The sequence below is a fragment of the Salvelinus namaycush genome, chromosome 17 (assembly GCF_016432855.1).
Source record: "Salvelinus namaycush isolate Seneca chromosome 17, SaNama_1.0, whole genome shotgun sequence".
Taxonomy (NCBI): domain Eukaryota; kingdom Metazoa; phylum Chordata; class Actinopteri; order Salmoniformes; family Salmonidae; genus Salvelinus; species Salvelinus namaycush.
The window spans coordinates 30,787,655-30,931,833 of NC_052323.1; the positions used below are offsets into that span (position 1 = coordinate 30,787,655).

The 144,179-nt window shown below is 44.9% G+C and overlaps 6 protein-coding genes and 2 pseudogenes across 8 annotated transcripts; 2 read left to right on the forward strand and 6 right to left on the reverse strand.

Moving 5' to 3' along the window:
* Window positions 1-4,730: 4,730 nt before the first annotated feature.
* On the reverse strand, window positions 4,731-30,398 carry LOC120062525 (cyclin-J-like). The gene is made up of 6 exons (XM_039012565.1): window positions 30,176-30,398; window positions 28,648-28,756; window positions 23,450-23,660; window positions 9,098-9,397; window positions 8,185-8,344; window positions 4,731-7,827 (listed from the first exon to the last, which is right to left on the reverse strand). The coding sequence occupies exons 2-6, from the start codon at window positions 28,723-28,725 to the stop codon at window positions 7,293-7,295; spliced, it is 1,284 nt and encodes a 427-aa protein (XP_038868493.1). The 5' UTR covers window positions 28,726-28,756; window positions 30,176-30,398; the 3' UTR covers window positions 4,731-7,292.
* A 215-nt stretch (window positions 30,399-30,613) lies between these two features.
* On the reverse strand, window positions 30,614-34,035 carry c1qtnf2 (C1q and TNF related 2). Its single transcript, XM_039011888.1, has 3 exons — window positions 33,752-34,035; window positions 32,409-32,684; window positions 30,614-31,849 (listed from the first exon to the last, which is right to left on the reverse strand). The coding sequence occupies exons 1-3, from the start codon at window positions 33,783-33,785 to the stop codon at window positions 31,200-31,202; spliced, it is 960 nt and encodes a 319-aa protein (XP_038867816.1). The 5' UTR covers window positions 33,786-34,035; the 3' UTR covers window positions 30,614-31,199.
* A 1,251-nt stretch (window positions 34,036-35,286) lies between these two features.
* Window positions 35,287-48,090, reverse strand: LOC120062180 (annotated as a pseudogene).
* On the reverse strand, window positions 45,681-65,297 carry LOC120062181 (histone-lysine N-methyltransferase, H3 lysine-36 specific-like). Its single transcript, XM_039011986.1, has 13 exons — window positions 65,292-65,297; window positions 65,072-65,194; window positions 64,762-64,885; window positions 64,121-64,321; window positions 61,524-61,703; window positions 61,103-61,259; window positions 58,251-58,456; window positions 57,940-58,052; window positions 56,907-57,176; window positions 56,348-56,606; window positions 55,684-55,790; window positions 53,972-54,182; window positions 45,681-50,328 (listed from the first exon to the last, which is right to left on the reverse strand). The coding sequence occupies exons 1-13, from the start codon at window positions 65,295-65,297 to the stop codon at window positions 49,601-49,603; spliced, it is 2,685 nt and encodes an 894-aa protein (XP_038867914.1). The 3' UTR covers window positions 45,681-49,600.
* A 16,811-nt stretch (window positions 65,298-82,108) lies between these two features.
* Window positions 82,109-84,305, reverse strand: LOC120062083 (UPF0461 protein C5orf24 homolog). Of its 2 annotated transcripts, none has more exons than XM_039011890.1 (2): window positions 84,078-84,305; window positions 82,109-83,473 (listed from the first exon to the last, which is right to left on the reverse strand). In XM_039011890.1, exon 2 carries the CDS (start codon window positions 83,468-83,470, stop codon window positions 82,961-82,963), a length of 510 nt encoding a protein of 169 aa, XP_038867818.1. In that variant the 5' UTR covers window positions 83,471-83,473; window positions 84,078-84,305; the 3' UTR covers window positions 82,109-82,960. The 2 variants fall into 2 exon arrangements, with proteins under 2 accessions (XP_038867818.1, XP_038867817.1); XM_039011889.1 differs by having other exon boundaries at window positions 82,109-83,653.
* A 15,931-nt stretch (window positions 84,306-100,236) lies between these two features.
* On the reverse strand, window positions 100,237-102,311 carry LOC120062182 (annotated as a pseudogene).
* Window positions 102,312-105,115: 2,804 nt separating this feature from the next.
* On the forward strand, window positions 105,116-112,221 carry LOC120062526 (serine/threonine-protein phosphatase 2A catalytic subunit alpha isoform-like). Its single transcript, XM_039012566.1, has 7 exons — window positions 105,116-105,553; window positions 106,572-106,781; window positions 108,231-108,404; window positions 109,631-109,720; window positions 110,340-110,501; window positions 110,912-111,030; window positions 111,284-112,221. Exons 1-7 carry the CDS (start codon window positions 105,452-105,454, stop codon window positions 111,354-111,356), a joined length of 930 nt encoding a protein of 309 aa, XP_038868494.1. The 5' UTR covers window positions 105,116-105,451; the 3' UTR covers window positions 111,357-112,221.
* Window positions 112,222-115,741: 3,520 nt separating this feature from the next.
* LOC120062527 (sideroflexin-1) lies at window positions 115,742-138,248 on the forward strand. Of its 2 annotated transcripts, none has more exons than XM_039012568.1 (11): window positions 115,742-115,851; window positions 119,544-119,713; window positions 121,167-121,337; window positions 127,736-127,834; window positions 133,799-133,874; window positions 134,587-134,672; window positions 135,150-135,277; window positions 135,490-135,539; window positions 136,982-137,031; window positions 137,783-137,830; window positions 137,967-138,248. In XM_039012568.1, exons 2-11 carry the CDS (start codon window positions 119,550-119,552, stop codon window positions 138,061-138,063), a joined length of 969 nt encoding a protein of 322 aa, XP_038868496.1. In that variant the 5' UTR covers window positions 115,742-115,851; window positions 119,544-119,549; the 3' UTR covers window positions 138,064-138,248. The 2 variants fall into 2 exon arrangements, with proteins under 2 accessions (XP_038868496.1, XP_038868495.1); XM_039012567.1 differs by lacking the exon at window positions 115,742-115,851 and adding an exon at window positions 115,954-116,249.
* Window positions 138,249-144,179: the final 5,931 nt, after the last annotated feature.

Genomic DNA, 144,179 nt, shown 5'->3' on the forward strand with positions numbered 1-144,179 from the left:
CACACCACCATACCTCCACCATACCTCCCACCCCACCATACCTCCCACCCCACCATACCTCCCACTGCACCATACCTCCCACTGCACCATACCTCCCACCGCACCATACCTCCCACTGCACCATACCTCCCACCCCACCATACCTCCACCATACCTCCCACCCCACCATACCTCCCACCCCACCAATCCTCCCACTGCACCATACCTCCCACCCCATCATACCTCCCACCCCACCAGACCTCCCACCGCACCATACCTCCCACTGCACCATACCTCCCACTGCACCATACCTCCCACTGCACCATACCTCCCACCGCACCATACCTCCCACTGCACCATACCTCCCACTGCACCATACCTCTCACCCCACCATACCTCCCACTGCACCATACCTCCCACCCCACCATACCTCCCACTGCACCATACCTCTCACCCCACCATACCTCCCACTGCACCATACCTCCCACCCCACCATACCTCCCACTGCACCATACCTCCCACCCCATCATACCTCCCACCCCACCTCTCACCCCACCATACCACCCACTGCACCATACCTCCCACTGCACCATACCTCCCACTGCACCATACCTCTCACCCCACCATACCTCCCACTGCACCATACCTCCCACCCCACCATACCTCCCACTGCACCATACCTCTCACCCCACCATACCTCTCACCCCACCATACCTCCCATTGCACCATACCTCCCACCCCACCATACCTCCCACCCCACCATACCTCCCACTGCACCATACCTCTCACCCCACCATACCTCCCACTGCACCATACCTCCCACCCCACCATACCTCCCACTGCACCATACCTCTCACCCCACCATACCACCCACTGCACCATACCTCCCACCGCACCATACCTCCCACTGCACCATACCTCCCACCCCACCATACCTCCCACCGCACCATACCTCCCACTGCACCATACCTCCCACCCCACCATACCTCCCACTGCACCATACCTCCCACCCCACCATACCTCCCACCCCACCATACCTCCCACCGCACCATACCTCCCACCCCACCAATCCTCCCACCCCACCATACCGCTCACCCCACCAGACCGCCCACTGCACCCCACCCCACCATACCTCCCACCCCACCATACCGCCCACTGCACCATACCTCCCACCCCACCATACCTCCCACCCCACCATACCTCCCACTGCACCCCACCCCACCATACCTCCCACCCCACCTCCACCATACCTCCCACCCCACCATACCTCCACCATACCTCCCACCCCACCATACCTCCCACCCCACCATACCTCCCACTGCACCCCACCCCACCAGACCTCCCACTGCACCCCACCCCACCATACCTCCCACTGCACCCCACCCCACCATACCTCCCACTGCACCCCACCCCACCATACCTCCCACTGCACCCCACCCCACCATACCTCCCACCCCACCTCCACCATACCTCCCACCCCACCATACCTCCCACCCCACCATACCTCCCACTGCACCCCACCCCACCATACCTCCCACCCCACCATACCTCCCACTGCACCCCACCCCACCATACCTCCCACCCCACCATACCTCCCACTGCACCCCACCCCACCATACCTCCCACTGCACCCCACCCCACCATACCTCCCACTGCACCCCACCCCACCATACCTCCCACCCCACCATACCTCCCACTGCACCCCACCCCACCATACCTCCCACTGCACCCCACCCCACCATACCACCCACTGCACCATACCTCCCACTGCACCATACCTCCCACTGCACCATACCTCCCACCCCACCATACCTCCCACCCCACCATACCTCCCACTGCACCATACCACCCACTGCACCATACCTCCCACTGCACCATACCTCCCACCCCACCATACCTCCCACCCCACCATACCTCCCACTGCACCCCACCCCACCATACCTCCCACCCCACCATACCTCCCACCCCACCATACCTCCCACTGCACCCCACCCCACCATACCTCCCACCCCACCATACCTCCACCATACCTCCCACCCCACCATACCTCCCACCTCCACCATACCTCCCACCCCACCATACCTCCCACCGCACCCCACCCCACCATACCTCCCACCTCCACCATACCTCCCACCCCACCATACCTCTCACCCCACCATACCTCCCACCCCACCAAACCTCCCACCGCACCCCACCCCACCCCACCATACCTCCCACCCCACCATACCTCCACCATACCTCCCACCCCACCATACCTCCCACCTCCACCATACCTCCCACCCCACCATACCTCCCACCCCACCATACCTCCCACCGCACCCCACCCCACCATACCTCCCACCTCCACCATACCTCCCACCCCACCATACCTCTCACCCCACCATACCTCCCACCCCACCATACCTCCCACCGCACCCCACCCCACCCCACCATACCTCCCACCCCACCATACCTCCCACCCCACCATACCTCCACCATACCTCCCACCCCACCATACCTCTCACCCCACCATACCTCCCACCCCACCATACCTCCCACCGCACCCCACCCCACCATACCTCCCACCCCACCATACCTCCCACCCCACCATACCTCCACCATACCTCCCACCCCACCATACCTCCACCATACCTCCCACCCCACCATACCTTGAACTGACTACCACATCCTCCAACAGCACTATGGAAGGCTGGGGTAACTGAAGGAGCCATGGTGGTTTTTTATATGTGCTCAAGGCTTCACATCCCACCCCCACTGCACTAGTCTCTACAGATGGGCTGTGTGGCTGGTGACTCCTGCTACGTGATCTCACTACATTATCCTCCGATGATAATCTAGTAATCCCATGGGAAGCTATAGTATATCTGCATTTCTACATTGCACAATTATTTTGGAAGGATTTAATCGGATGGTAATGTGTGTCACTGTGTGACAACAGTGTGTGCTAAATGTGTGTTCATATTCACTACACACGCGTCATTGATAGTGAGTGATGAATGGGCCTCTATGACAGAATGTCATAGAACACAGACCACTCTGAATGAGACGGGTGGGTGGAGTGTGAGGGCTGAAGAGAAGAAGAGTTGATTTGTAGAGAAATGTCCGTGGGACACTTTTTATATTCCTCCCCCTTGTTTTTCAGTCAGCTAGGCCAAGGTCCTGTTTGAATCATGTGAAAATGTACTGTTGAACGTTTTCCTTCTTCCATGAAACATGTCAATGGCCTGACGTGATTGGATCGGTGTAAGATATTTGTGCGTCCCAAATGATAATTGCAATTGGCTCAGAACAGGGTAGCATGGCTGGCCCTCGGATGTACACAGAGAGCTAATATTAATAATATGCATGTCAATTTCTCCTGGCTGAAAGTGGAGGAGAGATTGACTTCATCACTAATTGTATTTATGAGAGGTATTGACATGTTGAATGTACCGAGCTGTCTGTCTAAACTACTGGCACACAGCTTAGACACACATGCATACCCCACAAGACCTGCCACAAGAGGTCTCTTCACAATCCCCAAGTCCAGAACAGACTATGGGAGGCACACAGTACTACATAGAGCCATGACTACATGGAACTCTATTCCACATCAAGTAACTGACACAAGCAGTAAAATAACAATTAAAAAAACATAAAATACACCTTATGGAACAGCGGGGACTGTGAAGCAACAAACATTGGCAGACACTTACACACACGATAACATACGCACTATACATACACATGGATTTTGAACTGTAGATAGGCAGTTGGTGGAGTAGGGGGTGCCTGAGGGCACACAGTTTGTTGTGAAATGTGTGAATGTATTGTAATGTTTTAAAATTGTATAAACTGCCTTAATTTTGCTTGACCCCAGGAAGAGTAGCTGCAGCTTTGGCAGCAGCTAATGGGGATCCATAATAAATACAAATACCCTATATAGCGCACTCCTTTTGACCAGAGTCATTTAGGCAATAGGGTGCCATTGGGAAGCAGCATTGTTTCAGTAAGGCCATGCCCATATTTCAATACCATACAATAACTTGTAAACGATAATTAAATAGCCTAAACATCAAACAAAAAAACACACCGACGGAGTGAAGATATTTAGTTCATTTTTGTTGTTTATTTCAACGGCTCATCTGATAAAAGAAACTTATCTCTGTGTCACTTCAACAAAGACTACAAAAACAGCTTTACAAAAATAGACGTGGGACATTTCTGGTGTCATTTCATTGGACAAGTAGTGTGGTTGTGTGTGTGTGTTTCTCAGCACAGTTCTGTGGACATAGAGAAATGCACAGTATCGCTATAGCAACACGTACAGGACACCAATCAAGGCTGCAATATGCAACATAGTGTTCAGAGCTCTCGGCTTTCTGGCAGCAAGGATCAACGTCGAGTCAAATCACACAATAATGTCAAAGAATTAAGTTATAAAAGATGAACCAGTGGTGAGGGCTATACACGAGACAGTGACGGCTGTGAGAGAAGACTTCTAGCCGTAGAAATAGAAGGAATCAATTCTATTGCTATGGTTCTACCAACAAAAACATATTGCACCTTGAGACCTCAGCGAGAAGTAGCTTTTTAGTGAGGGAAGACCGAGTTATTTTATCTAAAACAGGGTCGTATTCATTAGGTCACACCGTAGCAAAACGTTTTGCAACAGAAAAAAATCTTTCTTATTGGACAAGTTAATATAGTCCCTCCCTGTTTGTCCGTTTTCTTCCGTTTGGTGCCTAATGAATATGACCCAGTACTCCACACCGACTGCATCCATCTTTATTAAACACAGGAAGAACAGGAGTAAATAAAATACACTTAAAATAATAGGAATGTAAAATAACAAACTGTAGTTAACAAAAAAGGCAGAATCCCTTTGTCTATAAAAAGTAGTGATGGCCGTACAGTGAGTGGGTCTGGGTAGATTGACATAGTTCAGAAGAGATCAGGCAGAAAGATATTTGGTTGCTAGTAACAACATACAGTTCTCTAGTAAGCCCTTCATTCTATTTCTAGTAAATTACTATCTAGACTACAGTAAGGTATGTTCATGCTATAAAAAGGTTTAGACACATTTCAGATGCTTGACAGATAACTTGCTTAAGCAAGCTTCATACAGCGTTCAATTAAATAAATCTCTGATATCTAAGCTTAGAACATTGAGAATCAGAACATAAAAACCTATATAGAAAATGTTCTAAGAACCAGAACACAGCCTTAGTAGTATCAGCATAGTTCAAGTCTGAAAACTGCTGGGGACAAGGTACAACCATAGTAAAAACATACACATTCAAAAGCATACGGACAGAGAATAGGACCAGAAGTTTACACCGTTGCAGATAGAAATGTGATTTATAGAGCTTCCATTATTCCCTGCTCTACACAACAGATACCCATAGCTGATCTAAATAGCACATTTCTATCTAAACATTCTATAACGTTCCAACTAACTCTCCTTCTGAGTGAGCCCGATTTAGATTTTTTTGGCCATCGCCACGGTAACCAGCGAGACCCAGAAGGGGAATCTGGATGTGTTTACGTTCCAACAGGAAGTAGAAGTTTGGGAAATGCAGTGCTGGAAATGTGGGAAGCAATTAGTAATGACAAGCTGCAGATGGGTGTTTCATCGTCTGCAAGGTCACGGATTCTACCAGGATGCAAACTTAGTGTTTGTTTATATAGCTTAGTATGTCATTTAAAAATGCAGGTCCTCTTCCTCAGAGAGGTAGATAAGTGAGAAACCCTCCTGGGTGCCATGCTAATATCTACTTAAAACACACTCATTAGGACACAGTAAGAAGACAGCTGATCGGGTAACCTCAGCAATAAGGAGACGGCTGATTGGATATGCTCAGCCTAACCTGAGCCTGAATATACAGTTATACAAGGGCACAGAAAAAAACATTACAAATGAACAATGTTTATAGGCTGTTTACACGCTGGTATAAAAATAACTCAAACTAAACTTACTTAACCAAAGAATACAAAATAAAGCAATAACGAATAAATGTGTCAATATAAATAAAAAGCTACGGCACGTTTCAATGGCATCGTATTCAAGTAATCCGTTAAATCAAGTCCCTGATATACGCTGTGGTTCATGGAAACAAGTCTTCAGCTCACACAGAACCATCACTTCTAATAGAAGGCAGCAGCATTTCATTGTCTACTTCAACAAAGTTCTAAGCATAGAATTAGAATGCCAATCATTCTATTTCTATGTTTCCAAGTCTCCTTTATCATGAGCATTCCATGTCAGTTCACTTCCACTTGAAGTCTGAGTGGAGGGACGTGGGAAACAAAGCTTCACTTTTTAACCCTCATTACGAGACTTGGTGGCTGTAAGGAGAGGTGACAAGGAGGGAGGAAGGGAGAATAAAGCCTGTAAGGAGAGGTGACAAGGAGGGAGGAAGGGAGACTAAATGCTGTAAGGAGAGGTGACAAGGAGGGAGGAAGGGAGAAGGATGAAAGAAGAGAAAGCCAAAACATGACAGCTATGTTAAAACTATGGATTTCCCCTGCTGTGACAGAACAATGAACTCTGTGGCCTCCCCTCCCCAGCCAGAGAGGATTTTGGGTAGGAATTCTCAGAATGTCCCTGGAGCACTTAGTGACGAGTGACATAATCCCTTTATTCACTGGCATAAGAGTGATATAAGGCTGACATAGCAAGTGACACAGCCTCTTCAATTCACTGGTATGTCTACTTATAACACTTCATACCACTGTTCCCAAGTCAGCAGCTCAATATGTCACTTTACTGGCCTATTTCTCGTCTTCAGTTGAGTTGATATTTTTGGATTACAGTGAGAGACCCAGCAGCACTTCATCTTCATCTGAATTCACAGACAGACATCACTCTGGTCGAAACACAGGAGGCACTGAGGAGGAATCATGCTGCATAGCCTCTGGTTCACAGTGATAACAGCATCTTAACCAGGGACATACTGTGACCATTCTACAGTGGGTTAATGCTATTGCCTTGGAATCATGTTCCGGTGACGTGATCGGAACACAGCGTTCAACATCAGTCAGTGACGTCGCAGTGACATCAGGTGTCATGTCAGTGTGATGACCTCTACGGGGTCATCGGTGCCCTTTGACCTTTGCTTGTGTTTTAGCCGTCTTTCTCGCCGTCTCTGTCTGAGGGTGGGGGGCGCAGGGCGGGGGGCGGCCGAGGAGGGGGACGGGGTGCTGACGGAGATGGAGAGGAGGTCTGCCAGGGAGCGGAGAGGAGGAGGAAGTAGTGAGGGAAGAGGATTGGAGCGCTCCCTGTCCCTGGCTCGGGGCGGTTTGCTGTTCATTCTCTCCTCCGTCTCCTGGCGTCACCTATCGAAGCAGCCCGCTGACGTGAAGGTGTGGTGGGGGCCCACGCCCCCCAGGTACCCTCCGCTGTAGGCCATGCTGAGGCAGTGTCGCGGCTCCGCAGCCAAGGCTACCTGCATGGAGATGGGGCCCTGCAAGGCCAGCGGTGCCACCCGAGCCCCAGGCTGCAGCCCCGAAGTCAGGCTAGGATAGGAGGGGAAGGTCCCTGCTGTGGAGGTCATGGTGTTGGCCCCAGTGAGCAGCCCCATCCTGTGGCTTTGGAGGATGTCCTGGGACATGTTGACCACAGCAGGCCCCAAAGCCTGGGAGTCAGCTAGCGCGTGGAGCTGGGACAGGGAGGGGGAGTGCTGGGAGAGGTGAGGGAAGCCCACTGGGCCAGGCTGGAAGAGGAGTTGCTGGGGATTGGAGGAGGTAGCTGGTCTCTGGACCGGGGAGAGGTGGGAGGGAGGAGGGTGGGACTGGAGAGAGGAGGAGCAAGACAATGGAGGGGTGGATTTGGGTTTGTTGGCCTCCTTCACATCGTTGTCATGGGCACTGTGGAGGAGAGACATACAGGGAGGTAGAACAAGACGTGTGTTATCATCTGAGGACGGTGACAGTGGATTGTCATGTGTTTACAGTTAACCTACATGAGCAATGAGAGAATTAACATGGAGATCGGCTCGGTCAAATGGATATGATCAGGTCTTTGCATACAAGCATTCAACTGGTCTCAGGTGTGTCTGTCCTGTATGACAGAGACTTAATGTGAGGTGAGGTGGCCCCAGGTGTGTGAGGTGGCCCCAGGTGTGTGAGGTGGACCCAGGTGTGTGAGGTGGACCCAGGTGTGTGAGGTGGACCCAGGTGTGTGAGGTGGACCCAGGTGTGTGTGTGTGTGTGTGAGAGACTTACAGCAGCATGAGTTTGATGCAGTGTGTGAGGTGGTCCCAGGTGTATCCAGTCAGTAGGTGTAGAGACGTGGTCCAGCTCGGAGAAATCTGGAGACAGATACGAGACGCCGCTACGCATGCTGCTGCCACCTGAGACGGCCGGAAACTCAGGAACGCATGGTCTAGAGGAACACAGCCAATCAGACCGTTAGTAGTGGTCTAGAGGAACACAGCCAATCAGACCGTTAGTAGTGGTCTAGAGGAACACAGCCAATCAGACCGTTAGTAGTGGTCTAGAGGAACACAGCCAATCAGACCGTTAGTAGTGGTCTAGAGGAACACAGCCAATCAGACCGTTAGTAGTGGTCTAGAGGAACACAGCCAATCAGACCGTTAGTAGTGGTCTAGAGGAACACAGCCAATCAGACCGTTAGTAGTGGTCTAGAGGAACACAGCCAATCAAACCGTTAGTAGTGGTCTAGAGGAACACAGCCAATCAGACCGTTAGTAGTGGTCTAGAGGAACACAGCCAATCAGACCGTTAGTAGTGGTCTAGAGGAACACAGCCAATCAGACTGTTAGTAGTGGTCTAGAGGAACACAGCCAATCAGACTGTTAGTAGTGGCCTAGAGGAACACAGCCAATCAGACTGTTAGTAGTGGTCTAGAGGAACACAGCCAATCAGACTGTTAGTAGTGGCCTAGAGGAACACAGCCAATCAGACTGTTAGTAGTGGTCTAGAGGAACACAGCCAATCAGACTGTTAGTTTGTGACAAGCACATGAGTCTACATATATTTCATAACCGTCCCTCTATTTTTCTCCCTTCCATCCCTCTGTCTCGCTTTAACCTTTAACCTTTCTCCTGTGCTCTGATTCCTTCACCCCGCCCATCACCTCTCCTTCCATCCCTCCATCCACCTCGTCACCTCTCACCTTGCAGTGACACCTCCAGGAAGTAGTGTGTGTACTTTTCCATAAAGGTTTTGGTCTTGGAGAGGGAGGAGAGAGGCCAGCCGTTGTACAGGTCTCCCTCCTGCACCGAGGCCTGGAGGTAGTAGTCTATGAAGTGGGCCGGGGTGGGCATACACAAGTTCCAGCTGAACGTCTCCAACAGCAGCAGCTCCATCTTGATGAGGTCTCTCTTGTTGAGAACAAGGCTCAGAGAACACATGAAGCCCAGGGAGTTGAGCTGCTCCAACTTAGGTACACGATCCTCCCTCTCCTCAAACTTACCTACAGGGCAGAGAGAGTTTTAGAAGGTAGCCTACACAAAAACCTTTCCTAAAAAAACACTACTTTGTATTTGTCACATGCTTCAGTGTAGACTAAACCGTGAAATGCTTACTTACCAACCCTTCCCACCAATGCAGAGAGAAATAAAAATAGAAAAATAATAGAAAAGTAATAATAAATACACAATGAGTAACAATAACCAGTACAGAGTTGATGTGCAGGGGTACGAGGTAACTGAGGTAGATAGTGCCATCGGTAAGTACTCAGACCCCTTGACTTTTTCAAGGGGTCTGAGTACATTACAGTACCCGCAAAAAACCCCAGTCTTCATTAAATAGTACCAGCAAAACACCAGTCTCAACGTCAACAGTGAAGAAGTGACTCCGGGATGCTGAGAAGGAGTGAGGAGGGGGGAGGAAAGAGAGTGAGAAGGAGTGAGGGGGGAGGAAAGAGAGTGAGAAGGAGTGAGGGGGGAAGAAAGAGGGTGAGAAGGGGGGAAGAAAGAGAGTGAGAAGGAGTGAGGAGGAAAGAGAGTGAGAAGGAGTGAGGAGTCCGGGTACTCGGGCACTTTTCCCTAAAAACACCTCTTAAGCCTCTCGGTTCTCCTATAAACCTGTTTCAGCAGGAAAGGCGCTGACATGGGCACACGTGGCACCCTCATGGCACCCTCATGGCACCCTCATGGCACCCTCATGGCACAGAGAACTGATATGAGGGAGATAAGGTTAACAGGCCGACTATCTACAGAAGATACATGTATGTTCAGGAAATGTGTACAAGACCCATGTGTAGAGTACTAGGTACAGACACACAACAGAACATTGTTCAAAAACAAAGAATGGACTAGGTTACATTCACATCTTATCTCACACACAGTGTTGGGAAGGAACGTGCCTGTCACAACTACCGTATTATTGAAGTCCTAAAACCCAACAGCTTGGATTAACAGTCTATGGACAAGCCTTGTCAACATACCACGGATCACAGCACTAACGTCATGGCAACAAAGACAGGAGAGTTGGAGGGAAGGGAGGTTTGATGTAGTTGGTGTGAGGACCATCTGAACAGGCCTGCCTGGCTACGTCTGCCCCCCCTCCACCGCACTACTCCTTGGTTTTTCCTTGCCTCGCACTCTTTCCCACACTATGTTGCAATTTCATCACTCTCCATTTACCCCCCCCCCTCTTTCAAATCAAACTTTAGTCACATGCGCCGAATACAACAAGTGTAGACCTTACCGTGAAATGCTTACTTTACAAGACCTTAACCAACAGTGCAGTTCAGCATAGTTGGTTAGGAGCACGTAAAACATCTGCCACCCCCCCCTCTCCACCCCCTCTAATTCCCACCCTCCTCTCCCTCTTTCCCCATTAACCCCCCTTTATAATTCCCTTCCTAGTCGTCTTAAGACCAGCTGAACCAATGTGTGTGTGTGTGTGTGTGTGTGTAATATATATATATATATAAATATGGGCTCTTTCAAGTGTGATTGTTACTGCTGATGCCGCAGCCTGCCATTAACCCCGTAGGAGAGAGCCCAGCCAGCAGCCAATCACCCCAGCAGGATATAGCAGGCCTCAGCCAATCACCCCAGCAGGATATAGCAGGCCTCAGGAGGCAGTTAACACATAGGCTGTAATGGAGTCTCATAACCAGAACAGGAAACAGTTACTGCTGTTCTGTTCACTCCCACCCACTACTCCAGTTGCTTTAGCATAGGGCCGGCCCACTCCAGCCTAGACCCAGTCTCAGGCTACACTTTCCCATTCACACTCATATCCTATAGGCCAGTAGTCTAGTCTGTCTGTCTAGTCTGTCCACAGCCATAAAATGGCCATGAATACCCCCCCCCCCCCCCCCCCCCCTTGTGTGGCCTTGTGTTTTAGGTTATTGTCCTGCTGAAAGATGAATTCATCTCCCAGTGTCTGGTGGTAAGCAGACAACTAGGTTTTCCTCTAGGATTTGGCCTGTGCTTAGCTCCATTTTGTTTCTTTACTTATCCTGAAAAACTCCCCAGTCCTACAAGCATACCCATAACACTTTGTATTCAGGCCAAAAATCTAATTGCGTTTCCAATTTTTTTTGCAGTATTACTTCAGTACCTTGTTGCAAACAGGATGCATGTTCTGGAATAGGTTTTATTCTGTACAGGTTTCCTTCTTTTCACTCTGTCATTTAGGTTAGTATTGTAGAGTAATGACTATGTTGTTGATCCATACTCAGTGTTCTCCTATCACAACCATTAAACTCTGTATCTGTTGTAAAGTCAATATTGGCCTCCTGGTGAAATCCCTGAGCGGTTTCCTTCCTCTCCGGTAACTGAGTTAGGAAGGACACCTGTATCTTTGTAGCGACTGGGTGTATTGATACATCATCCAAAGTGTAATTAATAGCTTCACCATGATCAAAGGGATATACAAGGTCTGCTTTATATTTTTTACCCATCTACCAATAGGTTCCCTTCTTTGCGAGGCATTGGAAAATCTCCCTGGTTTTTGTGATTGAATGTGTTTTAAATCCCTGCTCGACTGAGGGACCTTACAGATAATTGTGTGTGTGTGGGGTTCAACATTGTCTTTGTTAAACACTATTATTGCGCACAGAGTGAATGCATGCAACTTGTTAACCACCTGTTTACTCCTGAACTTATTTAGGCTTGCCATAACAAAGGGGTTGAATACTTATTGACTCAAGACATTTCAGCTTTTCATTTGCTAGTTTGTAAAAATGTTGATAAACATAACTCCACTTATGGGGTATTGTGTGTAGGCCAGTGACAAGAAACTGCGATTGAACACATTTTAAATTCAGACTGTAACACAACTAAATGTTTCTGAAGTCCATCTCTCCCTCCCCCTCCCTCTAATTTGCCGGCTCGTCTTTCATTCAGATGAAATTGGTCACAGCTCCACCACAACCCCCCCCCCAATGAGTGTGTTCGTCCTATAGGCTCTGCCGGTTAACACAATGTAGACGCATACTGACCTCTGACCTCAAGTGCCTAACGCTTGTGTGACCAGGAAGAATCCTCGGCCCTCTGATCTCCTGTCCAAGGCCTAGGGGTCTGGAACACTTTTGTGGCGAGGAAGAGGGGAAGAAGGGAGGGGTTGTGGGGGAAATGGTGACCCCCCCTTCATACTTTGCCTCTGGCAATCATAGCCCCCCCCCCCCCCCCCCCCCCTCAAAGTGAAACACTAATCAATAACAAATGGCATCATGACATTTCAGTCCAAGCCTGGTATTTGTGTAAGAAACAAAAGACCTCTATAGAACCAGAACAAAGTCCTTAAATAATACATCAATGGCATTAAATCAAAATCTAATGACATTAAATAATAAAACTAGCCTACATTTCTTGGGAAGGGAAAAAAAGCAGCATTGAAGAAATCACTGTCGTAGATCACAGCCATTTTACCGTCAACTCATAATTCCATTAATTATCAGACCACAGATTAATTCTCATAATTACAATCAAGCATCAGAGAGACAGACAGAAAGAGAGGGGAGGAGAAACTGCGGGAGTCCCCTATTAATCTACATATCGAGAGGTTCAATTCAAACATGTCCCGTTCTGCATGCCCCCCTTCCAATTCCTCCCTGTTAAACATCAGCGGTCGGCATCTCTTTGAAGCACCGCTCAGCTCGTTTCTGCACCCCCAGGGGTGGAGGTGGAAGGGGGGGGGGGGGGGGGGGGGTAGAGGTGCTTTAGGGGCCCCAGCCCAGTCTCTGCCTGGGCCCTGACGAGGTGAATGAGACTCAGAGGAAACACTCCTAGCAGTGAGGCTACGGTGGAGGATAAGGCCATCTGAAACACTCCTAGCAGAGAGGCTACGGTGGAGGATAAAGCCATCTGAAACACTCCTAGCAGAGAGGCTATGGTGGAGGATAAAGCCATCTGAAACACTCCTAGCAGAGAGGCTATGGTGGAGGATAAAGCCATCTGAAACACTCCTAGCAGAGAGGCTACGGTGGAGGATAAGGCCATCTGAAACACTCCTAGCAGAGAGGCTACGGTGGAGGATAAGGCCATCTGAAACACTCCTAGCAGAGAGGCTATGGTGGAGGATAAGGCCATCTGAAACACTCCTAGCAGAGAGGCTATGGTGGAGGATAAAGCCATCTGAAACACTCCTAGCAGAGAGGCTATGGTGGAGGATAAGGCCATCTGAAACACTCCTAGCAGAGAGGCTACGGTGGAGGATAAAGCCATCTGAAACACTCCTAGCAGAGAGGCTATGGTGGAGGATAAGGCCATCTGAAACACTCCTAGCAGAGAGGCTATGGTGGGGGATAAAGCCATCTGAAACACTCCTAGCAGAGAGGCTACGGTGGAGGATAAGGCCATCTGAAACACTCCTAGCAGAGAGGCTATGGTGGGGGATAAAGCCATCTAAAACACTCCTAGCAGAGAGGCTATGGTGGAGGATAAAGCCATCTGGAACACTCCTAGCAGAGAGGCTACGGTGGAGGATAAGGCCATCTGAAACACTCCTAGCAGAGAGGCTATGGTGGGGGATAAAGCCATCTAAAACACTCCTAGCAGAGAGGCTACGGTGGAGGATAAAGCCATCTGGAACACTCCTAGCAGAGAGGCTACGGTGGAGGATAAGGCCATCTGAAACACTCCTAGTAGAGAGGCTATGGTGGAGGATAAAGCCATCTGAAACACTCCTAGTAGAGAGGCTATGGTGGGGGATAAAGCCATCTGAAACACTCCTAGTAGAGAGGCTACGGTGGAGGATAAGGCCATCTGAAACACTCCTAGTAGAGAGGCTATGGTGGAGGATAAAGCCATCTGAAACACTCCTAGCAGAGAGGCTACGGTGGAGGATAAGGCCATCTGAAACACTCCTAGCAGAGAGGCTATGGTGGAGGATAAAGCCATCTGAAACACTCCTAGCAGAGAGGCTACGGTGGAGGATAAAGCCATCTGAAACACTCCTAGTAGAGAGGCTACGGTGGAGGATAAGGCCATCTGAAACACTCCTAGTAGAGAGGCTATGGTGGAGGATAAAGCCATCTGAAACACTCCTAGCAGAGAGGCTATGGTGGAGGATAAGGCCATCTGAAACACTCCTAGCAGAGAGGCTACGGTGGAGGATAAAGCCATCTGAAACACTCCTAGCAGAGAGGCTACGGTGGAGGATAAAGCCATCTGAAACACTCCTAGTAGAGAGGCTATGGTGGAGGATAAAGCCATCTGAAACACTCCTAGCAGAGAGGCTATGGTGGAGGATAAAGCCATCTGAAACACTCCTAGCAGAGAGGCTACGGTGGAGGATAAGGCCATCTGAAACACTCCTAGCAGAGAGGCTACGGTGGAGGATAAAGCCATCTGAAACACTCCTAGCAGAGAGGCTATGGTGGAGGATAAAGCCATCTGAAACACTCCTAGCAGAGAGGCTATGGTGGAGGATAAGGCCATCTGAAACACTCCTAGCAGAGAGGCTACGGTGGAGGATAAGGCCATCTGAAACACTCCTAGTAGAGAGGCTATGGTGGGGGATAAAGCCATCTAAAACACTCCTAGCAGTGAGGCTATGGTGGGGGATAAAGCCATCTGAAACACTCCTAGCAGAGAGGCTATGGTGGAGGATAAAGCCATCTGAAACACTCCTAGCAGAGAGGCTATGGTGGAGGATAAGGCCATCTGAAACACTCCTAGCAGTGAGGCTATGGTGGGGGATAAAGCCATCTGAAACACTCCTAGCAGAGAGGCTATGGTGGAGGATAAAGCCATCTGAAACACTCCTAGCAGAGAGGCTATGGTGGAGGATAAGGCCATCTGAAACACTCCTAGCAGAGAGGCTACGGTGGAGGATAAGGCCATCTGAAACACTCCTAGTAGAGAGGCTATGGTGGGGGATAAGGCCATCTGAAACACTCCTAGTAGTGAGGCTACGGTGGAGGATAAGGCCATCTGAAACACTCCTAGCAGAGAGGCTATGGTGGGGGATAAGGCCATCTGAAACACTCCTAGCAGAGAGGCTACGGTGGAGGATAAAGCCATCTGAAACACTCCTAGCAGAGAGGCTACGGTGGAGGATAAGGCCATCTGAAACACTCCTAGTAGAGAGGCTATGGTGGGGGATAAGGCCATCTGAAACACTCCTAGTAGTGAGGCTACGGTGGAGGATAAGGCCATCTGAAACACTCCTAGTAGTGAGGCTACGGTGGAGGATAAGGCCATCTGAAACACTCCTAGCAGAGAGGCTACGGTGGAGGATAAGGCCATCTGAAACACTCCTAGCAGAGAGGCTATGGTGGAGGATAAGGCCATCAAACACTCCTAGCAGAGAGGCTATGGTGGAGGATAAAGCCATCTGAAACACTCCTAGCAGAGAGGCTACGGTGGAGGATAAGGCCATCTGAAACACTCCTAGCAGAGAGGCTACGGTGGAGGATAAGGCCATCTGAAACACTCCTAGCAGAGAGGCTATGGTGGAGGATAAAGCCATCTGAAACACTCCTAGCAGAGAGGCTACGGTGGAGGATAAGGCCATCTGAAACACTCCTAGCAGAGAGGCTACGGTGGAGGATAAGGCCATCTGAAACACTCCTAGCAGAGAGGCTATGGTGGAGGATAAAGCCATCTGAAACACTCCTAGCAGAGAGGCTACGGTGGAGGATAAGGCCATCTGAAACACTCCTAGCAGAGAGGCTACGGTGGAGGATAAGGCCATCTGAAACACTCCTAGCAGAGAGGCTATGGTGGAGGATAAGGCCATCTGAAACACTCCTAGCAGAGAGGCTACGGTGGAGGATAAGGCCATCTGAAACACTCCTAGCAGTGAGGCTATGGTGGAGGATAAGGCCATCTGAAACACTCCTAGCAGAGAGGCTACGGTGGAGGATAAGGCCATCTGAAACACTCCTAGCAGAGAGGCTACGGTGGAGGATAAAGCCATCTGAAACACTCCTAGCAGAGAGGCTACGGTGGAGGATAAGGCCATCTGAAACACTCCTAGCAGAGAGGCTATGGTGGGGGATAAAGCCATCTGAAACACTCCTAGCAGAGAGGCTACGGTGGAGGATAAAGCCATCTGAAACACTCCTAGCAGAGAGGCTACGGTGGAGGATAAGGCCATCTGAAACACTCCTAGTAGAGAGGCTACGGTGGAGGATAAGGCCATCTGAAACACTCCTAGTAGTGAGGCTACGGTGGAGGATAAAGCCATCTGAAACACTCCTAGCAGAGAGGCTATGGTGGAGGATAAAGCCATCTGAAACACTCCTAGTAGTGAGGCTACGGTGGAGGATAAGGCCATCTGAAACACTCCTAGTAGTGAGGCTACGGTGGAGGATAAGGCCATCTGAAACACTCCTAGCAGAGAGGCTACGGTGGAGGATAAAGCCATCTGAAACACTCCTAGCAGAGAGGCTATGGTGGAGGATAAAGCCATCTGAAACACTCCTAGTAGAGAGGCTACGGTGGAGGATAAAGCCATCTGAAACACTCCTAGCAGAGAGGCTACGGTGGAGGATAAAGCCATCTGAAACACTCCTAGCAGAGAGGCTACGGTGGAGGATAAAGCCATCTGAAACACTCCTAGTAGAGAGGCTACGGTGGAGGATAAAGCCATCTGAAACACTCCTAGCAGAGAGGCTATGGTGGAGGATAAGGCCATCTGAAACACTCCTAGCAGAGAGGCTATGGTGGAGGATAAGGCCATCTGAAACACTCCTAGCAGAGAGGCTACGGTGGAGGATAAAGCCATCTGAAACACTCCTAGCAGAGAGGCTACGGTGGAGGATAAGGCCATCTGAAACACTCCTAGCAGAGAGGCTACGGTGGAGGATAAGGCCATCTGAAACACTCCTAGCAGAGAGGCTACGGTGGAGGATAAAGCCATCTGAAACACTCCTAGCAGAGAGGCTATGGTGGAGGATAAGGCCATCTGAAACACTCCTAGCAGAGAGGCTACGGTGGAGGATAAGGCCATCTGAAACACTCCTAGCAGAGAGGCTATGGTGGAGGATAAAGCCATCTGAAACACTCCTAGCAGAGAGGCTATGGTGGAGGATAAAGCCATCTGAAACACTCCTAGCAGAGAGGCTATGGTGGAGGATAAAGCCATCTGAAACACTCCTAGCAGAGAGGCTACGGTGGAGGATAAAGCCATCTGAAACACTCCTAGCAGAGAGGCTATGGTGGAGGATAAGGCCATCTGAAACACTCCTAGCAGAGAGGCTATGGTGGAGGATAAGGCCATCTGAAACACTCCTAGCAGAGAGGCTACGGTGGAGGATAAAGCCATCTGAAACACTCCTAGCAGAGAGGCTACGGTGGTGGATAAAGCCATCTGAAACACTCCTAGCAGAGAGGCTATGGTGGAGGATAAAGCCATCTGAAACACTCCTAGCAGAGAGGCTATGGTGGAGGATAAGGCCATCTGAAACACTCCTAGCAGAGAGGCTATGGTGGAGGATAAAGCCATCTGAAACACTCCTAGCAGAGAGGCTACGGTGGAGGATAAAGCCATCTGAAACACTCCTAGCAGAGAGGCTATGGTGGAGGATAAGGCCATCTGAAACACTCCTAGCAGAGAGGCTATGGTGGAGGATAAAGCCATCTGAAACACTCCTAGCAGAGAGGCTACGGTGGAGGATAAGGCCATCTGAAACACTCCTAGCAGAGAGGCTATGGTGGGGGATAAAGCCATCTGAAACACTCCTAGCAGAGAGGCTATGGTGGAGGATAAAGCCATCTGAAACACTCCTAGCAGAGAGGCTATGGTGGAGGATAAAGCCATCTGAAACACTCCTAGCAGAGAGGCTATGGTGGAGGATAAGGCCATCTGAATGGAGTTCTAGTCAGATAAGATACTAAGTAGAAGCCTCTACATGTCAACCTCGCTTGCAGCCAGTCACATAAGTACACAATTGCACAGACAAAACACACGACAACCTCCACCCCCATGTCGCTGCACCCCTCCCCCACCCTGGGCCAGGGCTGGCTGGCCGGCTGCTCCTGTTGACGGGCTTTTGTTTGGGCCTGACTCAGGGAGCATATGGCAGGTGGCCCTCTCCCTCCACACACACACACAGTCCCTCCCAACCCTCGTGCCCCCAGGCAGGCCTGCTGCAGTGTGTGTGGGTTGGATGGGGTGTAGCTGCTCTTTTTAAACCCCCTTCTCTGTAACACAAACCGTTAGCCAACTTATTGCAGGTCATCCACAGCCGGCACACACACACACACACACCATCCAGACAACCATTAGAAAACATTCAAACCCACCCACTGAACCCATTCAACCAATGCACCAGCAGCATACTACAGGGTTACAGCTACTAGGCTCCATGTAGCAGGACAGCAGCATGGGAGACATCCTGAATAATACACAGCTTAGAACTAACTGTCAACTGCCATCTGACCTCATTGAGAGGGAACAGACAGAGATATTACAATACAACATGATCTGACCTCATTGAGAGGGAACAGACAGAGATATTACAATACAACATGATCTGACCTCATTGAGAATGCATGAACATAGTGCTGTATATCTATTGGAAAGACACCACTTCTGATCTCATCAGGCAACAGTGTTTAAAATGTAGATGCCACTACACTGTGAAAAAATAAATACAAATAGCCAAACTCACTGACTGCAGAGAGAGAGACAAAAAAGGTCCAGTTGCCAGGACCACAAATTCCATCTAGACACCGTTGCCCTAGAGCACACAAAAAAAACTATACATACTTCGGCCTAAACTTCAGCGCCACAGGTAACTTCCACAAAGCTGTGAACGATCTGAGAGACAAGGCAAGGAGGGTCCTCTATGCCATCAACAAACAAACAAACCCCACAGAGCCCCAGGACAGAAACATAAATTAGACCCAAACAAATCATGAGAAAACAAAAAGATAAATTACTTGACACATTGGAAAGAATGAACAAAAAAAGAGCAAACTAGAATGCTATTCGGCCCTAAACAGAGAGTACACAGTGGCAGAATACCTGACCACTGTGACTGACCCAAAATGAAGGAAAGCTTTGACTACGTACAGACTCAGTGAGTATAGCCTTGCTACTGAGAAAGGCCGCTGTAGGCAGACCTGGCTCACAAGAGAAGACAGGCTATGTGCACACTGCCCACAAAATGAGGTGGAAACTGAGCTGCACTTCCTAACCTCCTGACAAATGTATGACCATATTAGAGACACATATTTCCCTCAGATTACACAGACCCACAAATAATTCAAAAACAAATCCAATTTTGATAAACTCCCATATTTATTGGGTGAAATACCAGTGTGCCATCACAGCAGCACGATTTGTGACCTGTTGCAACAAGGAAAGGGCAACCAGTGAAGAACAAACACCATTGTAAATACAACCCATATTTAGGGTTATTTATTTTCCCTTTTGTACTAGAACTTTTGTGAGTGTAATCTTTATTTAATTATTTCACTTGCTTTGGCAATGTTTCCCATGTCAATAAAGCCCTTGAATTGTGTGTGTGTGTGTGTGTGTGTGAGAGCAAGTCACAAGTCTATGATTTCATTAGTGAGAACAAATAGCTGCTATGCAGAGCAGAGCGGTCTGACTTCAGGGACAGAAGAGAGGGATGCCAAGAAGAGTCATGTTGGAAGTCACTGGGCAACTGTGCATGGGGGGGGGGGGGGTCGATGCAAATAGTCCAGGTGGCCAATTGATTAATTGTTGAGCAGGCTTGGGGGTAGAAGCTGTTAAGGAGTCTTCTGGACCTAGACTTTGTGCTCCGATACCGCTTGCCGTGCGGTAGCAAAGAGAACAGTCTATGACTTGAGTCTTTGACAACTTTTTGGGGCCTTCCTCTGATACCGCCTGGTATCTAGCTCCTGGATGGCAGGATAATTGGCCCCAGTGATGTATGCATTAACCTCTGTAGCGCCTTACAGCCGAGCAGTTGCCATACCAGGCGGTGATGCAACCGGTCAGGATCCTCACGATGGTGCAGCTGTGGAACTTTGAGGATCCGGGGACCCATGCCAAATCTTTTCAGTCCCCTGAGGTGTGTCTTGATGTGTTTGGACCATGATAGTTTGTTGGTGATGTGGACACCAAGGAACTTGAAAAACTCTCGACCCCCTCCACTACAGCCCCATCAATGTTAACGGGGTCTGTTCGGCCCTCCTCTTCCTGTAGTCCATGATCAGCTCTTTTGTCTTGCTCACATTGAGGGAGAGGTTGTTGTCCTGGCACCACACCACCTATAAGCTCTCTCATTGTTGTTGGTGATCAGGCTGATAGTTTGTTGGTTGATGTGAACACCAAATAGTTCACTACTTTTGACTGGGGCCAATGGGGTGTCTAGACTTTTGGCATCTACGAGCACCATTGAAATGATCCGACAATTCGAAGGGTAAGAATTCCTTTAGGAAAAAGGCTTTGATGAAAGGATGTTAAATGCGCAGAAGGACTTTATACAATAGGTCTCCTGACCCTGTGGTTGTGACTGGGAAGAAGAAGTTGGGACATTCCATTTCCTTCCTCTCGCAAATGGAACACGGACAAATACAAACCACACACACACACAAATACCATGGAACCACAATTTTCTTTACCTTGCTTTCTGTGAATGTCTATGAAAACACACACATCGTTCAAACACAGGGAGAGAGAGAGGTGGAGGAGAGAGACCAGAGAGCGATAGAGAGATGGAGAAATACTTCCAATAGGCTAACAGGATTAAGTGCTGACTGTTGAGAGGTACAATGGAGAGTGTGATTAATTAACCTAGCGCAGAAGCCCGTGGAATTTTAACAAAGACAATGTGTTCCTTTCAAAAGACTATGTACCAAACAACAACCCTATTCCCTATATAGTGCACTATTTTGGACTAGGGCCCATAGGACACAGGTCAAAAGTAGTGCATTACATAGGGAATAGGGTGCCATTTGGGACACACAGAACGAGCCCAGAGCAAAGCTGGCATCAGACCTGAAACCCAGCAGGACCGGAGTACTGAACAACCAACCAGTCAGAGAAGTTGAGTTAATTAATTAGGCCAGATTCCAGCACCTCAGGAGATTAAACAGCAAACTCAATCAGGACAACCTTGAATCAAACAGCCCTTTCAAGCCTTCATCAATCACACAGAGCTGATCCCTAGAGTCCGACTCTGTTCTCTCACTGAAAGAAGCAATCAAAAGATTCCATTCATTCGTCTAGTAAGAGAATCCTCTAACAGGATTTTTGGTCGATATATTTTCATCTTTTCATTTAGTCTTCCAGTAAACTCTACGAGCTCCCCGAAGCCTCACACACACACGTCTCCCCAGTGAGCGGGCCCCGTCCCAGACTCACAGTTTGATGGCATCATTAGTGTAATTACCCATGATGCTCTGTGAGCTGTGTTAATGTACAGACTCACAGGCTAACCGTTAATCACCACACACACACACACACACACAGACCCACTTACAGCAACTACTCCTACACATAGTAACAGCAGTAGAAGCCTAGATCATGGTATATAATCTGACTCCAAGATCACAATCAGCTATCTGACAAAGCCCAGGTCCAAGGTTCCTTTATGTCGTTATTCCTGCTCTAGTGGGTTTCATATGCTTTGCTGCGTAGGACATTCATTTAGACGGGTACCATCAGGAACGACTAAAGACAAAACCCCCCCAGACACGTTATCAAAGGTAGGATCAAAGCTATGTGCATGAAGACGTACCGACACAGGTGTAGGCTAATCCTCACCAAGTCACAGACAGACTGGGCTTCTAGCTAAACAATGTGAAAAGGCACAGCACCACAAATGATATAGGGTTTTCCAGCCATCCATCGTCTGGAACCTGGAGTAAATGATCACTGAAGGTACTGGATGGGAACAGAGTGTGTTATAACTTCATATAACCATTCAACAGTTTAAGAAATGTGCTGCGAGAACAAGATGGCGCTGACAGACATGGCAGCTCCGCTTCTAGATCCTAAGCAACTTTGCAGTATTTCGTTGTTTTGTCTGTTATTTCTCAGGCCAGAATGTTTTTTTTGCGTTATTACATAGAGCAGGAAATATCTTTTGGATATCAGAGCAGCGGTCAGTCACCAGCATTACGACTTTTCTGAATTGGATCCTTTGTTCGTACACACCCAGGGCAATTGAACTCATCCCAGAGGCTGCTCTAAGACGCCGCCGGAGAAGAAGAGGTATTCGGAGTGGACTTCTAGTCCAACTCAGGAAGTGTGCACACCATCCTCCACTTCCAAGTATATTACCCGCTAATGTTCAGTCTCTGGACAATAAAGTAGACAAAGGCTCAGCGCGAGGATCTCCTTCCAGAGAGACATCAGGGACAGTAACATACTTTGTTTCACAGACTGAGAGCACAATTGAGAGCATCTTGTCGGGCTGTATCACCGCTTGGTAGGGCAACTGCACCGCCCACAACCACAGGGATCTCCAAAGGGTGGTGCAGTCTGCACAACGCATCACCGGGGGCAAACTACTTTCCCTCTAGGACACCTATAGCACCCGATGTCACAGGAAGGCCAAGAAGATCATCAAGGACAACAACCACCAGAGCCACTGCCTGTTCACCCCTCTATCATCCAGAAGGCAAGGTCAGTACAGGTGCATCAAAGCTGGGACCGAGAGACTGATAAACAGCTTCTATCTCAAGGCCATCAGACTGTTAAATAGCCACCACCTGGTACCTCAACCCTGCACCTTAGAGGCTGCTGCCCTATATACAGACATGGAATTACTGGCCACTTTAATAACGGAACACTTGTCACATATTAGTTTACAAATTGCTTTACTCATTTCATATGTATATACTGTATTCTATTCTACTGTATTTTAGTCAATGCCACTCCGACATTGTTCGTCCTAATATTTATATATTTATTAATTCCATTCTTTTACTTTTAGATTTGTGTGTATTGTTAGATACTACTGCACTATTGGAGCTAGGCACACAACCATTTCACGACACCCGCAATAACATCTGCTAAACATGTGTATGTGACCAATAACATTAGATTTGACTTGAATTCCACTGTCAGCTGAAGGAAACTGACAGAGCATTATTCTGTAAAGACTCATGGTACTTACTGGCAAGGAGCAGGCAGGACAGAGCGATGACGTAGAGCTGTTTGACGGCTACATCGTAGTGGTCCATGAACAGGTCCAGTAGGTAGACAGACAGGTGTCTGGCTGTAGGACACAGCTGGTAGCGGTTCGACAGTATGGCCAGCAGGTCCGCAAAGTACCGACGCATCCCTATCTGAGGGGAGTGGGCCCGGTACACAGGCAGCTTCAACTCCTAGAGGGAGAGGATAAGGAAGATGGAGAGAAAAGGAAGGAGAGGAGGAGAAGGTAGAGGGAAGAGAAACAAGGTGGAGAGAGAATTAATATAGGTTCTAAGACATTAATATGGGTTCTAACACAGGTTCTAACACAATATGGGTTCTAACACAGGTTCTAACATTCATATAGGTTCTAACAGAGGTTCTAACACAGAACCTATATTAATGTTAGAACCTGTGTTAGAACCTATATTAATGTTAGAACCTAACACATTAATATGGGTTCTAAAAGGTTCTAACACACTAATAGAGGTTCTAACACACTAATAGAGGTTCTAACACATTAATATAGGTTCTAACACATTAATATAGGTTCTAACACAGGTTCCAACACATTAATACAGGTTCTAACGTAATATAGGTTCTAACACATTAATATGGGTTCTAACACATTAATATGGGTTCTAACACATGAATATAGGTCCTAACAGAGGTTCTAACACATGTTCCAATACATTAATATGGGTTATAACATTAATATAGGGGACAGGGATCCCCATGGGGAGGGGGACAGGAAGTAGTGGTGGCTGTAAGAAGTAGTGGTGGCTATTCAGCATGATAAATGTCCATTGCGGTGGGGGCAGGGTAGAAGCCTGTTGGGGGAGCAGAGCGGGAGGGGGGGGGGGGGGGGGGGTAGCTGACTGGTGGTGGCTATTCAGAAGCCTAATGGTCTGGGGGGTAGAAGCTATTGGCCAGTCAGTTTTCTCTATGATACTCCCATACTGCCCGTGTCTGAGTGATGGAAGCGGGGGGAACAGGCTGTGGCTCGGGGGGCTGGTGTCCCTGATGATCTTCACGGCCTTCCTGCGGCAGTGTGCACCCAATGGTGCGTTCAGCTGAGCGTACCACCCTTTGTAGTGCCTTGCGGTCAGCGGCGGTGGAGTTGCCGTACCAGGCTGTGATGCAGCCAGACAGTATGCTCGATGGTGCTCCTGTAGAACGTGATGCAGCCAGACAGTATGCTCTTGATGGTGCTCCTATAGAACGTGATGCAGCCAGACAGTATGCTCTTGATGGTGCTCCTGTAGAACATGTGATGCAGCCAGACAGTATGCTCTTGATGGTGCTCCTGTAGAACATGTGATGCAGCCAGACGGTATGCTCTTGATGGTGCTCCTGTAGAACATGTGATGCAGCCAGACAGTATGCTCTTGATGGTGCTCCTGTAGAACGTGATGCAGCCAGACAGTATGCTCTTGATGGTGCTCCTGTAGAACATGTGATGCAGCCAGACAGTATGCTCTTGATGGTGCTCCTGTAGAACGTGATGCAGCCAGACAGTATGCTCTTGATGGTGCTCCTGTAGAACGTGATGCAGCCAGACAGTATGCTCTTGATGGTGCTGCTGTAGAACGTGATGCAGCCAGACAGTATGCTCTTGATGGTGCTCCTGTAGAACGTGATGCAGCCAGACAGTATGCTCTTGATGGTGCTCCTGTAGAACGTGATGCAGCCAGACAGTATGCTCTTGATGGTGCTCCTGTAGAACGTGATGCAGCCAGACAGTATGCTCTTGATGGTGCTCCTGTAGAACGTGATGCAGCCAGACAGTATGCTCTTGATGGTGCTCCTGTAGAACGTGATGCAGCCAGACAGTATGCTCTTGATGGTGCTGCTGTAGAACGTGATGCAGCCAGACAGTATGCTCTTGATGGTGCTCCTGTAGAACACGGAGGACAGGGGACAGGCTGATTTTCTTCAGCCTCCTGAGGTTAAAGAGTCGCTGTCATTTTCACCGTGGTGTCCGTGTAGTTTGACCATTTCACATGCACCTTGTGTCCAACCCGCTGAATTGCTCCTCCACTTTGTCTCTATACTTGTGTCTCGTCATCTTGATCGATCTGTGTAGGTCGTATTTGTACTGTTTAATTAACCATACAATTGTCCCCTGATCACCTTGCCGTGTTCATAAGCAGCATCTCTCTCCTTCAGTTTCCCGACAAGGCTGCCATCAATCCATAGTTTTCGATTTGGGTACATTTTGGAAGACACCATTGGTATCACATAATATATTTTTTTTAAATCATGAATCCGGTGACTAAGTTGGCATGTTTATTGATGTTATTCCCAACATATTCCAATCCACGTGATCAAAACAGTCATGGAGCATGGATTCCGATAATGTTGTACAGACGTGAAACCGGAATGTCCCTGTGGAGACAGGGTTCCCCATGGTGGGTAAGGGGAGGGGTGGTAAGGAGGCATGGGGGTTCAGCAGTAGGGGTTATGTTAAACCCCTAGCACATCTCCCATTCATGTTCAATTAGCAGCTGGTGTTTCAAAGGACAAAATTAGAAGAGAAGACATTACTATTGAACTACAGGGCTCTGGTCAAAAGTAGTGCACTATATAGGGAATCGGGCTCTGGTCAAAAGTAGTGCACTATTTTGTGAACAGGGTTCCTTTCTTTTTTTTTCTTTTTTTTAACACACCCCAAGGACGCACCCAGTGTCCTCCTAGTCAACCATATACTGTAGCATAGGGGAATAGAGGAGTGTCGCGTGAGCCTTCTGCTTAAAGATGCATTTGACAAGGGTAGAGCTAAAAACAAACTTCTTCTTCCGCAATGTACTGTCTTTAATGCTTTATGAGTCTGTCTCTATCCTAATACAGGCTTAGAAAATTAGAGTTGCTTTGGTTTTTCAATAAAAGCGTTGTTTCTTCTTCATACCACACATAGATGGATATTTGATCTAAAAAAACAAAACAAACAAGGGCTTTATAATGTGGATTTATTTAATATCATATTAAATAAGGGATGGATTAATCTTTTTACGTAGTGCTGTACCAGATTGTGGTTTGCTGTTAAAGGCACACGAAAAACATCCACCCATACTAAAAATACAGGTTACTATTGTTGTCTACTTCAGAGACAGAGAGCCTACTTCCCTTCCCTAAGGGTTGTCCAAACAACAAACACTACCCCACCCGTAAACCTAATCTTTACTGGACACTGACGCCGTAGCGTCTGTCAGCATGACCAACGTACCGAGGACCACAATCTATGGCACACGTGTGCCTCACACATATTTAATCTGTGAGTTTCATCAATTATCTGTTGAGTTTGTTCTATGTAGGCGATACAGAAACAATGGTGATCACTAAGGTGATAGGCAGCTAAAGGAATCTGAAGGACAAAACATTAAAAAGTGTTAGACACAGAAACCCCCGTAAAACACCACCCCCGCCTTGAGTTCTTCTCTCTTCTCCGCCCCCCTCACTGCGTGCCTTGCCTCTGGTCCATCTGTCTGTCTGGGGGTTCAGGAGCATTGTGGGGAACCGCAGTGGAAGGCAGGGGACTCTGGATGCAGAGAGGAGCAGACTAGCCTGCTGATGGGCTACAAGTATTTAGAAATAGGGTTTATGTCTGGGGTGTTGTTTTGGCTTTCAAAGACACTGGACAAGTTACATCAGCATAATTGCTTATTTACACAGACTTTTTGTCCTTGGTCTGCTGATTGGTTGAAGGGTTGGGGGAGTCAGAATAAATCAGAAGGGAGGCCCTAATCTACATACCCCCTGGTTACAGACGTCATACCCCCTGGTTACAGACTTCATACCACCTGGTAACAGACTTCAAAACCCCCGGGTTACAGACGTCAAAACCCCCGGGTTACAGACGTCAAAACCCCCGGGTTACAGACGTCATACCCCCTGGTTACAGACGTCATACCCCCTGGTTACAGACGTCATACCCCCTGGTTACAGACGTCATACCCCCTGGTTACAGACGTCATACCCCCTGGTTACAGACGTCATACCCCCTGGTTACAGACGGCATACCCCCTGGTTACAGACGGCATACCCCCTGGTTACAGACGGCATACCCCCTGGTTACAGACGGCATACCCCCTGGTTACAGACTTCATACCCCCTGGTTACAGACTTCATACCCCCTGGTTACAGACTTCATACCCCCTGGATACAGACTTCATACCCCCTGGTTACAGACTTCATACACCCTGGTTACAGACTTCCAACTCATAGTGAGTCAGACATGAGTAAATAAAATGACTGTGGTAGGCTAAGTGAATGACTTGTAATGAGACTGCCCGATTGTAACAGAGCGGGGGCAGCTGCCTGCAACAGTGCCATCTACTATCCAAATACTCCCCCTACACGTGACATGCGTGTAGACACACACACAAACCCCTACTTCATATTGTCCCTCCTACATAGAATCAAATTAGCTGTGATAATCTTACTCCCTACAAGAAGACTGCAGTCCAGTGACAGATGCTGCCATTAAAAGGGACACACAGTAAAAAATATAATCATGCTGGAGGTTTGCCTAATTACTGTATCAGCCAATTAATGAGCCTCAGCCCGTCTATGTAATCTAAATTAGATCACTTCCAAATAGATGACAGTCATGTAATTATATCTGCCAACATTAACTACACTGTATAGTGTAATATAGCTAAATGTATGAGTTGAGAAGTGGCTATCAAGGCACTTATGGCTTGGATCTTTATTTTTATAAATGCACAACACTAGGTGAACAAGAAAACATACATTTTACCTCTTATCCAGAATGACATAGATGAGCTATTATGGTTAAGTGCCTTGCACAAAGAGCACACCGGCAGATTTGGTTTACAAGGTCGGCTCAGGGATTCGAACCAGCTACCTTTCCGTTACTGGCCCAATGCTCTTAACCGCTAGGCTACCTAGATTAGTTGCCGTCTTGTTTAGGTTAAGCTGCATTTAAGCACAGGTGATCTGCAGGCCACCAAACTCAAAACTTTCTCCCTGGCATTGAGAACATCCCCATAATACCTATTTCAACATGCAGTTGAGATTCTTATCACATGTGGCGATGATAAGAGGAAAGTGGAACCAAGGAGACCCAGCGAACTGGATTCATAGAATCGGAATTCAGAATTCTATTCATTCTAAATTCTATAGTCTATTCATTCTGATTCTATGACTGGCTGGTCTTACCTTGATGCGAAGGGACTGATGGATATCCTCTGCTAGCTGTCCTTTCCACCATTGTAATTCCCTTTCCATCTTTCCCATTCAGAGAAGGCCACAAGGATGAAGTTCAACCCTGCAGACACACAGCAATGTGGGCTAAGTCAAGAGACATCCTGGCTGTATGCCGCATGTTATGGTTGTTGGTGTCTGATCACAACTCTTAAAACATCTATTTTTATAAGAGAGAGGAAGTTCCAGCAAAGCAACAAATGTGTTGATTTCTAGGAAAAAAATACATTTCATTTTTTCAATGTAACTTGCACTATGAAGTAATAACAAATCAAATCCTAGAGGGGAGTGGGTTGTGCGGGGTGACATGCCTTTGATATTCATTAAGGAATCAATTGCAGTTAAAGATCAGCATTTGATCAAATAAAACACACCATATAGCCTTCCGAAATGTTTACAAAGCAAAATTCTGGAAAACTATTCAAAATAGTCGGCTGCTCTTTTGTAAGCTTAGACATGTCACTGGGACTGCATAGCCCTTGATCATGACTCTCGGTTCCATTATGCAGGAAGGGGGGGTTGTTAAAAGCCGTGACGTCTGAACATTAACACGCTTCGCTTGCTGTACGGTTCTGGAAGCATAAGGATCATTTTTTTCAGATCTGCGAGAAATATATACATTTTTTAAATGTTAAATTGATATACACCTTTATAGGGTTAGGGTTCCCACACGGCCATATTTCCATGTTACAGCGCTTGTTTACGGAAGACAGAGTGGACTACCTGTGCTAAATAGCTATCTGCATCTCCGAACCTGTTTGTTAACGGAAGACAGGGGCCACAAACTTGTCACTGAAAAATACTGTTGGCTGCAACTGTGTTAAAAACTGTGTACACTAAGTGTGTATTTAGCGTTTGTCAAATTATTTTGATGTGATATTAAAGTATAGGGATTTATGTTTCTAGAACCGTACCGCAATTGATTTACGTTTAGATGCAGTGTTAACTGTTTTGGCTGTCAGAGCCAATTCGCCCTTTAAACAGAGTATGTAAGGTCCTTGGACTAAGGAGTAACGTTAGGCTCCTTTAGTACAATATTGGACTATGGTACTGCACTGCATTCCCCCGTGCATGTGGGTGTGATTTAAATGCCCCCCTGCAGTGGAAAAAAACGAAATGGATGGGAATTATAGCGCTAGGTTAACAAAGTAACTTTTTGTTGTAGTCCTAACAACAAACAACAAATTACTACTTTGTCACAAATCTACTTAGGAGAAAAGAAAACAATACGTTGATAATGGGAAAATTTGTCAAGACTGTCATTCAGCGGTGTCAACACCACGAGACGAGACGGTTTCTCCAACAGTGTTTTTTTAACAGAAAAGTGTACCGGTCTTTCGTTTCTAATACTCTTTTATTTATAGGCCTATAACTCAAACTTAACAAAGATCGCACGTGAATATTGACCGCATTAAATCCTTGACACACACATTTAATCAACTTCTAAATTCGCGACATTTCCATGATCGCATGTGCCGCTCACCTCTTTGTTTCACTCCGACATCCTGAATGAGAGAATTCCTCTTTGGGAAGTTTTGTGTATGCCTCGGTACCGGCGAAAAGCGACGACGGTTTCCGTTATTCGGGTGACAAAGTAACAATGCTTCAGAACAGTTTAATTCCGCTGTTTTCTAGTCTGTTTACACTTTTCCAACGATTTTTCCACGATCGTCTCTTTCTAACGAGTTCCCGTTCAACAAAGTGGTTGGCTGCCCCAGCTGCTGTTGGGGTCGATAAGGAGCTCGTGAACCTGCGTACGCGAAACACCGAGTGTGAGATGGGAAATGTAGTCCAAAAATCCGTGACTAAAACTACGGCAATAACTCTTTCTCTAATTGATTTCAGTTAAACTGAACATGTCTCTCTTAGATATGAAAAACTTCACAAAAGCTGGCATTTTAAAAACGGATAGTACTGTAGAGATGATTAAATCAAGTTTTATTGCAAATCACTTTATCAACTTTTTCTAGGTACGTGTGTAAAAAAAATGTTTTCCTTTAACACATTGTAAAATGTACTATAATATGATTTATAACACAAAATAAACTATTTTTAATAACATGTAACACTAACAGTGCATTCTCATGCAATTTAGACAGAGAGGGTTAGTTGCAGGTAGGAACATCTCCTTATTGCTGAATATAAACAGCACCAAAAATGATTGAATGTGAAAATAAAATCCTTTCCCTCATTTCCCTCCACCATTAACAATCCAATAAGTCATAACATGCAATGCAATTCTGTTCATAAACAATAAGCAATGAGTATTTACTGGGCAACAGACGACTTCAGTGCCACCTGGTGTCAATATAGGGAATAGCTTTTTCAATAATATGCAAAGATAGGCCTAAGATAGGCCTATTAAAATGTTCTCTAAAAAAAAGTGAATTGTATCATTGACCCAAACTGAGTATAAATAGACTGAGCTATGATTTCAATGATGACAGACAGAATTTTCTACCCAAATGGGCAAGGAAGCAAAACTGGTGCCATTGTAGTTCATCCCATCAGGATGAAGGTGATGAATCCTCATTGGCTTTCCTGTCCACTTCGTTCAGATACTCCTGGTCTGCATAGATCAGGAACCCGGTAAACAGACTATCTGTCCAGAACGGGTCATAGAACAGACCATTCTGTTCAGAGTAGAAGATCTGCAGCCAAACCTGGTCTTGACGCTCTAACCGGAGAACCGTGGAACCGGACGCCACATCATGGTTCCCAGTGTTGGCGTCAAACGTCTTGATCTTGTACTGCCCGTTGTGCACCAGCCCGATCGCCAAGTGCTTATTGGCCAATGTGATGTCATAAGTGAAGTAGTAGACTCCAGGGACAGAGCAGACAAACTTTCCAGTCGTGGCATTGTAGTGGTTCCCTTCGTTGAGTAGAATACGTTTGAACCGGATTGGGAGACGCTCTTTGGGGTAACTCTTGGTCATGGCAACAGAGAAGGCGGAGCGGGCTGAGTTGGTGCCACAGTTACAGCCCCCAGGAGCCCCTGTCTCACCTGCATCCCCCATCTCCCCCTTGGTGCCCCCCAGCCCGGCCAGACCTGGGGCCCCACGTGCGCCCTTCAGCCCTCGGGGTCCATGCTTGCCCACCACGCCCTCACGACCTTTAACCCCGGGTTTACCTGGGTTCCCAGACCTCCCCTGTTCACCTAAAGATCAGAAAGAGACAGACAGGTCATGGCTATTTTACATTCATATATTTACACCAGACAGCTCACAATACAGTGTACTGCATTGTAACACAACATTATAGCTAACACAGGAAGCAATATCAAGGACTTTTAGATTGGTGAAGTGGTTAGCGTGACGAGAAACTTTGCCTGAGACATAAAGACTCATATTAGCTCCTAAATGTAATGCCTCTAGGCTTCAGCTCAGTGGGCTAACAGGTAATGCCTATATTGTAGGATTCAGCTCAGTAGACTAACTACCTCAGCCTTGAGTTGTACTAGAGTACTCGGTTTCAGAGCCAGGCCAGGCTACTACCTGGGATGCTTCCATTATGCTTCTTACCTCTGTCACCACTCTCCCCTTCTCTCCATCCCTGCTTACCTCTGTCACCACTCTCCCCTTCTCTCCATCCCTGCTTACCTCTGTCACCACTCTCCCCTTCTCTCCATCCCTGCTTACCTCTGTCACCACTCTCCCCTTCTCTCCATCCCTGCTTACCTCTGTCACCACTCTCCCCTTCTCTCCATCCCTGCTTACCTCTGTCACCCCTCTTCCCCTTCTCTCCATCCTCCCCATCCAGGCCATCCTTCCCTGGGGTACCCATGGGACCCATAGTCCCTGGAGATCCGGGGGCCCCTGGGTTGCCACCGGGCCCCTGAGGGCCGGGTAGACTACACACCAGCTGGGAGGAATGGATGGTGATGTTGTGGCCCTTCTTGTACAAGGGGTGTGTAGTCTGGAACTGGGACTGGGAGGTAGTCATGGTGATGGATAGTAAGCACACCATCAGAGACAGCTGGAGCATGGTAGTAGCTGAAAAGATAAGGGAGGCATTTAGGAATCATCCGTTGGAAAGTTGTGGTTGTAGAGATCATCAGAACCGAGGCATTACACAGCTGGCTTATAGCCCAAACCCACTACTGTGATCGGCCAGAGGTACGCTGACCAAAACAGCAGCGATGCATTACACAGCTGGCTTATAGCCCAAACCCACTGCTGTCATCAGCCAGAGGTACGCTGACCAAAACAGCAGCGATGCATTACACAGCTGGCTTATAGCCCAAACCCACTGCTGTCATCAGCCAGAGGTACGCTGACCAAAACAGCACCGATGCATTACACAGCTGGCTTATAGCCCAAACCCACTGCTGTCATCAGCCAGAGGTACGCTGACCAAAACAGCACCGATGCATTACACAGCTGGCTTATAGCCCAAACACACTGCTGTCATCAGCCAGAGGTACGCTGACCAAAACAGCAGCGATGCATTACACGGCTGGCTTATAGCCCAAACCCACTGCTGTCATCAGCCAGAGGTACGCTGACCAAAAAGGCACCGATGCATTACACGGCTGGCTTATAGCCCAAACCCACTGCTGTCATCAGCCAGAGGTACGCTGACCAAAACGGAGATTTCATAAATATTTATGAGGCAGTGTACCGATAAGGCTATGTTAATTGACGTACATTCAAATGACGTCTACAAATCAAAACACAGAGTAAACATTGCTGAAAAATACAGTTAAACAACAAAGTATGTTAGCTGTGTCTTCATCAAATTTGCATATCATTGCCGTTCAACTATAAAACAAAGTGTTGTGCGTAATGGAGAGTTTCTCTCGATCTCTCACACATTATGCCATCGTTAGGGAACATCTCTCACACGTTATGCCATCGTTAGGGAACATCTCTCACACATTATGCCATCGTTAGGGAACATCTCTCACACGTTATGCCATCGTTAGGGAACATCTCTCACACGTTATGCCATCGTTAGGGAACATCTCTCACACGTTATGCCATCGTTAGGGAACATCTCTCACACATTATGCCATCGTTAGGGAACATGCTGAAATAGAGAAAACATGTAGGCTACTCACCAACTGAAGAGATAAACTTGATAAATAGCAGCATTTTTATGCGTTGCCCAACCCTTTCAGTTCCACAGAACGGAAGCACAACCTTACCGCCTACATAATACTCCAATGTCAGATCGAAATACCAACTTTGACGTACAGTATTGTAAAGAAATCCTGTGCGTATTTGAACCCCAAACGCAAAACATGAACATCCACCCTGTTGCAGCAATAGCTCTCTCTCTGCCAACAAATACTTTCACCATGAGGTAATTCAGTTCAACCAATTCAACAACCTTACTCTCTGACAACCCCAGTAATGTCAATAAATAATGTAAGCCAAGTCTAAGATGAAGCTGAATGTATTGGTTTTGCTTCTTTTTCCCCACCAGTTATTATGTGAAATTTCAACTGACAGTTGTGCCAAGGGGCCAACTTGCATTATGGGATGTTTTGATCGGCGGTATACCGTCAATTTCACAGGTTATCACCATAAACTGAGAAATCGGAAAACAAACATCATACAAGGCAGCCCCATGCAAAAAAAGTGAGTTGAATTAAGTATAAGTGCACTATTTAGGATTACCAGATGTGTCCAGACACCGTGCCAAGAACCGGAGAAAAGCCATCAAGATCTCACAGCTGGAAGACAAGGGTGGAAGCACGGTGTGCAATGCTTCACAGAATAAATGCATGACAAACTAAAACACATGCTAAAGTTGTGATTGAGCCCTCATAATAATGGGCATGCAAAGAACCAGTTAATGTAGAACTCTTCTAGAGAGATGGGGACCTTTGACATGTATTGTGGTTTGTGAATCGGATGATTATGCATGTAGAGGAGCGCGCGCCCCCCCCCCCCCCGTTCTGTTTTAGGTTTCACTGAGGAGACAAGCACAAACCCGTGTTCTTAACTGATTTGCCTAGTTAAATAAATTTATGGGCCAAGCTAAATAATTTAATAGCAACCATTTGTCTGCAATGCTTGGCACTTCTTAGGTACCAAAAGTGTTAGCCAACTTATTTTCTTTATGCAGCTCTTACATCACCCATACTTTCAGTGATATGACAAGTCTTCTTTATTTTTCAGTGCACACTGAGAAAATAATTCACAAACCAAATGGGAATACAATTTGGTTTTCTACAAAATGTCTTTATTCCACCAAATGTCTGAGATAACCAAGAGAAGTCAGGCTGTTTATTGAATATACGCTCCTTTGAAAGTTCATTCTATATTTACAAATATGAAAGAAAACAACATTTTTACCACATGAATAGACTTAATAATATAAACTGACTACAATGATCTTCTGAGGAAAAGTAGACTTGAGGGGTAAACATGAAATGAAGAGAGATGGTTGGCTCCAAGTTGAGTTGAGAGGAGACAATAGGGGGTACAGGGCTGGGATGAGAGGGTAGGGGGTACAGGGCTGGGATGAGAGGGTAGGGGGTACAGGGCTGGGAGCAGAGGGTAGGGTAGAGGAGGAGACGGTAGAGGGTACAGGGCTGGGAGGAGAGGGTAGGGTAAAAGAGGAGATGGTAGAGGGTACAGGGCTGGAAGGAGAGGAGAGGGTAGGGGGTACAGGGCTGGGAGGAGAGGGTAGGGTAGAGGGTGAGAGGAGAGGGTATAGGGGTGGGATGAGAGAGTGGAGGGTATACTGTAGGTCGGGGCGAGCATAGAGTATGGGGTTGTCCCTATCACTGTCCCAGCTCCAGGAAGTTGGCCATGGGGTCGTCTCCATCACTATCCCAGCTCCAGGAAGTTGGCCATGGGGTCGTCTCCATCACTATCCCAGCTCCAGGAAGTTGGCCATGGGGTCGTCTCCATCACTGTTCCAGCTCCAGAAAGTTGGCCATGGGGTCGTCTTCCCTGGAGCGTTTCATCCTGAAGGCCTCCATCTCCTCCTCCATGGGCTCCTTGATCTCCTGCAGGCTGTTGTACTTCCTCTTCCTCTCATCCACCTTCATCTCCTCTACCTGCTTCAGACGCACGTCCTCTGCAGGCAGAACCTGCGGAGAGAGAGAGAGAGAGGGGAGCGAGCGAGCGAGGGGGGAGCGAGAGCAGGAGAGAATGCGAGAGAGGGAGAGAGTGAAAGCGAGAGAGAGGAAGGGGGAGGGCGAGAGAGGGAGGAAGGGGGAGGGCGAGAGAGGGAGAAAGGGAGGGTGAGCGAGAGAGGGCGAGAGAGGAAGGGGGCGGGCGAGAGAGGGAGAGAGTGAAAGCGAGAGGGAGGGTGAGCGAGAGGGAGGGAGAGCGAGTGGGAGGGCGAGCGAGAGAGAGAGAGGGAGGGCGAGAGAGAGAGAGGGAGGGCGGGCGAGAGAGAGGGAGGGCGGGCGAGAGAGAGCGAGAGAGGGAGGGTGAGACAGAGAGAGGGAGGGTGAGAGAGAGAGGGAGGGAGAGTGAGAGGGAGGGTGGGTGAACGAGAGAGAGGGAGGGTGGGTGAGTGAGGGAGGGTGAGCGAAAGAGAGGCAGGGAGGGCGAGCGAGAGGGAGGGTGAGCGGGAGGGCGAGCGAGAGAGGGAGGGCGAACGGGAGGGCGAGCGAGCGAGAGAGGGAGGGTGAGCGAGAGAGAGAGAGGGAGCGAGAAGAGAGAGGGAGCGAGAAGAGAGAGAGGGAGCGAGAAGAGAGAGGGAGGGCGAGCGAGAGGTAGAGCGAGGTAGAGCGAGAGCGAGGGAGGGCGAGAGCGAGCGACAGGGAGGGAGGGCGAGAGCGAGCGAGAGGGAGGGCGAGAGCGAGCGAGAGGGAGGGCGAGAGCGAGCGAGAGGGAGGGCGAGAGCGAGCGAGAGGGAGGGCGAGAGCGAGCGAGAGAGAGGGCGAGCGAGAGAGAGGGCGAGCGAGAGAGAGGGCGAGCGAGAGAGAGGGCGAGCGAGAGAGAGGGCGAGCGAGAGAGAGGGTGAGTGAGAGAAAGCGAGAGAGAGGGTGAGCGAGAGCGAGAGGGTGAGCGAGAGCGGGAGGGCGAGAGAGAGAGGGAGGGCGAGAGAGAGAGGGAGGGCGAGAGAGAGAGGGCGAGCGAGAGAGAGGGCGAGCGAGAGAGAGGGCGAGCGAGAGAGAGGGCGAGCGAGAGAGAGGGCGAGCGAGAGAGAGGGCGAGCGAGAGAGAGGGCGAGCGAGAGAGAGCGAGAGAGAGAGAGAGCGAGAGAGAGAGAGAGCGAGAGAGAGAGAGCGCGAGAGAGAGAGAGAGGTGGGGCTTCAAGAGGCCGAGCGAGAGAGAGAGAGAGGGCGAGCGAGAGAGAGAGAGAGAGGGCGAGCGAGAGAGAGAGAGAGAGGGCGAGCGAGCGAGAGAGAGGGCGAGCGAGAGAGAGAGAGAGAGGGCGAGAGAGAGAGAGAGAGGGCGAGCGAGAGAGAGAGAGAGGGCGAGCGAGAGAGAGAGAGAGAGGGCGAGCGAGAGAGAGAGAGAGGGTGAGCGAGAGAGAGAGAGAGGGTGAGCGAGAGAGAGAGAGAGAGGGTGAGCGAGAGAGAGAGAGAGAGGGTGAGAGAGAGAGAGTGAGCGAGCCGGGGAGAGAGAGAGAGCGAGCGAGCCGGGGAGAGAGAGAGAGAGCGAGCGAGCCGGGGAGAGAGAGAGAGAGCGAGCGAGCCGGGGAGAGAGAGAGAGAGCGAGCGAGCCGGGGAGAGAGAGAGAGAGCGAGCGAGCCGGGGAGAGAGAGAGAGAGCGAGCGAGCGAGCCGGGGAGAGAGAGAGAGAGCGAGCGAGCGAGCCGGGGAAAGAGAGAGAGAGCGAGCGAGCCGGGGAGAGAGAGAGAGAGCGAGCGAGCCGGGGAGAGAGAGAGAGAGCGAGCGAGCGAGCCGGGGAGAGAGAGAGAGAGCGAGCGAGCCGGGGAGAGAGAGAGAGAGAGAGCGAGCCGGGGAGAGAGAGAGAGAGAGAGCGAGCCGGGGAGAGAGAGAGAGAGAGAGCGAGCCGGGGAGAGAGAGAGAGAGAGCGAGCGAGCCGGGGAGAGAGAGAGAGAGCGAGCGAGCCGGGGAGAGAGAGAGAGAGCGAGCGAGCCGGGGAGAGAGAGAGAGAGCGAGCGAGCCGGGGAGAGAGAGAGAGAGAGAGCGAGCGAGCCGGGGAGAGAGAGAGAGAGCGAGCGAGCGAGCCGGGGAGAGAGAGAGAGAGCGAGCGAGCGAGCCGGGGAGAGAGAGAGAGAGCGAGCGAGCGAGCCGGGGAGAGAGAGAGAGAGCGAGCGAGCGAGCCGGGGAGAGAGAGAGAGAGCGAGCGAGCCGGGGAGAGAGAGAGAGAGCGAGCGAGCGAGCCGGGGAGAGAGAGAGAGAGCGAGCGAGCGAGCCGGGGAGAGAGAGAGAGAGCGAGCGAGCCGGGGAGAGAGAGAGAGAGCGAGCGAGCCGGGGAGAGAGAGAGAGCCGGGGAGAGAGAGAGCAAGAGAGAGAGAGGGAGGTTTTGGGGTGAGATATAGTCAGGTAGGAATACACGCAGGTCAAGGGGTCTGACTACCTAATATCATGTACATGAACACATAGGCATGCACGCAAATCAAAGTTCACCTAGTTCAGTTTCTGTTTCTTCTTCTCCACCTCATCCGAGTCGCTGCTGGCTGAGCCCTGCTTCTTCTTCTGCTTCTTCTTTTCTTTTAACGTCTTCCAGTAGAGTCTTCGGCTCCTCCTCCTCAAATGGAACACAGGCTGAGGAGCTCTATACGGGGAGACACCTGTCAATCATCTCATCCCCCACAAAAAACAGTGTTGATAATCGGCTCAAACATGACTGATGAATAGTAGAATACGGAGCGTAGTTTTGATGCCAGCCTCTCCGGTGCAGTAGCTCTGTTTGACCATGGAGTGGCAGCACTTGAAGCCCCAGCAGTTCTCTCTCCATTATGACCCCCAGATACACTGCAAGGCAAAAAAAAAAAAAAACAGAAACCACTTTAAGTATGCTTATCTGAATAGATGCTACTGTACAGTATTAATACTGTCCTTTACTATTTTTATTTTTAGACTTGGAAAAGTTCTTGCAGACTGAAATTGTTATTCTAAAACACCAGCACTATGCTCCTCCACGAGGGGGCTGTTCAAGAACACTCCAAAAGGTTCCTGTCTAACCGGAGACCGTTCTGACTGTGCTCCTCCACGAGGGGGCTGTTCAAGAACACTCCAAAAGGTTCCTGTCTAACCGGAGACCGTTCTGACTCTGCTCCTCCACAAGGGGGCTGTTCAAGAACACTCCAAAAGGTTCCTGTCTAACCGGAGACCGTTCTGACTGTGCTCCTCCACGAGGGGGCTGCACTCCAAAGGTTCCTGTCTAACTGCAGACCGTTCTGACTGTGCTCATCTCTACGGGGTTAGTCGGTTCTGGACGCCTCACCGCGTGGTTCTGGAGGAGTACGTCCTCTTCGTATTTGGAGCGTGCCACAGCCTTCTCCGGTCCCTTCAGCACGGCACCGTGACGACTGTACTCCACGTAGTTCTCAGTCTTGGCCAGCAGCAGCTCTCTGGGGGGGGCGTCCAGGTGCTCCTCACCCCCGTACTGAGACACAGCACACACAGGAATAACAGCTATTCAGTAGGACACTCAACCAACAAGAATGAAACAGTTATTCAGTTATACCATTAACTAATGTATGACAGGGTTGGGGGGGTCAATTCAAAGTGAATAATTTACATTGTTGAAATTCAAATTGAATTCAATCTTTAAGTTATGGATTTGGAATATAAATTAGACTTGTTTGAGTTTGAATATTAAAAACATTTCATCTTTGGAATTGAAATGCAATATTTGTACATTTCCCAGTTAAAAGGAATGAATGAAATGGACGGCAGGATTTTAAAAAAAAATATTTCAACTTGTATTTCTATTTTTCTACTATGGCTAGGCTGTCTAAACAGTGACTGAACCGTGAGGGAATTGAATTTCTGGAATCGTTTGGGATAATATTGAATTGGGAACTGAATTCTTGGAATTTTACCTAACATTGTAATTGAGAGATTGAATTCATAGACTGACCTGGAATTAGAATGGAATTAAATATAATTTTACAGGGAGAGGGAACTGAATTAGAATGGAATTAAATATAATTTTACAGGGCGAGGGAACTGAATTGGTGGAATTAAATGTAAATTTTACAGGGCGAGGGAACTGAATTGGTGGAATTAAATATACATTTTACAGGGCGAGGGAACTGAATTGGTGGAATTAAATATACATTTTACAGGGCGAGGGAACTGAATTGGTGGAATTAAATATACATTTTACAGGGCGAGGGAACTGAATTGGTGGAATTAAATATAAATTTTACAGGGCGAGGGAACTGAATTGGTGGAATTAAATATACATTTTACAGGGCGAGGGAACTGAATTGGTGGAATTAAATATAATTTTACAGGGCGAGGGAACTGAATTGGTGGAATTAATCCAAACCCTGCTGTATGAGGAATTTCAACAACAACCGCTTAATTGCAGAGCGCCAAATTTAAAAAAAATTGCTAAGAATATTTATATTCATGAAATCACAAGTGCAATATAGCAAAACACAGCTTAGCTTGTTGTTAATCCACCTATCGTGTCAGATTTTGAAAAAAATGCTTAACAGGGAAAGCAATCCGAGTTTATCGATCACTAGACAAAACATTAAGAACACCTAGCAGCCATGTAGATTGGTCACGAAAGCCAGAAAAGCAATACAATTAATTGCTTACCTTTGATGATCTTCGGATGTTTGCACTCACGAGACTCCCAGTTACACAATAAATGTTCCTTTTGTTCATAAAGATTTTTTTTATATAAAAAAAAATCCATTTGTTTGGAGCGTTATGTTCAGTATTCCACAGCCTTAGGCAAGTCATCAAGGCTTGACGAAAATTCCATATAGTATCCGTAAAGGTCGTAGAAACATGTCAAACGTTTTTAATCAATCCTCAGGTTGTTTTTAACATCAATAAATCGATAATATTTCAACCGGACTGTAAACTATTCAATCCTGGAGAGAAAGAAAATGTCGAGCAACCAGTGTCGCGCACAAGAACTAATGGAGGTACATCCGTCTATCCACTGACGCGTTTTGATAAATCTCGCTTATTTTCCCCCCAAAAAGCTTGAAACTATGTCTAAAGACTGTTCACACCCAGAGGAAGCCACAGGAAAAGGAATCTGGTTGATATCCCTTTAAATGGACGAAAGGCAGGCAATGGAACATTGATTTTTCAAAATAGAAGTCACTTCCGGGTTGGATTTCCTCAGGTTTTCGCCTGCAAAATCAGTTCTGTTATACTCACAGACAATATTTTGACAGTTTTGGAAACTTTAGAGTGTTTTCTATCCTACTCTGTCAATTATATGCATATTCTAGCATCTGGACCTGAGAAATAGGCAGCTTACAATGGGAACGTTATGTTTCCAAACATAAAAATTCTGCCCCCTAGCTTCAAGAGGCGTTGACTGGAAATCTATGGGAACAGCTAGCATGACGCTAGTTAGCATTGGTTCTCTAAACTAACTCTAGACTTCCTTCATAGTGGACACAGAGACATAAAAATGGTATCCACGTGTTCATCTGACTCTTGGGAAGGCTTCATTGCCAAAATCCTGAAGTATCACTTTAAGACATTGTCAAGGTTGTGCCTATAAAAATCGAGAAAATTAACAATTAAGGAAGAATCTTACACTTCTCAAACCCTGGTCTGGTCTGCTGAGTATGCTTCCCAAGCGTTCCCGGAAGTCTTGCGATGTTGAGTCTCTGTGTTTAGAAAGTCTGTGATATGAATCAGAAAGAAAACCCAGTTGGGTTGTGGGCAGGAAAGAGAAACTGACTCACGCTGTGTCTGGGCCATGGTCACGGTGTCTCCAGGGCAACGTGCAAAGTTGTCTCCTGCGAACCCCTCACTGCCAAATAAACACGATGGAGAAGGAGACACATTTAGGAACACAGGCGATCTCAGTGACGGCAAAGCATTCTCTCACACACACACACACACACACACACACACACACGTCACAAAGACACAGTGAAAGAAAAGATAAGCACTGTCACGTCAGCATTCATGTATTTAGTGATTTGGAACATGTAAATTACAAAATCATAACATGTGGTTTAAGACTCATGATATGTAATTAGAGATTCATGACGTTACAGACTGTTAAGGAACAGTAACCTGCTCTTCAGACACTATGTCAGTGTTCCGATAGGTGTTTTCTAATGTAGTTTACAGACCATTAGTTAAATAGTGCTGAGCGATTAGTACTTGTTGAGGTCGGTTTTAATAATCACGTTTTTTCCCCTTCGATTTCTCACATTAAATGCACTATGCATTGTGGGTTGAATGCTCTAACACAGAATAAAACTATTAATACAAGTCCCATGATGGTAGTGACTGCCCATTACTACTTATCAGTTATTAACCATAATTTACTCACATTAATAAAATATTTAATTACATTGGTTTTATTTGATGACTTTATTATTTACTTCCTCGTAGCATTGAGATCACAAAAAAACCCGAAATGGAATTCAAATAGCTAAACCAATTTTGGTTAAATCCTTTAAAAAAAATGTTTTTAACGAAAAATAACCTGTGTTGGTTAGTCGCTCAACACTATAGTTAAAGGAACCGTAACCTACTCTTCAGTGTTCTGGTAGGGGTTCTCTCTCATGGCTCGTGTCTTGTAGTAGACCGAGTCTGGGATATAGATTTCTCAAGTACTACGGGTCACAAAAGTACACAAATGCATAAGTTAAATACTTCTTCATCAAAACTTGTCATCATTACAAATGTGTAGCTTCTATGGGTGATGAGCGGGAGAACAGATTGAGATGCCTAATGTAGCATGGCTCACAAAACACCTTCAATGTGTATGACTGGACTCACTTTAGCGATGTCTTCTCTGATACGCAGGTACAGTTGAAGTCGGAAGTTTACATACACTTAGGTTGGAGTATTTAAAACTCATTTTTCAACCACTCCACAAATTTCTTAACAAACAATAGTTTTGGCAAGTCGGTTAGGACATCTACTTTGTGCATGACACAAGTCATTTTTCCAACAATTGTTTACAGACAGATTATTTCACTTATAATTCACTGTATCACAAATCCAGTGGGTCAGAAGTTTACATACATTAAGTTGACTGTGCCTTTAAACAGCTTGGGAAATTCCAGAAAATGATGTCATGGCTTTAGAAGCTTCTGATAATTAGCCTAACATCATTTGAGTCAATTGGAGGTGTACCTGTGGATGTATTTCAAGGCCTACCTTCAAACTCAGTGCCTCTTTGCCTGACATCATGGGAAAACCAAAATAAATCAGCCAAGACCTCAGAAAATAAAATTGTAGAACTCCACAAGTCTGGTTCATCCTTGGGAGCAGTTTCCAAACGCCTGAAGGTACCACGTTCATCTGTACAAACAATAGTACGCAAGTATAAACACCATGGGACCACGCAGCCGTCATACCCCTCAGGAAGGAGACGCGTTCTGTCTCCTAGAGATGAACATACTTTGCTACGAAAAGTGCAAATCAATCCCAGAACAACAGCAAAGGACCTTGTAAAGATGCTGGAGGAAACAGTAAAACGAGTCCTATATCGACATAACCTGAAAGGCCGCTCAGCCAGGAAGCAGCCACTGCTCCAAAACCGCCATAAAAAAGCCAGACTACGGTTTGCAACAGCACATGGGGACAAAGATCGTACTTTTTGGAGAAATGTCCTCTGGTCTGATGAAACAAAAATATAACTGTTTGGCCATAATGAACATCGTTATGTTTGGAGGAAAAAGAGGGAGGCTTGCAAGCCGAAGAACACCATCCCAACCGTGAAGCACAGGGGTGGCAGCATCATGTTGTGGGGGTGCTTTGCTGCAGGAGGGACTGGTGCACTTCACAAAATAGATGGCATCATGAGGAAGGAAAATGATGTGGATATTTTGAAGCAACATCTCAAGACATCAGTCAGGAAGGTAAAGCTTGGTCGCAAATGGGTCTTCCAAATGGACAATGACCCCAAGCATACTTCCAAAGTTGTGGAACAATGGCTTAAAGACAACAAAGTCAAGGTATTGATCCTATAGAACATTTGTGGGCAGAACTGAAAAAGCGTGTGCGAGCAACGAGGCCTACAAACCTGACTCAGTTACACCAGCTCTGTCAGGAGGAATGGGCCAAAATTCACCCAACTTATTGTGGGAAGCTTGTGGAAGGCTACCCAAAACATTTGACCCAAGCTAAACAATTTAAAAGGCAATGCTACCAAATACTAATTGAGTGTATGTAAACTTCTGACCCACTGGGAATGTGATGAAAGAAATAAAAGCTGAAATAAATCTATTACTATTATTCTGACGTTTCACATTCTTAAAATAAAGTGGTGATCCTAACTGACCTAACACAGGGAATTTTTACTAGGATTAATTGTCAGGAATTGTGAAAAACTGAGTTTAAATGTATTTGGCTAAGGTGTATGTAAACGTCCAACTTCAACTGTAACATGTATGACTGGACTCAGCTTAGCGATGTCTTCTCTGATATGCAGGAGGTGTTCAGAACAAGGTTAAGGGTAGAGAAAGCTTGTTGGACACTAAGAAAGCTTTGTTGTAGAGCATTTAACACAGAATTAGCAGAGGGGGCAGCTGAGTATAAGACTGTATCATCTGCATATAAATGGATGAGAGAGAGCTTCCTACTGCTTGAGCTATATTGTTGATGTAAATTGAGAAGAGTGTGGGGCCTAGGATTGAGCCTTGGGGTACTCCCTTGGTGACAGGCAGTGGCTGAGACAGCAGATTTTCTGACTTTATACACTGCACTGTTTGGGAGAGGTAGTTAGCAAACCAGGCCAAAGACCCCTCAGAGACACCATTACTCCTTAGCCGGCCCACAAGAATGGAATGGTCTACTGTATTAAAAGCTTCGGCCAAGTCAATAAAAAGAGGAAACCAAGTCTAGATTTAACTTAAGCCTGCAGCTTTGATATGTGCTGAGATAAGGACAGTGCACCGTCTTGCCATACTCCCAAGTACGTGTATGATGTGACTACCTCAAGCTCTAAACCCACATAGCTGGATGAGTCACCTAGCTACCATTAAACGAATACGTGGATTTCATTAAGTGCTACATATCCTTGTAGGGATATGTGGTTGATGGTGGAACTAGCTGGCTTGAAGTTATTGACAAAAACTAAAAGGTTATTGGCAGGCTGGTTAGCTAACTTTGGCGACGAAGGTATGACGACAAAACTAGACCGTACAACTCACTCTAGATAAAATGCATGTTTTGCTTACCTTGACAGGATCACCAAAATTAGAGAACTTTAGAGACCTAGACTAGATTTCCTGGCTATCGACTTGTGTTTCCAACATGAACGTCCCTATTTCACAAACCAGGAAGTGACGTCATATTAATTTCAACTTCAGGCAGACAGAAAGCGGAAGAGAGTCCCAACTCGGCGCAAAATCGGTCTCCCTCCATCAGTTGGCGTTTTTTCGTTGTTTCGCCCACCATGCAAGGGTTTTTGTACGGAGGTAGAATTAGGTCAACAACAAAAAAAATCTGGATTATTTGCTACGTAAGGTTTATTTGATCGAATAGAAGTTTCGTAAGGCTTAAGTTCTTACGAGTGTATTGATATAAGTAGGACACGTGACATCCCGGCAACTTTGATAAAAAACACTTTATATCGGCGTTGTCTGGATGGCTATGCATATTCATGTCATTAGGCTCGTGGGATAGCGTATGTCGCCATTGAATACAGGCAGTTGACGTCAACAACCCTCATCAAATATTCATTAAAAAAAGGAGACAGCGCTTTGTGGACAACAACTCCCATTGTTAGGGCGGAGAGACATGTATCTTGTCAGTATATCCATACTCTTTGCATATGACTTCACCAAACCGTTGCGGTTGCGCTGAGCCAGATAGTTGTATGAAGTGTTCGCCACGGAGTCGAAAGTTTATAATGACACATTTGTCCTTTTAATAATAATTAATTTAATATTTTAAAAATAAGTAAATCAGCAAATATTTTCAGCTTATCTGCTTTTCATTTTTCAAAAGGGAAGAAAAAGTGAGCCTTAAAAAAATTACAAAAACAAAATGTTCTATTGTGAAACTTTACTTACAATATTTTTTATACACAACGGAGTACAGTTCAGTTCATGAGTCTTCTCAACATGGCAGCAATAAACATATCCCCTGTTTCTTCAGAAAATCAATTTCTGTGTTTCATCTCTCTAAAAAAAAAAAAAAAACAGGAGGGGCCAGAGAACTCTTCGAAGTAGACCCGTTGGCAAACATCATCATCACAAAACGGAAAGAAAAAAAAAAAGGCAAAAAAAATTATATAGGTTTGATACATACAAAAAACTAGCCAACCAAAACATATATATATATATTTCTCTGCCTGGATGTCAAGTCAAGAGTGAGGCAGAAATATTTGTTGACACATTATTAGGCAAGCCATGTAAAAATGGTAGTGCTTCTGTTAGGGAATTCAGTACATCATTTTGTCATTTAGTTGGTGTTGGACCCAATTGATTGTTTTAAAAGGCTGAATATTCAGGATTTTAAGGCCAATTGTCCAGTGATTCTCATGTTGACATTCTAAATTCTAAACATCAATTTAACCAAATTGTAAAATTCATGAAAATGTTCTAATTTCATTTAAAAAGCATTAGATGAGACTCATGGGAAGGTTTGTTATTTCATGGAATTTAACCATAACCAGCAACCAAACAGAATGGACCCGTGTGTTTTGTGCGTTGGAAGTGTGCTGCTACATGTTTGAATGCAGAACATATACAGCAGAACATTACACAAAATGTATGAACTGAAGGTCTCGGAACAACCTTTCTAGAATGTGGAGAAGTTTCAGAATGCTTCACAGCTTCATTGTGATGATAAACCATCTTGTTGGAAAAGCTGCCCGATGAATCAACATTAGTTATGACAGAAAACATGAGACATTCTGCTTGGCTCTTCAGTTAACCAACAGAGATGATAAACCATGTATTTTAGTGATGCAGACAACCAGCCTTCCAGTGAGACGATGCAGTCTATATACTAAGGGGTTTGTGTTAAAATGTTTACAGCACCACAACAGTCAATTCAGAAGTATAAAATTCTACTTTTTAAAACTCAAAAACACTGTTCTTTAGGCCATGAGACAATACATGACAAGTATCGCTTGATTCTACAACAGCAGACAAGTGCGTGCACTCAAACATACACCACGTTGACTCACGATATAAACTTTCGCATCATCTCCCAAACAGACAACACATTTTTCTGCCAGATGTGATCATTGAATGACCTATGATGATGGAGCATGGTGATGGAATCAAAGAACTAGAATTTGTTCTAATTCTGTGGATGGAACGGTAACCTAAAGCCATAAAGTAAGGTCAAAACATTGATGTACACACAACTAACAGGAGTGATGTTCTGAATTCTTGGAATGTTTCTGTTTGTCCAGCCATAACCATCTTAACATAATGAACAATCTGGGATCTTAATTATGGATTGAGAGTTTTATCATCATAATCTTTCGCTGTAGACAAAAAGTGTTTTCTTTACCGTTTACAAGAGATGCACTTTAGATTTCAAGATTGGGTTGATTTGTAACACAGTTATATATCCAAACCAGAAGTTGGTTATGCCGTTTTATAATCAGTGATCATTGAGAGCATATCGTTCATTATTCTTGATAACTGGTGTCAGGGAAATTGCAAGATTATGTTATAATGCTTGTATTCCATTATAATGGTTGTTTAATTCGACAGAATAGAGTGTTCTGTGAACTATTGTGTGTGTGTTCTACTGAGGGCCTCTATGAGATAACACTGACGGAGGAGATTTACGATGTCTTTGGGTGATAAAACCTAAACAGCATTCCAGATAACATGAGTTAATGTTTGTGCTCTATACCGTATCAGGAAGAGATGGTTCCAGTTTGGAGTAGGAGGGCCAGACACTGGTCTATACAATGAAAACTGTTGACACAGCAGATGCTGTCTGCTATGTATTATAGATATCTTTCATACAAATCTTAACCTTGTGACCATTCTATGTATCTGTTGTTCGTCATATAGGTTGAAAGGGGTGTATCTTGGCAATAAAAAATCTTTGCACTTTTGTTTTATCACTCTCAATGGATCTTTAGAAATGGTGAATTGTTGAAAGTCATTGCAAAGCTCTTATTATTAAAGATGTAGTTTAAGTATAACTCTGACTTGTGTGATAAGTTTGTCTCTCCTCATTTGATAGACGCGATCATGACATGCAGGTTAAAATAACAAAACCAACTGTGATCCAACTATATTCATTTTGGGACAGGTCAAAATACACATGAAACGTTCATGGACAATAAGTTGGATAGCTGTTGTTAGCTAGTTTGTCCTGGAAGATGAACAGTGGGTTGTTATTTTACCTTCTCATGCATGTGTGTTCCCATTCTTAGGTGGTCCTTTGGAGAACCTTGACCCAGGTCATACAACAATTGTGTGTATCTCCATTCCGGCGTAAGTTATCTTTGATTAATATCTCCAGGTTTCTCCTTTCAAGCAAACATGTGGGGTTGTATCGTCATGTAAATCAATAAGGAGACAGGAGACGTGAGATTTACAGCGTGTCTCAAATAGAACCAAGTTCTATTTCAGCGTTTGGCATCAAAGACGTTAGTTGACGCGCGCAAGCAGTGTGGATGAAAATATTGAATTTGTACATTTATTTTGCAATGGTCACACACGCAACATGTCCGGTATAGTCAGGGTGTGGCTGAGTGAGGCTGCCGATCCTTTTTTGTTTTCCAATTGTAAAATAAAACAAAAATGTAAACTTTTAAGAGAAGAAAAACAGCACCAGTTACTAATAACATACGACAGATGGACCAGAGGCTGACCAGAGCAGATACTAATAACATATCAACAGATGGACCAGAGGCTGACCAGAGCAGATACTAATAACATACAACAGATGGACCAGAGGCTGACCAGAGCAGATACTAATAACATATCAACAGATGGACCAGAGGCTGACCAGAGCAGATACTAATAACATACGACAGATGGACCAGAGGCTGACCAGAGCAGATACTAATAACATACGACAGATGGACCAGAGGCTGACCAGAGCAGATACTAATAACATACGACAGATGGACCAGAGGCTGACCAGAGCAGATACTAATAACATACAACAGATGGACCAGAGGCTGACCAGAGCAGATACTAATAACATATCAACAGATGGACCAGAGGCTGACAAGAGCAGATACTAATAACATACAACAGATGGACCAGAGGCTGACCAGAGCAGATACTAATAACATATCAACAGATGGACCAGAGGCTGACCAGAGCAGATACTAATAACATACGACAGATGGACCAGAGGCTGACCAGAGCAGATACTAATAACATATCAACAGATGGACCAGAGGCTGACCAGAGCAGATACTAATAACATATCAACAGATGGACCAGAGGCTGACCAGAGCAGATACTAATAACATATCAACAGATGGACCAGAGGCTGACCAGAGCAGATACTAATAACATATCAACAGATGGACCAGAGGCTGACCAGAGCAGATACTAATAACATATCAACAGATGGACCAGAGGCTGACCAGAGCAGATACTAATAACATACAACAGATGGACCAGAGGCTGACCAGAGCAGATATTAATAACATATCAACAGATGGACCAGAGGCTGACCAGAGCAGTCCTCCCAGCCCTTTAGCACCAGTTTATATCCCACACTGTGCTATGCTGGGCATAGGAAGGCAATGCAGTGCAAACACAAAGGCAGCTTTGTATTTCGCTTGGCACCACCAGGACAATCTCTTTCTCATTGTCAGTCCATCAGAATGTCACTAGAGAGATGAGAGCTAGAGAAAAAGTATTTTCGTAGAGATGGAAGAAGGAATGGAAGACAAGGGGGAGGGATGTAAACAGAGTTCATTTCTCTTCATCCTCCACCCTTCCCCACTCCTCCTCCTCTACCTCCCCCTCATCGTCTGGCTCCTCCTCCATGTAGTCCCCCCAGGTGTCATACACATCTCCCCCTTCCTCCTCTCCTAGTCTGCCCTCATACTGCTCATCTTCCTCCTCAACTACCTCCATCGCCTCTCCTTCCTCCTCGTCCTCTTCTTCATCCTCCTCTGCATCCTCTTCTAATCCACCCACCTGTCCGTCTTCCAGCTCTCCATCCTCCTCCTCCTCTTTCACGTCCTTGTAGGAGGGGGGAGAAGGAAGGGAGAAGTGCAGTATTTGACTATCAGACATGTAGGGACTGCTAGGGGGTCCGTAGGAGGAGGTATTGGAGTTCTGGGAGGTGTTGAGGAACAAGCTCCCTGTAGGGGGCAGTAGCGAGTCCTGGGTCAGGTCTGGGGCAACTGTGGAGGGGATAGAACCAGCAGTGGTGGAACCAGGCCTGGGTGGGACCAGACCCAGGGGGTGGGGGAGAGGCATGCCCCCAGGAGGTACGTACTCCCTGATCTCCCCTGGTTCCAGGGGCTCGGGTCCACAGGGGTCGTGATCGTTGCAGGCGAGCCGCCCATCTATCTTAGAGATGAAGAGCAAGCCCTCACGGTGCTGCGTGCAAAAGGAGCTGGGACACATCTCACAGAAGGAGGCCGCCTCATGACCGCAGATGTCACACTGGTGCCAGGGGCACTCCCAACGGCCTTAGAGTAGACACAGAATCAGTGTTACAACAGAGATCATCAGACACATTCCTGTACCACAGATCCTTACACTCCTTCAGGAAACTCCAGCTTTGAGGCTTGAACAAAAAGCAAAAACTACTAAAATGACTTCTTTCCTTCTCCGATGTACTAAATCAACTACAAATAGACAATACAATAGGCCTATGGTTTCAAGCTCTGGTTGATTTCAGATTTAATGATATTGAATTGTGTTTGGTTGTCAAAGCAACCAAATATGAACATTTGAAGGAGATGCATCTTCTGTTTGTATAATTCCATCTGTGCCACTGACAGTCTGGCTTTAATTCCAGTTGGTCTCCAAATTAATAAATGATATGTTGGATTCACGTTTCCATCTCAACCAAAAATCAAAGTTGAAAGAATTAAAGGCCAGACTAAAATCAGTGGTACAGATGGAACTATCCAAGCAGAAGAGACATGTCCTTCAAAATGTTGATATTTGGTTGCGTTGACAACTCAACACATTTCCAGATTATATGTTGGATTCATGTCTCCAACTCAATCATGAATGGGATTAAGCCAGCGGCTCAGATAAAACTTTCCAAAACGTAGATATATGTCCTTTAAAATGTTGATATTTGGTTGCATTGTCAACCAAACACAATTCAATATTAGTTAAAGACATGCTCCGGTACTTTGGCGACTAGTAAGTCTTTTTTTTTTTTTTTTTTTTAAACCTCACGCTTTGAGCTGGATGTGTCAATGTGTAGTTTATACATGCATAATCTATTAGCAAAATTACTGTCTTACCTGAATTAGCCACGAAATCCCTAGTTTGAATGCGACTGTTTTCTGAAATTCTCCCTACATTTACCCTCAAGTGGACCAGCACCCTAGCAATTTGAGTTTCAGCCAATTAGCTCAAACCCCTCACCATTTGAGTGACAGCCAGCAAGACGCACACACAGTAGAGCGAGAGAGCAATGGCACAGTAGAGCGAGAGAGCAATGGCACAGTAGAGCGAGAGAGCAATGGCACAGTAGAGCGAGAGAGCAATGGCACAGTAGAGCGAGAGAGCAATGGCACAGTAGAGCAATGACACAGTAGAGCAATGGCACAGTAGAGCGAGAGAGAATGGCACAGTAGAGCGAGAGAGCAATGGCACAGTAGAGCGAGAGAGCAATGGCACAGTAGAGCGAGAGAGCAATGGCACAGTAGAGCGAGAGAGCAATGGCACAGTAGAGCGAGAGAGCAATGGCACAGTAGAGCGAGAGAGCAATGGCACAGTAGAGCGAGAGAGCAATGGCACAGTAGAGCGAGAGAGCAATGACACAGTAGAGCGAGAGAGCAATGACACAGTAGAGCGAGAGAGCAATGGCACAGTAGAGCGAGAGAGCAATGGCACAGTAGAGCGAGAGAGCAATGGCACAGTAGAGCAATGACACAGTAGAGCAATGGCACAGTAGAGCGAGAGAATGGCACAGTAGAGCGAGAGAGCAATGACACAGTAGAGCGAGAGAGCAATGGCACAGTAGAGCGAGAGAGCAATGGCACAGTAGAGCGAGAGAGCAATGGCACAGTAGAGCGAGAGAGCAATGGCACAGTAGAGCGAGAGAGCAATGGCACAGTAGAGCGAGAGAGCAATGGCACAGTAGAGCAATGACACAGTAGAGCAATGGCACAGTAGAGCGAGAGAGAATGGCACAGTAGAGCGAGAGAGCAATGACACAGTAGAGCGAGAGAGCAATGGCACAGTAGAGCGAGAGAGCAATGGCACAGTAGAGCGAGAGAGCAATGGCACAGTAGAGCGAGAGAGCAATGGCACAGTAGAGCGAGAGAGCAATGGCACAGTAGAGCAATGACACAGTAGAGCAATGGCACAGTAGAGCGAGAGAGAATGGCACAGTAGAGCGAGAGAGCAATGACACAGTAGAGCGAGAGAGCAATGGCACAGTAGAGCGAGAGAGCAATGGCACAGTAGAGCGAGAGAGCAATGGCACAGTAGAGCGAGAGAGCAATGGCACAGTAGAGCGAGAGAGCAATGGCACAGTAGAGCGAGAGAGCAATGGCACAGTAGAGCGAGAGAGCAATGGCACAGTAGAGCGAGAGAGCAATGGCACAGTAGAGCGAGAGAGCAATGGCACAGTAGAGCGAGAGAGCAATGGCACAGTAGAGCGAGAGAGCAATGGCACAGTAGAGCGAGAGAGCAATGACACAGTAGAGCGAGAGAGCAATGGCACAGTAGAGCGAGAGAGCAATGGCACAGTAGAGCGAGAGAGCAATGGCACAGTAGAGTGAGAGAGAATGGCACAGTAGAGCGAGAGAGCAATGGCACAGTAGAGCGAGAGAGAATGGCACAGTAGAGCGAGAGAGCAATGACACAGTAGAGCGAGAGAGCAATGGCACAGTAGAGCGAGAGAGCAATGACACAGTAGAGCGAGAGAGCAATGGCACAGTAGAGCAATGACACAGTAGAGCGAGAGAGCAATGGCACAGTAGAGTGAGAGAGAATGGCACAGTAGAGCGAGAGAGAATGGCACAGTAGAGCGAGAGAGCAATGACACAGTAGAGCGAGAGAGCAATGGCACAGTAGAGCGAGAGAGCAATGACACAGTAGAGCGAGAGAGCAATGGCACAGTAGAGCAATGACACAGTAGAGCGAGAGAGCAATGACACAGTAGAGCAATGACACAGTAGAGCGAGAGAGCAATGGCACAGTAGAGCGAGAGAGCAATGACACAGTAGAGCGAGAGAGCAATGGCACAGTAGAGCGAGAGAGCAATGGCACAGTAGAGCGAGAGAGCAATGACACAGTAGAGCGAGAGAGCAATGACACAGTAGAGCGAGAGAGCAATGACACAGTAGAGCGAGAGAGCAATGACACAGTAGAGCGAGAGAGCAATGACACAGTAGAGCGAGAGAGCAATGGCACAGTAGAGCGAGAGAGCAATGACACAGTAGAGCGAGAGAGCAATGGCACAGTAGAGCGAGAGAGCAATGGCACAGTAGAGCGAGAGAGCAATGACACAGTAGAGCGAGAGAGCAATGACACAGTAGAGCGAGAGAGCAATGACACAGTAGAGAGAGAGAGCAATGACACAGTAGAGCGAGAGAGCAATGACACAGTAGAGCGAGAGAGCAATGACATGCTGGACTTTCAGAACTACTGACTAAACAGTATACAAAAGTACCAGAGAATATCTTTATGGCTATCTTACAAACTAATGTAAAATTCGACCTTAAAATGAGTAAAACATTTATGGCCACATTTTGAGAATACTGTAACGACATATTTATTGTTATGTAATCAGATAAAGCTGGTTGTGCTTTGAGATGGCTGAAAGCATAGTGATAAACACATAGGAAATTCAACTACATTTTGGCTGTATTTTTGAGTGGGTGAATATAGGTTTTAATCTCAATGATCAACGTCTCAACCAAATATGACGTAATTATCCACATTGAAATGTGGTTGAGTGCCCAGTGGGAAGTTACACACCCCACCCCATGTCCAAATCCCTTGCTGATGAGTTCTAATGACACAAAAATCTACAGACTACAACCTCTTAGGCAAGTCCCATATAAAATCACACACAATATAACAGCCATTTTGTGTCAAAGAGTTTCCATGGGGGAGGTGGTTTCTCGCCCATTCACTCACCTGCAGGTCTCTTGGCCAGGTTGAGACAGTCTGCATGGTAGACCTTGGGACAACCTGGCTTCTTACAGGACACGATCTGTCCTCCGTCCCCACAGCTGAAACACCCGTCCTCCCTCTCCTTCGTCACCTCCAGCTGAGGCTTCTTCTTGACCAGAACCTTCTTCTTGCCCTCCTTTAGTTCCCTTCCTTCCCGTGCTTTAGACAGCTGGTTCTGGGAGACAGACACACGTACACACAGGCCATTACTTTAGACTGCTATATTCACCAGTCTACCTTCAGGCTGCTATATTCACCAGTCTACCTTCAGGCTGCTATATTCACCAGTCTCCCATTAGGCTGCTATATTCACCAGTCTACCTTTATGCTGCTATATTCACCAGTCTACCTTTAGGCTGCTATATTCACCAGTCTACCTTTAGGCTGCTATATTCACCAGTCTACCTTTAGGCTGCTATATTCACCAGTCTACCTTTAGGCTGCTATATTCACCAGTCTACCTTTAGGCTGCTATATTCACCAGTCTACCTTTAGACTGTTATATACCTCAGTCTACCTTTATGCTGCTATATTCACCAGTCTACCTTTAGGCTGCTATATTCACCAGTCTCCCTTTAGGCTGCTATATTCACCAGTCTACCTTTAGGCTGCTATATTCACCAGTCTACCTTTAGGCTGCTATATTCACCAGTCTCCCTTTAGGCTGCTATATTCACCAGTCTCCCTTTAGGCTGCTATATTCACCAGTCTCCCTTTAGGCTGCTATATTCACCAGTCTACCTTTAGGCTGCTATATTCACCAGTCTACCTTTAGGCTGCTATATTCACCAGTCTCCCTTTAGGCTGCTATATTCACCAGTCTACCTTTAGGCTGCTATATTCACCAGTCTACCTTTAGGCTGCTATATTCACCAGTCTCCCTTTAGGCTGCTATATTCACCAGTCTACCTTTAGGCTGCTATATTCACCAGTCTCCCTTTAGGCTGCTATATTCACCAGTCTACCTTTAGGCTGCTATATTCACCAGTCTACCTTTAGGCTGCTATATTCACCAGTCTACCTTTAGGCTGCTATATTCACCAGTCTACCTTTAGGCTGCTATATTCACCAGTCTCCCTTTAGGCTGCTATATTCACCAGTCTCCCTTTAGGCTGCTATATTCACCAGTCTACCTTTAGGCTGCTATATTCACCAGTCTACCTTTAGGCTGCTATATTCACCAGTCTCCCTTTAGGCTGCTATATTCACCAGTCTACCTTTAGGCTGCTATATTCACCAGTCTCCCTTTAGGCTGCTATATTCACCAGTCTACCTTTAGGCTGCTATATACCCCAGTCTACCTTTAGGCTGCTATATTCACCAGTCTACCTTTAGGCTGCTATATTCACCAGTCTACCTTTAGGCTGCTATATACCCCAGTCTACCTTTAGGCTGCTATATTCACCAGTCTACCTTTAGGCTGCTATATTCACCAGTCTACCTTTAGGCTGCTATATTCACCAGTCTACCTTCAGGCTGCTATATTCACCAGTCTACCTTTAGGCTGCTATATTCACCAGTCTCCCATTAGGCTGCTATATACCCCAGTCTACCTTTACTCTTTATAGTATAACTCATCATCACACAGTAAACAACTAAAAGCACTTACTGTAGATCTCTTTAGATAAATACAAATGTTTTTTGTATGTTGACATTTGTCAGTCTCAGAGCCTTACCTTTGGTCGGACCCCCAGGAACCCGGAGCAGTTGGGCGCTCCACATTTACACACCGTCTTCCCGTTACCAAGACACTCCAGGTTGTAGTTGAAGGTCAGCTCCACACCTGCACACAAATAAAAACACACTGCCAGGTTCTGTACAGGTAGCTTTACAAATTACAAAGATACTTTTGGTCACAAGCCCTAGTGCCTGAGGAATGGAAATGGAACCGGGCCCCAGGAGTTAGTTACAGAAGTGGAACCGGGCTCCAGGAGTTAGTTACAGAAGTGGAACCGGGCTCCAGGAGTTAGTTACAGAAGAGGAACCGGGCTCCAGGAGTTAGTTACAGAAGTGGAACCGGGCTCCAGGAGTTAGTTACAGAAGAGGAACCGGGCTCCAGGAGTTAGTTACAGAAGTGGAACCGGGCTCCAGGAGTTATTTACAGAAGTGGAACCGGGCTCCAGGAGTTAGTTACAGAAGTGGAACCGGGCTCCAGGAGTTAGTTATAGAAATGGAACCGGGCTCCAGGAGTTAGTTACAGAAGTGGAACCGGGCTCCAGGAGTTATTTACAGAAGTGGAACCGGGCTCCAGGAGTTAGTTACAGAAGTGGAACCGGGCTCCAGGAGTTAGTTATAGAAATGGAACCGGGCTCCAGTAGGTTTATTGGTACTTCTTCTGACCTTCGGGGATGTCCTCCAGGGCAAAGAGCCCCACCCTGGTGTCTCCGTTTACCGTCCACTTCTGGGTCTCACAGTTGGGCTGGCAGCAGTGATTCATGAACCTCGCTTGGTTCCCCTTGGGTCCAGCGTCTATGATCCGGTCCTTGTCCAGAGTGAGCATGTAGAAGTTACAAATGTCATTCTCCTGAGCATGTTTGATCCTGGCTCTGCACTCCTCCTCGTCTATCACCTCCCCCACGTACTCATTCACAAATGCACCCTGAGAGAGAGGGAGGAGAGCACAGACTCAGGTTATAATCCAGCTGATACACAACCCCTTTTACACCAGACACAGCGGTATGGAGGCTAAATATACTACTGTATATCCACATCTTAAAACAGGATATTCAAGGATAAGCAGGTAAAAAGAGCCTTGGAATTGAATTGAAAATACTTGATTTATCCCACAAGGGGGTAATTATGTAGGCAGCCATGCACAACTGTAGTGGGACAAGGTTCTCTAAACAAAACAAACACAAGGGGAACTGTTTGTGTTGTAGTTTGATGCCCTAGTCTGTACCTTCTTGATGTCGGAGACGCCCCGTAGCCCCCAGCCTCGTGACAAGGTCCTGAAGATCTCCACCTGGGTGTACTGTCTCTTGGTGTAACTCTGGTTCAGACACCTCTCCCCTGCCAAACACACCTGAGGGTTGCACTCATACATCAACATGCGGTTGATACACTCTGAGTCCATGCCACACGGGTTCTCATCAGACGCCTTGCAGTTACAGCGCGGCACCTCCGATAGGTCCGCCGTGATGATCTGGACCTTGCCAATTGGTCGGTTCACCTGAGAAGAATAAGCACTTGAGATAAGCGGATGCAATTCAAACGTGTGTGTGAATTATGCATGGTGAAGGTTTGAAGGGGCGGTACCTTGATGTGTCTGTAGGGAGAAGGTTTAAAGGGGCGGTACCTTGATGTGTCTGTAGGGAGGAGGTTTAAAGGGGCGGTACCTTGATGTGTCTGTAGGGAGAAGGTTTAAAGGGGCGGTACCTTGATGTGTCTGTAGGGAGGAGGTTTAAAGGGGCAGTACCTTGATGTGTCTGTAGGGAGAAGGTTTAAAGGGGCGGTACCTTGATGTGTCTGTAGGGAGGAAGTTTAAAGGGGCGGTACCTTGATGTGTCTGTAGGGAGAAGGTTTAAAGGGGCGGTACCTTGATGTGTCTGTAGGGAGAAGGTTTAAAGGGGCGGTACCTTGATGTGTCTGTAGGGAGAACGTTTAAAGGGACGGTACCTTGATGTGTCTGTAGGGAGAAGGTTTAAAGGGGCGGTACCTTGATATGTCTGTAGGGAGAAGGTTTAAAGGGGCGGTACCTTGATGTGTCTGTAGGGAGGAGGTTTAAAGGGGCGGTACCTTGATATGTCTGTAGGGAGAAGGTTTAAAGGGGCGGTACCTTGATGTGTCTGTAGGGAGGAGGTTTAAAGGGGCAGTACCTTGATGTGTCTGTAGGGAGGAGGTTTAAAGGGGCGGTACCTTGATGTGTCTGTAGGGAGGAGGTTTAAAGGGGCGGTACCTTGATGTGTCTGTAGGGAGGTTTAAAGGGACAGTACCTTGATGTGTCTGTAGGGAGGAGGTTTCTTGTCATTCCTCCTGTCCTCCTGAAGCTGTCTCATCTCCTTCTCAGCCTGAAGCGCTATAAACCGCTCAGCTGTTTCATTCAGAGCTGAAAGGAAACGGAAGTTAGATTTATCAGCTAGCTAATATATCTCAAATGGTAATCTTTCAGCCCTGCCACGTGATACCTGGAAACATCTCTGTTGTTTAAGACTTAGGAAAGGCTCTTTGGCATTTCTTTCTAAAATGAAGTCTATTGTTTGTTATATATTCTATTATAACCAGGTAAAGGAGGTTTCTTTCTAACCTTTCTTGTAGATGGCGTCACAACCCTTCCCCATCTTGTCCTTGTTGTTGGCATCTCCCTCCATGTAAGGGAAGACTCTGGCCTGATAGGTCCAGGCGTAGTCCTTAGAACCAAAGAACTGAACAGGGAACTCCCCCACCTCGTGTTTCATACGGAGGATCTTCTCTGGGATGTTCTTAGGAAGACACACTTCCGCAGGCCACCACCTGAACAAAGGAGAGGAGATTTTACATGATACATTGTGAATACAAAAACATTAGGAACACCCGCTCCTTCCATGACATAGACTGACCAGGTGAATCAAGGTGAAAGCTATGATCCATTATTGATGTCACTTGTTAAATCCACTTCAATCAGTGCAGATGAAGGGGAGGAGACAGGTCAAAGAAGGATTTTTAAGCCTTGAGACAATTGAGACATGGATTGTGTATGTCTGCAATTCAGAGGGTGACTGGGCAAGACAAAATATTTAAGTGCCTTTGAACGTAGTATGGTAGCAGTTGCCAGGCGCACTGGTTTGTATCAAGAACTGCAACACTGCTGGGTTTCACACTCAACAGTTTCCTGTGTTTATCAAGAATGGTTCACCACCCAAAGGACATCCAGCCAACTTGACACAATTGTGGGAAGCATTGGAGTCAACAAGGGCCAACATCCCTGTGGAACACTTTCAACTCCTTGTAGAGTCCATGCCCCGACAAATTGAGGCAGTTCTGAGGGCAAAAGAAGGGGGTGCTACAAGGGCTGTGGAAGTCATGACATTTTGTACGCCGGTTATTGTCATGCTAAAGACTACAGGTCTCACTGTAATTTACCGTTAATTAACAAACATGTTTAGCATCTCCAGGCCTCCATGCATACAAGCCTCTGATGCGCACCTTTGGAACATCTACATTTAAATAAAGGTTAAATAATGTTTTTTGTTTTTTTCAAGTCTAATAAATCTATTTAATATACACCATCACAATAATACAGTTAATGCCCCCTAAAGAAAATCCATGCCTTTTGCGGCTAGTGGCCGTTGAGCCCTTGGGCTGAATATAATAATTATAATTCCCTTCTCCCTGAGTGATGCGCGCTCCGAATCATCTCTCACTCACATGTCTCTCCATCAGGTGATCGGGTCTTTCTCACAGGCTACAAGTGAAGACCGACACATTGGGGACGCAACTACGCGCGTCCTTATCCAATTCCGAGGTGCATATTGAAGATATTGGAAGAACTGTCCACATTTACTTTTCGTCAGCCAACAAGATGAGTGAACTAACGAACAGCAAAAGCACGAGCCTATGTCAATCTACTATGCTCCATAGTACAAAAGTCGACCCATTCTATGCTGTGCGAGAAATACATATTCCAAAAATAGTCTGGGACAGTTGTGGGATGCGATAGATCCCAAATTAATACAACCACTAGCATCAAAAAACTTTTTTTACGCAATGTTGATTAACAATTAGGCTACTTCACATTATAAGCGCAGCAATGTGCACACGGCAGTAGGCTATAAGCACGAATGTTTCATTAGCGCGAAAACACCATTATCAAAAGTGAAAGCAAATGCAATTATGCATGTAATGCTTTTATTATAAAAGGGGCATTTTTATGGTGAAAATTAAGAGAATGCCAAGATTGTGCAAAGCTGTCATCAAGGCAAAGGGTGGCTACTTTGAAGAATCTCAAATATATTTTGTTTAACACTTTTTTGGTTACTAGATGATTCCAAATGTGTTATTTCATAGTTTTGACGTCTTCACTATTATTCTACAATGTAGAAAAAAGTACAATTATGAAAAACTCTTGAATGAGTAGGTGCGTCTAAACTTTTGACTGGTACTGTACGTGTGAAAATTATTTTGACCTAGAATGGACCATTATCATGCACCTGTCTCGAAACAGGGGCAGGGGAAAAATACATGTCATCTACGCATTTAAATAGCGAATGGAGGGCGTTTCTCCCGTGGTTTATTTTCATGCCAGCCAGGTAGGCTATAGTCCTGTTGTAAAGAGAAGCAATGTGCTTAATATTAGTAAAGTTGAGAAATAAATATAGTAGGCCTAGCCTATAGAAAGCTGATGGGATCCTCCTCTTTTTAATAGAGGCCTTCACTCTGTTTTCTCACGCAATTGCATAGCCTATAGAAATGTTGAGCAATAAGAGCTCATTGGCTCTCATGGTGTTTGATTAGATTTTCGGTTACATTTGCATTGATGTCAGAGTGATTAGAGGGACACTAATGCTGAGTACCTGGCAGTTAGCAAGTTTGGTAGGGTACTAATGACCATCAGCAGCATCAGAGCTTGGAGAAGCCTAATTACCATGACTCAACAGTCACGTGGAATTTGACTGACTTCATGACACTCGGGACCGCCGGTATGGTGGTAATAGGGTCACCAAAACAGCCCAAGCTGTGTTCTGTCAGAACACTCTGGGTGCTCCAATCAGTGTGCTGTGTTCTGTCAGAACACTCTGGGAGCTCCAATCAGTGTGCTGTGTTCTGTCAGAACCCTCTGGGTGCTCCAATCAGTGTGCTGTGTTCTGTCAGAACACTCTGGGAGCTCCAATCAGTGTGCTGTGTTCTGTCAGAACACTCTGGGAGCTCCAATCAGTGTCGGGGTAATACGGCCACAATAAAAACACTAGCGGCAACTCAATATTAGAAAGTGTTCCTAATGTTTGGTGTACTCAGTGTAGATGAGGATTATACACACAGAGATTCTGATCAATAACAATATGACTGGATTTCAGGAACTGATCAAGATATTTTTTAATACGTTGACACGGGAGAAAAGTGTCACTCAGTTGATTCTGACCAAAAGCATGGATATTGTTTCTAGAGAACAGTGATTCTTACCTGAATCTTACCACTTTAACCCAGAGGATGTCCTTGAAGTGTGGTTTCTTCCCGGCCTTGCAGTCGTTGCAGAACCAGCTCCCCTCGGGCATCTCGATGTTCAGACACTCTTGATGGAAGGCAGCAGGACAGGCCTCGCAACACAGCAGACTGCCCCCTGCAGGGAGAAAGGAGGTGCAGCTCAGACAACAAGTCACCCAGATGTGACCCAATGACCTCAGGATGGGGAGGCACAATGCTTCATTTCACTTCAACCTTTTTTACTCTGTGAGGAGCATAAGTCATCCACATATGATTTCCACCACACTCCTAATCAAATTATTACTCTACCTCTAATAATACCACCAACCCTTGCATAATGGACTCTTCAACACCCAACCAATCAATCAACCATCCAAAAGCAACCCAACCAGTCACCAACCTTCTGAGCAGACGAAGCACCAGCTGACGTTGATGTGTTCGTGGTTCTTGTAGTTCTTGCGGGGGGTGAAGTGGTTTGGACACAGGAAGCTGTTGTTGGCCAGGGCAATGCTGCCTGCCGCCATGCAGTAGTCGTTTGCGTGGTACGCAACAGGGCAGCGCACGCAGCGGGTCAGACGACCTAGAAGAGGAACACAGGTCAAAAACCACACACACACACACCAAGCATCTCTACAGCCATGTTAGATCTGTATATAATGGAGACGGAGGGGATGGCTGCCGTTTTACGGGCTCCTAACCAACTGCGCCATTGTGTTCGTTTGCATTGTTTGTAACTCATTTTGTACATATTGTTGCTGCTACCGTCTCTACCGTCTTATGATGGAAAAGAGCTTCTGGACATCAGAACAGCGATAACTCACCTCGAACTGGGCGAAGCTATTTTCCTTTAAGGATATACTCCTTTGTCAAGACATGGCACAAATCCCCCTCAAAAGGCGTAGGAAAAGGGGGAGGAGGGCGCAGTGCCTGGTAAGAATTGCAGACGAGGAGGTAAACCACCACTTCGCTCCGTATTATTTGCCAACGCGCAATCATTGGAAAACAAACTGGACGATCTACGATTAAGACGATCCTACATTAAAAACTGTAATATTTTATGTTTCAATGTGTCGTGGCTGAACAACGGTTTTATTCATTATTTCACCTTTATTTAACCTTAATTTCACCTTTATTTAACCTTTATTTAACTAGGCAAGTCAGTTAAGAACACATTCTTATTTACAATGATGGCCTATCAAAACGCAAAAAGGTCACCTGTGGGGATGGGGGCTGGGACAAAAAAAATTGTTGTTGAATAATTATAGGACAAAACACACATCATGACAAGAGAGACAACACTACATAAAGAGAGACCTAAGACAACAACATAGCATAGCAGCAACACAGCATGGTAGCAACACAATATAACAACAACATGGTAGCAAAACAAAACATGGTACAAACATTATTTGGCACAGCCAAGAGCACAAAGGACAAGAAGGTAGAGACAACAATACATCACACACAGCAGCCACAACTGTCAGTAAGAGTGTCCATGATTGAGTCTTTGAATGAAGAGATTGAGATAAAACTGTCCAGTTTGAGTGTTTATTGCAGGTCATTCCAGTAGCTAGCTGCAGCGAACTGAAAATAACAGAGACCCAAGGATGTGTGTACTTTGGGGACCTTAACAGAATGTGACTGGCAGAACGGGTGTTGTATGTGGAGGATGAGGGCTGCAGTAGGTTTTGGAGATGTTCAGAACAGGTTAAAGGTTAAAGGTTAAAGGTAGAGAAAGCTTGTTGGACACTAAGAAAGCTTTGTTGTAGAGCATTTAACACATAATTCGCAGAGGGGCCAGCTGAGTATAAGACCAAGATCTGCATATAAATGGATGAGAGAGCTTCCTACTGCCTGAGCTATGTTGTTGATGTAAATTGAGAAGAGCGTGGGGTCTAGGATCGAGCCTTGGGGTACTCCCTTGGTGACAGGCAGTGACTGAGACAGCAGATTTTCTGACTTTATACACTGCACTGTTTGGGAGAGGTAGTTAGCAAACCAGGCCAAAGGCTCCTCAGAGACACCAATACTCCTTAGCCAGCCCACAAGAATGGAATGGTCTACCGTATCAAAAGCTTTGGCCAAGTCAATAAAAATAGCAGGACAACATTGCTTAGAATCAAGGGCAATGGTGACATCATTTAGGACCTTTTAGGTTGCAGTGACACATCAATAATCTGAGCGGAAACCAGATTGCATACCAGAGAGAATACTAGACATCAAGAAAGCAAGTCAGTTGATTATTGACACGTTTTCCCAACACTTTGGAGAAACAGCGCAAAACAGAAATAGGCTATAACAATTAAGATCAGCTTGATCTCCCCCTTTAAATTAAGGACAAACCGTGGCTGCCTTCCAAGCAATGGGAACCTCCCCAGAAAGGAGAGACAGGTTAAAAAGGTCAGAGATGGGCTTGGCAATGATAGGGGCTACAACCTTTAGGAAGAAAGGGTCTAAACCATCTGACCCAGATGTTTTTTTGGGGTCAAGTTTCAGGAGCTTCTTTAGCACCTCGGACTCAGTGACTGCCTGCAAGGAGAAACTTTGTTGCAGGGCAGGGGGAAAAAAGGGAGGAGCATTGGGGCTAGTCGCATTAGAAGGGGTGGGAGACGAGGACATGTTGGACCTGCAAGGAGGCATGGCGGAGTCAAATAGGAATCCCGATTTAATGAAGTGGTGATTTAAAGAGCTCAGCCATGTGCTTCTTGTCAGTATCAACCACATCAACATTAAGGGACATGGGCAGCTGTGAGGAGGAGGATTTATTCTCCAGGTCTTTAACCATTTTCCAGAACTTCTTGGGGTTAGACCCACAGAGAGAGAACTGCTCCTTAAAGTTAAATGACATATCTTTACGACTACGCCCACAGAGATCCTATTGAGTTAATAGTGCACAAATGTTGGTGCAAGCATGCATATATAGGAGGTCTCGTACCGGGTAGAAATGAATTCTACTTTACCCCTGGTTCTATCAAACAGAGTGGAACTGGAACCTACTTTTGGAACTGCAGGGGTTGAGGGGGTTGGTGATGTGGCAGGACAGACAGACGTGGAGGGAGCAGCGAACCCCTTTACTCTGGGGCTGGGTGGGTGTGTGTTTCAGGATACACTCGTTGTGGTAGAACTTCCCACATACAGGCACCATGCACCTCTTCACACTGTCGCCAGACTTCTTACACACAAAGCATGTGTGAACCCCTGCAATGGAAAAGATACACTCTTAGCTTTGTGATACACCAAAGCAGCTTACATACATTGTGGGTATAGAAACAGAATACCTCTGTCAGATGCAGAGATAACGTCTATGAGCATGGCAGTATCAAGTCACAGGTGTAAGAACTCAGTAGCAGTGTTAAGCCAAGGTGAATATGTGTATAGGTGAGGCTACACCAGGTGTACATGGCTCCTGTAAGATTAGAATGGTGCCAGGTAGTCTAGCGGTGAAGAGCGTTAGACCAGTAACCGAAAAGTTGCTGGTTCGAATCCCCGAGGCGAATAGGTGAAAAATCTGTCGATGTGCCCTTGAGCAAGGCACTAAACCGTAAACCGCTCCTGTAGGTTGTTTTGGATAAGAGCGTCTGCTAAATGAGTCAAATGGAAAAGGACAGACATGTGTACAGGGATAGGTAGAGACTCACCTTTAGTGCATTCACAACAGATGAACTTCCCTCTAGGGGTTTCTGATAGGCCGATACACTTCAGGTGGAACGCCCCACAGCACTGGCCCTCACACAGCAGCAGCTCACCTGTCCTCTCACACACCTGCAAGACACACACACATTTTAGTCTTGTGTTACGATACTCCCAAATCTAATTCATCACTTGGCTATTGGGAACAGTTATTTCTGAACTAATGTAAGAAAGCCTGAAAATAAAACGTAAGAGCTATTTTGACTGTTCCTGCCTCTACAAAATAGAAAGGTTGTGGCATGTTGTTGGTTGACCTACCTGACAAACATTCTCCTTCATGGACGCAGTTCCTCCTTTCTCTCCTGTGTTTTTCTTAGTGCTGGAGACCAGGGACCCTTCGCCAGGTAGGGAGAAACCGTCATTCAGACCAGGAGAGAACACCTGGAGGAGAGGTGTTATTACACAAAATATTGGTTAAGGTGTAGGGGTTTAGCACCCTGTTTTACAGCACTGGTACAATTGTACCTCAAGTGAATGCTGACATCATAGCATGAAACTAGTCATCTTTTCACACAGGTTGAAAAAGGTGTTAATGCTGACCTCAGGTTTGGGTGTTCTCTCTCCGTTGGTGTGGCTCTCTCCTCCCACCCCAGGACTGATCTTCTCGGTCTCTTCCTTGGGGGTGAGGAGCACCGTAGGGCTAGAGGGCCAGGCAGGGGAGGATGCCTGCAGAGAAACCATGCTCTCTGGAGTTGTCAAGCTGGATACAGGCACGTCTTTCTTCACAGACTTAACCTGTTATAAAAATGACAGAGTGTGCAAAGCTGTCATCAAGGCAAAGGGTGGCTACTTTGAAAAACCTCAAATATAACATATATTTTGATTTGTTTAACACTTTCTTGGTTACTACATGATTCCATATGTGTTATTTCATAGTGTTGATGTCCTCACTATTATTCTACAATGTAGAAAATAGTAAAAAATAAAGAAAAACCCTGGAATGAGTAGGTGTGTCCAAACATTTGACTGGTACTGTAATTAGACCAGTTTCAGAGTGGTACTGTAGCAGTATAGATCTGTTAATATGGCTGTTGATTAGTTCATTCAGCCTTACCTGAGTGTCCCTGACTTCTGGTTTCACCTCTGTCTGTACACTCTGGTTCTTAAACTCCTTCTTCTTTGGAGGACTGACTGACACTTCTTCTATGGTGCATTCCAGGACCTTGTGAGACGGCTTCCTCGGCCTCTTCCTCTCCAGGGATACTGGGGCTGGGGAATGACCAGACATTTAAATACCCCAAATCTACTGTATCTGAAAATATGAGGATTTGTTTTCATTATCATAACAACTTTCCCCCAACAGAACTATACAAATTACTTCGACTAAGCTGTACCCCCGCACATTGACATGGTACCCCATGTATATAGCCTCGTTATTGTTTGGTATTTTCTTGTGTAACTTTTTTTCTACGTATATATTTTTTCCCACTAATTTATTGAGTTAATATTTCCTTAACTCTATTTATTGAACTGCATTGTGGGTTAAGGGCTTTAAGTAAGCATTTCACGGTAAGGTCTACACTTGTTGTATTCGGCGCATGTGACAAATAAAATTTGATTCGAATCTAGGATCCCATCCAAGACAAACAGACAATCTGCAGTAATGTTTGTAGATAACCTGTAATGTGATTGGAGGACCAAGATTTTCAGCCCACTTGATATGTTTCAATTCTACTGTAGCAATCGGTTTTCCATCCCATAAAAAAACATTACAATAATCACACAAATCTAAATTGTGTCACATCCAATTCTAAACCTATAGCCTAGGTCTATTTCTATCGTGTCCAGGGGTGAAAGTAAGGCGGTCAGGTGTTGTGTCCCGGGAAAATAAATAGTGGGTACGCCGTACCAGTAAAACATGAGCCAATCACAATAGTCAAACAAAATGTCAAGAAAACTGTAGGCTATTACACCACGTGATCATTACCTCATGTCAGAGGCATAAAAAAGACGAGCAAATGGACTAGAAAACGGGTGGTAGAGCCTACGCTCCAAAACGCAATGTGGTTCGACGAGAACACTCACATTATGCCAAGGCAAGAAATGAGTGGCCGACACAGAGACACGCAGACAGCAGTACAAACATAAATTCCGGCCTAATGACAATCGCCAAATATTTTGTGTAACAGATGTCTATTTCCACTCACGGCAGTTTGGAGGCTGGAAACACTGAATGTTGCGAGTGAATGAACATGTGGGGGTAGCCTAGTAAAGGAGACCTTTGAAGTGATTGTTTGACAATCAGATGAAAACCTCATGATTGGTTGTGTTTATGCCACAATAAAAGGGTAATACATTTTAAAAGTTAAATGACATATCTTTACGACTACGCCCACAGAGATCCTATTGAGTTAATAGTGCACAAATGTTGGTGCAAGCATGCACATATAGAAGGTCTCGTACCGGGTAGAAATGAATTCTACTTTACCCCTGGTTTTATCAAACAGAGTGGAACTGGAACCTACTTTTGGAACTGCAGGGGTTGAGGGGGTTGGTGATGTGGCAGGGCAGACAGACGTGGAGGGAGCAGCGAACCCCTTTATTCTGGGGCTGGGTGGGTGTGTGTTTCAGGATACACTTGTTGTGGTAGAACTTCCCACATACAGGCACCATGCACCTCTTCACACTGTCGCCAGACTTCTTACACACAAAGCATGTGTGGACACCTGCAATGGAAAAGATACACTCTTAGCTTTGTGATACACCAAAGCAGCTTACATACAGTTGAAGTTGGAAGTTTACATACACCTTAGCCAAATACATTTAAACTCAGTTTTTCACAATTCCTGAAATTTAATCCTAGTAAAAATTCACTGTCTTATGTCAGTTTGGATCACCATTTCATTTTAAGAACGTGAAATGTCAGAATAATAGTAGAGAGAACGATTTATTTCAGCTTTTATTTCTTTCATCACATTCCCAGTGGGTCAAAAGTTTACATACACTCAATTAGTATTTGGTAGCATTGCCGTTAAATTGTTTAACTTGGGTCAAACGTGTCGTATAGCCTTCCACAAGCTTCCCACAATAAGTTGGGTGAATTTTGGCCCATTCCTCCTGACAGAGCTGGTGTAACTGAGTGAGGTTTGTAGGCCTCCTTGCTCGCTCACGCTTTTTCAGTTCTGCCCACAAATGTTCTATAGGACTGAAGTCAGAGCTTTGTGATGGACACTCCAATACCTTGACTTTGTTGTCCTTAAGCCATTTTGCCACAACTTTGGAAGTATGCTTGGGGTCATTGTCCATTTGGAAGACCCATTTGCAACCAAGTTTTAACTTCCTGACTGATGTCTTGAGATGTTGCTTCAATATATGCACATCATTTTCCTGCCTCATGATGCCATCTATTTTGTGAAGTGCACCAGTCCCTCCTGCAGCAAAGCACCCCCACAACATGATGCTGCCACCCCCATACTTCACGGTTGGGATGGTGTTCTTCGGCTTGCAAGCATCCCCCTTTTCCTCAGTAGCAGTGTTAAGCCAAGGTGAATATGTGTATAGGTGAGGCTGCACCAGGTGTACATGGCTCCTGTAAGATTAGAATGGTGGCAGGTAGTCTAGCGGTGAAGAGCGTTAGACCAGTAACCGAAAAGTTGCTGGTTCGAATCCCCAAGGCGAATAGGTGAAAAATCTGTCGATGTGCCCTTGAGCAAGGCACTAAACCGTAAACCGCTCCTGTAGGTTGTTTTGGATAAGAGCGTCTGCTAAATGAGTCAAATGGAAAAGGACAGACATGTGTACAGGGATAGGTAGAGACTCACCTTTAGTGCATTCACAACAGATGAACTTCCCTCTAGGGGTTTCTGATAGGCCGATACACTGCAGGTGGAACGCCCCACAGCACTGGCCCTCACACAGCAGCAGCTCACCTGTCCTCTCACACACCTGCAAGACACACACACATTTTAGTCTTGTGTTACGATACTCCCAAATCTAATTCATCACTCGGCTATTGGGAACAGTTATTTCTGAACTAATGTAAGAAAGCCTGAAAATAAAACGTAAGAGCTATTTTGACTGTTCCTGCCTCTACAAACTAGAAAGGTTGTGGCATGTTGTTGGTTGACCTACCTGACAGACATTCTCCTTCATTGATGCAGCTCCTCCTTTCTCTCCTGTGTTCTTCTTAGTGCTGGAGACCAGGGACCCTTCGCCAGGTAGGGAGAAACTGTCATTCAGACCAGGAGAGAACACCTGGAGGAGAGGTGTTATTACACAAAATATTGGTTAAGGTGTAGGGGTTTAGCACCCTGTTTTACAGCACTGGTACAATTGTACCTCAGGTGAATGCTGACATCATAGCATGAAACTAGTCATCTTTTCACACAGGTTGAAAAAGGTATTAATGCTGACCTCAGGTTTGGGTGTTCTCTCTCCGTTGGTGTGGCTCTCTCCTCCCACCCCAGGACTGATCTTCTCGGTCTCTTCCTTGGGGGTGAAGAGCACCGTAGGGCTAGAGGGCCAGGCAGGGGAGGATGCCTGCAGAGAAACCATGCTCTCTGGAGTTGTCAAGCTGGATACAGGCACGTCTTTCTTCACAGACTTAACCTGTTATAGAAATGACATAGAGTACCAGTCAAAAGTTTGGACACACCTACTGATTCAAGGGTTTTTCTTTATTTTTACTATTTTCTACATTGTAGAATAATAGTGAAGACATCAAAACTATGAAATAACACATATGGAATCATGTAGTCACCAAATAAGGTGTTAAATCAAAATATATTTTATATTTGAGATTCTTCAAAGTAGCTACCCTTTGCCTTAATGACAGCTTTGCACACTCTTGGCATTCTTTCAACCAGCTTCATCTGGAATGCTTTTCCAACTGTCTTGAAGGAGTTCCCACATATGCTGAGCACTTGTTGGCTGCTTTTCCACTCTGCGTTCCAACTCATCCCAAACCATGTCAATTGGGTTGAGGTCGGGTGATTGTGAAGGCCAGGTCATCTGATGCAGCACTCCATCACTCTCCTGCTTGGTCAAATAGCCCAAACAGCCTGGAGGTTTGTTTTGGGTCATTGTCCTGTTGAAAAACAAATGATAGTCCCAATAAGCCCAAACCAGATGGGATGGTGTATTGCTGCAGAATGCTGTGGTAGCCATGCTGGTTAAGTGTGCCATGAACTCTAAATAAATCACTGACAGTGTCACCAGCAAAGCACCCCCATACCATCACACCTCCTCCTCCATGCTTCACGGTGGGAACCACACATGCAGAGATCCGTTCACCTACTCTGCGTCTCACAAAAATATGGCGGTTGGAACCAAAAATCTCAAATTTGGATTCATCAGACCAAAGGACAGATTTCCACCGGTCCAATGTCCATTGCTCGTGTTTCTTGGCCCAAGCAAGTCTCTGCTTATTATTGGTGTCCTTTAGTAGTGGTTTCGTTGCAGCAATTTGACCATAAAGGCCTGATTCATGCAGTCTCTGAACAGTTGATGTTGAGATGTGTCTGTTACTTGAACTCTGTGAAGTATTTATTTGGGCTGCAATATCTGAGGTGCAGTTAACTCGAATTAACTTATCCTCTGCAGCAGAGGTACAGTGGCTTGCGAAAGTATTCACACCCCTTGGTATTTTTCCTATTTTGTAGCCTTACAACCTGGAATTAAAATATATTTTGTGGGGGTTGTATCACTTGATTTACACAACTTGCCTACCACTTAGAAGATGCAAAATATTATTTGTGAAACAAACAAGAAATAAGACAAAAAAACTGAAAACTTGAGCATGCATAACTATTTACCCCCCAAAGTCAATACTTTGTAGAGCCACCTTTTTCAGCAATTACAGCTGCAAGTCTCTTGGGGTATGTCTCTATAAGCTTGGCACATCTAGACACTGGGATTGTTGCCCTTTACTCAAGGCAAAACTGCTCCAGCTCCTTCAAGTTGGATGGGTTCCGCTGGTGTACTGCAATCTTTAAGTCATACCACAGATTCTCAATTTGATTAAGGTCTGGGCTTTGACTAGGCCATTCCAAGACATTTAAATGTTTCCCCTTAAACCACTCAAGTGTTGCTTTAGCAGTATGCTTAGGGTCATTGTCCTGCCTTAAAGTGAACCTCTGTCCCAGTGTCAAATCTCTGGAAGACTGAAACAGGTTTCCCTCAAGAATTTCCCTTAATTTAGCCCCCTCCATCATTCCTTCAATTCTGACCAGTTTCCCAGTCCCTGCCGATGAAAAACGTCTCCACAGCATGATGCTGCCACCACGCTTCACTGTGGGGATGGTGTTCTCGGGGTGATGAGAGGTGGGTTTGCGCCAGACATAGCGTTTTCCTTGACGGACAAAAAGCTACATTTTAGTCTCATCTGACCAGAGTACCTTCTTCCATATGTTTGGGGAGTCCCTCCCATTTCTTTTGGCGAGCACCAAACGTGTTTGCTTATTTTTGTCTTTAAGCAATGGCTTTTTCTGGCCACTCTTCCGTAAAGCCCAGCTCTGTGGAGTGTACGGCTTAAAGTGGTCCTATGGACAGATACTCCAATCTCCGCTGTGGAGCTTTGCAGCTCCTTCAGGGTTATCTTTGGTCTCTCTGTTGCCTCTCTGATTACCGCCCTCCTTGCCTGGTCCGTGAGTTTTGTTGGGCGGCTCTCTCTTGGCAGGTTTGTTGTGGTGCCATATTCTTTCCATTTTTTAATAATGGATTTAATGGTTCTCCGTGGGATGTTCAAAGTTTCTGATATTTTTTTTTATAACCCAACCCTGATCTGTACTTCTCCACATCCTTGTCCCTGACCTGTTTGGAGAGCTCCTTGGTCTTCATGGTGCCGCTTGCTTGGTGGTGTTGCAGACTCTGGGGCCTTTAAGAACAGGTGTATATATATTGAGATCACGTGACAGATCATGTGACACTTAGACTGCACACAGGTGGACTATATTTAACTAATTATGTGACTTCTGAAGGTAACTGGTTGCACCAGATCTTATTTAGGGGCTTCATAGCAAAGGGGGTGAATAAATATGCACACACCACTTTGCCGTTTTTTATTTTTTATATATTTTTTTTTAAATAAGTATTTTTTTCCCCTTTCACTTCACCAATTTGGACTATTTTGTGTATGTCCATTACATGCAATCCAAATAAAAATCAATTTAAATTACTGGTTGTAATGCAACAAAATAGGAAAAACACCAAGGGGGGTGAATACTTTTGCAAGGCACTAACTCTGTGTTTTCCTTTCCTGTGGCGGTCCTCAGGAGAGCTAGTTTCATCATAGCGCTTGATGGTTTTTGGGATGGCACTTGAAGTGCCAAAGTTCATGACATTTTCTGGATTGACTGACCTTCATGTCTTAAAGTAGTGATGGACTGTTGTTTCTCTTTGCTTATTTGAGCTTTTTCTTGACAGAATATGGACTTGGTCTTTTACCAAATAGGGCTATCTTCTGTATACCACCTTTATCTTGTCACAACAGATAGGCTCAAATGCAATTCGAAGGAAAGAAATTCCACAAATTTACTTTTAACAAGGCACACCTGTTAATTGAAATGCATTACAGGTGACTACCTCATGAAGCTGGTTCAGAGAATGCCAAGAGTGTTTAAAGCTGTCATCAAGGCAAAGGGTGGCTACTTTGAAGAACCTCAAATATAACATATATTTTGATTTGTTTAACACTTTCTTGGTTACTACATGTGTTATTTCATAGTGTTGATGTCTTCACTATTATTCTACAATGTAGAAAATAGTAAAAATAAAGAAAAACCCTGGAATGAGTAAGTGTGTCCAAACATTTGACTGGTACTGTAATTAGACCAGTTTCAGAGTGGTACTGTAGCAGTATAGATCTGTTAATATGGCTGTTGATTAGTTCATTCAGCCTTACCTGAGTGTCCCTGACTTCTGGTTTCACCTCTGTCTGTACACTCTGGTTCTTAAACTCCTTCTTCTTTGGAGGACTGACTGACACTTCTTCTATGGTGCATTCCAGGACCTTGTGAGACGGCTTCCTCGGCCTCTTCCTCTCCAGGGATACTGGGGCTGGGGAATGACCAGACATTTAAATACCCCAAATCTACTGTATCTGAAAATATGAGGAGGATTTGTTTTCATTATCATAACTACTTTCCCCAATATAATATATCTGCCTCTTGCTTTACATAAGACAGCACTGCCGTATGAGAGATGTTTTTGGAGAAAAAAAACATTTGACTGTCTGCTTACCAGAGGGCAGAGGAGGGTTTGTCCCATCGGATGATGAGTCAGTAGAGAAAGAGGTCACTGCTGGGGGTTGTTTGGATAATGATTCTATAACACGGTGGAGGACATCTTGAGACAGACTATGTTTCAGCCCTGCTAGGGCCTTGGTTTTGGCTGGCTCCCCAGAGGTAGGGTCAGGGGTGGGGCTGGCTGGCTCCCCAGAGGTAGGGCCAGGGGTGGGGCTGGCTGGCTCCCCAGAGGTAGGGCCAGGGGTGGGGCTGGCTGGCTTCCCAGAGGTAGGGTCAGGGGTGGGGCTGGCTGGCTTCCCAGAGGTAGGGCCGGGGGTGGGGCTGGCTGGCTCCCCAGAGGTAGGGCCAGGGGTGGGGCTGGCTGGCTCCCCAGAGGTAGGGCCAGGGGTGGGGCTGGCTGGCTCCCCAGAGGTAGGGCCAGGGGTGGGGCTGGCTGGCTCCCCAGAGGTAGGGCCAGGGGTGGGGCTGGGTGTAGAGGTGAACATTAGCAGTGCTGGGGCTGAAGAATGGCTCAGAGGGGTTTTGGAAGATTCCAGAGGTTTCTTAATTTTTTTATTCGGGGAAAAGAATTGTTCCTCCTCTGTGGATTCCAGCAGTCTTTTGCTGGGTTTCCTCAGCCGTTTGTTTTCAGAATGTGCTGTGGGAATAAATAATCGATAAATCAAATAAATCTCTAAAAATAAAATAAAAAGCTAACATAAAACACTGCTGGTACTGAAACCCATTCAAGTCTTACCTGATGGGTCATCTTGCTTCTCCATCCCCAGGTTTAGACCAGGGGAGCTGATGGGGTCTGGTGTCCCTCCCTGGCTGTCTCTGTAGACCCCATTCACTTCCGCAAGCCCCTGCGGTGAGGCCACCCCACCCAGGATCCCTGGATCCTGCCCAGGCTTCACTGGCCCCTGCTGCGCAAACGTCTGCCAGCGCTTCTTAGGGGCCACTTTGGTACCCGGGCTCTTGTCGAGGTAGGATGAGGAGTCAGCAGCGGAGGGGACAGAAGGAAGAGGAGGGGGGCTGAGGCCAGGCTCAGCCAGGTCAGTGTGCCCAGAGACAAACTCCCTCCCCGAGGCTAGGTCGGCCAACTCGGGAGAGAGACCACCGATGGTTGCCCTGAGCTTGGCTGGTGGCCTCTGCTTCCTCCGCTGCTGCTTCTCCACTGCGTTCGCCACCATCTGAGCCAGCACCGTTTTCCCTTCAAGTTTGTATGTGTTGTTTTTCATGATGGGTTTGGTTTTGGACTTGGGTTTGGCCGGTGTGCTCTTGGGTGTTGGCGAGCTCGCATGCTGGCCGTTTTGGATTTTGGTCCCTGTTGGTGTCCAGTCCCCGCCAGCAGCAGTGTTCAGGGTGTCGTCTGGTGCTTGGACAGTGGCTATGACCATGGGTTCCTCCTGGATGAGGGCTTGTGAGGGAGGCATGGTCAGGGGCTTGCCCTCTTTCTCCCTGGTATCATGCATGTCCTTCAGGAGCATCAGGAAAGTACTGAACTTGTAATTAGGCTCAGGTTTAAAGTTAGTGTTAGAGTCCCCAGAGTCGCTCTCTTCCTTCACTAGGGATTTGAACGACAGCTCCTTGATATCTTGGAAAGCGTCCATGGTAGAGAGAGAGGAGCTGGGGGAAGAACAGGAGGATATGTCTGAGACAATGTTCTCTTCCTTGACCTTAATAGGGGTTATGACAGGCTTACTGGACCCTGGAGTCACATCTTCTGAGTTTTTCCACGAGCCGTTGTGGAGGTGCTGCTTCCAATCAGACTCGGGCTGTTTTTTAGGAGAGCTAGCAGAGGATCTGGTTTTGTCTGGTGAAGAATCCCTGCTAGTAGACGACTCATCGTCAGAAGAATGCACATTAAGCCTATCGTTTGTCAAGTTTTGGCTTGAGGCTAGCAGAGCCTCTTTGAGATCTGTCTCTTCCTCTGCTTTCAGGGCCCTGGTCATCAGACGTCTGCTGGAAGGGAGTTGCAGAGAGGGCTTATCAAGAGCATTTTTATTCTTCAGTTCAGAAGAGCTGCCCAACTTCTGTTTTGACTGTAAAACATTTGTGGTTTTTGTAGTTCTGTGATTGAAAAGGGATTTGTTTACTAAAAAGTTTGGGGATGAGGACTGGGAGATGGGAACTACATGCCTAGGAACCACCATGACCACATGCCTGTCTTTGGCCTTTTCAGGAGAAGTAGCCCGCTCCTTATTGCCCCCTTTCTCTGCCTCATCTTTTGAGGGTTCAGACGGTTTCTCTGTGTCTTCTTTAGCAGGTTTCTCAGACCGTTTGGGACGCACAATGGTTGGTACAGAATCCAGGTCTGCGTATGGAGAGTCCTTGGGATCTTCTTCTTTCAGTGGATCAGCTGAGGCAGCAGGCAATTGGTTGGCCAGGTCTAGGATGCTTAGTGAATCTGTGGGACTTCTAGTTATATGACCAAAGATCTCCGCCAGACCCTTCCTCTTCCTCTTCTTCTTCTGGCAGGGTTTCTTTTTGCTGCTACTGTCATTCGCTACAGTCAGGTTGGCAGCAGGGGGATGTTTGTTTCTGTTGGGGGTAGGGTTGAGGGAGGGGGGTGCAGTGAGCATAGAGGAGGAACAAGAGGGTGCCTCGGATGGTTTTTCATCAGGCAGTGGAAAGGACACCCGCTCTTCACTGTTAGAGCGCATGGAAGAAGAGACAGCAGTATTCTTCAGCAGGTCAGGTAGGAGAAACTCAGCTTCCAGCACACCGACTTTCCACGACTCAAACAGACGCTTGGGTATCTACAGGGGAGAGATGATAGCCATCAGGAGAAAAGCGACCAACTGTCACAGACAGTTATTTCTAAATTATACGGAGTTTGTGGAATAGACAGTATTAGAGTATAATCTTCCAGATATGTTTTGTGAGACATGCAATGAAACTATTCTGCACCTTAACAACAACAAAAGCGATTTGGGACTTGAAACATGTCACTATTAACAGCAACACACAATGCGATCTAAATGAAAAGCAACAGAAGTTGACAGTTGTCTGTAGTTAGTTACTGTGTATTTGTAGTCCTTTTCCCTCTGTTTCCCTCTCCGTCTCAGCACAGGCAGGTCTGTAAACTGCTCTCCTCCTGTGAAGGGGTAGGTAACTTTCCCAGGTACCCAGGCATGTTCTGCCATCTCCCCCAGAGTCTCCACGTAATACATACGACACGGACGACGACTGGGGACTGGAACAACAGAAAACACAAAGGACAACTTGTTTCAACATTGATATAAATATTATGAATGGTAAATGATGATATTAACTAGATCAAAAGAATGGGGCTCAAAAGATTCTAAGATTCTGCTGGCCATTACACAAAGATGAAGTAAGCTGTCAGGCTGAGAGCTGAGAGCTGATACATTGAGTTGAAGGAGCTGTCTGAGGATGGCCCCCCATGCCATATACCACAAGCTATGTCAACTTGAGTGAAAATCAACAACATGTATCCGATCAAGGTGGTTCTCTCTTGCTGTTATATCCCTACAGAACCCAGAGGAGAGCTTCCCTTCTTTCCCCATCAGAACCCAGAGGAGAGCTTCCCTTCTTTCCCCCACATAACCCAGAGGAGAGCTTCCCTTCCTTCCCCCACAGATCCAGAGGAGAGCTTCCCTTCCTTCCCCCACAGAACCCAGAGGAGAGCGTCCCTCCTTTCCCCCACAGAACCCAGAGGAGAGCTTCCCTTCCTTCCCCCACAGATCCAGAGGAGAGCTTCCCTTCCTTCCCCCACAGATCCAGAGGAGAGCATCCTGTCCTTCCCCCACACAACCCAAAGGAGAGCTTCCCTTTCTTCCCCCACAGATCCAGAGGAGAGCTTCCCTTCCTTCCCCCACAGATCCCAGAGGAGAGCTTCCCTTCCTTCCCCCACAGATCCCAGAGGAGAGCTTCCCTTCCTTCCCCCACAGATCCCAGAGGAGAGCTTCCCTTCCTTCCCCCACAGATCCCAGAGGAGAGCTTCCCTTCCTTCCCCCACAGATCCCAGAGGAGAGCTTCCCTTCCTTCCCCCACAGATCCCAGAGGAGAGCTTCCCTTCCTTCCCCCACAGATCCCAGAGGAGAGCTTCCCTTCCTTCCCCCACAGATCCCAGAGGAGAGCTTCCCTTCCTTCCCCCACAGATCCAGAGGAGAGCTTCCCTTCCTTCCCCCACAGATCCAGAGGAGAGCTTCCCTTCCTTCCCCCACAGATCCAGAGGAAAGCTTCCCTTCCTTCCCCCACAGATCCCAGAGGAGAGCTTCCCTTCCTTCCCCCACAGATCCCAGAGGAGAGCTTCCCTTCCTTCCCTCACAGATCCCAGAGGAGAGCTTCCCTTCCTTCCCTCACAGATCCCAGAGGAGAGCTTCCCTTCCTTCCCTCACAGATCCAGAGGAGAGCTTCCCTTCCTTCCCCCACAGATCCAGAGGAGAGCTTCCCTTCCTTCCCCCACAGATCCAGAGGAGCGCTTCCCTTCCTTCCCCCACAGATCCAGAGGAGAGCTTCCCTTCCTTCCCCCACACAACCCAGAGGAAAGCTTCCCTTCCTTCCCCCACACAACCCAGAGGAGAGCTTCCCTTCCTTCCCCCACAGATCCAGAGGAGAGCTTCCCTTCCTTCCCCCACAGATCCAGAGGAGAGCTTCCCTTCCTTCCCCCACAGATCCAGAGGACAGCTTCCCTTCCTTCCCCCACAGAACCCAGAGGAGAGCTTCCCTTCCTTCCCCCACAGATCCCAGAGGAGAGCTTCCCTTCCTTCCCCCACAGAACCCAGAGGACAGCTTCCCTTCCTTCCCCCACACAACCCAGAGGACAGCTTCCCTTCCTTCCCCCACACAACCCAGAGGAGAGCTTCCCTTCCTTCCCCCACAGATCCAGAGGAGAGCTTCCCTTCCTTCCCCCACAGAACCCAGAGGACAGCTTCCCTTCCTTCCCCCACAGATCCAGAGGAGAGCTTCCCTTCCTTCCCCCACAGATCCAGAGGAGAGCTTCCCTTCCTTCCCCCACAGATCCCAGAGGAGAGCTTCCCTTCCTTCCCCCACAGATCCAGAGGAGAGCTTCCCTTCCTTCCCCCACAGAACCCAGAGGACAGCTTCCCTTCCTTCCCACTTTTAAATCAATGCTTTATGCCCTGACATAATACACCCATCCTGTGATACGTTTAGATCCAACACCAATAACACAACTTCCCACCTTTCATGTGTGTGTATATCCCCTCCAGTGGATCTATGGTAACTCTACAAGGCCACCAGGGGCGGCGGTTGAACTTGGCCCAGACCAGATCTCCCTCCAAGTACTGCACTGCTGGGAGGGGCTTCTTCTTTGGGCTGTTGGGCTGAACAAAAACAAAGACGTTACTACATGTATAGGATCATCCCTTTGACAGTTCAAAACTTTTTAGAATCTAAAATTCCAAATGTGAAACATGGTCGATCGGCATATAGTGTATGCAAAATCTAAACGATAAAATAAGAATGGCTCCTTGACAAATACTGTTCCGGGAAGATTACACAGTATTTACAGAACTGTAGATAACGTCAGATAAGATCAGATATCTTTTGAGAGCCACCCAGGATGCATCTGCCCCAAGGGTTATTATTATTATTATTACGATTATCAGTAAGAGAGGGAACTCACATTAGAGTTGGTTCCAACAGGTGAGATGAGACCATTGTCAAGTGTGTCTCCTGTCATCTCACTGTCACTGTCAGAGTCCTGGTCCATACTCCAGCCATCCCCCATGGACATGTCAGGCAGGGCACTGGGGCTCAGAGTAGGGTCCAGTTCAGATAGACTCTTGGACATCAGGTTGAGAACAGAGGGTTTGTATGTGCTGTTATGGCCTACCCCTGAACCAGAAATGGTGTTAGAGTCTGTGACCGTTCTGTCTCTGGCGGACTTAGAAGAGTGTTGTTGAAAAGGTACCAACTCTTCCTCCTCCTCCCTGTCCCCACTGTCAAACAAGGTGGACTCGAAATGCAGGTATCCATTGGGGATGGGAGAGCAGCGCTCCAAACTATCAGAACTAACAGGAGAGAAACCGTTCTGATCCCGCATGGAATCCTCGCAGGGTTCTGTCTCCTCGTTACCGGGAGAGGGGGGCAGTCGGACCAGGGGAGCCCCAAAACTAGAGCCTCCCACTGGGCTGTGAGAGTGCAAATGGTTCCTGGCGTCGAGATCCTTAGGCTGGGGCCCGGTTCCCAGATCAGACCCAGGTCTGTGTACCATAGTGGAGAGGTCCTGGAGCCTCAGCAGAGGACTGTAGCAGTGTGGCCTCTCCTTCTCTGCCTGGTTATACACGTAGCTAGGTGCCTGTTTGAGGGAGGAGGTTGACAGTTGCATGGCCACCGACGGTTGGTCTGTTGAACCATGCTTGGTGCTGCTGTTACAGTGGTTTCCATAGGAAGTGGCAGAAACTGAGAGGCCATTGGGGGGCCTCAGCTCTGGCTGGCCTGAGCTGTACACTGTGGCTGATGCTGAGCAGCCCCGAACAGCCCTTCTGTATGACCGATTCATGTTGTCATGGCTCCTTCCTGTCATAGTAAAAGGAAATGCACGTTAGGGTGGTCGAGGTTACAAAAAGGTAAGTCTTCTAGTAAACAACCACGTTTTTCCTATCCAGCTACAGTGTGGTCAATTCATATGATCCAGGCTCATCCACTGTTTGAAATTGCTACAATGTTACAAAACAAGTGTTAAAAAACGCAAGAATTTACATAAACCATACTGTCTGTCTGTAAATAACAACTCACATTCCACGCGACAATAACAGAAAGAAAGACTACCGCCATGCACCGCATAGCCTACACTAATAAGACGACATTGCATGGCTTCCCCTCTGAAGGCCGTCCGTAGTTGCAGCAGAGAAGACAAAAAGATCAGAAAAACACAGCGAACGACCGGTGTGCTCTGCCCCGTTCACAAAATCGAATCATATCTACTCGTTCTGTTTTTGTTATCAAAATACAACGATCGCGAACACAAAAATGATAGAAGTGTGCAACATTGTTCACGCTGACAGCCTGCCTCACTGTAGGGGAGTCAATACAGTCAAAGCCATCATACAGAATGGTTCACACAAGTAGCCTACACAGAGCCTATAAACCGACATAGGAAGCATCCATTCTAACTCACAAAAGGGCGGTTCAAAACGTTTAAAAACATCGTCTGAATTAAAAAACGCAAGAATCTTACCATTTGGAGATCGGTCACAATAAAACCAACTGCGGGTCTTTCAGATTGGGGCATGAAGAGTATGTTTTTTTCGATTTGTGAAAGCGGATCTGCACAATCCCAGCAGTAGTAGGCCAAGAAAGACCCACAGCTCTCATTCTCTCCCCTTCACCTCCTGTACTATCTCATCAGCGTCGGCCTTAACAAAACAGACTCACCAATGGACAAAATAGAATTAAAGCCTTCCATTTTGTGTATCAAAAGTCAGTGTAGCCTATACCACCTTGGTACCTAGCAATTACAATTTCATATTTACTACATGATTGTTTTGCGGGCTGTCGAATTGTGCCTCTGGTTATGTTAAAACAAACCCTGCTCTACTAACTAACTGGCTGTGTTGGCGAGCAGAGCTGAGCAACCAATGGGCACAGCCACCCAACCCCCCCGTCCGCGTAGCCGCGGATCCGATCACAGCTCACAGCACATCGGGCCGGGTACTCTCGCACCCTATCAGTCCTCAGTCACTAGAGCACACTACTCTACAGTCACGCTGACAAATCCAGGTGCACCATCTCAAATAAAAGCGGGGGCTATGATGTAGGCTACTATATCCCCTCATGTGTTTTAGCCAACATACATGAAACCCTCGGCTAGATAATATAAGATTATTTATTATGGGTTTATGTGAGGGGAAGGTATGCCACACTGATAAACCATTGCGCTATTGGTTTCCTTATCCCAACAAAGGCGTAACTTGTTTCCTCCATTTTGGATAGCAGAAAGATAGAGACGAATCTGTGGCCACAACAAATACGGATCAATAGTTCGAATGTGCTCGACGGGAAAACGGCGCACGCGGATGAGGCCTGGTCAACGTTTTAAAATAGACTATGCGCCATATTGCCTGACAGCAGAGAAAATAGGTCATGGCGCGTCAAAAACATGTCGGCGACAATAAACATGTCAATGGTGAGGGCAAAGCCCCAAATTAAGTCGAACCCCTTGACATCATGCTGTCAATAAGGTGCAATGTAATAGAATATTGTTATTTAGGCTAAATGCCTATCAGTTTTCCCCACGTATCCTGCAATAAATTCGCATTGAAATAACAACAGCAGCATATAAGGAGAATGCGCTTTGCATAGTGCCACACAAAAGGTTCGCCATACTTGCAGTGGTGGCCTACCGCAACTGTAATAAACTCGCTTTGCACAATGCACACAACTGGTACATCGAAATGACAGTTGTCAAATAGGCTACAGACATTATTTTATAGCCAATTCTAATGAATCATATTACCTGATAGGCAAGCTGCTCTTCATTGATGACCAATCTGCCGATTTGTAACCTTGCGAGGCCGTCACTCAGGAGACCGTAGAGCGAAGAAAAGGCACATGCAATGTCAGGGGCCCAGACAATAAGAAAATTTGATTGGATTTTTTTCCCCAAAGTGGCCCAATGTTTTTATGTTGAAATTATATGAAATGTCTTGTTCTTTTTTTCCTCATTCAATATTGGTTTCTCAGTTCTATGAGATTCATATGCCATATGTAATTCTAGGCCCATGTAATACACTATACCCATGTCTATGTACATATGTCTTCTAAGAAACATTATGGGATGTGAATGTCAGGATTAAAACAGAATTCCTTATATTTATCTTGAAGGGTAGTTGGACATGCAATCAGTGTTTTATAAAGGTGGGGTCCACTGGCCCATAGTGGGACCTGGATCCCATGAAATGATAAGATGTACATAGGTCTTTGTCTGTAATTTACAAACACAATTGTCTATACTATTGTCAATACACTATACACCATTAAAATATCAGTCAAGACAATATGATCATTTTGGAATGACCATTTCATTAATTTTTTTGGGGGGGGGGGTCATACATACATTACAATATCATTACACATACTCCACCACATAGCATTTTCTCTCTAAAATTATAGCTCCTACTCAACAGCATAACAACATTTCATTCTGGGTTTGCGTTTATCAAGTGATAGTTACCGTGTAAGAACAAATAATAATACATTACATTGAGAAGACAAAACTATTGATATTCACAAAGTGGTAGAAATAACAATTGCTATGTCGTCAAAGAAGTATGATGAGAGGTTTTCAGATGCACAGTTCAAGCGAAAATGACAGAAACGGTGTTATAACAATGTTATATATCGCATTGAATCCAGCCCCATGTCTCATAATGCTGCATATAAACACAAATTAAATACATGTCATACCAGACAACACAGCCACATGCACTCTGGGAGAAGCTTAAGATTCACGTTTTGCTAGTTTGTTTTGTGTTGTTTTCTACTCCGATGCATTTTTCAATGTGGAAAACATCAGAAGGACAAGAAGACTACTAATAATAAAGCACATTATACCAGAGCATAACGTAAACAGATGAATAAAACAAATCAGATATTTAAACATTTGAACAAAACAACAGCCCTTCTCCAGACAGCTAGCAATTTGAACAGATTATGACAATAGTAGGATATTTCTCTCATTCCTGTTTAGCTAAAGTATATTGATTGTATTTATTATATGTCTCATCATGCAATCTCTGTAAAATAAGATAACAAACTTATTGAAAAAAAAAAGAGAGCGATTTCAGTCTTTGGATAGGGACAGATTAAATGGTGAAGATGTCAGCAGAGTACATGGAAGAGAGGAGGAGCCATTCGTAGGTAGCCAGTGCCAGACCTATCCAAAAGTCAACCCATATTTTGGCTACATGAGTCCCTTCTGGTCATCAACATCCTTTAGGACAAGCACTCAAATATGAGTTCTAGGCAATAGATAGAGACGCAGGCATAACTACTCGTTAGTTTCCTCCACTTTGCCAGTAGGCTCACGCAAGCCTCGTTTCTGCATCAGGGTGTAAGGGAAAGGTGCCACTTCGCAGCTGGCATAGTCCAGTTTCTTGGCTCCGCCGCCGCAGTTACTGAAGTCTAGTTTCTTGGTACCATCACAGCTCCCATACTCCAGTTTCTTCAGCCGAGCCAGAGTCTTGATGCTACCAGGAGGCCTGCCAGGGCTAACCTTGTAACCCGCCGCTTTAGTTGTACCCAGAGGCCTGCCGGGACTGGTCTTGAACCCCGCAGCTTTCGTGGTCCCCAACGGACGTCCGGTGCTTGTCCGGTAACCGGCTGACTTAGTGGTCCCCGAGGGTCTCCCTCTACGGCCGGACTTGACGACACCTCCTTTCTTTTTCTTGGAGCTCTCTGGCCCAGTTGGAGCCTCACCGGGCCCTCGGATCCTCACTGTCTGAGCGTGGAACTCATTCTGGGTCTCTTGTTGCATTTGACACGGCATGGGTTTGTGCATGCCCTGTGGAAGAGGGGGTAGGTTAGGGCGAGGCAGCTGTAGAGTAGGGGGTGGGGGCGAAGGGTAGAATTTGTTGGATTGCGAGCTACATAAGTCAAAGTGGCTGGTTGGGTGTTGACATTCCTCTGCAAGGCCACTCATGCAATAGTCATTGCTGCTGCTAGTGACTTGGTGCATCATTTTCTGTTGAAGGGGTACACATGAAAGGTAAACAGGTTCAGCATTGGTATGTGTGACACAGAATTACGTGCATGCACATAAACACACACATAATCGCACGCACGCGCACGCACACACACACATAACAAAATAACAACCTAATTTGGTGATGCACATCACAACACTATGTGATAAATGTTATAAAGTATCTATTCTATTTGCTAACATCTAGTGCAATTCGAACAGGCTATTGTGTTGCAAAACCATATCCGGTGCTAATGCAATATGAAACATACAGTAAGTAGTGTCTCGCTATTATGCGTTTACAAACCCAAAAATACAACAGCTGTATAATGAGGCAATGGGCGCTACTACAATGCAATACACGAATAAGACTGCTGCATTTGCAAGTACATTTTGAGAACATAAAAACGAGAAAATCACAAACCTAATATGTAGGCGGATCATAGAATGCAATGGGTTAAATATGAAACGGATAGATTTTCCATTCTTGACCGCCACAACATCATGATACAAACGGATGCATTCTACGCCCTATAGTCCATGGATATTGACTTGATCCTGGTTTACATTATGCGTCGGGTATTTAATCTTTATTTAATCTTCCAGGACAGAGGTTTAAATGAGAAAGGTAGCCATTTTCGTCCGATTTTATTTTTTTTTATAAAAAAGAAGGGAATCAAAGCGCATGCGCGCGGGACTTCAAGGAAACGAAGCCCTATAAAGGCATTCACAATAATAATAATAATACACAAAACATGTAATCCTGCCATAATGCGATCAAAAATATGGAATATTATGCATTTCGTTCGTAATCCTGGTTTTGAAATCGTGGACATTGTGTCCAGGAAATGAACGCAGATGTTTAAGAAACGGTCGTCACTAGTTACCACAGCTACAGTCATAAACCCCGCCTATTTCTACAATTTATCTTCTTAAAATGTTAACCACATTGCTAACTTTATGCCTAACCCCAACCTTATATTAAGACCAAAAAGAGAATTTGTGTTTTCATGAATTTTTACGATATAGGCCATTTTGACTTTGTGGTGGTGGTAACTAGTGGAAACCTTTAGAAACAGAGGTTTATGAATACTGTACTTTCAGTAGGTGATAGCATAACAATGATTAATTTAAATACAGGATTAAAAACTTGCTTAATCTACTAAACCGTGTAATCTAACTAGAATTGACCTGACGTTATTGGGAAAGCAATCTAATTTACAGAACTCAGATCAGTTTTGTCATGTTTTGTCTTTCATCATGTCTTGTCCCTGTGCTTCCCTCTGCTGGTCTTATTAGGTTCTTTCCCTCTTTCTCTCTCTCTATCGTTCCGTTCCTGCTCCCAGCTGTTTCTCATTCTCCTAACGACCTCATTTACTCTTTCACACCTGTCCCCTATTTTGCCCTCTGATTAGAGTCCCTATTTCTCCCTCTGTTTTCCGCTTCTGTCCTTGTCGGATTCTTGTTTGATGTTTGCTGTTCCTGTGTCCTTGTTCCGCCCTGTCGTGTTCTTTGCCTTCTTCAGATGCTGCGTGTGAGCAGGTGTCTATGTCAGCTACGGCCAGTGCCTTCCTGAAGCGACCTGCAGTCTGTGGTCGCGTCTCCAGTCGTTCCTCTCTATTGACGAGAGGATTTCAGTTCCTGTTTTGGATTGACCATTGATAATATCCAGGAGAATCATTATTTGTTTATTACTGGAATAAAGACTCTGTTACTATTACGTCGCTTTTGGGTCCTCATTCACCAGCATAACAAGTTTTTCCTGTAAAGTATCATACATTTGGACTGATCATAAATTTAGGTAGGCTAATTAACGTGTGAAGTTTATTATGTGAGCTTACTCAGAAACACTTTAATAAGCTAGTATAGACCTACTATTTATTGATTTTATCTCAGACTTTTACAGCCTACTGGACTCATAGAGTGCTACTCTCTCAAGATATCTTGTTGGGGTGGGTGACTCTTTGAACTTACAATGGCTAGCCCCAAGTCATTATATTTTTTTCTTGTGCTTTATTCTATTTGTCTCATGACTCCTGCGTGCTTTGTTGACTATGAACTTCCTTGTTTACCCAACCGTGGAACAGACTATGTTTGTTACCACACTCGGGACTTTGACTCTCTATTGATTACACAGACTTCCCATCCTATTCTAGCCACCTCTCGCCGGCTTTGTATTCATGTTACCGGATGAAATTGCTGTACAATATGATCTTGCTGCCATCTGATGCACAATTCAAATGTCATAAAAAATCAACACTGCAGAGCTCTCCCTGTCCTCTGCCGTGCCCTGATTGTATTACTACTGATGATATCTGGAAATGTGCATGTACACCCTGGCCCATCTACTGTTGCTAGCCCCAATTCTGACTTGTGCACTGATATCTACTTCACTGATTTCTGCTCTCGTAAAAGCCTGGGTTTTCTGCACGTTAACACTAGAAGTTTATTACCTAAAATTGATCAATTGAAAGTGTGGGTTCACAGCTCCAATCCAGATGTGTTGGTCATTACTGCCGGGGCGGCAGGTAGCCTAGTGGTAAGAGCATCGGGCCAGTAACCGAAAGGTTGGCAGATTGAATACCCGAGCTGTTCTGCCCCTGAACAAGGCAGCGAACCCACTGTTCCTAGGCCGTCATTGTAAAAAATAATTTGTTCTTAACTGACTTGCCTAGTTAAATAAAGGTTAAATAAAAAATATAATTACTGAGACGTGGTGAAGGAAGAGTGTTTTGAACACTGATGTTAACCTTTCTGGTTATAACCTTTTTCGGCAAGATAGATCAGCCAAAGCTGGTGGAGTGGCAATCTTTACCAAGGATCACCTTCAGTGCTCAGTTGTCTCCGCCAAGTCTGTCCCCAAACAATTTGATTTGCTGGTTTAAAGCATTAAACTTTCAAATAGCTCTTTGTTGACTGTTTCTGGGTGTTACCACCATCAGCACCACCATCATACCCTACCTACCTGAAGCTCTCTCCTGGTCCCTTACACTAAGTCTGAATTTGTCCTGCTAGGTGACCTAAACTGGGACATGCTTAAACCACCTGACCAAGTCCTAAAGCAATGGGACTCCCTAAATCTTTCTCAGATTATTACCAATCCCACAAGGTATGACCCCAAACACCCAGAAAATGCTACTCTTCTTGGTGTTATCCACACAAATAATCCTGATAGGTATCAGTCTGGTGTTTCTGTAATAACCTTAGTGATCATGGTTTTACAGCGTGTGTTCGTAATGGCTGCTCAGTGAAATTACCTGTGCGGATTTGTCATAGACGCTTGCTAAAAAACTTTAATGAGCAAGCCTTCCTTCATGAACTGGCCTCTGTAAATTGGTTTAGAATCAGCTTGATCTCCTCTGTCGAAAACACCTGGACCTTCTTTTTTTATATTTTCAGTGGTAATGTTAACAAACATAAAGAAAATGAGAATTAAAAACAGGTTCTGCCCCTGGTTCGACCGTGATCTGGCAGAGTTACACCACCTCAAGTATTGCATTTGGCGAAAGGCTCGACACATGCATACTCAGGCTGACTGGCTCTCGTTCAGGCAAATGAAAAATAAGTGCACTCAGGCTATCCAGAAGGCCAAAGTTAGTTCATTTAAAGTTTAACCCCAAGAAATTCTGGAAAATGGTTAAAGACCTGGAGAATAAAAACTCCTCCGCACAGCTGCCCATGTCCCTTAATGTTGATGATGTGGTTGTTACTGACAAGGAGCACATGGCTGAGCTCTTTAATCACTTCTTCATTAAGTCCGGATTCCTATTTGACTCCGCCATGCCTTCTTGCCCGTCCAACATTTCCTCATCTCCCATCCCTTCTAATGCGACTAGACCCGATGCTCCTCCCTCTATTTCCCCTGCCCTGCTACAAAGTTTCTCCCTGCAAGTGGTCACTGAGTCCGAGGTGCTAAAGGAGGTCCTTAAACTTGACCCCAAAAAACCATCTGGGTCAGACCCTTGGTTTAGACCCTTTCTTCTTTAAGGTTGCAGCCCCTATCATGGCCAAGCCCATCTCTGACCTTTTTAGCCTGTTTCTCCTCTCTGGGGAAGTTCCCATTGGTTGGAAGGCAGCCACGGTGGGTCCTTTCTTTAAAAGGGGAGATCAAGCTGATCCTAACTGTTCTAGGCCTATTTCTATTTTGCCCTGTTTATCAAAAGTGTTGGGAAAACGTGTCAATAATCAACTGATTGGATTTCTTGATGTCTATAGTATTCTCTCTGGTATACAATCTGGTTTCCGCTCAGGTTATGGATGTGTCACTGCAACCTTAAAGGTCCTAAATGATGTCACCATTGCCATTGATTCTAAGCAATGTTATGCTGCTATTTTTAATAACTTGGCCAAAGCTTTTGATACGGTAGACCACAGGTGTCAAACTCATTCCACGGAGGGCCGAGTGTCTGCGGGTTTTCGCTCCTCCCTTGTACTTGATTGATGAATTAACATCACTAATTAGTTAGGAACTCCCCACACCTGGTTGTCTAGGGCTTTATTGAAAGGAAAAACCAAAAACCTGCAGACACTCGGCCCTCCGTGGAATGAGTTTGACACCCCTGCGGTAGACCATTCCATTCTTGTGGGAGTATTGGTGTCTCTGAGGGGTCTTTGGCCTGGTTTGTTAACTACCTCTCTCAAAGACTGCAGTGTATAAAGTCAGAACATCTGCTGTCTCAGCGACTGCCTGTCACCAAGGGAGAACCCCAAGGCTCGATCCTAGGCCCCATGCTCAACAATATAGCTCAGGCAGTAGGAAGCTCTCTCATCCATTTATATGCAGATGATACAGTCTTATACTCAGCTGGCCCCTCCCTGGATTTTGTGTTAAATGCTCTACAACAAAGCTTTCTTAGTGTCCAACAAGCTTTCTCTGCCCTTATAACCTTGTTCTGAACACCTGCAAAAGAAAGGTCATGTGGTTTGGTAAGAAGAATGCCCCTCTCTCCACCGGTGTGATTACTACCTCTGAGGGTTTAGAGCTTGAGGTAGTCACCTCATACAAGTACTTGGGAGTATGGCTAGACAGTACACTGTCCTTCTCTCAGCACATATCAAAGCTGCAGGCTAAAGTTAAATCTAGACTTGGTTTCCTCTATCGAAATCGCTCCTCTTTCACCCCAGCTTGTTGTTGCGCTGCCATGTTGTGTTGCTGCCATGTTGTTGACATGTTGCTACCATGTTGTTGTCATGTTTTGTTGCCATGCTGTTGTTGTTGTCTTAGTTCTCTCTTTATGCAGTGTAGTGGTGTCTCTGTCGTGATGTGTGTTTTGTCCTATATTTAATTTTTTAATCCCAGCCCCAGTAGGAGGCATTTTGTTGCCTTTTGGTAGGACGTCATTGTAAATAAGAATTTGTTCTTAACTGACTTGCCTAGTTAAATAAAGGTGAAATAAAATACAAATATTCAAGAAGTCAAGATGGTGCTGATAGACATGGCTGCCTTGTTTCAGGCTCCTAAGCAACTTTGAAGTATTTTATATTTTTTTACGATATTTCTCACGTTATTAGCCCAGAATGTTCTTTGCATTATTACATACAGCCGGAAATAACTTTTGGATATCTGGACTTCGACATTGCTCTTCTAAATATTTATACATTTTTTAATTCCATTATTTTACTTTTAAATGTGTGTGTTAGATATTACTGCACCGTTGGAGCTAGGAACACAGGCATTTCGCAATAATGTCGCTAAACATGTGTATGCGACCACTCTGGCTTTACGAGGCTACAATTCAACTAGCCTCACTCTGGCTTTGCAAATCAACACCAAACAAGCAAACAAATCCAGCGATTTTTATAATACATCATATTTAATATGAACATGACAACAGAAAGACTGGCTTTATAATAATAATTTGTACTGTTAAGATCAAAGGTGGCAAGCAATAACATACAGTGCATTCGGAAAGTATTCAGACCCCTTGATTTTTCCACATTTTGTTACGTTACAGATTTATTCTGAAATTTATTTTAAAAAATTCTTCCCCTCTTCAATCTATACACAACACCCCATAATGACATCATAATACCCCATAATGACATAGCAAAAACAGGTTTTTAGAAAGTTTTGCAAATGTTTTAAAGATAAAAAACAGAAATATCACATTTACATAAGTATTCAGACCATTTGCTCAGTACTTTGTTGAAGCAACTTTGACAGCGATTACAGCATCAAGTCTTCTTGGGTATGATGCTACAAGCTTGGCACACCTGTATTTGGGGAGTTTCTCCCATTCTTCTTCGCAGATCCTCTCAAGCTCTGTCAGGTTGCATGGGGAGTGTTGCTGCACAGCTATTTTCAGGTCTCTCCAGAGATGTTAGATCGGGTTCAAGTTCGGCCTCTGGCTGGGCCACTCAAGGACATTCAAAGACTTGTCCCAAAGCCACTCCTGCGTTGTCTTGGCTATGTGCTTAGGGTCATTGTCCTGTTGGAAGGTGAACCTCGCCCCAGTCTGAGGTCCTGAGCGCTCTGGATCAGGTGTCATCAAGGATCTCTCTGCACTTTGCTCCGTTCATCTTTCCCTTGACCCTGACTGGTCTCCCAGTCCCTGCCACTGAAAAACATCCCCACAGCATGATGCTGCAACCACCATGCTTCACAGTAGGGATGGTGCCAGGTTTCCTCCAGACGTGACGCTTGAGTCCAAAGAGATCATTCTTGGTTTCATCAGACCAGAGAATCTTGTTTCTCATGGTCTGAGAGTCCTTTAGGTGCCTCCAAGAGGGCTGTCATGTGCCTTTTACTGAGGAGTGGCTTCTGTCTGGCCACTCTACCATAAAGGCCTGATTGGTGGAGTGCTGTAGAGATGGTTTTCCTTCTGGGAGGTTCTCCCATGCTTCTACATCTGCATTGCTTGCTGTTTGGGGTTTTAGGCTGGGTTTCTGTACAACACTTTGTACATCAGCTGATGTAAGAAGGGCTCTATAAATACATTTGATTGATTGATCTCCACAGAGGAACTCTGGAGCTCTATCAGAGTGACCATTGGGTTCTTGGTCACCTCCCTGACCAAGGCTCTTTTCCCCCGATTGCTCAGTTAGGACAGGAGGCCAGCTCTAGGAAGAGTCTTGGCGGTTCCAAACTTCTTCCATTTAAGAATGATGGAGGCCACTGTGTTCTTGGGGACCTTCAATGCTGCAGACATTTTTTGGTACCCTTCCCCAGATCTGTGCCTCGACTCAATCCTGTCTCGGAGCTGTAGACAATTCCTTCTACCTCATGGCTTGGTTTTTGCTCTGACATGCACTGTCAACTGTGGGACCTTATATAGACAGGCGTATGCCTTTCCAAATCATAACCAATCAATTGAATTTACCACAGGTGGACTCCAATCAAGTTGTAGAAACATCTCAAGGACGATCAATGGAAACAGGATGCACCTGATCTCAATTTAGTCTCATAACAAAGGGTCTGAATACTTATGTAAATAAGGTATGTTTTGTATTTTTAATACATTTGCAAAAATATCTAAAAACCTGTTTTCGCTTTGTCATTATGGGATATTGTGTGTAGATTGATGAGGAACATGTTTTATTTAATCTATTTTAGAATAAGACTGTAACATAACAAAATGTGGAAAAAGTCAAGGGGTCTGAATACTTTCCGAATGCACTGTACATAAGCATTTCCCATTAACATTGTTCCACTACCCATTCATTCCCTATTGAGTCCATAGGAATTAGTTCCAGTTGAGTATGCAGAAATGTAAAAAAAAAAAAAAAAATCCCAAATGGCACCCTATGCCCTCAGCCTAGTCTCAGACATTTACATTTTGGTCATTTAGCAGACCCTCTAATCCAGAGCGATTTACAGGTGCAATTAGGGTTACGTGCATTGCTTAAGGGCACATTGACAGATTGATCACCTATTCGGCTCGGGGATTCGAACCAGCGACCTTTCCGTTATTGGCCCAACGCTCTTATCCGCTAGTGTCACGACCTCCGCCGAAGTTGTTCACTCTCCTTGTTCGGGCGGTGTTCGGCGGTCGACGTCACCGACCTTCTAGCCATCGCTGATCCATTTGTCATTTTCCATTGGTTTTGTCTTGTCTTCCATCACACCTGGTTCCAATCCCATCAATTACATGTTGTGTATTTAACCCTCTGTTTCCTCTCATGTCCTTGTCGGTGATTGTTTATTGTAAGTGTATGTGTACGTCTGTACTGGTGTGCGTCGGGTTATGTTACCCATTGATTTTTATTATTATGTTTTCCGGTGGGTTTTTGTAATAAACTGCACCGTTGGAAATACAGTTATGTCTCTCCTGCGTCTTACTTCTCTTCCGCCAGTTAAACACCCTTACAGAATCACCGACCTACTATGGAGTCAGCAGGAAACGGTACCCCGGTCATAGGAGTGGAGGAGAGCGTCCAGGAGCATGCAGCAATAAATACTACACCATCTTAGCACCACCATGGACCGCATTGTCCAGACAATGGACCGCTGGGAGAGACAGGGAGTTCTTCCAGTGCCTCCACCAGCACAACCGGGGTCTCCCGAGCGCCCCTTTCCCGCCTGAACCCAGTGGGATTCGTCTCTCCTTGCTCCAGGAGTACGACGGAAGGGCTGCGAACTTCCAGGGGTTCCTGTTACAATTAGACATCTACCTGGCCACCGTCCACATCGGGTTGTGAGAGGGTGTCTGCTCTCGTCTCGTGCCTCACCGGGAAAGCCCTGGAGTGGGCCAACGCCGTGTGGAGAGAGGGAGATGCGGCGTTGGACCAGTTTGAGGGAGTTCCGGGCAGTCTTCGACCACCCGCCCGAGGGTAGAGCGGTGGGTGAACACCTCTACCATCTGAGGCAGGAGACGAGGAGCGTCCAGGAGTTCGCACTAGAGTTTAGGACCCTGGCTGCCGGCGTGGGATGGAACAACAGGGCCCTGATCGACCATTACCGCTGCAGTCTGCGCGAGGACGTCCGTCGGGAGCTGGCCTGCAGAGACACCACCCTCACATTCGACCAGCTGGTGGACCTGTCCATCCGGCTGGACAACATGCTGGCTACTCGCGGACGTCCAGATCGGGGTCTGGTGGTTCCATCCTCCCGCACCCCCTCTCCGATACCCATGGAGCTGGGAGGGACGGTGCGAATGGAGACCGGAGGGGGTTCCCACTCTTGCACCATCTGTGGCCGCAGAGGTCACACTGCCGGTCGGTGCCGGGTTGGTTCCTCTGGGAATCGAGGCAGCAGGCAGGGCACTCTGGCATCACCCCAGGTGAGCCGGCACCATTCTCACCCAGAGTCCTCTGTTGCACATATGTTTGTGTCTGTCACTTTTCCTGAGTTTCCCCCGCATTCCCAGCATAAGGCGCTTGTAGATTCAGGCGCGGCTTGGAATTTCATTTATAGAGCGTTAGCTCATAGTTTAGGGACCCCTATTGTTCCCGTGGATGTGCCCTTCCCCGTTCACGCCTTAGATAGTCGACCATTAGAGTCAGGGTTAATTAGGGAGGTCACCGCTCCTTTGGGCATGGTGACCAGGGGAGTCACAAGGAGAGAATAAGTATTTTCCTTATTGACTCTCATGTGTTTCCCGTGGTGCTGGGCCTACCCTGGTTAGCTTGTCACAACCCCACTGTTTCTTGGCCACAGGGGGCTCTCACGGGGTGGTCGCGAGAGTGCTCAGGTAGGTGTTTATGGGTTTCCGTTGGTACTACTACGGTGGAGAGTCCAGACCAGGTCTCCACCGTGCGCATTCCCCCAGAATATGCCGATTTGGCTCTCGCCTTCTCCAAAAAGAAGGCGACTCAATTACCACCCCATCGGCGGGGGGATTGTGCGATAGATCTCCTGGTAGAGGCTGCACTTCCCAGGAGTCACGTGTATCCCCTCTCACTGGCGGAGACGGAGGCTATGGAAACATATGTCTCTGAATCCCTGCGTCAGGGGTACATTCGGTCCTCCACTTCACCAGCCTCCTCGAGTTTCTTTTTTGTGAAGAAAAAGGAGGGAGGTCTGCACCCGTGTATTGACTATCGGGGTCTTAATCAGATCACTGTTAGGTATAGTTACCCGCTACCGCTCATAGGCACAGTGATAGAGTCAATGCACGGGGCGCGCTTCTTCACTAAACTAGATCTCAGGAGCGCTTACAACCTGGTGCGTATCCGAGAGGGAGATGAGTGGAAGACGGCTTTTAGTACCACCTCGGGGCACTATGAGTACCTCGTCATGCCGTACGGGTTGATGAATGCGCGATCAGTCTTCCAAGCCTTTGTAGACAAGATTTTCAGGGGCCTGCACGGGCAGGGTGTGGTGGTTTATATTGATGACATTTTGATATACTCCGCTACACGCGCTGAGCATGTGTCCCTGGTGTACAAAGTGCTTGGTCGCCTGTTGGAGCTTGACCTGTACGTCAAGGCTGAGAAATGCCTGTTCTTCCAACAGTCCGTCTCCTTCCTAGGGTATCGCATTTCCACCTCAGGGGTGGAGATGGAGAGTGACCGCATTGCAGCCGTGCGTAATTGGCCGACTCCCACCACGGTAAAGGAGGTGCAGTGGTTCTTAGGGTTTGCCAATTACTACCGGAGGTTTATCCGGGGTTTTGGTCAGGTAGCGGCTCCCATTACCAGACTGCTGAAGGGGGGCCCGGTGCACTTGCAGTGGACAGCTGAGGCGGACATGGCTTTTGGTCACCTGAGGGCTCTGTTTACCTCGGCTCCCGTGCTGGCCCATCCGGATCCCTCTTTGGCGTTCATAGTGGAGGTGGACGCGTCTGAGGCTGGGATAGGAGCTGTGCTCTCTCAGCGCTCGGGTACGCCACCAAAGCTGCCCGGCGGAGCGAAACTATGATGTGGGGGACCGGGAGCTGTTGGCTGTCGTCAAGGCCTTGAAGGCGTGGAGACATTGGCTTGAGGGGGCTAGACACCCTTTTCTCATCTGGACTGACCACCGCAATCTGGAGTACATCCGGGCAGCGAGGAGACTGAACCCTCGCCAGACAAGGTGGGCCATGTTTTTCACCCGTTTTGTGTTTTCCCTTTCCTACAGACCAGGCTCCCAGAACGTTAAGGCAGACGCATTGTCCCAGCTGTATGACACAGAGGAGCGGCCCATGGATCCCACTCCCATACTCCCCGCCTCCTGCCTGGTGGCGCCGGTAGTGTGGGAGCTGGGCCATATACAGCGTTCCTCTCTGAGTTCCCTGAATTCCTATCGGACCTTGTAGTCATAGCAGATAATATTCTAATTTTTGGTGATTTTAATATTCATATGGAAAAGTCCACATACCCACTCCAAAAGGCTTTCGGAGCCATCATCGACTCAGTGGGTTTTGTCCAACATGTCTCTGGACCTACTCACTGCCACAGTCATACTCTGGACCTAGTTTTGTCCCATGGAATAAATGTTGTAGATCTTAATGTTTTTCCTCATAATCCTGGACTATCGGACCACCATTTTATTACGTTTGAAATCGCAACAAATAATCTGCTCAGACTCCAACCAAGGAGCATCAAAAGTCGTGCTATAAATTCTCAGACAACACAAAAATTCCTTGATGCCCTTCCAGACTCCTTATGCCTACCCAAGGACGTCAGAGGACAAAAATCAGTTAACCACCTAACTGAGGAACTCAATTTAACCTTGCGCAATACCCTAGATGCAGTTGCACCCCTAAAAACAAAAAACATTTGTCATAAGAAACTAGCTCCCTGGTATACAGAAAATACCCGAGCTCTGAAGCAAGCTTCCAGAAAATTGGAACGGAAATGGCGCCACACCAAACTGGAAGTCTTCTGACTAGCTTGGAAAGACAGTACCGTGCAGTATCGAAGAGCCCTCACTGCTGCTCGATCATCCTACTTTTCCAACTTAATTGAGGAAAATAAGAACAATCCAAAATTTATTTTTGATACTGTTGCAAAGCTAACTAAAAGGCAGCATTCCCCAAGAGAGGATGGCTTTCACTTCAGCAGTAATAAATTCATGAACTTCTTTGAGGAAAAGATCATGATCATTAGAAAGCAAATTACGGACTCCTCTTTAAATCTGCGTATTCCTCCAGGGCTTAGCTGTCCTGGATCTGCACAGCTCTGCCAGGGCCTGGGATCGGGAGAGACACTTAAGTGTTTTAGTACTATATCTCTTGACACAATGATGAAAATAATCATGGCCTCTAAACCTTCAAGCTGCATACTGGATCCTATTCCTACTAAACTACTGAAAGAGCTGCTTCCTGTGCTTGGCCCTCCTATGTTGAACATAATAAACGGCTCTCTATCCACCGGATGTGTACCAAACTCACTAAAAGTGGCAGTAATAAAGCCTCTCTTGAAAAAGCCAAACCTTGACCCGGAAAATATAAAAAACTATCGGCCTATATCGAATCTTCCATTCCTCTCAAAAATTTTAGAAAAAGCTGTTGCGCAGCAACTCACTGCCTTCCTGAAGACAAACAATGTATACGAAATGCTTCAGTCTGGTTTTAGACCCCATCATAGCACTGAGACTGCACTTGTGAAGGTGGTAAATGACCTTTTAATGGCGTCAGACCGAGGCTCTGCATCTGTCCTCGTGCTACTAGACCTTAGTGCTGCCTTTGACACCATCGATCACCACATTCTTTTGGAGAGACTGGAAACCTAAATTGGTCTACACGGACAAGTTCTGGCCTGGTTTAGATCTTATCTGTCGGAAAGATATCAGTTTGTCTCTGTGAATGGTTTGTCCTCTGACAAATCAACTGTACATTTCGGTGTTCCTCAAGGTTCCGTTTTAGGACCACTATTGTTTTCACTATATATTTTACCTCTTGGGGATGTTATTCGAAAACATGTTAACTTTCACTGCTATGCGGATGACACACAGCTGTACATTTCAATGAAACATGGTGAAGCCCCAAAATTGCCCTCGCTAGAAGCCTGTGTTTCAGACATAAGGAAGTGGATGGCTGAAAACGTTCTACTTTTAAACTCGGACAAAACAGAGATGCTTGTTCTAGGTCCCAAGAAACAAAGAGATCTTCTGTTAAATCTGACAATTAATCTTGATGGTTGTAAAGTCGTCTCAAATAAAACTGTGAAGGACCTCGGCGTTACTCTTGACCCTGATCTCTCTTTTGACGAACATATCAAGACTGTTTCAAGGACAGCTTTTTTCCATCTACGTAACATTGCAAAAATCTGAAATTTTTGGTCCAAAAATGATGCAGAAAAATTAATCCATGCATTTGTTACTTCTAGGCTAGACTACTGCAATGCTCTACTTTCCGGCTACCCGGATAAAGCACTAAATAAACTTCAGTTAGTGCTAAATACGGCTGCTAGAATCCTGACTAGAACCAAGAAATTTGATCATATTACTCCAGTGCTAGCTTCCCTACACTGGCTTCCTGTTAAGGCAAGGGCTGATTTCAAGGTTTTACTGTTAACCTATAAAGCGTTACATGGGCTTGCTCCTACCTATCTTTCCGAGTTGGTCCTGCCGTACATACCTACACGTACGCTACGGTCACAAGACGCAGGCCTCCTAATTGTCCCTAGAATTTCTAAGCAAACAGCTGGAGGCAGGGCTTTCTCCTATAGATCTCCATTTTTATGGAATGGTCTGCCTACCCATGTGAGACACGCAGACTCGGTCTCAACCTTTAAGTCTTTACTGAAGACTTATCTCTTCAGTAGGTCATATGATTGAGTGTAGTCTGGCCCAGGAGTGTGAAGGTGAACGGAAAGGCTCTGGAGCAACGAACCGCCCTTGCTGTCTCTGCCTGGCCGGTTCCCCTCCACTGGGATTCTCTACCTCTAACCCTATTACAGGGGCTGAGTCACTGGCTTACTGGTGCTCTTTCATGCCGTCCCTAGGAGGGGTGCGTCACTTGAGTGGGTTGAGTTACTGACGTGATCTTCCTGTCTGGGTTGGCGCTCCCCCTTGGTTTGTGCTGTGGTGGAGATCTTTGTGGGCTATACTCGGCCTTGTCTCAGGATTGTAAGTTGGTGGCTGAAGATATCCCTCTAGTGGTGCGGGGGCTGTGCTTTGGCAAAGTGGATGGGGTTATATCCTTCCTGTTTGGCCCTGTCCGGGGGTATCATCGGATGGGGCCACAGTGTCTCCTGACCCCTCCTGTCTCAGCCTCCAGTATTTATGCTGCAGTAGTTTGTGTCGGGGGGCTAGGGCCAGTTGGTTATATCTGGAGTACTTCTCCTGTCTTATCCAGTGTCCTGTGGGAATTTAAGTATGCTCTCTCTAATTCTCTCCTTCTCTCTTTCTTGGAGGACCTGAGCCCTAGGACCATACGTCAGGACTACCGGGCATGATGACTCCTTGCTGTCCCCAGTCCACCTGGCCTTGCTGCTGTCCCAGTTTCAACTGTTCTGCCTGCGGTTATGGAACCCCTACCTGTCCCAGACCTGCTGTTTTCAACTCTTAATTATCGGCTATGAAAAGCCAACTGACATTTATTCCTGATTATTATTTGACCATGCTTGTCATTTATGAACATTTTGAACATCTTGGCTCTCTCTAATTCTCTCCTCTCTTTCTTTCTCTCTCTCGGAGGAACTGAGCCCTAGGACCATACGTCAGGACTACCGGGCATGATGACTCCTTGCTGTCCCCAGTCTACCTGGCCTTGCTGCTGTCCCAGTTTCAACTGTTCTGCCTGCGGTTATGGAACCCCTACCTGTCCCAGACCTGCTGTTTTCAACTCTTAATTATCGGCTATGAAAAGCCAACTGACATTTATTCCTGATTATTATTTGACCATGCTTGTCATTTATGAACATTTTGAACATCTTGGCCATGTTCTGTTATAATCTCCACCCGGCACAGCCAGAAGAGGACTGGCCACCCATCATAGCCTGGTTCCTCTCTAGGTTTCTTCCTAGGTTTTGGCCTTTCTAGGGAGTTTTTCCTAGTCACCGTGCTTCTACACCTGCATTGCTTGCTGTTTGGGGTTTTAGGCTGGGTTTCTGTACAGCACTTCGAGATATTAGCTGATGTACGAAGGGCTATATAAAATAAACTTGATTGATTTGATTGATTGACGCGGACATTGAGCAGGCGTTACGTGCAGAGCCCGCTCCCCTCCAGTGTCCAGCTGGGCGTCTGTACCATCCGTCTGCTGTCCGCGACCGTCTGATCTATTGGGCCCACACGTCACCCTCCTCTGGTCATCCTGGAATAGGTCGGACGGTGCGCTGTCTTAGTGGGAAGTACTGGTGGCCCACTTTGGCTAAGGATGTGAGGGTTTATGTTTCCTCCTGCTCGGTGTGTGCCCATTGTAGGGCTCCTAGGCACCTGCCCAGAGGTAAGTTACAACCCTTACCCGTTCCACAACGGCCGTGGTCGCACCTGTCAGTAGATTTCCTTACCGATCTTCCTCCCTCACAGGGTAACACCACGATCGTGGTCGTTGTGGATCGTTTTTCTAAGTCCTGTCATCTCCTCCAGTTGCCCGGTCTCCCTACGGCCCGACAGACTGCGGAGGCCTTGTCTTCCGGCACTACGGGGTGCCTGAGGATATAGTGTCTGAGCGGGGTCCCCAGTTCATGTCGAGGGTCTGGAGGGCGTTCATGGAACGTCTGGGGATCTCGGTCAGCCTTACCTCGGGTTTTCACCCCGAGAGTAACAGGCAGGTGGAGAGAGTTAACCAGGATGTGGGTAGGTTTCTGAGGTCCTATTGCCAGGACCGGCCGGGGGAGTGGGCAGCGTTCGTGCCCTGGGCAGAGATGTCCCAGAACTCGCTCCGCCACTCCTCCACTGGCCTTTCTCCCTTCCAATGTGTATTGGGGTATCAGCCGGATCTGGCTCCTTGGCATCAGAGTCAGACTGAAGCTCCTGCGGTGGATGACTGGTTCCGGGGCATGGAGGAAACATGGGACGCCGCCCATGTTCACCTTTAGCGTGCCGTGCTGCGCCAGAAAGTTGGTGCAGACCGTCACCGCAGTGAGGCCCCGGTGATCGGGTCTGGCTCTCGACCCGAAACCTGCCTCTCCGCCTGCCCTGTCGGAAGCTGGGTCCGCGGTTTGTGGGTCCATTTAAAGTCCTGAGGAGAGTGAATGAGGTTTGCTACAGGTTACAGCTTCCCCCCGATTACCGCATTAACCCCTCGTTCCATGTGTCTCTCCTCAGGCCTGTGCCTCGCCCTCCGGGTCGTCCCCGAGGTCGGTGTCGACGCGCTGCTGGAGCCGCCCTGCTGGAGCCGCGTACTGTCACGACTCCCGCCGAAGTTGTTCCCTCTCCTTGTTCGGGCGGTGTTCGGCGGTCGACGTCACTGACCTTGGTTTTGTCTTGCCTTCCATCACACCTGGTTTCAATCCCATCAATTACATGTTGTGTATTTAACCCTGTTTCCCCTCGTGTCCTTGTCGGTGATTGTTTATTGTAAGTGTATGTGTACGTCTGTACTGGTGTGCGTCAGGTTATGTTACCCATTGATTTTTATTATTATGTTTTCCGGTGGGTTTTTGTAATAAACTGCGCTGTTGGAAACACAGTTATGTCTCTCCTGCGTCTTACTTCTCAGCCAACAGTTAAACACCCTTACAGGTAGGCTACCTGCCCTACATAGGGCCCTGGTCAAAAGTAGTGCACTACATAGGGAATAGGGTGCCATTTGGGACGCAAGCCATGCCAATTCTTAGGTCTCCCTACTGATCTTGGTCAGTTTCTGGATCTTAGTCTCGGTAGACATGTACACATACTTGTCCCTGATGCTGACTGTCATTCCACCCAGGATGGAGGGGTCAGACTGGGCAGAGAGAGAACAGAAAAGACATTCAGACTTGTAGCAGCATGTACAAACCAGCTCATAATCACTATATTCATCTCTTTATTTCGCAGACTTTATGGTGAGGATTTTAGTCAGGGGTAATGGAAACGTAAGCCTAAAATGTCAACGTTTCTGATTCTGTAGATGGACACTGATTCCATTATTCTTTCATCCACTGTGGCTTATTATGTCTATTCAGTATTAGCTATTCAGTAGCCTCCTCTGTGAGTTCCTAGTTCCTACCTTAGTCTCCAGCTTGAGCATCTCTCCTTTGGCCAGGAAGCCATTCAGAGCAACTCTCAGGTCTATGAGGTTGGCAGCATCCAGAGGCTGTGAAAGATACACAGGATTAGGAACATGTCAAATAAATGAAAACAATTAATCTGCAAATTATTAAGTTCTGTAAATGTAAACAACATGTCAATTACATTTTAGTGTGGATTAATGTACATCTTGAGTTGGCTGATCTGGGATAAGATTAAATATGTGTAATGATGGTGTGTGTGTGTGTGTCAGTTCCTACCTGTGTGGTGGTGACAGTACAGAGGACCTCTCCACGGTGAGCACTCATCATCTTGCTGAAGGCTGAGATGATGTCAGAGATCAGCGTCAGACGGTCGTTATCAGCCATAACATCTGAGGAATGGAAGTAAAGATATTCAATTCAATTCAAATGTAGTTATCTCCTGCGATGGGACATTTTATGTTTGTGCTTATCTAATAACCTATTTCTGTGTTCATGCAAGTGACTGATTGAACGAATCCTCACTATCAGTATCTGCAATTGGGCAGTACGCCCAGAACGAAAGGATATCTCAGTTTCAAGGTCTCAGCTTGGAGAGAAGAAGCCTAGTGAGGTATTTGTCTGTCACATGCATGAACCAAATGTTAGTGATGAATTAATTCTGAATGATGAATAAGCTAAATCATGCAAATATAACCTGTCTGTATATAAGAGAACTAACGGGACTGACCCGGTGGAGCTCCTGATCGACATGTGTACATGGTGCATTGAGTTGGTTGGAACCTCTCCAGCTTGCTGTTAATAAACAATGATTCATTTAAAATTTACTTTGAGTGTCCCTGTGTAGAATTTCCACGACACTACTTAGGGCAATTACTGTTAGGGCTACATCAGGGCCTCAGACACAGGTACATAAACACCACACAAGACAACTATTACACATTACGCGGTTATTACACACAACTTTTGTAACACCATCTGTCTTTCACCTGTCTGTCGAGACAGGTGACATAAGGCTGGCTACCCACTGAGGAGGTTGATGATGATGATGGTCATGACATCAGTGAAGGTGTGCTCTTTGATACCGCGTTTAACATGGGGATTCACCATGATGCCAGATAGCTTGGGGTCCTTGACTAGGGCCCGGAGGAACAGAAATAATGCCTGTTTAGTATAGCTATGGGGCAGTCGCTGGATACCAGTCTGAAACCGGGTCGTCTGAAAGAGAAAGGCATCCAGGTTCATGGGACAGATGACAGTCAGGGGTTCCCGTGTGTGTGTGTGTCGGAAATGAATGGGACTGACTTACAGACACTGTGACCAGCTCTTTCTCCACTTGCTACAGTCTGCCCTGCTGGCTGGCTGCTAAGAGAGCATAGGCATAGCGCCACTCGTCTCCATACACCTGGATGGGAGGCCAAATAAAGAGGGATAAACAGGTTGCAGAGAGGGTGAGTCATTGCACCCATTAGAAGTTTCAGGATTATATTGAGATATTTTGCTTATTTTTGACTGTGACGGCTACATCTTTAGATTTGTTTCATAATATCGTTCTCAAGTCATCAGTCATCATTGCATAATTGTTGTGGAATGTTGAGCCCTTCCAATAGCTTGTATGTTCTGCTTTGCTTACCGTGACCAGAACTTGCCTGGTCAGTGAAGTGCTGAACTGACGGCCCTGGGAGAAGAGAGAGAGCATTGCTTGGATAAAACTGGCGTTGATTTAGCTACCGGTGACAGCGAGTGAGAAACTAGGCGTAGAAACCAAGTAACTGTAGAAGTGTTGGTTGTTACCAGTGTGGGTGAGTAGTGAACTACAAATAGTTCAACTAGTAATATCATTACATTTTGCAGTAGCTTGGTGGTAGTTGAACCAAATTCAAATCTTGGTAGTGTTTTCAGTAGTTAATTACATTTTTTGCAATGTAGCAGTGTAGCTAACTACTGGAACTACACACTACTTTTTTGCTAAAATCAAATCAAATATGGGTGAAGTAGGCAAGAGATTCATTTTTTTCTGGTGTTGTGCCGAAAATCTCCCCCCTGCCAGAATTCTCACCCCCCTTCGGGTCAACTCGCACACACACAATACTTAATTGCTGCAACTTGCTTGCTAGTTGGGATTTCTGCTCTTCACTCGATTGTCAGTTTAACCTACAACTGACTGATCTTAGAAGCAGAGAGAATTTTTTATTTGTTTCCTTCAAGGCAGCTGTCAACGATCACGTTAGGCTACGTTTCATTTCAACAAGGCCAATTTCTTGAGAGCCGAAATCCTCCCCTCCCTTCTAATGTCCTTAAATTTTGTCACGAGTCATACTTTCTTTGGCACACAGAGTCAAATACTTTCTATAGAACAAACTTCACGTCAGGATAAGCAAATGAAATTAATAAATGTGTGTTATATTAAAACATAGAGGAGGGAGTAAAATGTAGGCAAGCAATACACATTTCAGAACAACTACTAGTCGAATAAGACATGGGAGAGATGACGAATTTTGGCAGAGATTTATTTATAGACTAATACACTTGAAACAAATAGCCAAACCAAAAACTGCAGACATTACTAGCACCTCCCCCACGATCAAACCGCCATAAAAAAAAAAAAATGAAACGTAGCCTAACGTGATCATTGACAGCTGCCTTGACGGACACAAATAAAAAATGCTTTCTGCTTCTAAGATCAATGAAATGTAGAGAGGGAGAATTCTGTCAGGGGGGGATTTTCGGCACAACACCGGCATCAGACATAGTTGTCATTTTTAATAGGCTACAATACACATTGTGTAAACATCCGACTCCTGAGCGATATGTTCTCGCAATTTGTAGTTAATTACATTTTAGATTTAGATTTGATCATTTTTCACGAAGTTAGTTTTGGATGTAGTGAACTGCTGTTTCAAAGTTCTGTTTCTTCAGTGTAGCTGAACTTCTTCCAGTGTGAAGTAATTGGTAGCTTGGTAAACTAGATTTTAAGACTGGTAGGAAGTCATACAAACACTGAGGAAGACAAGACAAAACCTTTGTGTATTGTGCTGTAGGATAGTAACTTAAAGTAACTTATTGCAGTAAACTATATTTTCTTAAGGGGAGCTTAACTTCTTCCAGTTTGAAGTAATTGATGGGTTAGTAAACTATATTTTCAGAGTAACTTCCCTAACACTGGTTGTTACATTGCATCAAGTTTCATCATCCATTCAATTAATGTTGGTACTGCTACATTGTATCAGACACGTCTGTCAAAACTAATGACTGGTCAAAACACAAGTAATCGTGGACGCGAACTGCACTCAGTGCCTATGTACCTAGGGTTTAGGTGAAGAGGTTCAACTAAATATGTTATTTTACAACAGAAAATAAACGTTAAATACTTAATGTCTTACCTGATGTCATCCATGCCTCGAAGATGCTGCCATTTTCTCATGGTTAGTGGTATATGGAATCCTTGGGACGTCCATACCATAAACCTTAACCCATACACTTACCTTAAACCTTACCCTAACCATTTTAAATGTCAACTTCAATAAGGTAACGTCAGGGTTGGGATGTCCCAAGGAACCAATATTGCACAAACCATGATCTCCTACTGCTGTCTGGGATGAAACTCAATGCGCATGCGTGTGTCTTAAACCTGAGTTGCTGCCTCAAATTCTGTATAGTTGTTCTTGAATCCAGCCAGTCCATTGTATTTATTCACTGTGAATGCACAGTAGTCCTAAGCATTTGATTAGCAGTATATCTATTTACATTATTTTCCACAATATTCATGGGATTTATTTTGATAGGTTTATTATTTTGATACCGAGAGCACTATGTAGTTCCCATTCGCAACCACACGGTGGCAGAAAAGCCCAGATTAAGGGGGCCAGTGAAGTCCGTCGGCCAATGAAGTAAACGCAGCAAAACCAGGGTGGTTCGTTTATCTGACTCGGGTTACCCCGGTGGTAGAAATGTTAATCGGGTGAAAAGTGATTGCATTGTTTTAGAACTGTGCTGCCTCCCGAACGTGAGCCAGGTAGGTGCCCAGCTCTGGCCGACGGAGAAGTCGGATCAAAACAAAAGTGACGTAGTTAACTACTCTCCCGAGTGGCGCAGCGGTCTAAGGCACTGCATCTCAGTGGTTCGATCCCGGGGTGTGTCACAACCGGTTATGAGCGGGAATCCCATAGGGCGGCGCACTATTTGCCCAGCGTTGTTCGGGTTAGGGGAGGGTTTGGCGGTGTAGGCCGTCGTTGTAAAATAAGACTTAACTCACTTGCCTAGTTAAATAAATGTGATGAGTAGGATTCCGTGTTTCCACATGCAAAGATGATTGGTTTTGATTAAAAAAGCTTTATCTGACGTCCCAATCCTAGTTTGAAAATTCAAACATGTATTTATGGAAAATAAATGTATGTTTCTGGATGATTCTGGCAACATGACAAAGCGGCGCAGATTACAGTTTGATTTGAGATGGGCGCTCCTCCCGATAACGTGAGGGACCATTGCCCGGTTCAACCCGGGCCAGTGTAATAGAACTCCCTCATTGATTGTCGCTCGGGAAAGAAGCTGGGTTGGGTCCACGGAATTTCATACAGAGCCAGTTTTCTGCAACTGCACCACGCATTTCTTTAGCTTTTTCATATTAACATAAGCTTGAGGTACATGCATCGCTTATTCTTAACAAGTAGTTAGCTAGTGCCGAGGGTTTGAACCAATTTAAAACAGAGTCGGTAACCTAGCAAGATCGTGCATTCATTTTCGACGAAAGCAAAACGAGTGCGAATGACGAGAACGCATTCGCTAAACTAGTTTTCGATAGGTTTTCAACCTAACTAGCTAGCTGAAATATAACCAGACATGGACGACAAGTCATTCACTAAGGAATTGGATGGGTGGATTGAGCAACTCGGCGAATGCAAGCAGCTCTCGGAAAACCAAGTCAAAGCCCTTTGCGAGAAGGTAATTTTAACACATTTAATTTGTGTGATCCTGCAAACCCTTAGCTAAGCTAGTTTGCCAGCTATGTTAGACAGCGAGCATTAGCTAACTGTTAAACAACTATTTTAATTTTATCATTGGTCCGAGCACGGTAAATTTCTCCACTGACTGTTGTATGCTCTAGCTAGCTACATTATTCTGAAAATGGCGGCGGAGCTGCATATTGCCATTGCATTCACTGTGGAGTTGTCAGACATACATTGACAGTGCTGTAGTTTAATTGCAGGATGTAAGGAACATTGATGATGTTTTTGGAAATGTCAGTTTGATATCCTTGCTGTTCTTACATTCCGCTCTGGCTTGTTGCAGTTGAATTCCAAAGTGTGCCGCTTGGGTATCAGCCACTATAGCTGAGGATCGAACTCTGATTTTCAATTTTCGCCTAAAATGACATACCCAAATCTAACTCAGGACCTTGAAGCAATGATATGCATATTCTTGCTATAATTTGAAAGGAAACACTGAAGTTTGTGGAAATGTGAAATTAATATAGGAGAATATAACATTAGATCTGGTAAAAGATAATACAAATTAAAAAAACATGCGTGTTTTGTTCCATCTTTTGAAATGCAAGAGAAAAGCCGCAATGTATTATTCCAGTTTTGGCGCAATTTACATTTTGGCCACTAGATGGGAGCAGTGTATGTGCAACATTTTATACTGATCCAATGAACCATTGCATTCCTCTTCAAAATAGTTGTATCAAGTCTGCCCAAATGTGCCTAATTGGTTTATTGATACATTTTCAAGTTCATAACTCCACTCTCAAACAATAGCATGATATTATTTCACTGTAATAGCTACTGTAAATGGGGGGTGGGGGGGTGGGGGGGGGGGTGTCACCGAATCCGTAGAGGTAAAAAATTATATATACTCAAACAAGAAATAATATCTGAACTCCCGCTCCGTATCCCAGATTTCCCCCATCCTCTAACTAAATCCCTAACCCCAAACTCTTTTCTCGTCTCCTCCTTTCCAGGCCAAAGAGATCCTGACGAAGGAGTCTAATGTGCAGGAGGTGAGATGTCCAGTCACCGTGTGCGGGGATGTCCATGGCCAGTTCCATGACTTGGTGGAGCTGTTTAAAATCGGAGGGAAGTCTCCGGACACCAACTACCTCTTCATGGGAGACTACGTGGACAGGGGCTACTACTCTGTAGAGACAGTCAGCCTCCTGGTATCTCTCAAGGTAAACATAGCCAAATGTTTTAGAGCAGGGATGGGCAATCCAAATTCATCACGAGGGGCCGCAGTGGCCTTGCCTGATGACTCAAACAGAATTATTTCGCTGCCATAATTGAAGTCGTTTGTGGTGAGGTCAAAATGAGAAGTGTTGTATAAAACTAAGTAATCAGCGATTGGATCATCTCTAACCAATCAGAGTAGCAAAACCAATGATGAATTTTCAAACCTCCACTTTACCCACTTGTGTTCTGGTTCTGGCCCAACCCATCGGTTTCTGGGACCAATTAGAACAGTTAAAATGTTTTGTCCGTTCTAGAAATCGTTGTAGAGGTACTCGGACCCATTGCAGAGGAAAACTCTCATCCGTGGGCATAGCGTTTGGGTAGCCAGGCAAGCAGCTGTTTGCAGGTCTGCATATACCCACATCCATAGCCACACATGCGGTCAGAGCCTTTCCCTAGCCTTCCGGAGACCCTAAGTAACATGTTGCGAGCAAAACATTTTAGCGGCTCCCCTCTTGACAATGGAGAGGCATTTCCTGCAATTCTACACTTTACGTGTAGAGAAAATGTTGCCGTTTTAAACTAAGTTTGCTGCAATTCTACACATTTTCCCATGGGGTGGAGAGAAGATTTAGCAATTTTCTAATTCATTTCATGCTATGCTATTCAGTTTGCCATGAGGCCGAGAGAATCATTAGCAGTTTTGCAGGTAACTTCCTGCAAATCTACACATTTTGCCATAGGGTGGACAGAAATGTTTGCAGTTTTCGCTATATCTGAGTGATAGTGACTAACAAAATCAATGTTACCCGTCGGTAATTCGACCGTGATTACTGCAAGTTTAGATAAGTTAGCTGGCTAGGCTATCGATCTAAACATTTGTAGCTGACGTGGGTTAATTGAGTGACTGTCAGTGACTGACCTAACTAGAGAGAAACTGCTGATGCACAACCACATTTAGAAGAGACACCTTGTTTATTTTACCATTTGTAATTCTCAACAGTAAGTTCAGACCCCGACTCAGTTCCTTTAAAACACTTTATTTTTTATTTTTAAGTGTTTACATTTTATGGGGGGGGGGGGGGGTTGATCAACGGGCTAACAAAATGCCCGTAGGCTGCCAGCTGCCCATCCCTGTGTTAGAGTATACTCTGAAGTAGCTTTGGCCGATTCCTCTCTGATATTGCTTAATTATTTTATTTTGCGAGTGGAAAAACAGGAGCAAGGTTAAACTCAAACGGGTAGAGGAGGTCAGTAGGTTTACATGGAGGACAGGACAGCCTACTGATATAACACAGGATAAGATTTATTGCTGCTACTGTAAATGTCATTATCAACCTTAAACCATCTCTGGTTGACTCGAAAACAGAATGTGCAGTCACTGTGAATGTAATGTGTGTTATGCGCTTGTTGTCCCATCCAGAGATGTGTTAATCATTTTTGTTTCTCAGGTTAGGTACCGTGAGCGAATCACAATCCTTCGAGGGAACCACGAGAGCAGACAGATCACCCAGGTGTACGGCTTCTACGACGAGTGTTTAAGGAAATACGGAAACGCCAACGTCTGGAAGTACTTCACAGACTTATTTGACTATCTGCCCCTCACTGCCCTGGTAGATAACCAGGTGAGATATTAGTTGTTAAAGGTGCATTATGCAGAAATAGCTCCGTCATTTCCTGGTTGCTAAAATTCTAGTAGTTTCAGTTTATAATTTCAGTTTATTTGACACAACCAGCAGTCATTGTGTAGAGAATCATTGTACCATCTAAACCACTGTGAAATATATTTTCCATAACCAAAAATATTTTATTTTCAGCTATTTGATGCTGGTGTACAAAACCAAAGTTTTTTATTTATTTAACCTTTATTTAACTAGGCAAGGAAATTTAGGAGCAAATTCTTATTTACAATGACGGCCAAACCCGGACGACGCTGGGCCAATTGTGCGCCGCCCTATGTGACTCCCAATCCCGGCCGGTCAGTAGTAAAAGACACTGAAGCTAAACTTAAAAACAGGAAGCATAGAAATTGAGCACATAGAACAAATTTACCACTTCTTAGACTTGGTTTCAATGAGATCTATAACTCACATTTCTATGAATTTGGTCGGGTCGCCCAAGAAGTTATGTTGCAGCTTTAATGTATCACATATTTACTTATTAGTGGAAATGTTACACGAGTGTCTTTGTTTGTGTCCTTGAAGAGCGCTATATAAAACTAATGTATTATTAGTATCACTGTTATGAAGGAGAGAGGAGATTCAGCAACACTTGGGAGGACAATAGAATTCAATAAAAAAAAGCTTATTTATTGCGAAAAGTAGAACCAACGCTTTTCGGCTTTTGACCTTCATCAAAACCATGACGAAGGCCCTGACGAAGGCCAAAAGCTGGAACGTGTTGGTTCTACTTTTTGCAATAAATACGAACATTTTTTTTTATTGAATTCTGTTGTTCTCCCAAGTGTTGCTGAATCTTCTCTCTCCTTCAGTTTGCTCCTCAATTGGAAAGCGAGGTAGTGGCAGTGAACTCTTTACCTCTATATGTTATTACATAACCATTCAATTCAGCAACCATGTGCTGTACAGGTCTTAAAAGTAATTTGATTTTGACATTTACAACCCAACACAATGTTCACGTGCATCTGTTACTGATTTAGTTTATAACAATAACACAATTTATTTAATTTTTTATTTAACCAGGTAGGCTAGTTGAGAACGAGTTCTCATTTACAACTGCGACCTGGACAAGATGTTAGATGGAAATGTAAACCTAAATGATTGCTTTGTTTATACCAATCACACACGTTTTTAGATGGAAATGTCCTAATTGACATGTTGTTCCTCTGCAGATCTTCTGTCTCCACGGTGGACTGTCCCCCTCAATAGACACATTGGAACACATCAGAGCGCTGGATCGCTTACAGGAAGTTCCTCATGAGGTCAGCTCACTTCCACGTTCCTAGAAACGACGTCCAATCTTCATACTACCATGCTAGTTAGAATGCATGCCCAATATGTTGTTTCATAGTATTGACTTGACTTAAACCGCTTGGTCCCTTGGGAGCATAGGGGCGTCCACCCTGCTCTCCACCTCACTCACTTCTGTGTGAGGGCTTTTGCCTCTGGCCAGGAGATCCCTGTTTTGTTCATGTTGAGAGAAGCGTTTCCAGTTGTTTAGCGTGTCATAGTATGCTAGTGTGGATATTGATCATCCACTGGAGTCTGTAAGCCCTGACCATTGTATATCAGATAGTTCATCTATCAACCAGCCAACCAGTCACTACTCATCTCAGTTGTAATATGCACACACAAAACGCCTTCGACATCACATCGTGCGGTGACGCTCCAAGTGTTGCAGCCTGACCTCACCAATATGGCCACCTTATTCACATGTAGTGACTCTGTTGCAGCCTGACCTCACCAATATGGCCACCTTATTCACATCATGTAGTGACTGTGTTGCAGCCTGACCTCCCCAATATGGCCACCTTAGTCACATCATGTAGTGTTCACAGTAATTTTGACCTTACTAACATGGCCACCGTCTCCCTCCTCCAGGGTCCGATGTGTGACCTGCTGTGGTCAGACCCTGATGACCGTGGCGGCTGGGGCATCTCTCCCCGCGGTGCCGGCTACACCTTTGGACAGGACATCTCAGAGACTTTCAACCATGCTAACGGACTCACCCTGGTCTCCAGAGCTCACCAGCTCGTCATGGAGGTACAGTGGCACATTTCATCCTGTAAGGACTTATTAAATGCCATGTAAAATGTACACCAGTTTGTCTGATGAGGATGGTCCGTGGTCGACTCATTGCTACGTTTAAACAGAAAAACCAGTGTGCGGGTGTTCTCCTGTTTCTTCATAATGAATTGTGACAATATGTCCAATCCCTTCAGTGCAAGGTAATTTATCAAGCCGTGCATTCACAAAGATCCACAGCATAACTGTTTTGACTAGCCTTGTCCCAAGATGTCTATTCTTCTTTAAAATACTGCGAATTCTATATAAAAATGTTTTTAACCAAAATGCATACTTTGTCCTGTTTGCATGATGTAATGTGTTTTAGTTTCGCAAGACTTGCACTTTGGGTCTTGTTCCTAGATTTACTGAGTGTTTGTTTTTGACAGGGTTATAACTGGTGCCATGACCGTAACGTAGTGACTATCTTCAGTGCACCCAATTACTGCTATCGCTGTGGAAACCAGGCTGCCATCATGGAGCTGGATGACACACTCAAGTACTCTTTGTAAGTATTCACTTCAGAATAAAACTATTCACTTCAGAATAAAACTATTCACTTCAGAATAAAATTCCAGTTAAAAATGCTTTACTTGTAGCTTTATTGTTAAACTCCAAACATTGGAAATTGTTATGCGTATATAAATGAGTTAGGAAGCTTCCTTGTCTTGAAATAATAAAAACAAACCCTCTATTAGATCTAAAATGGCTCCAAGGCGTCATATCAGATATAAATGTGACTGTCTTTGTTTCCGGTCCAGCCTTCAGTTTGATCCAGCCCCTCGCAGAGGAGAGCCCCATGTGACCCGCCGCACTCCTGACTACTTCCTGTAAAAGATCCCAATGCTTGTAAAGCATTGCTGTAGAATCTTCTTAGTCAACGTGAAGCAGAAGGTGGGGAAAAGGGAGCAACTGACCATCGGTATAGAGTTGTGACAAATTAAGCATCCATGGACCAAAATGTGTGCCATAATTTCACAATGCAAAAATGGAGAGAGAGGGGGGGGGGAATCTGATTCAACTTTAAAGAAGACCACACAACCTACACCCACCACAGTCCACTTCCTACTCTCTGCATGTTGTATTTATGTCTCTGAAAATGATTCTTCATTATAAAGACTACAGTGGCTGTGTAGTGCACTATATATAGTTAAAAGGGTGCCATTTTGGAAGGAGACAGTCTCACAGTACCTGCTGGTTTTGTCAGGTAAAATATCTACTTTGAATGAATGCATCTGCTGAGATTAATGCTTAAATGTAACCCTTGTGTTAGGACTGTAATTAAGATATAGAATGGTTCGCCAGAACTAAACTCATCATGGCCTCAAACTGGAAGGTTGCGGTAAAACATGTTGCAACATTTTTTTGGAACAAATTCAATGGCTTTTTTTGTGCGTGTGAATTGAAATCGTTGTTTTCAGGGTTGGTTGGGCGGAATTGAATTCTTCTGTTTGCACTTTTGTATTTAATTTTTATCACATGACACTGACAAACTACTACATTCTGTTTTATATTTCACCCCCAGAAAAATAGCTTTTCTGTCACTCACCTGTCTGTCACGTGAGTGACATCTATTTCAGTTAGGAACACCTGTACAAAATGATATCCCTTGTTATACACTGAACAAAAATATAAACGCAACATGTAAAGTGCTGGTCCCATGTTTCATGAGTTTAAATAAATTATACCAGAAATGTTCCATACGCACAAAAACCTTTTCTCAAAAATGTTGTGCAAAAATCTGTGAGCATTTTATCCATCAAGATAATCCATCCACCTGACAGGTGTGGCATATGAAGAAGCTGATTAAACAGCATGATCACTACACAGATGCACCTTGTGCAGGGGACAATAGAAGGCCACTCTAAAATGGGCAGTTTTGTCACACAACACAATGCCACAGACGTCTCGAATTTGGCAGTACGTCCAACCGGCCTACAACCACAAACCACGTGTAACCACTCCGGGCCAGGACCTCCACATCCGGCTTCTTCACCTGCGGGATTGTCAGAGGTGGGATGGGTGCTGAGGAGTATTTCTGTCTGTAATAAATCACTTTTTGGGGGGAAAAACACTCTGATAGGCTGAACATGGCTCCCAAGTGGGTGGACCTATGCCCTCCCAGGCCCACTCATGTCTGCATCCCTGAACAGTCGTGAAATCCATAGATTAGGGCCTAATTAATTATTTCAATCGACTGATTTCCTTATATGAACTGTAACTCAGTGAAATCTTTAAAATTGTTGCATGTTGCCTTTATATATTTGTTTAGTATAGATACGTCTCTGCTATACAATAAAGATTGAAGTTGCTCCTTTGCTTTGTCCTGTGTGGTTTTATTTCCTGATTTACAGGCATTCTTTTTGATCTGACTTCTGCGTGGCTGAAACTGTGACCCTCGACTCTCAGAAGTTGTCCCTTGATCCCTAGGTTTTTTATTTAACTAGGCAGGTCAGTTAAGAACAAAATCTTATTTACAATGATGGCCTACTCCGGCCAAACCCAGACAACGCTGGGCCAATTTGTGCGCCGCCCTATTGGACTCACAATCACGGCTGGATGTGATGCGGCCTGCATTATGAACCAGGTACGGCAGTGACGCCTCTTGCACTGAGATGCAGTGTCCTAAACCACTACGCCACTTAGGAGTCCCTAGGAATGCAGGGGAAGAGAGAATACATGTTTTTGTGTATTTGAACAGGGTCCAGATTCTCTCATGCAAAATTGTCTGCCCTGTGATGTTCCATAAATGTTGCACTAATTTGTATAATTGTGCTTTCAAGAGAACTTGGATCTCGGTTGTCCACACTCCAGTCCAGTTGGTGGTGGTAATGCACCTTAAAGTTGGTTGCCAACCGCCATATAAAGTCCAAAGAAGAAGAACCCTGAAGGAGGAGAGATTACTAGAAACAAACTCAGTTGACCCTTTTATCTGTGGATTAATAAATCAAATGTTTACTGCTTTTTCGACCTGTCCTCAAATTAATATAGTTGGTTCAGAGTGAGTTTTGATATTTCAACCTGCATGTCCTGATTGCGTCTGGTTTGGGTGGACAAAACCAACATGCACGCGAGGTGGACAGACGTGCGCGAGAGGTCTGGTCAGCATGTAATGTCACTTCTATAGAGTACCACAGTATGAGTCATAATACCCATCACCCACCTAGCATACAAACAAGGAAATGGTTCCAATTGATTTTCCACCATTCATTTTTCCCATAGGGGATTTTAGAATCATAAGGGCTGTGTTACACGTAGGCTTACCCTGGGGTGATGTTTTGATAACCGTGTAAATCTCTCTAGGACAAGGTGACTTATCAACAAATATCAATATATTCGCCTGTATTTAACCCCCCCCCCCCAAAAAAATGAAACGCTAATTAGCTACTAATGTGGCTATCATAAAGAACTACAAATACCATGATCTGGATGAGACTGCGAATCGAAGCAAAGGTAAGAATCTCTGGATTCTAATGTTAGCTAAATTTAGTAATTAATAAATTGGCTTCATTTCCTTAAATGGACAATTCTGAACTGTCATGTGCAAGTTTTAAATTGGCACAATAGCTGTTAACAAAGGTGTCAGCTAGAGATGATGTGCAGGAGCTTGCAGGGATTTGTAGTCTTGCATGATGTCTACTTTGATGCTAATTAGCATTTTCGAATCTGAGAGTATATACAGCCGAATATACTGATAAAAGTCACCTTGTCCGAGAGAGATTTATAAGGTTATCAAAACGGGACGCCAGGATAAGCCTACACGAAACACAGCCCTTATTTTAAGAATTTCTAAAATTCTAATTTCCCTGTTTGACCGCTAGGTTTTATGGGTATCATGACACCTCCACTGTGAGGCTCTATTACAAATGACTAACCAGCTGACGCTTTGTTCTACTTCTGAGTGAGAATGAGTCACATGTACTCCCAAAACGGACCACTAGATGGCAGTAAAAGTCCTTAAATTCTTGAACTGTTTTGTGTTGCACTACCTTTACACTATAGTCTAATATCCAGTAGATAGGCCTAAGATTTGAATGGCTGTAACAATTGGGTGGATAAATTACAATGTGGATAGGTTTATTAGAGGGCATTTTACATATGATTGATAATATGTTAGTTCATGTTTCTCTATGGTTCCATTTCATTTGTATTTTGTCAAATTAAAGGCCCAGTGTACAGCAGCCTACAACTGATTTACAACTGCACAATCCATTAGCTATGAGTTAAAAGAGCTGACTATTGGAAAACCAGCTTTCCTTCCGCTGCCCTTGAAGTTGAACATTACCCCTCCCCCCATTGTCTGAGCCAAAAGTGAAACATTCATGGCAAATTTCACCTACAAGCCAAGTAATAAAAGCAGCCGTGCACTCTAGCGAACCGTATCAGACCGTTATGGGCCATATAAGGATGCGTTTAGACAGGCAGCTCAACTCTGATAATTTTTTCACTCATTTGTATTTTGACCAATCAGATCAGCTCTGAAAAAGAGCTGATGTGAAATGATCTGATGTGTTTGGTCAAAAGACCAATTAGTGGAACAAATATCAGAATTGGGCTACCTGTGTAAACGCAGCCTGAGAGCTTTTTGTTGGCTTTGTAGTGTTTCCTCTTCTACAGAAGGAGCAAGCCACAGTCTTGTGTAATCAGTGCACTTTTATATTGCTTCAAATATAGGAAGGCTATTGATGATGTGTTTAATACAGTGATTCTGCTTCTGATATCCACTAAAGCAAGCTTATGGAGATAGGCCTAAACAATTCAAAGGGAAAAAGGCGAATGACTTTCAGTTATATTGTATTATTGTCATCAATTATACCGAACAAAAGTATAAATGCAACAATTTCAAAGATTTTGGTGAGTTACAGTTTATATAAGGAAAACAGTCAATTGAAATAAATGAATTAGGCCCTAATCTATGGATTTCACATGACTGGGCAGGGGCGCAGCAGACAGAAAAACCTCAAAAATAATTTGCTAATAAAAATCTTTGTCTGAGGAAGAAAAGTATTAGCTGACATTGACTTTTAATTTATGATAAATCTGGCCATGAAAATGTTTGGGGTTAGATCAAGAATATATTATATTTATATGATTTGGACTCCAATAAAAATCGAGATATTTATATTATTTTGGTCTGTTTATTTGCATTTATTTAATGTTGGGATTTTATTGTGAAAGGAACTCCGTGCCCGCTGCTGTGTATCTATTGGTGCTGAGTAGCCGCTGCATACTTGTCAAATTAGCTTCGTTGAGCTAGCTCGCTATTCAGGGACGTCTCTGGCAGAAGACTGCTGTGACTGTGGCAGACGAGGATCGGAGCTTTAGTCCAGTAAGTGGCTGGATACCTTTATAACACGTGTTTCCACATGTTGGAATTTGATACCACTTATTTTATAGTCGTGCATCTGGTTTGGATGGTTAACAGGGGATAGAGGGATAGCTCTAGTGGGCAACTAGACGACTGAATCTGAGGATGTGGCAGGCAGAAATCTAGGGCTGTAGTTGAAACAGATGCTTTGAATAATAGGCTATTAGCGGAGATATTACATTTATTTTGGCGTTTGCACGGTTTTGGACGTTGACTTGGTATCCAGATGTAACGGTCTACATGCAGTGATTAGCTACAGATCAAGCTGGTCTGCTTCGGTTGATCAATTTATCCGATCCAGCCAATGGTAATATTGTTCGCCCGGATCCATTTGCACGGTCGGTTCATCTGACAAAATGGTGAGAAATATTGTAGGCTATATTTCACGGAGCCTCTCTCAAACCAGAGCTGGCTGGTTCTTGCACAATGTTATGCAGCTGTGTGGCTGTCTATGCTTTGGGAACAACCATTGTAGCATAAGAAAAACGTTACAATGTAGCTAATATAGGTTAACATGTAGCCATGAAGGCCAGTGATTTGGTTAAAACGTGGCGCTGGAAGAGAGGTCTTTAGATCAAAGGCCAAAGAGAAACCGCCCCTTGTCAGAGTTCAGATTTTATAGTGGCATAACAAATATGATCAAATCAACACGGCCTTTGTATTAGGCCTTCAGCCTATTGTTGCATAGGATTTGACCCACAGGAAGTCTGACTGGTTGACATTTTGTCAGAGGAAGTTAGATTTATAACAACTGTTTGTTGTTTGTGAGTGACCGACAAGTCATATTTGCAACAGACTCATGTGTGTGTGTCTGTGTAACGGTTACAGACAGAGACATGCGTTTCAAAATGTCCCCTGTTACATCTGCAGCAAGCTGGAACTGGATGGATACAACACCTGATACATTGTAACAATGGGTTAATAGAATCTAGTTCAGACTGGGTTACATTGTAACAACGGGTTAATAGAATCTAGTTCAGACTGGGTTACATTGTAGCAACGGGTTAATAGAATCCAGTTCAGACTGGGTTACATAGTAACAACGGGTTAATAGAATCCAGTTCAGACTGGGTTACATTGTAACAACGGGTTAATAGAATCCAGTTCAGGCTGGGTTACATTGTAACAACGGGTTAATAGAATCCAGTTCAGGCTGGGTTACATTGTAACAACGGGTTAATAGAATCCAGTTCAGACTGGGTTACATTGTAACAACGGGTTAATAGAATCCAGTTCAGACTGGGTTACATTGTAACAACGGGTTAATAGAATCCAGTTCAGACTGGGTTACATTGTAACAACGGGTTAATAGATTCTAGTTCAGACTGGGTTACATTGTAACAACGGGTTAATAGAATCCAGTTCAGACTGGGTTACATTGTAACAACGGGTTAATAGAATCCAGTTCAGACTGGGTTACATTGTAACAACGGGTTAATAGAATCCACTTCAGACTGGGTTACATTGTAACAACGGGTTAATAGAATCCACTTCAGACTGGGTTACATTGTAACAACGGGTTAATAGAATCCAGTTCAGACTGGGTTACATTGTAACAACGGGTTAATAGAATCCAGTTCAGACTGGGTTACATTGTAACAACGGGTTAATAGATTCTAGTTCAGACTGGGTTACATTGTAACAACGGGTTAATAGAATCCAGTTCAGACTGGGTTACATTGTAACAACGGGTTAATAGAATCCAGTTCAGACTGGGTTACATTGTAACAACGGGTTAATAGAATCCACTTCAGACTGGGTTACATTGTAACAACGGGTTAATAGAATCCACTTCAGACTGGGTTACATTGTAACAACGGGTTAATAGAATCCACTTCAGACTGGGTTACATTGTAACAACGGGTTAATAGAATCCAGTTCAGACTGGGTTACATTGTAACAACGGGTTAATAGAATCCAGTTCAGACTGGGTTACATTGTAACAACGGGTTAATAGAATCCAGTTCAGACTGGGTTACATTGTAGCAACGGGTTAATAGAATCCAGTTCAGACTGGGTTACATTGTAGCAACGGGTTAATAGAATCCAGTTCAGACTGGGTTACATTGTAGCAACGGGTTAATAGAATCCAGTTCAGACTGGGTTACATTGTAGCAACGGGTTAATAGAATCCAGTTCAGACTGGGTTACATTGTAGCAACGGGTTAATAGAATCCAGTTCAGACTGGGTTACATTGTAGCAACGGGTTAATAGAATCCAGTTCAGACTGGGTTACATTGTAGCAACGGGTTAATAGAATCCAGTTCAGACTGGGTTACATTGTAGCAACGGGTTAATAGAATCCAGTTCAGACTGGGTTACATTGTAGCAACGGGTTAATAGAATCCAGTTCAGACTGGGTTACATTGTAGCAACGGGTTAATAGAATCCAGTTCAGACTGGGTTACATTGTAGCAACGGGTTAATAGAATCCAGTTCAGACTGGGTTACATTGTAGCAACGGGTTAATAGAATCCAGTTCAGACTGGGTTACATTGTAACAACGGGTTAATAGAATCCAGTTCAGACTGGGTTACATTGTAACAACGGGTTAATAGAATCTAGTTCAGACTGGGTTACATTGTAACAACGGGTTAATAGAACAGAGCCTTTCTCTGTTCTGTCACTAAATGTAGCCATACTGGCTGCTAGACAAGGTGTAGCCTTGTCTTGTCTAGGTTATGAGAGTTTATTTTAACATAGCATAATGTAGTTTCAATTAGACTAAACTGTTTTATTGTTTTGAGGTTCAGTACAATTTAGCTCTTCAAAACCCGTGTCAGGTCAGCCAGGCCTGTTTCTATAGGAACATTATACTGGATCAGTTGTCTGATATATATACTGTTGTCCTGCTAAATTAATCCTGAGAAGAACTTATCACAGTGTGTTCTGGGTTTTTCATTCCTCTCAGGGGCCGGCAATTGTGACATGATTTTGTGGTAACATAAGAGACGTTATCTAGAAAGGAGTGATTTCTGGCTGATGTGTAAGTAATATACCGTGCATTCGGAAAGTATTCAGACCCTTTTCCCTTTTTTTGTAGAAATGTCTAAAAACCTGTTTTTACTCAACTCTAGTCTCAGAATGAAATAGAGTAACTGGAATGCTGTTTCAGGGTTAGTTTTGTCCCAGGTTATACAATAGTCAAGGCCTTTTGTTGAGCTTTTTGTGATTTGTGTTGCAATATTCCCCTTGTCTCTAAGTCTGGGACTGGGGAAGTCTGGGGAAGTCTGGGACTGGGGAAGTCTGGGACTGAGGAAGTCTGGGGAAGTCTGGGACTGGGGAAGTCTGAGACTGGGGAAGTCTGGGACTGGGAAAGTCTGGGACTGGGGACCCAGATGCCATTGACTTAATGGTGTTTAGAACTGTTCCTGTGAGTGCCACACTTTGTGGGAACTAATCTTGTGGGAACTAATCTTGTGGGAAGAAACTTAACACAGGGACACCTTACTACAGTTTTTCCAAAGGTTTTATTCAGGAGGATGTTATGAATTTCACCTCCTCTGACAGTAGCTAGGCTAATTTATGAATTTTAGTCGAGCGCCGGTAGATAACTCATCTGGGACAATAAAACTTGTCTGTGTTGTGAATGTTTTACAAGGTGGACAAAATAATTGATATTTGCTATTGCAATGTTGTTGTGTTCTTTCAGATAACCATGACGACAGAAATCTCCACCTCCATAAACATCAAGGAGCCTCGATGGGACCAAGGGACGTTTATGGGCCGGGCCAAACACTTCTTCACCGTTACCGACCCCCGCAACGTCCTGCTCACCAACGAACAACTAGAGAATGCACACAAAGTCATCAGTGACTACCGGTAGTTTATTCTGAGCCTGGTTCTCCCTAGTTGTCCTTGGTTCTGGTTCTTCCTGGTTCACCCTAGTTAACATTGGTTCTGGTTCCTCTTGGTTCTCCCTAGTTGTCATTGGTTCCGGTTCCTCCTGGTTCACATTGGTTCCGGTTCGACCTGGTTCATCTTATTTGTCTTTGGTTCTGGTTCCTCCTCGTTCTCCTTAGTTGTCCTTGGTTCTGGTTCCTCCTGGTTCTCCTTAGTTGTCCTTGGTTCTGGCTCTCCCTAGTTCACATTGGTTCTGGTTCTTCCTGGTTCTCCTTAGTTGTCCTTGGTTCTGGTTCCTCCTGGTTCTCCCTAGTTGTCCTTGGTTCTGGTTCTCCCTAGTTGTCCTTGGTTCTGGTTCTCCCTAGTTGTCCTTGGTTCTGGTTCTCCCTAGTTGTCCTTGGTTCTGGTTCTCCCTAGTTGTCCTTGGTTCTGGTTCTCCCTAGTTGTCCTTGGTTCTGGTTCTCCATAGTTGTCCTTGGTTCTGGTTCCTCCTGGTTGTCCCTAGTTCTCGTTGGTTCTGGTTCCTCCTGGCTGTCCCTAGTTCTCGTTGGTTCTGGTTCCTCCTGGTTCTCCTTAGTTCATGTTGGTTCTGGTTCCTCTTGGTTGGGCCTAGTTCTCCTGGGTTATGGGTTCTCCTGGTTCTCCTTAGTTGTCCTTGCTTCTGGTTCCTCCTGGTTCTCCCTAGTTGTCCTTGGTTCTGGTTCTCCCTAGTTGTCCTTGGTTCTGGTTCTCCCTAGTTGTCCTTGGTTCTGGTTCTCCCTAGTTGTCCTTGGTTCTGGTTCTCCATAGTTGTCCTTGGTTCTGGTTCTCCATAGTTGTCATTGGTTCTGGTTCCTCCTGGTTCTCCATAGTTGTCCTTGGTTCTGGTTCCTCCTGGTTCTCCATAGTTGTCCTTGGTTCTGGTTCTCCATAGTTGTCCTTGGTTCTGGTTCCTCCTGGTTCTCCATAGTTGCCCTTGGTTCTGGTTCTCCATAGTTGTCCTTGGTTCTGGTTCTCCCTAGTTGTCCTTGGTTCTGGTTCTCCCTAGTTGTCCTTGGTTCTGGTTCCTCTTGGTTCTCCTGGGTTATGGTTTCTCCTGGGATCTGGTTCCTCCTGGTTCTGCTGTATAGAAACAACCTATAACTGAGCTGAGAGCTCCTGATAGAATTGACCTCAGGCTTATTGGCATAGATCTAGGATCAGTTTATCCTTAATTAACAATTGATTAACCAGAAAGGCAACACATGGTTGCATTCTATGATGCAACATTGAATACACAGAGCAGTGTTGCTAGGTAAGAGATTGAAGGCTTCTACACTGTTACATTTGGGACAATGTTGATCAAATACAGGTGTGCAACCAACAGGGTTTTGTTTAAACTTGTGTAGCTACTAAGTAAACAGGCTCAGCTAATCACTTGTTATTTGTCTTTGAACCCCCCCTTCTCCCCCAGGCAAGGTGTGATGTCCCCCGGGCTGACAGAGGACGAGCTATGGCGAGCCAAGTATATCTTTGACTCAGCCTTCCACCCAGACACCGGAGAGAAGATGATCCTGATTGGCCGCATGTCGGCTCAGGTCCCCATGAACATGACCATCACTGGCTGTATGATGACCTTCTACAAGTGAGCAGCAGTGTTCTATTAGAATGACAGTGTTATACGACTGTTCTATTAGAATGACTGTGTTACGCGACTGTTCTATTAGAATGACAGTGTTATACGACTGTTCTATTAGAATGACAGTGTTACACGACCGTTCTATTAGAATGACAGTGTTATACGACTGTTCTATTAGAATGACGGTGTTACGCGACTGTTCTATTAGAATGACAGTGTTACGCGACCGTTCTATTAGAATGACAGTGTTATACGACTGTTCTATTAGAATGACAGTGTTATACGACCGTTCTATTAGAATGACAGTGTTATACGACTGTTCTATTAGAATGACAGTGTTACGCGACCGTTCTATTAGAATGACAGTGTTATACGACTGTTCTATTAGAATGACGGTGTTACGCGACTGTTCTATTAGAATGACAGTGTTATACGACTGTTCTATTAGAATGACAGTGTTACGCGACCGTTCTATTAGAATGACAGTGTTACGCGACTGTTCTATTAGAATGACAGTGTTATACGACTGTTCTATTAGAATGACAGTGTTATACGACTGTTCTATTAGAATGACAGTGTTATACGACTGTTCTATTAGAATGACAGTGTTATACGACTGTTCTATTAGAATGACGGTGTTATACGACCGTTCTATTAGAATGACGGTGTTACGCGACTGTTCTATTAGAATGACGGTGTTACGCGACTGTTCTATTAGAATGACGGTGTTACGCGACTGTTCTATTAGAATGACGGTGTTACGCGACTGTTCTATTAGAATGACGGTGTTACGCGACCGTTCTATTAGAATGACGGTGTTACGCGACCGTTCTATTAGAATGACGGTGTTACGCGACCGTTCTATTAGAATGACGGTGTTACGCGACCGTTCTATTAGAATGGCGGTGTTACGCGACCGTTCTATTAGAATGGCGGTGTTACGCGACCGTTCTATTAGAATGACGGTGTTACGCGACCGTTCTATTAGAATGACGGTGTTACGCGACCGTTCTATTAGAATGGCGGTGTTACGCGACCGTTCTATTAGAATGGCGGTGTTACGCGACCGTTCTATTAGAATGACGGTGTTACGCGACCGTTCTATTAGAATGACGGTGTTACGCGACCGTTCTATTAGAATGGCGGTGTTACGCGACCGTTCTATTAGAATGGCGGTGTTACGCGACCGTTCTATTAGAATGACGGTGTTACGCGACCGTTCTATTAGAATGACGGTGTTACGCGACCGTTCTATTAGAATGACGGTGTTACGCGACCGTTCTATTAGAATGACGGTGTTACGCGACCGTTCTATTAGAATGACGGTGTTACGCGACCGTTCTATTAGAATGACAGTGTTACGCGACCGTTCTATTAGAATGACGGTGTTACGCGACCGTTCTATTAGAATGACGGTGTTACGCGACCGTTCTATTAGAATGACGGTGTTACGCGACCGTTCTATTAGAATGACAGTGTTACGCGACCGTTCTATTAGAATGACAGTGTTACGCGACTGTTCTATTAGAATGACAGTGTTACGCGACTGTTCTATTAGAATGACAGTGTTACGCGACTGTTCTATTAGAATGACGGTGTTACGCGACTGTTCTATTAGAATGACGGTGTTACGCGACCGTTCTATTAGAATGACGGTGTTACACGACCGTTCTATTAGAATGACGGTGTTATACGACCGTTCTATTAGAATGACGGTGTTATACGACTGTTCTATTAGAATGACGGTGTTACGCGACCGTTCTATTAGAATGACGGTGTTACGCGACCGTTCTATTAGAATGACGGTGTTACGCGACCGTTCTATTAGAATGACAGTGTTACACGACTGTTCTATTAGAATGACGGTGTTATACGACTGTTCTATTAGAATGACAGTGTTATACGACTGTTCTATTAGAATGACAGTGTTACGCGACTGTTCTATTAGAATGACAGTGTTATAACAAGACACTTGAAATGCCATATGTCTATATACAGTGTTGTAACAATGTGCAAATAGTTAAAGTACAAAAGGGAAAATATATAAACATAAATATGGGTTGTATTTACAATGGTGTTTGTTCTTCACTGGTTGCCCTTTTCTTGTTGCAACAGGTCACAAATCTTGCTGTTGTGATGGAACACTGTGATATTTCACCCAATAGATATGGGAGTTTATCAAAATTGTATTTGTATTTGAATTCTTTGTGGGTCTGTGTAATCTGAGGGAAATTTGTGTCTCTAATATGGTCATACATTTGGCAGGAGGTTAGGAAGTGCAGCTCAGTTTCCACCTCATTTGTGGGCAGTGTGCACATAGCCTGTCTTCTCTTGTGAGCCAGGTCTGCCTACAGCGGCCTTTCTCAATAGCAAGGCTATGCTCACTGAGTCTGTACATAGTCTTTCCTTAATTGTAGGTCAGTCACAGTGGTTAGGTATTCTGCCACTGTGTACTCTCTGTTTAGGGCCAAATAGCATTCTAGTTTTCTCTGTTTTCTTGTTAATTCTTTCCAATGTGTCAAGTAATTATCATTTTGTTTTCTCATGATTTGTTTGGGTCTAATTGTGTTGCTGTCCTGGGGCTCTGTGGATTCCGTTTGTGTTTGTGAACAGAACCCCAGGACCAGCTTGCTTAGGGGACTTTCCAGGTTAATTTCTCTGTAGGTGATGGCTTTGTTATGGAAGGTTTGGAAATCACTTCCTTTTAGATGTTTGGGGTTTTACGTTCTATACAGAGGTTATTTCTTGCAGAATTCTGCATGCAGAGTCTCAATTTGATGTTTGTACCATTTTGTGAATTCTTGGTTGGTGAGCGGTCCCCAGGCCTCACAACCATAAAGGGCAATGGGCTCTAACTGATTCAAGTATTTTTAGCCAGATCCTAATTTGTATGTCAAATTTTATGTTCCTTTTGATGGCATAGAAGGCCCTTCTTGCCTTGTCTCTCAGATCGTTCACAACTTTGTGGAAGTTATCTGTGGCACTGATGTTTAGGCAGAGGTATGTATAGTTTTTTGTGTGCTCTAGGGCAACGGTGTCTAGATGGAATTTGTATTCGTGGTCCTGGCAACTGGACCTTTTTTTTAACACCCATTATTTTGTCTTATTGAGATTTACTGCCAGGGCCCAGGTCTGACAGAATCTGTGCAGAATATCTAGGTGATGCTGTAGGACCTTCTTGGTTGTGGACAGAAGAACCAGATCATCAGCAAACAGTAGACATTTCACTTCAGATTCTAGTAGGGTGAGGCCGGGTGCTGCAGACTGTTCTAGTGCCCTTGCTAATTCGTTGATAAATATGTTGAAGAGGGTGGGGCTTAAGCTGCATCCCTGTCTCACTCCATGGCCCTGCGGAAGGAAATGTGTTTTTTGCCAATTTTAACTGCACACTTGTTTTTTTGTATACATGTATTTTATAATGTTGTATGTTTTTTCCCCCAACACCACTTTCTATCAATTTGTATAGCAGACCCTCATGCCAAATTGAGTCAGCAAAGCATGAGAAGACTTTGTTTTGGTTTGTTTGTTTAAGGGTGTGCAGGGTGAATACGTGGTCTGTCGTATGGTAATTTGGTAAAATGCCAATTTGACACAGTACATTGTTTTCACTGAGGAAATGTACAAGTCTGGGGAAGATGCCAGAGCTAAGGATGATGCTAAAGAGTATAAGTATAGCCAATTGGAATTTGTGGTCTGTATATTTTATCATTTCATATAGGATACCATCAACACCACAGGCCTTTTTGGGTTGGAGGGTTTGTATTTTGTCCTGTAGTTCATTCAATGTAATTGGAGAATCCAGTGGGTTCTGGTAGTCTTTTATAGCCAATTATAAGATTTGTAATTCATCATGTGTATGTTTTTGCTGTTTGTTCTTTGTTATAGAGCCGAAAAGATTGGAGAAGTGGTTTATCCATACATCTCCATTTGGATAGATAACTCTTCGTGTTTGTTTAGAGTTTTCCTATTTTCCCAGAAGTGGTTTGATTCTTCTATGGATTCTTCAGTTACATTGAGCTAATTTCTGACGTGCTGTTCCTTCTTTTTCCGTAGTGTATTTCTGTATTGTTTTAGTGATTCACCATAGTGAAGGCGTTGACTCAGGTTTTCTGGGTCTCTGTTTTTGATTGGATATGTTTCTCAATTTCTTTCTTAGGTTTTTGCATTCTTCATTAAACCATTTGTTATTATTGTTAATTTTCTTAGGTTGTCTGCTTGATATTTTTAGATTTGATAGGGAAGCTGAGAGGTCAAATATACTGTTTAGGTTTTCTACTTCAAGTTTACACCTTCACTATTACAGCGAAATGTTTTGTCCAGGAAGTTGTCTAAAAGGGATTTCATTTGCCTAATAGTTTTTTGGTAAGTTTCTACACTACTTTCCTTCTATCTATAGCATTTCTTAATACTGTGAAGTTCCTCTGGCTTTGATGCCTCATGATTGAGCATAGCTCTGTTCAAGTAGAGTGTGATTTTGCTGTATTCTGATAGGGGTGTCAGAGGACTGACTGTGAACGCTGTAAGAGACTCGGTTGAGGTTAGCGATTAAGTAATCTACAGTATTTTTTATATATATATTTTTTAACCTTTATTTAACTAAGCAAGTCAGTTAAGATCAAATTATTATTTACAATGACGGCCTACACCGGCCAAACCCGGACGACGCTGGGCCAATTGTGCGCCACCCTATGGGACTCCCAATCACGGCCGGTTGTGATACAGCCTGGAATCTAACCAGGGTGTCTGTAGTGACGCCTCAAGCACTGAGATGCAGTGCCTTAGAATGCTGCGCCACTCGGGAGCCCAGTACTACTGCCAAGGGATGAGCTGTAGGTGTAGTTACCATAGGAGTCTCCTCGAAGCCTACCATTGACTATGTACAGACCCAGCGTGCGACAGGGCTGCAGGAGTTGTGACCCATTTTTGTTGGTTGTTTTGTCATAGTTGTGTCTAGGGAGGCATATTTTAAGGGAGGGAATACTGTCACCTCTACGTAGGTGTTTGTCCTCCTGTGTGCTGAGAGTGTCAGGTTCTTGTCCAGTTCTGGTATTTAGGTCGCCACAGACTAGTACATGTCCCTGGGCCTGGAAATTGTTTATCTCCCCCTCTAGGATGTAGAAGCTGTCTTCATTAAAGCATGGGGATTCTATTGGGGGGATAAAGGTAGCACACATAAGGACATTTTTTTATCTGAGTTCATTTCCTTATTCATTTCTTGCCAGATGTAAAATGTTCCTGTTTTGATGAATTTAATGGAGTGAGTTAGGTCTGCTCTATACTAAATCAGCATACCCGCTGAGTCTCTTCCCTGTGTCACACCTGGTAGTTTGGTGGATGGGACTACCAGCTCTCTGTAACCTAGAATACAACCAGTGGGTCCATCTCCTTTATACCATGTTTCTTGTAGGATGACAATGTCTGTATTTCTAATTTATTTGATGAAGTCTGGGTTCCTGCTCTTTATGCCAAAGGCAGATGACCTCAGACCTTGTATATTCCAGGATGAGATAGTAAACGCTTTGTGTTCCATAGTGTCTCTTCCTCTCAGGACAACTCCAGCTGTAGTCTAATTGCAGTCTCTCTCCTCAGGACAACTCCAGCTGTAGTCTAATTGAAGTCTCTCTCCTCAGGACAACTCTAGCTGTAGTCTAATTGAAGTCTCTCTCTCTCCTCTCAGGACAACTCCAGCTGTAGTCTAATTGAAGTCTCTCTCTCTCCTCTCAGGACAACTCCAGCTGTAGTCTAATTGAAGTCTCTCTCCTCTCAGGACAACTCCAGCTGTAGTCTAATTGAAGTCTCTCTCTCTCCTCTCAGGACAACTCCAGCTGTAGTCTAATTGAAGTCTCTCTCTCTCCTCTCAGGACAACTCCAGCTGTAGTCTAATTGAAGTCTCTCTCCTCTCAGGACAACTCCAGCTGTAGTCTAATTGAAGTCTCTCTCTCTCCTCTCAGGACAACAGCTGTAGTCTAATTGAAGTCTCTCTCTCTCCTCTCAGGACAACTCCAGCTGTAGTCTAATTGAAGTCTCTCTCCTCTCAGGACAACTCCAGCTGTAGTCTAATTGAAGTCTCTCTCTCTCCTCTCAGGACAACTCCAGCTGTAGTCTAATTGAAGTCTCTCTCTCTCCTCTCGGGACAACTCCAGCTGTAGTCTAATTGAAGTCTCTCTCTCTCCTCTCAGGACAACTCCAGCTGTAGTCTAATTGAAGTCTCTCTCCTCTCAGGACAACTCCAGCTGTAGTCTAATTGAAGTCTCTCTCTCTCCTCTCAGGACAACTCCAGCTGTAGTCTAATTGAAGTCTCTCTCCTCTCAGGACAACTCCAGCTGTAGTCTAATTGAAGTCTCTCTCTCTCCTCAGGACAACTCCAGCTGTAGTCTAATTGAAGTCTCTCTCTCTCCTCTCAGGACAACTCCAGCTGTAGTCTTATGGCAGTGGATCAATCAGTCCTTCAATGCAATAGTCAACTACACCAATAGGAGTGGAGATGCTCCTCTCTCAGTCAAGTAAGTTGGTTTTATAGTTTCTATATCAGGGATATTCAACTACTTTTATATTCTTACAGGGGCCAGATGTGTGTAAAAAAAAAACAGAGTTTGATTGCAGGGGGGCTGGACATTTTCCATGTGTGATTATTCTTCTGTATATATATAAAAAGCCAAGCACACACCAATACATAACTTGTCTTAAAATGAAATGTTGCTAAAAGTAATTAGGAAAGAGGTGGAGGGTTCTCAACCAGCTAGAGTCGAGGTGGCAACCAAAACATTTGAATAGGAAACAACGCCCTCTCACCTTTTATTTATTTATTAAATGTCTCTTAAAAGTAATTAGGTCATTTGAAAATCATCTGAAAACTGAGCATCTCAGTAATTTAATACAACGATACACTACATGACCAAAAGTATATGGACACCTGCTCGTTGAACATTGGCATCAATATGGAGTTGCCCCCCCCCCCCCCCCCCTTTGTTTATGGAGTTGCCCCCCCCCCCTTTGTTTATGGAGTTGCCCCCCCCTTTTTGTTGCTTAAACAGCATCGACTCTTCTGTGAAGGGTTTCCACTAGATATTGGAACATCGCTGCGGGTACTTTCTTCCATTCAGCCTCGAGCATTTGTGAGATCGGGCACTGATGTTGGTCGATTTAGGCCTGGCTCGCAGTCGGCGATCCAATTCATCCCAATGGTGTTCGATGGGGGTTGAGGTCATTGTGCATGGTGATCTTAGGCTTGTGTGCGGCTGCTTACCCGTGGAAACCCAATTCATGAAGCTCCTAACGAACAGTTCTTGTGCTGACGTTCCTTCCAGAGGGAATTTGGAACTCGGCAGTGAGTGTTGCAACCGAGGACAGACATTTTTTATGAGCTACGGGCTTCAGCACTCGGCGGTCCCGTTCTGTGAGCTTGTGTTGCCTACCACTTTGCGGCTGAGCCTTTTGCTCCTAGATGTTTCCACTTCACAATAAAAGCACGCACAGTTCACCGGGGCAGCTCTAGCAGGGCAGAAATGTTACGAACTGACTTGTTGGAAAGTTGGCCTCCTATGACAGTGCCATGTTGAAAGTCATTGAGCTCTTCATTCTACTGCCAATGTTTGTCTATGGAGATTGCATTGCTGGGTGCTTGATTTTATACATCCGTCAACCGACTCAACTAATTTGAAGGGGTGTCCACATACTTTTGTAGCTTAAATTGTTCAAACATTAGAGCCAAATTCATATGAAGAAAAAATCAACATGCCACATTGTGCTAGAAACCACACTATAGACATCCACCGTAGTGTTAGAAACCACACTATAGACATCCACCATAGTGATAGAAACCACACTATAGACATCCACCATAGTGATAGAAACCACACTATAGACATCCACCGTAGTGTTAGAAACCACACTATAGACATCCACCGTAGTGTTAGAAACCACACTATAGACATCCACCGTAGTGTTAGAAACCACACTATAGACATCCACCGTAGTGATAGAAACCACACTATAGACATCCACCGTAGTGATAGAAACCACACTATAGACATCCACCATAGTGATAGAAACCACACTATAGACATCCACCATAGTGATAGAAACCACACTATAGACATCCACCATAGTGATAGAAACCACACTATAGACATCCACCATAGTGATAGAAACCACACTATAGACATCCACCATAGTGATAGAAACCACACTATAGACATCCACCATAGTGATAGAAACCACACTATAGACATCCACCATAGTGATAGAAACCACACTATAGACATCCACCGTAGTGATAGAAACCACACTATAGACATCCACCATAGTGATAGAAACCACACTATAGACATCCACCATAGTGATAGAAACCACACTATAGACATCCACCATAGTGATAGAAACCACACTATAGACATCCACCGTAGTGATAGAAACCACACTATAGACATCCACCGTAGTGTTAGAAGCCACACTATAAACATCCACCGTAGTGATAGAAACCACACTATAGACATCCACCGTAGTGTTAGAAACCACACTATAGACATCCACACTATAGACATCCACACTATAGACATCCACCGTAGTGTTAGAAACCACACTATAGACATCCACCGTAGTGATAGAAACCACACTATAGACATCCACCGTAGTGTTAGAAACCACACTATAGACATCCACCATAGTGATAGAAACCACACTATAGACATCCACCGTAGTGTTAGAAACCACACTATAGACATCCACCGTAGTGATAGAAACCACACTATAGACATCCACCGTAGTGATAGAAACCACACTATAGACATCCACCGTAGTGATAGAAACCACACTATAGACATCCACCGTAGTGTTAGAAGCCACACTATAAACATCCACCGTAGTGATAGAAACCACACTATAGACATCCACCGTAGTGTTAGAAACCACACTATAGACATCCACACTATAGACATCCACACTATAGACATCCACCGTAGTGTTAGAAACCACACTATAGACATCCACCGTAGTGATAGAAACCACACTATAGACATCCACCGTAGTGATAGAAACCACACTATAGACATCCACCATAGTGATAGAAACCACACTATAGACATCCACCGTAGTGATAGAAACCACACTATAGACATCCACCGTAGTGATAGAAACCACACTATAGACATTCACCGTAGTGATAGAAACCACACTATAGACATCCACCGTAGTGATAGAAACCACACTATAGACATCCACCATAGTGTTAGAAACCACACTATAGACATCCACCGTAGTGATAGAAACCACACTATAGACATCCACCGTAGTGATAGAAACCACACTATAGACATCCACCGTAGTGTTAGAAACCACACTATAGACATCCACCGTAGTGTTAGAAACCACACTATAGACATCCACCGTAGTGATAGAAACCACACTATAGACATCCACCATAGTGATAGAAACCACACTATAGACATCCACCGTAGTGTTAGAAACCACACTATAGACATCCACCATAGTGATAGAAACCACACTATAGACATCCACACTATAGACATCCACCATAGTGATAGACATCCACACTATAGACATCCACCGTAGTGATAGAAACCACACTATAGACATCCACCGTAGTGATAGAAACCACACTATAGACATCCACACTATAGACATCCACCGTAGTGTTAGAAACCACACTATAGACATCCACCGTAGTGATAGAAACCACACTATAGACATCCACCATAGTGATAGAAACCACACTATAGACATCCACCGTAGTGTTAGAAACCACACTATAGACATCCACCATAGTGATAGAAACCACACTATAGACATCCACACTATAGACATCCACCATAGTGATAGAAACCACACTATAGACATCCACCGTAGTGATAGAAACCACACTATAGACATCCACCGTAGTGTTAGAAACCACACTATAGACATCCACCGTAGTGATAGAAACCACACTATAGACATCCACCGTAGTGTTAGAAACCACACTATAGACATCCACCATAGTGATAGAAACCACACTATAGACATCCACCGTAGTGTTAGAAACCACACTATAGACATCCACCGTAGTGATAGAAACCACACTATAGACATCCACCGTAGTGATAGAAACCACACTATAGACATCCACCGTAGTGATAGAAACCACACTATAGACATCCACCGTAGTGTTAGAAGCCACACTATAAACATCCACCGTAGTGATAGAAACCACACTATAGACATCCACCGTAGTGTTAGAAACCACACTATAGACATCCACACTATAGACATCCACACTATAGACATCCACCGTAGTGTTAGAAACCACACTATAGACATCCACCGTAGTGATAGAAACCACACTATAGACATCCACCGTAGTGTTAGAAACCACACTATAGACATCCACCATAGTGATAGAAACCACACTATAGACATCCACCGTAGTGATAGAAACCACACTATAGACATCCACCGTAGTGATAGAAACCACACTATAGACATTCACCGTAGTGATAGAAACCACACTATAGACATCCACCGTAGTGATAGAAACCACACTATAGACATCCACCATAGTGTTAGAAACCACACTATAGACATCCACCGTAGTGATAGAAACCACACTATAGACATCCACCGTAGTGATAGAAACCACACTATAGACATCCACCGTAGTGTTAGAAACCACACTATAGACATCCACCGTAGTGTTAGAAACCACACTATAGACATCCACCGTAGTGATAGAAACCACACTATAGACATCCACCATAGTGATAGAAACCACACTATAGACATCCACCGTAGTGTTAGAAACCACACTATAGACATCCACCATAGTGATAGAAACCACACTATAGACATCCACACTATAGACATCCACCATAGTGATAGAAACCACACTATAGACATCCACCGTAGTGATAGAAACCACACTATAGACATCCACCGTAGTGATAGAAACCACACTATAGACATCCACACTATAGACATCCACCATAGTGATAGAAACCACACTATAGACATCCACCGTAGTGTTAGAAACCACACTATAGATATCCACCATAGTGATAGAAACCACACTATAGACATCCACCGTAGTGTTAGAAACCACACTATAGACATCCACCATAGTGCTAGAATCCACATTATAGACATCCACCGTAGTGATAGAAACCACACTATAGACATCCACCGTAGTGCTTGTCATTTTGGCACGGAACGTCGGATTCTGACGGGGATTTATTTTCAGATCTTTTACTAATGATCAGGATTGATCAAAGGGCCAGTCTAAATGAATAAATGGGCCGGATCTGGCCCACGGCTGCTAGTCTAAATGAATAAACAGGCCGGATCTGGCCCACGGCCGCCAGTCTAAATGAATAAACGGGCCGAATCTGGCCCACGGCTGCCAGTCTAAATGAATAAACGGGCTGGATCTGGCCCACGGCCGCCAGTCTAAATGAATAAACGGGCCGGATTTGGCCCACGGCCGCCAGTCTAAATGAATAAACGGGCCGGATCTGGCCCACGGCCGCCAGTCTAAATGAATAAACGGGCCGGATCTGGCCCACGGCCGCCAGTCTAAATGAATAAATGGGCCGGATCTGGCCCACGGCCGCCAGTCTAAATTAATAAACGGGCTGGATCTGGCCCACGCCCGCCAGTCTAAATTAATAAACGGGCTGGATCTGGCCCACGCCCGCCAGTCTAAATGAATAAACGGGCCGGATCTGGCCCACGGCCGACAGTCTAAATGAATAAACGGGCCGGATCTGGCCCACGCCCGCCAGTCTAAATTAATAAACGGGCTGGATCTGGCCCACGCCCGCCAGTCTAAATTAATAAACGGGCCGGATCTGGCCCACGCCCGCCAGTCTAAATTAATAAACGGGCTGGATCTGGCCCACGCCCGCCAGTCTAAATTAATAAACGGGCCGGATCTGGCCCACGGCCGACAGTCTAAATGAATAAACGGGCCGGATCTGGCCCACGGCCGCCAGTCTAAATGAATAAACGGGCCGGATCTGGTCCACGGCCGCCAGTCTAAATGAATAAACGGGCCGGATCTGGCCCACGCCCGCCAGTCTAAATGAATAAACGGGCCGGATCTGGCCCACGGCCGCCAGTCTAAATGAATAAACGGGCCGGATCTGGCCCACGGCCGCCAGTCTAAATGAATAAACGGGCCGGATCTGGCCCACGGCCGCCAGTCTAAATGAATAAACGGGCCGGATCTGGCCCACGGCCGCCAGTCTAAATGAATAAACGGGCCGGATCTGGCCCACGCCCGCCAGTCTAAATGAATAAACGGGCCGGATCTGGCCCACGGCCGACAGTTGAACAGCCCTGTTCTATATCATTTTTTAGCTGATGTTGCTCTGGAAGTTTTTTGTCTGGTGTGTTTCTGATACCTATTTAACCCTGTAGTATTTTGTGGTTTGGATAATATGCCTATGTGAATTTATGAATGCATCTCTCGTTTGCAGTCAGCTTGGCACAGCCTATGTATCTGCTACCACAGGGGCAGTAGCCACGGCTCTAGGACTAAATGCACTAACAAAGGTATTAACCCACTGAAACACTGTTCTCAGTCATTCATTTACCATCAACCACATCGCATGGGAGTGTTATTAAACGTAGCTACTCACAAGCTACTCACAAGCTACTCACAAGTCATATCATGAGTAGTTATCATGTCCAAAATAGTGAGTAGAGGTACATAGTAACCACGAATAGTAGTGAATAATAGGGAATAGTAGTGAATAATAGTGAATAATAGTGAATAGTAGTGAATAATAGTGAATAGTGGTGAATAGTAACCACGAATAATAGTGAATAGTAGTGAATAATAGGGAATAGTAGTGAATAATAGTGAATAGTAGTGCATAATAGTGAATAATAGTGAATAGTGGTGAATGGTAACCACAAATAATAGTGAATAGTAGTGAATAGTAGTGAATAATAGGGAATAGTAGTGAATAGTAGTGAATAATAGTGAATAACAGTGAATAATAGTGAATAGTAACCACGAATAGAAGTCGTCTACATATTTTGCCTGCTGCCTGCTTTGCTGGTTAGTCAATGTGTTGAAAGAGAGAGAAAATGTTGTCTATTTCATACGGTATTCCCATTGTGGAAACAAATGTCACTCATCAATAACCATCGTGACATGCACAAAGAGCTTTAACGCTTCGGCAAGATATTAGAATGTATAGATCAATTCAACTCCTGTCTGTCTGTTTAACGCCACCCTTTTTTTGTTGTTGTCGTGTAGCACATATCTCCCCTCGTAGGGAGGTTAGTTCCCTTCGCCGCTGTTGCTGCTGCTAACTGCATCAACATCCCTCTCATGAGGCAACGGTAAGACCAACCCAGCCTGTACCTCCTTCTGTTTGAAAATACGGCTTTGCAAATATGCATTCAGCGTTTTAAAGTGTTTTTTCTTCTAAATTCTCTACTAATATGTCGTGTTAAATGTTTGAAATGTTGATTAGGTATCTCTACAATGCTCAATTCTCTCCTTTTTTTTTTTTTAAAGCATATATCACTCACCGCTTATTTACATTTTTCTTTCCACAACTTGGACGAGGTCTTTCAACAGAAAGGGTCTTTATCATCAACGCCAGTTTCTATAAGGTCTTTCAACAGAAAGGGTCTTTATCATCAATGCCAGTTTCTATAAGGTCTTTCAACAGAAAGGGTCTTTATCATCAACGCCAGTTTCTATAAGGTCTTTCAACAGAAAGGGTCTTTATCATCAACGCCAGTTTCTATAAGGTCTTTCAACAGAAAGATAATAGTTTAATAGACATTTACTTCTCTTCTACTTTTGTCCAGGGAACTGAAACACGGCATTCCGATAACCGACGAGAACGATAACCGGTTAGGAGAGTCAACGACCGCCGCTAAGCAGGCTATCTCCCAGGTGGTGGTGTCTAGAATCCTCATGGCCTCTCCTGGAATGGGTACGTATTACGTAATAGGCTTTAGGACCAATCTGGCAACCCATGCAATCTGTGACTCCAACCGGGCAACTCCATGTGATACACTGGAAATGATAAAAGCTTGAAATCCACCATGTTATCAGGTGAAGGATAATGTTTGTATAGGTTGATTATGATGTATGAATAAACATTTATAAAAGATTAACATTTTATTTCACTATTTTGTTTTTCAGCTATCCCTCCATTTTTAATGAACACCTTGGAAAAGAAAGCCTTCCTGAAGGTATTATTCACATCATTTAGCATTTTGTTTGTTCACGTATGATCACATGTTGCATATTTACCTACTTTCTCATATCTGTGATGGCAGTCAGCCTTACTTTCTCATATCTGTGATGGCAGTCAGCCTTACCTTCTCATAGCTGTGATGGCAGTCAGCCTTACCTTCTCATAGCTGTGATGGCAGTCAGCCTTACTTTCTCATATCTGTGATGGCAGTCAGCCTTACTTTCTCATATCTGTGATGGCAGTCAGCCTTACTTTCTCATATCTGTGATGGCAGTCAGCCTTACTTTCTCATATCTGTGATGGCAGTCAGCCTTACTTTCTCATATCTGTGATGGCAGTCAGCCTTACCTTCTCATAGCTGTGATGGCAGTCAGCCTTACCTTCTCATAGCTGTGATGGCAGTCAGCCTTACCTTCTCATAGCTGTGATGGCAGTCAGCCTTACTTTCTCGTATCTGTGATGGCAGTCAGCCTTACTTTCTCGTATCTGTGATGGCAGTCAGCCTTACTTTCTCGTATCTGTGATGGCAGTCAGCCTTACTTTCTCGTATCTGTGATGGCAGTCAGCCTTACTTTCTCGTATCTGTGATGGCAGTCAGCCTTACCTTCTCGTATCTGTGATGGCAGTCAGCCTTACCTTCTCGTATCTGTGATGGCAGTCAGCCTTACTTTCTCGTATCTGTGATGGCAGTCAGCCTTACTTTCTCGTATCTGTGATGGCAGTCAGCCTTACTTTCTCATATCTGTGATGGCAGTCAGCCTTACCTTCTCATAGCTGTGATGGCAGTCAGCCTTACCTTCTCATAGCTGTGATGGCAGTCAGCCTTACTTTCTCGTATCTGTGATGGCAGTCAGCCTTACTTTCTTGTATCTGTGATGGCAGTCAGCCTTTCTCGTATCTGTGATGGCAGTCAGCCTTACTTTCTCGTATCTGTGATGGCAGTCAGCCTTACTTTCTCATATCTGTGATGGCAGTCAGCCTTACCTTCTCATAGCTGTGATGGCAGTCAGCCTTACTTTCTCGTATCTGTGATGGCAGTCAGCCTTACTTTCTCGTATCTGTGATGGCAGTCAGCCTTACTTTCTCATATCTGTGATGGCAGTCAGCCTTTTGATAAGTGGCTAGAGACAGTGTAATGTATATATAATGGCCTGTCGCTGTGTTGTGTGAGCCTTCGAGTCCCTCCGTAGCAGTCTTCTAGACACGGTCAGCAGGCTAAATCCAAACGCTCTATTTCCTCATCCTGATTCAAACTAACTGGATAGGTAGAAACAAAATGGTGCCTACTAAGCTATAGCCTTCAGGCATATTGCCTATAGCACTCCAGCCCTTTCAGTGATCAGTAAGTGTGAGGAAATAGGACAGAACAGAGGAAGCAATTTCAGAGAAGTGGAATGTAATCCCTTTGTTTGTCTCATTGTTTTCTGGTCTTTTCAGAAGTTCCCGTGGATGAGTGCACCTATTCAAGTGGTCTTGGTGGGATTCTGGTAAGTGGCCAGCAATGGACTGTTGATAAACCGCCATTTGGGCGGTTGATAAACCGCCATTTGGGCTGTTGATAAACCGTATTTGGACTGTTGATAAACCGCCATTTGGACTGTTGATAAACCGCCATTTGGACTGTTGATAAACCGCCATTTGGGCTGTTGATAAACCGCCATTTGGACTGTTGATAAACCGCCATTTGGACTGTTGATAAACCGCCATTTGGACTGTTGATAAACCGCCATTTGGACTGTTGATAAACCGCCATTTGGACTGTTGATAAACCGCCATTTGGACTGTTGATAAACCGCCATTTGGGCTGTTGATAAACCGCCATTTGGGCTGTTGATAAACCGTCATTTGGGCTGTTGATAAACCGCCATTTGGGCTGTTGATAAACCGTCATTTGGGCTGTTGATAAACCGTCATTTGGGCTGTTGATAAACCGACATTTGGGCTGTTGATAAACCGCCATTTGGGCTGTTGATAAACCGCCATTTGGGCTGTTGATAAACCGCCATTTGGACTGTTGATAAACCGCCATTTGGACTGTTGATAAACAAACGCTGTGAAGCAACCGTGACATAACTATCAAGTAAACATAAGTACAGTGTCGTTTAGATATCACAACAGCTGTTGTAAAGCAACATTGTGTCTTGGAAAGGGTCAGGAATTATAGCTATGATATCTAATCTACTGTCTAGCTCTATATAGTAGATGTGTTGCTGACCCTTATGTGTGCTTGTCTTTCAGCCTGGTGTTCGCCACTCCACTGTGCTGTGCACTGTTCCCCCAGAAGAGGTAAGTGAACCATCATTGCTAGCTGTGTTGATCAGCTGTGTTGATCAGGAATGGTGCATAACTTTGTATTGTCTCCCCATCTCTCTTTTTCTCTCTGGCCATCGCTCGCTCTCTTGCTCTCCCATCTCTCCTCCAGCTCTATGTCAGTAAGCCGATTGGAGCCAGAGCTTCAGGAGAAGATCCGGGTGAGCCACCCCGGTGTGGAGAGGGTCTACTTCAATAAAGGACTATGAGTGTCCAGCCCAACAGTAGCCTTCCTCAGAGCAGCTCTACTGGCAGACACCACAACCCTCCTCATTCTGTGTGCCAAAGTTCACTTCTGCTTCTCATCCTCTCCTCTTTTCTCTCCTCTGCTCCTCAGACAGAATCCCTTGATTCTCTCCCCTCTCTGTCTCCCTCCGCCCGCTCTCTCATTCCATCTCCCCTCTCCGTCTCCTCTCCCTCCTTCCCTCTTCTCTCTTTCTTCTCTCTCCCTCTCTCTTTCTTCTCTCTCCCTCTTCTGTCTCCCTCTGTCTCCCGTCTCCCTCTTCTGTCTCCCTCTCTCTTTCTTCTCTCTCCCTCTTTCTTCTGTCTCTGTCTATCTTTCTTCTGTCTCCTCTGTCTCCCCCTCTTCTCTCTGCTCTCTCCCTCCCCCCCCTCCCCTCTGTCTCCCTCAGTCCTTTTGAGATGTTTGCCTTGTCACTTATGTTATGAAAGATATTGTGGAGCTGTGATGATGGTGGTTTATAGTGGGTCTGTGTACAGTAAGAGGAGAGGCTTCTAAGATAGACGTTTGTTTGTTTTTCTATTCCCACAGTTTTTTTGTCAGATTTCTTTGGGGGGGGGGGGGTGGCGATTGTATTTAGCTGCCAGAACATTTTCATATTAAAAACAGTTGTTTGTGTTCAGTGGAGAACCAGGAAAAATAACAGGGTCTGTATTCCTGTATTAGTAACTATAGCAGTAATCAGTATTAGTCACTCTTAATCTAACTATAATGCCTACTCCAATATTCAGTTCAAGTATTTGCCAAATCTCAACAATGGTTTGTGAGACCTCAACAATACACAACCTCTAGTAATATATTAGTGTCATTTCAGAGGATAACAATATGACGTCCAGTTCATTTGAACGAATTCATATTTTGCCAAATGAGTGAACTTCGCCAGGTCTGCGTCCCAAATGGCATCTGATTCCCATAAATCCTCTGGCCAAAAGTAGTGCACTATGTAAGGAATAATAGGGTGCCAAAAGTAGTGCACTATGTAGGGAATAATAGGGTGCCGTTTGGGATGGTGTCTATTGGTTCCATGACGAGGGTTTACTCCCTCTAACAATGTGAGATCTTATATTGGTTTACAATGGCCATTGTTCCGTATATTACTGGTGCTTTTGAGGCAATATCTTCATATAATTGATGTTTATTCCAGACTATTTACTCTGCTTCCCAAACCATGCATGAACAAACCACTCCTCATCAGTGTGATAGTACGGCATATGGCTGGTTACAGGTGTGTTTCAGACCCGAGTCAACTAGTCTGTATAGTCACTTCAGGGCTACATTCGGGGTGGCATCCACAGCAGCTGTGTTTTAAAAAACGATGACAAAATCTTATGTTCAACAGATACTGTCTACAGTTTGATATGTGAGGGAGGGGGGCAAATCGCTTTGTTAAAGAGCAAAACCTTGCGGTTCTGAATGCAACCCGGTCACGAGGCTCCCACAGACCTTGCTGAACGATGTGCCAAAGAGCTGATGAAATGTTTTATGGTGATACTCTGCTGTCTCAGGCTAGGTAGACCATCTCTCAGGCTAGCTAGACCATCTCTCAGGCTAGATACAAGCACAGCATGTCTTGTGCATATTTGTCAATCCCTCATTTTAAAAATCTATATGACAGTGACATTTAAGGAATAGTGAATGATGTGATCTGCTGGAAGATTCACTCAAATGCACATGATGTTAAACTCTGGACTACAGACATATCAGTGTAGCAAAAGCCTACTCGTGGCGGTACCGTCAGACAAAACCAACTCTGGATAATAGCAGTACCTTTAAAAAAATAAAAAATAAAGTGATGTATACACAGAAACAATAGAGAAATTGATAGTTTCAATGCCGTTTATTCCAGAGTTTGTCCGAAAATAAAATAGAAGTATATAATTTTTTGAAAAAATGTTTTAAATAATTATTGTGAACATTCCGTTTGGTTGATAAAAGTATCGTCCTTGGTTCATCGCATTATGTGGTTTTTGTAAGGTGTTTTTAAATGTTTTAAGTATGGAAAAATATATATATCTACAGTATTGACTTAATATGGTTCTATATATATAAGTCTTTTCAAAGAGAATCCTGCTATAGAAGTTCTTTCAGATAGTAGGAAGCGATGGATGTTTCTGTGTATTTCAGTAGTTGAACGTATCATCGACAGATCTAGGCCGTGATTCAATCTAAGCCGTGTTATAGAGCCAGTGGCATTGGACTGACAATGCACCTTTTTTTAGATTTTTTATTTTTTTTTAGCAATTTCTCTGACGTTCCACCGAGATCACATTAAAACACTGCACACGTTGGCTCAAGTGTAAAGGACGTTAAAGTGTGCTGCTCTATAACACGCCTCGGATTGAATCACGGTCTCACCATCTGTTGTTCATTGCTTGGTGTTTCTCATATGTAAAACATTGAATGCTATGTTTGGGAAAATACAACATGGAAAAAGCACAATATTGTGCTTGATGGTTGATCTGAGATACTGCACATTTCTAATTCTCAGTATTTCAAACTTAAAGTCCTATACATTTATTTAAGCACATTCATTAATCAAATAGATGAATGTAACTTTAAAAAGCAACAATTAGCGAGAGATAAGCACAATGGATTCTAATAGCTGAATATTTTTCAACCATGCGTGTCTCTTCACCTTAGTCTTTAACTTGATGTATTAAACCCCAAGAACAAACCTTAATTATTACAAAATACAATTATTAGACTGAAGGCCATTTATTGTTATTTACCTATCTGCCAAATCAATCTGCTTTAATGTCAATCTAGCCAAAGTGATACAAATCCACTGGAAGGAATAAGTCATGACAGTTTACTGTAATATAAATGAAATGGGTATTTTTAAGAAAGGGTATTATGAAATACTGTTAATAATAGTAGTTCATTGTTTTTTTTGCGATAAATTTGGGATGTTGTAATGTCTAGACAAAACTGGATGAAATAAAACAAATGAAATCTCAAAAGAGTTGTACTGTGTTTTTTATTAGTAAAACTAAGATAATTGGTCGCGTACAGATTTGCAGATTTAAATAAAGGTGAAATATAATAAATAAAAACAGTGCAGTAATATCTAGCAACACAACAATACATCATCCATACGTTAATATCTAGCAACACAACAATACGTCATCCATACGTTAATATCTAGCAACACAACAATACATCATCCATACGTTAATATCTAGCAACACAACAATACGTCATCCATACGTTAATATCTAGCAACACAATAACAATACATCATCCATACGTTAATATCTAGCAACACAACAATACATCATCCATACGTTAATATCTAGCAACACAACAATACGTCATCCATACGTTAATATCTAGCAACACAATAACAATACATCATCCATACGTTAATATCTAGCAACACAACAATACATCATCCATACGTTAATATCTAGCAACACAACAATACATCATCCATACGTTAATATCTAGCAACACAACAATACATCATCCATACGTTAATATCTAGCAACACAACAATACATCATCCATACGTTAATATCTAGCAACACAACAATACATCATCCATACGTTAATATCTAGCAACACAACAATACGTCATCCATACGTTAATATCTAGCAACACAACAATACGTCATCCATACGTTAATATCTAGCAACACAACAATACGTCATCCATACGTTAATATCTAGCAACACAACAATACGTCATCCATACGTTAATATCTAGCAACACAACAATACGTCATCCATACGTTAATATCTAGCAACACAACAATACGTCATCCATACGTTAATATCTAGCAACACAACAATACATCATCCATACGTTAATATCTAGCAACACAACAATACGTCATCCATACGTTAATATCTAGCAACACAATAACAATACATCATCCATACGTTAATATCTAGCAACACAATAACAATACATCATCCATACGTTAATATCTAGCAACACAACAATACGTCATCCATACGTTAATATCTAGCAACACAACAATACGTCATCCATACGTTAATATCTAGCAACACAACAATACGTCATCCATACGTTAATATCTAGCAACACAACAATACGTCATCCATACGTTAATATCTAGCAACACAACAATACGTCATCCATACGTTAATATCTAGCAACACAACAATACGTCATCCATACGTTAATATCTAGCAACACAACAATACGTCATCCATACGTTAATATCTAGCAACACAACAATACATCATCCATACGTTAATATCTAGCAACACAATAACAATACATCATCCATACGTTAATATCTAGCAACACAATAACAATACATCATCCATACGTTAATATCTAGCAACACAATAACAATACATCATCCATACGTTAATATCTAGCAACACATCATCCATACGTTAATATCTAGCAACACAATAACAATACATCATCCATACGTTAATATCTAGCAACACAATAACAATACATCATCCACACGTTAATATCTAGCAACACATCATCCCTACGTTAATATCTAGCAACACAATAACAATACATCATCCATACGTTAATATCTAGCAACACAATAACAATACATCATCCACACGTTAATATCTAGCAACACAACAATACGTCATCCATACGTTAATATCTAGCAACACAACAATACATCATCCATACGTTAATATCTAGCAACACAACAATACGTCATCCATACGTTAATATCTAGCAACACAACAATACATCATCCATACGTTAATATCTAGCAACACAACAATACATCATCCACACGTTAATATCTAGCAACACAACAATACGTCATCCATACGTTAATATCTAGCAACACAATAACAATACATCATCCATACCTTAATATCTAGCAACACAATAACAATACATCATCCATACGTTAATATCTAGCAACACAATAACAATACATCATCCATACGTTAATATCTAGCAACACAATAACAATACATCATCCATACGTTAATATCTAGCAACACATCATCCATACGTTAATATCTAGCAACACAATAACAATACATCATCCATACGTTAATATCTAGCAACACAATAACAATACATCATCCATACGTTAATATCTAGCAACACAACAATACGTCATCCATACGTTAATATCTAGCAACACAATAACAATACATCATCCATACGTTAATATCTAGCAACACAATAACAATACGTCATCCATACGTTAATATCTAGCAACACAACAATACGTCATCCATACGTTAATATCTAGCAACACAATAACAATACGTCATCCATACGTTAATATCTAGCAACACAATAACAATACATCATCCATACGTTAATATCTAGCAACACATCATCCATACGTTAATATCTAGCAACACAATAACAATACATCATCCACACGTTAATATCTAGCAACACAATAACAATACATCATCCACACGTTAATATCTAGCAACACAATAACAATACATCATCCATACGTTAATATCTAGCAACACAATAACAACACATCATCCACACGTTAATATCTAGCAACACATCATCCCTACGTTAATATCTAGCAACACAATAACAATACATCATCCACACGTTAATATCTAGCAACACAATAACAATACATCATCCATACGTTAATATCTAGCGACACAATAACAATACATCATCCACACGTTAATATCTAGCAACACATCATCCATACGTTAATATCTAGCAACACAATAACAATACATCATCCATACGTTAATATCTAGCAACACAATAACAATACATCATCCACACGTTAATATCTAGCAACACATCATCCCTACGTTAATATCTAGCAACACTAACAATACATCATCCATACGTTAATATCTAGCAACACAATAACAATACACACAGAGTACAACAAATAAAATAAACATGAAATGAAGAAATATCTTTATAAATAGTGTGCATAGACAGTATAGACACTATATGAATAGAAGAGTTGTGTACAGCAGTAGTTATATTGGATGAACCTTGACTAGAATTAAGCAATAAGGCCCGAGGGGGTGTGGTATATGACCAATATACCACGGCTAAGGACTGTTCTTATGCACGACACAACGGGGAGTGCCTGGACATAGCCCTTAGCTGTGGTATATTGGCCTTAT

What these genes read in the sequence shown, in the direction of transcription:
- LOC120062526 (XM_039012566.1), top strand. Translation starts at nt 105,452, where the DNA reads ATGGACGACAAGTCATTCACTAAGGAATTGGATGGGTGGATTGAGCAA. An exon ending in TACAGGAAGTTCCTCATGAG is followed by an intron (nt 109,721 to 110,339) that starts GTCAGCTCACTT and finishes TCCCTCCTCCAG; the next exon opens with GGTCCGATGTGTGACCTGCT. An exon ending in GACACACTCAAGTACTCTTT is followed by an intron (nt 111,031 to 111,283) that starts GTAAGTATTCAC and finishes TTTCCGGTCCAG; the next exon opens with CCTTCAGTTTGATCCAGCCC.
- LOC120062527 (XM_039012567.1), top strand. An exon ending in TGTATGATGACCTTCTACAA is followed by an intron (nt 121,338 to 127,735) that starts GTGAGCAGCAGT and finishes CTCTCCTCTCAG; the next exon opens with GACAACTCCAGCTGTAGTCT. An exon ending in GACTAAATGCACTAACAAAG is followed by an intron (nt 133,875 to 134,586) that starts GTATTAACCCAC and finishes GTTGTCGTGTAG; the next exon opens with CACATATCTCCCCTCGTAGG.
- LOC120062083 (XM_039011889.1), bottom strand. Translation starts at nt 83,650, where the DNA reads ATGATGCACCAAGTCACTAGCAGCAGCAATGACTATTGCATGAGTGGC.
- LOC120062181 (XM_039011986.1), bottom strand. An exon ending in TGAAGGAGAATGTTTGTCAG is followed by an intron (nt 64,886 to 65,071) that starts GTAGGTCAACCA and finishes TGTGTCTTGCAG; the next exon opens with GTGTGTGAGAGGACAGGTGA. An exon ending in GTGCTTCGTCTGCTCAGAAG is followed by an intron (nt 61,260 to 61,523) that starts GTTGGTGACTGG and finishes TTCTCCCTGCAG; the next exon opens with GGGGCAGTCTGCTGTGTTGC.
- c1qtnf2 (XM_039011888.1), bottom strand. Translation starts at nt 33,785, where the DNA reads ATGCTGCTATTTATCAAGTTTATCTCTTCAGTTG. An exon ending in CAAGTTTATCTCTTCAGTTG is followed by an intron (nt 32,685 to 33,751) that starts GTGAGTAGCCTA and finishes TTATCTTTTCAG; the next exon opens with CTACTACCATGCTCCAGCTG. An exon ending in GGGGAAGAGGGGTGACAGAG is followed by an intron (nt 31,850 to 32,408) that starts GTAAGCAGGGAT and finishes TCTGATCTTTAG; the next exon opens with GTGAACAGGGGAGGTCTGGG.
- LOC120062525 (XM_039012565.1), bottom strand. Translation starts at nt 28,725, where the DNA reads ATGGGAAAGATGGAAAGGGAATTACAATGGTGGAAAGGACAGCTAGCA. An exon ending in ATCAGTCCCTTCGCATCAAG is followed by an intron (nt 23,661 to 28,647) that starts GTAAGACCAGCC and finishes CTCTCCCTCTAG; the next exon opens with GAGTTGAAGCTGCCTGTGTA. An exon ending in GTCCTGCCTGCTCCTTGCCA is followed by an intron (nt 9,398 to 23,449) that starts GTAAGTACCATG and finishes TCTGCCCTGTAG; the next exon opens with GTAAGTTTGAGGAGAGGGAG.